The sequence below is a fragment of the Pantherophis guttatus genome, chromosome 4 (genome assembly GCF_059756535.1).
Source record: "Pantherophis guttatus breed Tessera chromosome 4, ASM5975653v1, whole genome shotgun sequence".
NCBI classification, from domain to species: Eukaryota; Metazoa; Chordata; class Lepidosauria; order Squamata; family Colubridae; genus Pantherophis; species Pantherophis guttatus.
This window is the reverse complement of record NC_142066.1, coordinates 24,407,189-24,529,084: the sequence shown is the minus strand read 5'-3', so window position 1 is coordinate 24,529,084 and position 121,896 is coordinate 24,407,189. Positions and strand designations below refer to the sequence as shown.

At 42.9% G+C, this 121,896-nt stretch overlaps 6 protein-coding genes across 8 annotated transcripts; all 6 read left to right on the top strand.

The window, feature by feature from the left end:
* Positions 1 to 215: 215 nt before the first annotated feature.
* Positions 216 to 46,581, top strand: ZNF629 (zinc finger protein 629). Its single transcript, XM_087893546.1, has 9 exons — positions 216 to 394; positions 9,955 to 11,190; positions 13,293 to 13,419; positions 14,841 to 14,954; positions 19,200 to 19,843; positions 26,289 to 26,523; positions 26,710 to 26,845; positions 36,971 to 37,069; positions 39,021 to 46,581. The coding sequence occupies exons 2-9, from the start codon at positions 10,147 to 10,149 to the stop codon at positions 42,280 to 42,282; spliced, it is 5,661 nt and encodes a 1,886-aa protein (XP_087749672.1). The 5' UTR covers positions 216 to 394; positions 9,955 to 10,146; the 3' UTR covers positions 42,283 to 46,581.
* A 3,312-nt stretch (positions 46,582 to 49,893) lies between these two features.
* On the top strand, positions 49,894 to 70,767 carry MAPK7 (mitogen-activated protein kinase 7). 2 transcript variants are annotated; one of them, XM_034419848.3, is made up of 7 exons: positions 49,894 to 50,045; positions 52,535 to 52,757; positions 57,950 to 58,115; positions 61,628 to 62,763; positions 64,645 to 65,567; positions 67,814 to 67,941; positions 70,078 to 70,767. In XM_034419848.3, the coding sequence occupies exons 2-7, from the start codon at positions 52,538 to 52,540 to the stop codon at positions 70,229 to 70,231; spliced, it is 2,727 nt and encodes a 908-aa protein (XP_034275739.1). In that variant the 5' UTR covers positions 49,894 to 50,045; positions 52,535 to 52,537; the 3' UTR covers positions 70,232 to 70,767. The 2 variants fall into 2 exon arrangements, with proteins under 2 accessions (XP_034275739.1, XP_034275740.1); XM_034419849.3 differs by lacking the exon at positions 49,894 to 50,045 and adding an exon at positions 50,747 to 50,949.
* Positions 70,768 to 81,009: 10,242 nt separating this feature from the next.
* On the top strand, positions 81,010 to 98,474 carry LOC117666846 (zinc-binding protein A33-like). The gene is made up of 7 exons (XM_034419850.3): positions 81,010 to 81,935; positions 87,597 to 87,692; positions 89,013 to 89,249; positions 91,664 to 91,686; positions 93,307 to 93,431; positions 94,833 to 95,393; positions 97,506 to 98,474. Exons 1-6 carry the CDS (start codon positions 81,498 to 81,500, stop codon positions 95,381 to 95,383), a joined length of 1,470 nt encoding a protein of 489 aa, XP_034275741.2. The 5' UTR covers positions 81,010 to 81,497; the 3' UTR covers positions 95,384 to 95,393; positions 97,506 to 98,474.
* On the top strand, positions 97,530 to 98,610 carry LOC117666847 (olfactory receptor 10AG1-like). The gene has a single exon (XM_034419851.3). It carries the CDS (start codon positions 97,530 to 97,532, stop codon positions 98,478 to 98,480), a length of 951 nt encoding a protein of 316 aa, XP_034275742.1. The 3' UTR covers positions 98,481 to 98,610.
* A 12,428-nt stretch (positions 98,611 to 111,038) lies between these two features.
* LOC117666848 (olfactory receptor 5V1-like) lies at positions 111,039 to 111,971 on the top strand. Its single transcript, XM_034419852.2, has one exon. The coding sequence runs from the start codon at positions 111,039 to 111,041 to the stop codon at positions 111,969 to 111,971; it is 933 nt and encodes a 310-aa protein (XP_034275743.2).
* Positions 111,972 to 113,813: 1,842 nt separating this feature from the next.
* LOC117666850 (olfactory receptor 5V1-like) lies at positions 113,814 to 117,867 on the top strand. Of its 2 annotated transcripts, none has more exons than XM_087894492.1 (2): positions 113,814 to 114,444; positions 116,523 to 117,867. In XM_087894492.1, exon 2 carries the CDS (start codon positions 116,538 to 116,540, stop codon positions 117,474 to 117,476), a length of 939 nt encoding a protein of 312 aa, XP_087750618.1. In that variant the 5' UTR covers positions 113,814 to 114,444; positions 116,523 to 116,537; the 3' UTR covers positions 117,477 to 117,867. The 2 variants fall into 2 exon arrangements, with proteins under 2 accessions (XP_087750618.1, XP_034275744.1); XM_034419853.3 differs by lacking the exon at positions 113,814 to 114,444 and adding an exon at positions 116,117 to 116,339.
* The last annotated feature ends 4,029 nt before the right edge of the window (positions 117,868 to 121,896 follow it).

Genomic DNA, 121,896 nt, shown 5'->3' with positions numbered 1-121,896 from the left:
GTTGGAATTGCGGATCCCAGAAACTGCACGCTTGGAGCGGCAATTTAGGAAGCGCTCAAAAACTGCGAAGCGATGGGCTGGTGGGGGTGTTTGCAGAAAAAAAAAAATGACCCTTGGCGGATTCGTCTCCCGATTTCGCAAAGCAAAACAGCGCAGGAATAGTTAACCTTCCCCTCCCCTCCCTCCCGTTCCCACGTGCAAGCAAGACGGAAGGGGAGGGCAGGCGGCGTCTTATCCGAAGGGGGCCATTGCGCATTTCCTGGGACGGGGGTGGGGAGTTCCCTTTCTGCAGGCTCCCCCCACTTTACTCTTCCCGACGCAGGCAAAGGAGAGAGAGCTTTGGCATGACCCACCGGCTCCCAAACTGTCTCCCGTCTTCCAAGGCGGAGGGGAGGTGAGTAACTCCGGTTTTCCTCTTGGCGCAACTCATTCCCACCCAGCCCCACGAGAGAGCGCGGGAGGGAACGCAGGGGCTCGCGCGGCAGGCAAGCCGCCGCCAGCGCGAGCCTCCTGGTGCAAAAAAAAAAAAGAGAATTAATTCCCGGGAGCGAAAAGAGGCATCCCTGCCAAGGGTTCCCTTTCATCGCGCGTGGCCGGGTCGTTGCCCGCGCGGGATCCCAAGCTTGCAACCCGTCCAGCCGTGCCGGTATCCGGGAGGGGGGGAAAAAACGGAGGAACCGGGACGTCTTTCCCGCCGGCTCGCCTTTCCTCCAATGGAGAAGAAACGGCGGCGCCTGCTCAATTTCGTTCCCCGCCTGTCTTGTGTAGCTCACGACGTTGCGCCCTTTTCCCCACTCAGGTTGGATCGGGAATCCAGCCTCTTCCTACCGTCCCGTCTCCCCCGTCATTGTCGCAGGGGGTGCAAACAAGCAATACGGGGAAACTGACCATTGAGATCCTTCATCACTGAAGGTTTTTTTTTTTTTTTTTTTTTAAAGAAGGGACTGGACAGCCCCGCTTGTCTGAAACGGTATAGGATTTCCTGCTGGAGCAGGGGGTTGGACTAGAGGACCTCCAAGGTCCCTTCCAGGTCTATTCTGATTGATTGAGGTTACGCTAAGGGTATATGTGTATTTGTGTTTGTGTATGTATGCGTTTCTCTGTGTGAATCTTAACTTAGACTCCTCCTTTTCCCGTGAAAGCAGTTGCTAAGGTCGGGATTTCCGATGTCATGTGCATTTTCTCCTCTGCTACTAAATTTAGTTTTTCTCTGGAGTTGACCCATTTTTTGGGGGGGAGGGGTCTGGTTCCTTTGTTGCCTTCAAATTAGACCACCCCGTGTGGAGCTGATAAGAACTCGATTCCTGAATTTGAGATATATCTATCTATCTATCTATCTATCTATCTATCTATCTATCTATCTATCTATCTAGATATATAGATATATAGATATATTTACTTCTTTGCCCACCTGGTAGTACGAGTCACTAAGCAACCCTCTGGCAAAGAAAAATGTCGGACCTGCCACAACTTAAACCTCTAAATAGAAAGGATCTGTCAGGTCTGCCATCTACAGCTTCTTTCACTTCACTGGCATCCTGCCATAAAAAGGGAGGGGGGAGGAATTTGGGGGAAGCAAAGGTCAGGAATGGGAATGAGTAGACAAATGGGTGTGTGTGTGTGTGTGTGTGTGTGTGTTGGAGGAGACAAGGTGACCAGAGGTGTAAAACTGGAATAAGCCAAGGACACAGTTTGGGAATAGAATGAGAAACTACATCAATAAGCGCCGAACATCAAAGCTGTTCCCAAAACTTTGAAAAGGAATACTGTTGGACGCTGATAATTGGTGGAAGGCCAGGGAAAGAGGAAAATGTGTAACTTTTACATGGGAATACTCAATCTAACTTAATCTCAGACATAGATATTTAGGAAAGAAAGATTCTTGACTCCATTAGGCTCCATTTTACTAAAGTTAAGTGGGTGCAGCAAAAGTAAAGCTAGATCTGAGTATTCCTACACAAAGATTACACGGTCTTACATGATCCTTATTTGGGGATTTTTTCCCCAGTTTGTTGAGAAAGGTATAGTTTATTAGAGGCCGAGTGTATTGCGGTACAGTAGTCCTCGACTTAAGACCACAATTGAGCCCAAATTTTATGTTAAGTGAGAAATTTGTTAAGTAAGTTTTGCCCCATTTTATGACTTTTTTTTGCCCCGTTTGTTAAGTGAACCACTGCAGTTGTTAAACGAATAACGCTGTTGTTAAGTAAATCTGGCTTCCCCCTTGACTTTGCTTGTCAGAAGGTCGCAAAAGGTGATCACATGGCCCCAGGCCGCTGCAACCATCATAAATATGAGGCAGTTGTCAAGCATCTGAATGTAAATCACATTATGAAAAATGGTCATATGCCACTTTTTTCAATGACACTGTAATTTTGAATGGTCACTAAATAAACTGTTGTTAAGTCCAGGACTACCTATATTGCAAAGCCAGAACTGAGAACCATACACCAAAATTCCTAAGTTCTACTTTTCCCTCCCTTAACTCTCTCTCTCTTTGTCCATCCCAGTGTAAGCAATCAGATTCAGGCAAGATGCAGCTCCCCACTTCCAGCTGGGTGACCATGAGGCAGAATTTTCATTTTCCCAAACAATTCCCTCTCCGCACAATTCATGGCAGTTTGTCACCACCTAGCAACGAACCACATAAAGTGGCAGCTGACACAAAAAGTATTGATTAATTGGGGGTGGGGTACACCCCCAAATCTTTTCGTAGGGTACAGAAACAAATGATGGATCTGTTGGGAGAACTTCCCTGGATTCCTTCTGACCTCGGAAGCAATCAAGATGCGGAGGCTGGCTGCTTTTTGAAAAAAGATTTATTATTCCAAAAACAACACAAGGTTTGCTTTTGGGGGCAGCTGACCCCAGACTGGCATTCAGTGGGGTTTTTGTATCATTTAGAACTCTTTGTGTAAGACATGACATCACAAGAGTGTGATATATAAGTTTTATGGTCACCGAGAAACAGGAAATACAGGTGTGATATACTTTTATGGTCTTAGGAACTTAGAAAATATTTTGTCTGTTATCTCCCTCATCAGGAAAGATCTTCCTGACCAGGCAGAGGTGCTAAATTCCCAAGGCTTTTAAATGTTGATTGGCTCCAATGCCAGATTCACACCTGTCAGTGATCTATTGCCTTTAAGGAAACATTGCATTTTTTTTGAGTGGAGATGGGTCTCTTGGTTTCGAGATCAGAAGGCTGTTAAAAAGAGGCTGATTCAAGGCTTTTTAACTTTTATTACATGTGTTTAGTACGTGTGATAGTCCGTAAATAGCAATAGCACTTAGACTTATATACCTCACAGTGCTTTTTACAGCGGTTTACAGAGTCAGCATATTGCCCCCGACAACAATCTGGGTCCTCATTTTACTGACCTCGGAAGGATGGAAGGCTGGGCAGGGGGTTGGACTAGATAACCTGCAAAGGTCTCTTCCAACTCTGTTAAATCTTGAGTCAACCTTGAGCCTGGTGAGATTTAAACTGCCAAATTGCTGTCAGCTGGCAGTCAGCAGAAGTAGCCTGCAGTACTGCACTCTTAACCATTGCACTACCACGGTTCTTTGATCATTTTGTAAATAAAAGATCAGTTAAAATACGTTGATCGCTTGTGAAGTTTGAACAATAGAAAAAAAAGGATTTTTACATAACATTCCACAAGTGACCAATGTATGGTTTACGATGATACTCTTTCCCAGTTAGGTTTGCGCCTTTTTTGCACTTTGCAAGTGTATTCAGAAGTTGTGGGAGCTTCACCAGTGGAAGCTTTCAAGAAGAGGCTGGACTGCCATCTGTCAGGAATGGTGTAGGGTCTCCTGCTTGGGTGTGTGAGGGGTTGGACTAGATGACCTACAAGGTCCCTTCCAACTCTCTTATTCTGTTATTATGAAGTGGAGCTAAATCTTTTATTATTCAGGACAATAGCTCTCTATCTGTAGTTGCTGAAAAAGCCAGGTCTCACACATCAGAAATGGCCCTGGCTAAGAAAGGGGGAATCATAAGAAAGGGGGAATCATAAGAGCCTTGGTGATGCAGCGGTTAAAGTGCTGTTAAAGTGCTGCCAGCTGCCTGCAATTACTGCAAGTTCAAATCTCACCAGGCTCAAGGTTGACTCAGCCTTCCATCCTTTCGAGGTAGGTAAAATGAGGACTCGGATTGTGGGGGCAATAAGCTGACTTTGTGTAAAAAGAACACTGCTTAGGGGCCCCCGAAAGCCCTACTAAGCAGGTATATACGAAAGTATGAAGGCTATTGCTTAATGCATTGTAAGCTGCCCTGAGTCTCCGGAGAAGGGCGGCATATCAAACCAATAAATAAATAAATCATGCTTTCTTAAAAGATAAAAAAGAGGGCCAGAGTAGGATATTAAAAGTGGTAAAATCACCTTTTAAAATGCTGATAATGAAGCCTAAAATCTGAGGCCACATCTTCCTACTTTGGAGACCACACCCATTGAAAAATCAAGTGTGATGGAATGTGCAGGGGACAGAGAAGGGGGGGGGGTAGTACCACTGGAGCTTCTCATGGAAGAGGTAGTACATTCCAGAGAGGGGCAGATATAGGTAGTTGCTACAGGAAGTCTTTAACCTACAACCAATTGGTGTGTGTATATGTTCTTGGTGTTCTCTGAGCTTGCTTGTTTTCTTGCAGAATCTCTTAGATTGGGGTGTTTACTGATGGCTCTTTGGCAGTTTCTTGATCAACGAACTGCCAAAGAGCCATCAATAAATAGTCCAATCAAAGAATCTCCAAGATCACCCCCACCCACCCACATAGAAAGGCAAGTTACCAGAATATAAGCTCACAGCAAACACTACTCTTCACTAGCACTGATGATGTTTTATTTATTTATTTATTGGTTCGGTTTATATGCAGCCCTTCTCTGGAGACTCAGGGCGGCTTACAATGTGTTAAACAATAGCCTTCATACTTTTGTATATATCTGCTTAGTAGGGCTTTTGCCCCCCCCCCCCAAAGCGGTGTTCTTTTTTTTTTTTTTTTTAATACAAAGTCATCTTATTGCCCCTCACAATCTGAGTCCTCATTTTATCTACCTCGAAAGGATGGAAGGCTAAGTCAACCTTGAGCCTGGTGAGATTTGAACTTGCAGTAATTGCAGGCAGCTGGTGCTACTTTAACAGCACTTAGTCAGCTGCGCCACCAAGGGTACCATGTTGGGTAATGTAACGTCTGCAAGAAAACAGGCAAGTGTCAGGGTTTCAAGTAACACCCCCAACGAAAGAGGACTCTGAGGCTAGAAGTTCCTCAAAGTTTTGAGGAACATTTTTATTAGAGATGTCATATTGGCACATCTGGGAAAACCCGAAAGAAGCCAAAGTCCCTTCCCCTGCACTCATGTGTCCATCGACCATGGTATCATGTTGCGCCGGCTGGAGGGACTGGGAGTGGGGGGCACCGTTTTGCGGTGGTTCTCCTCCTATCTCTCCGACCGGTCGCAATCCGTGTTGACAGGGGGGCAGCGGTCGACCCCGAGGCGCCTTGTTTGTGGGGTGCCACAAGGGTCGGTCCTCTCGCCCCTCCTGTTCAACATTTATGTGAAGCCGCTGGGGTCATCCGTGGTTTTGGGGTGGAGTTCCATCAGTACGCTGATGATACTCAGCTGTACATCTCCACCCCAGACCATCCCAACGATGCCTTGGAAGTGATGTCCCAGTGCCTGGAGGCCGTGCGGGTCTGGATGGGGAGAAACAGGCTTCGACTCAACCCTTCCAAGACCGAGTGGCTGTGGCTGCCGGCGTCCCGGTATAGCCAGCTGACGCCATCGCTGGTTATTGGGGGTGAATCATTGGCCCCCACGGAAAGGGCCCGCAATTTGGGCGTCCTCCTGGATGCACGGCTGTCCTTAGAAGGGCATATGACGGCCGTGGCCAGGGGGGCTTTTTATCAGGTTCGCCTGATACGCCAGTTGCGCCCCTTTCTGGATCGGGACTCCCTACGCACAGTCACTCAAGCACTCGTCACTTCTCGTCTGGACTATTGTAACGCTCTCTACATGGGGCTCCCCTTGGGGTACACCCGGAGGCTCCAACTGGTGCAGAATGCGGCTGCGCGGGGGATTATGGGAGCGACTGGGCGCTCCCATGTGACTCCTCTCCTGCGCGAGCTGCATTGGCTTCCGGTGGACTTCCGGGTGCGCTTCAAGGTGTTGGTGATCACCTTTAAAGCGCTCCATGGCTTAGGGCCAGGGTACTTACAGGACCGCCTCCTGCCACCAATAGCCTCCCACCGGCCAGTTCGCTCCCACAGAGAGGGCCTCCTCAGGGTGCCGTCGGCTAGACAATGCCGGCTGGCGACCCCCAGGAGGAGAGCCTTCTCTGTGGTGGCACCTACCCTTTGGAACAATCTACCCCCAGAGATACGAGTGATCTCCGACCTCCGGACCTTTCGTCGGGCCCTAAAAACTCATCTCTTTCAGTTAGCCGGTCTCTCTTGATTTTATGATTTTATGGTTGGTTTTAAATTTTGATATGGATTTTAAATTGATAAATTTTAAACTATGGGCCAAATTTAATTATTTTAAATCTATTTTTAATCGTATTTATGTATAAATGTTTTTATTTTGGCTGTTCACCGCCCTGAGTCCGAAAGGAGAAGGGCGGTATAGAAATTCGAATAATAAAATAAAATAAAAATAAAAATATGGAGGCATCTCCACCGTCCCAACTGGAGATGCCTCCACGTCAGCCCATTCCAGATGCAGGCTGAATCGTCCTTGACTTTCAGAGAAAGGAATGTTGTTATGGCTATATATCTCAACCCCTCCATGCAATCCCCCCTCCCAGTTTCTCACAGCACTAAGTTTGGCAGCCTTGAAGATCGAAAGTAAAAGATGGCCTCCGGGGCTAATAGCAAGCTCAGACAGCACCAAGAACCTCTCATTTCAACCCTGAGCTAGAAATATTCCTCTTTATCGCTACAATCAATCGTTTAATGACTGTTTGCAGTTACAACCACTCCTGAAAAAAGTGACTTATGACCACTTTTTCACACTTATGGCCGTTGTAACATCCCCATGATCACGTGATCAAAATTTGGGCCCTCAGCAACTGGCACGTATTTATGACAGTTGCACTGTCCCGAGGTCACATGATCTCTATTTATAACCTCCTCAGCTGGTTTCTGACAATCAACAGGGAAAGCCAGGTTGACTTAACAACGGCATGATTCATTTAACAATTGCATCTTAACAACTGTGGCACAAAAAAGATGGTAAAATTAGGGCCCAACTCACTTAACCACTGTCTCTCTTAGCAGCAGGACATTTAGGCTCAATTGTGGCTGTAAGTCGATGACTACCTGTATTGCTATACACACACACACACACACACACACACACACACACACACACACACTGTACATACATACATACATACATACATACATACATACATACATACATACATACATTTATTTTATTCTCTTTTCGTAGGTCTTTATGTGTATTTTTCTCTCAGCCAGGTTTTTCCTACGTAAATCAAGATCTTTATACAGCCATAGTTCAGTGAAATCTCATTCACTAGTTTCTAGGCTTTATCAGACATCAAACCAGCATTTTGCTGTCTGTTGTGAGACTTAAGGGAGATTATATATGTATGTATGTATGTATGTATGTATGTATGTATGTATGTATGTATGTATATAATACCCCACATATCCTTCAATTGCACATCCCATCTCACCAAGCACAGACCTTTGCTCACAAGTGGCTTGAACATCCTGGCTTTTCTGTTGGGAAAAAAGAAAAGTTGTCTCAAGGTGGACAGTAAATTTAGTTTTAAAGCAGAAGCCTCTGCAAGAAGCCAAAAGAGGCAAAATGGTAGTCGCAACTGTGCTGTTGAAGCCCCGCTTTCTTTAATGTGTTACAAGAGTAACGCATGAAACCTAGGGCAGGGTTTTAACTGTAGGGTCATGGCCAGCATCTTGATATTTTTACCATACCCCATCAGCATCTCTGAGCAGAATACTAGTGACAATTAGGATGCTCCAGGTCCCTGTAGTATCTGGTTCTGTGCTGTTGGATGTCTTGTGGCTTCTTTCCTGAAAATGCTCTACAGCAGTGGCCCCAGGGTTGAAGTGCTCCCGGATTGGACTGGATCTCCCGATCCGGCAGCGATCTTGGCTGGTGGTTCGGCGATTCGGTAGCGATGGTGGAGCATAGCTCCGCCCACCCAGCTGGGTGTCATTACTTCCTGGTTGTAACCAGGAAGTAATGTGTTATTTTACCTTCTGCACATGTGCAGAAAGTCTGTGTGCACCTGTAATGCACACGTGCAAGCGAAGCGAGCATGCACACACAGTACATGCACTTCTGAATCGGTAAGGAAGGTAAGTAGATTTCACCCCTGAGTGGCCCCCAACCTATTGGGCACCAGGGAGCAGTTCCATGGAGAGAGTTTTTTTCCGTGGACCAGAGGGGCCGTGGTTTCGCATGCTGCTTGCATCCTGTGGATGGGATTTCACTTGTTTGCATGGCCTGATGACAGTCCATGGACCGGGGGTGGGGGACCCTTGCGCTACAGGTAGTCCTTGACCCAAGACCATTCATTCAGTAAACTATTTGAAGTTACACTACAGTGCTGAACAAATGATGGTTATGGCTGGTCTTTGGAGTTCTGGCTGTCCCAGCAACTCTGATTCCATGACTTTGTTCTAGGAACTGGACAACTGGTTCATGCTTACAAGTAGTAACAGTTCTCTGTGATTGCATGCTCACCAGTTGTAACCTTCTGTAGAAAATTAATAGGGAAGCTGTCAGGGGAGGTTGCAAGTTGGCTGGGATAGGTTTCCCCACCTGCACACCCTCCTTCAGCCCCTTTGTATTTACACTGGCACTCCCAGATCCTTGCTTGTGATAGCAATAGTGCTTAGATTTATATACTGCTTCACAGTGCTTTACAGCATTCTCTAAGCTGTTTTATAGAGTCAGCATATTTCCCCCCAACCATCTGAGTCCTCATTTTACCAACCTTGGAAAAATGGAAGGCTGAGTCAATCTTGAACTGGCCAGGATCAAATGAATTGAACTCCTGGCAATGGGAGCAGAGTTAGCTTGCAGTACTGCATTCTAACCATTTTGCCACCACAGCTCTTTACAGCTAGTGCAGGGGTACCCAGCACCTGGTCCATGAGCTACCACCGGTCCGCAGATTACTAGAAAATGGTGTGGGCAAACAAGTGAAGACCCATCTGTGGGATGCAGGCAGCACATGGAACCTTGCCCCCACTGGTGCGTGGAAAAACCTCTCCACGGAACCAGAGGTTTGGGGACTGCTGAGTTGTGTTTTTCACCCCACCCCCAGCTTTTCATGGCACCTTTTCAACCTGCTTCGTGCCTCTTGTGCACCTCCATGCAGTCTCGTTCATGCTCCTCTCATGGACTCCCTTGCATTTTCATGCATCCTTGCTGACTCGCATCATGCTTCTTCCATGCCCCTTGTGTATTCCTCCTGAGCCATGCCACTCCTTTCATGCACCTTTCTGATCTGTGCAACCCTGTGTGGCCGACGCACAACCATCCTGACCAGCGTCACACCCTCTTGCACATTTCCTCGCACCTTTCCCGACACATCGCATTTCTCATGCATCCTTCCAAACCTTTCCTGCACCTCTTGTACATCCCTCACACTCTTCCTATCCTTTGTCATGCCTCTCATGCACCCCCTCCCAGATCTGGATTGCATCTTTTGTCCACTCCACTCGAACCCTCTCACCCCTCCCCAATCTGCACTATGCCTCTCATGCATTCTGTCACATTGTCTTGCTCCTTCCCTGGGATTTAAAACTCTTCCCTGTCTTGCTCTATGACTGCATTGTTTAGCAACAGAAATTCCGGCCCAGTTGCTGTTGTAAGTTGAGGACTGCCTGTATTTTTTTTCACAATTGCCAATGTTTTTTGACCAGACATATTTTATTTTTTTCTCCCCCTTCAGCTGGCTGGAAGAATCCTCTTTATCTCTTTTCTGAAGGATGTCTATTGATGGGGAGAACATAAACTAAATTCCAAAAAATCAGCAAGAGTTGACAACGACTGCTTCTCGAGGAATCTGACTTCTTAGTAGATTCTAAGCTGGTTGCTTTTTTTCTCCGCATTTCCAAAACTAGAAGTCTAAATTAAAGTGGAAATGGAGAAGCGTTCACCTCCTGTTGGGACGATTAAGGAATTTCTAAATTGCTCACCATCCTGGAAAGACCACATAGATCTAAATAGAACAGCTGTGAAGCCCCAATACTGGGAAGTCTGGCAGCAGGTCCTCCTACCAACTCCACAGCACAAACAGACAGATGCAACACCTCCTAAGACAACGCTGGACGACATTCAGATTTGTGTGGTTTCCTCTGACAATTCTCCTGACTCCTTTAAAGAGAAGGAGGCCAATACTGAAGGAATGGCTGGAATGGATTGTGTGATTACTATTGAAGAAGAAATTGAAGTCCAAGGAAAGTCCTCACCAGAATCTAGGATTGAGCGCAGAGATGATATCAAGATTTGCACTGTGCCTGAATTACAAGACAAGGCCCCATTTGTGGTCATAGATGGAGGGAAGACTAAAACCTTCACAAAACCTGTTAAAGACAGAGGCGTCTCCAAAGTTGAAAAGGCCACTCAGACTGAAGTCACCAAGATGGAGATGGCTAAGATCTGTGAGGACTATATTCAGAAAGCAAAAGGATCCAAGGACACCTTACGGGGCAATCACCAGGCCAATATGATTTCCCAAAACAAACCAAGAAATTCTGAAGAAGGGATGATCCATTTAACAGAACCTGACAGAGTAGGAGAACCTGAAGAGGCAGTTTATAATAATCTCATAGCTGGAGACAAGGGAGATGAGGAAGAAAAAGAAGACACAGGCATCTTGAAAGAAGGAGGCATTGCCATGGAGCGTGCCCGCCAGAGTTTCCGCTGGTACCGTTACCCAGAATGTGAGGGACCTCGAAAAGCTTACAGTCAACTACTGGATCTTTGCCACCATTGGTTGAAACCAGAGAGACGTAGTAAGGAACAGATTCTAGAACTGCTGGTCCTGGAACAATTTTTGGCTACCTTGCCCAAAGAAATACAGAATTGGGTATGGCAGCAGCATCCGGAAAGTTGTGGGCAGGCTGTCGAATTGGTGGAAAACTTTCTGACAGGACTTTCTTTGCTTGAAAGATATGGGAAAAAGGTGAGGGTTCTTAAAGGCTATTGGCTGTGAGGCATAGTGTTTTAATATTGAACCACTCAGCGCTCAATAGCAATGGTGTTAGAATCACTATTTGAGGTTGAAAAACAATCTGTCCATGAGGAAAGAGAATTCCCAAAGACCGAAGATCAGGTCTTCAATTTTTCAGACTGAGGAATTCTGGAGAAGCAGACATTTATATAGGATGGCTTGGATTGCTATTGGGATCATTTGAGTCACCTGACTCCTTGGAATTCTTCAGTGTTCCCCAATGATGTCCCTTTGAGAACGCATTCATCTTTTTAACAGATTAACAGATTTGAAAGGGGTCCTTGTAGGTCATCTAGCTCAACCCCCTTGCCTAAGCAGGAGACAAAAACCATTTTGTGGCAAACCATCCTATTTCTAACAATTCATTCTTGAAATAAGGATGAGTAGCCACTCACCTGGCAAGGTTGATGTTGTGTGGAAAATAGGAGGAGGAAGGCATGTTGGATAAATTCATTGCCTTGAGCTATTTGTAAAAACAGTAAATACCAATAAGTTGATATAACAAATGGGTGCATTGATGCTTGCAGTAGCCTTCACTGAGATGGTTTTATATATTCATAAACAAATGACATTGCTTTAAAATTAAAGGTTTTTTCTCCCTTTCTCATGCTGCAGGACTATAATGGATTAATATGTATTCTTTGGACTTCTATCAATATTCCTATTTTTTTGTCATTTAAATGTTTTGAGGAAATGTGCATGATTTAGTGATTCTGTTTTAGTATGAATAATATATATATGCTATTCCTTAATTTGAATGCAAGATTTAAAACATATCTTTGGCATTTAGAATGTAGTAGTTTCTGCCTTCTCAAAGAATCATATAACATGTCTGTGACTAAATTTGTTTAGTGACTGCTCAAAGTTTCAACAGCACTGAAAAAAGGGGCTTAGATCAATCCTTATGTTTATGACCGTTGTATGATCCAAACAGTAACATGTTTGAAGTTTGGACGCTGGGGAGCTGGCATGTATTTATGATGGTTGACATAATACATGAAAACATCTTGGGCTTATGTAACCACCATTTGTGACCTTGTCCCAGCTGGCTTCTGACAAGCAAAATCAATGGAGGAAGCCAGATTCACTTAATGACCACGTGATTCATTTAACAACTGCTGTGAATTGTTTAACGACCATGGCTGAAAAAAAATCATAAAATTGAGTGCGACTCTCTTAACAACCCACTTGCTTAGCAATGGAAAACCTGGGTCCCAATTGTTGTAAATCAAGGACAAGCTGCAACAACTGATTGTTTCTATGTTAGAATAGAATAGTATAACCGAGTTGGAAGGGACCTTGGAGGTCTTCTAGTCCAACCCCTGCTTAGGCAGGAAATCCCATACCATTTCAGGTAAATGGTTATCCAATCTCTTCTTAAAAACCTCCAGTGTTGGAGCATTTACAACTTCTTGTGGCAAGTTGTTCCAATAATTGTTCTCACTGCCAGGAAATTTCTCCTAAATTGCTTCTCTCCTTGATTAGTTTCCATCCATTGCTAAATGTCTGTGGAGATTCTCAGTCATTCCATCCATTGCTTCTTGTCCTGCCCTCAAGTGCTTTGAAGAATAGCTTGATTCCCTCTTCTTTGTGGCAGCCCCTGAGATGTTCTCAGCAATTTCCCTTGGAAGCACAGGTAGTCTTTGACTTACGACCAAAATTTGCACTGCTAAACAACACAGATGTTAAGTGAGTTTCCCCCTATTTTATGACTTTCTAGCCACAATTATTAAGTGCAATTGTTAAATTAGGAACCTGGTTGATAAGCGAATGGTTTTCCCATTGACTGAAGTTTATCAGAAAGTTTCAAAAAGTGATCACATGATCCTGGGACACTACAACTGTCATAAAAATACGAGCCAGTTGCCAAGTAGCCAAATTTTGATCATGTGACCCTGGGGATGCTGCAAAGGTCATAAGTGTGAAAAGTCATTTTCCTAAGTCATTTTTTTTCCCAGTGCCGTTGCAACTTCGAACGGTCTCCAATTGGTTGTAAGTTGAGGACTATCTGTACAGGATGGGGTCTCAATTATTAAACATTTGAATGGTTTCAGGCTCTGGTGACTTTTGAAGAGGTGTCCCTGTATTTCTCAGAGGAAGAATGGAGACTTCTAGATGAATCTCAGAGGAAGATATTCACAAAAGTGATGATGGAGAATTATGAGAATGTCCGAGCATTGGGTGAGAGTTGGACAGGACTGGGAAAGTGTAACGGGATGGGAGAATAAACCTGAGGGACAGGAGGAAGGGCTGAAGCCTACACTGGTGTTTCTTAACTATGACCACCTGAAGATGTGTGGACTTCAACTCCCAGAATTCTCCAGCCAGAGAAATCTGAAAGCAGGCATGGAAGTGGAGAAAGTCTCTTAGAATTGACCCTTCCACATTCTCTGGAATGCAAAGTTAAGGAAGGAAGAGGCGCTTGCAAGATTCTGTTACTATAACCTTACAATAAGCTTAGAACAGTATTAGTATTGTTTATCTGATCTGGACTACTTTGAAGGACTGTCGGAAAGAGACTTATGTCTTATATAATGCTTGTGGACTAAACCTGGTTCACTTAAATAAAATAGCTTAACGACAAATTAAGCATGCAGATAACATTCTGCAAAGCGTTGGCCATTTGTGACCAGTCCTGAGCAAAAGCAGAACCAGAGCTTATGTATATACCTTTGGCCTGCTATATTATGAAGACAAGACGAGAGAGAGACTGTGTAAATTAGGTTTAACCAGGCTGGGTTTGGAAGGCTTTTAATAAAGCCTCCCATGAAACTTATTTATCCTTTCCTACTAGGTTAGCATAGCGCAGCTATACAATCTCTGAGATTTGATTGGTGAATACTGTTTTTTCCCCAAAATAAGACCGGGTAAATTTTTGCTCCAAAACGCATTATGGCTTATTTTCTGTTTAGGTCTTATTTTGGGCGGGAATACAGTACTAAATGCCTCTGTCTGCTGACGATCTTAACTGGGGCTTATTTTTGGGATAGGGCTTATATTACAAGCATCCTGAAAAATCATGCTAGGGCTTATTTTCCTGTTTTCTGGGAAATAGGGTATATGATAGCCTATCTTTTACCATCACAGTAATAAGTAAGATCACTGAGCCGCAAACCATAGCCAGATACCTTCTAAAGCAGAATTCCCCAACCTTTTTGGGGAGGGGGGGGAAGGGGATAGCACTCATGTGCGGGCTGCTCCATTTGCACAAACGGTGAGCATTCACTCATGCGAATGGAGCACGAATCCATATGCCAGCCCACTGCTCGTGCAAGTGGCAAGCGTGTGTGGGGGTGCCGCACACTTGCCTGCCACTTCCCATGGCCCGGTTCCGAACAGTCCAAGGCCTGGTAGTGCCCCGTTCTAAGGAAGAAGCTGCTGATTGGTTCCTTCACCATAAATTTGAGCCTACAGCTGGTGTTGCCATTGAAAACCGGAAGTTGGGTTTAACTTGTGCTGTCGAAACATTCTGACTTGACGTGCCAGGCAGGTTTGAGTTTTATGTAAATTGTTCTCATGGATTATCGCCTTTAAGACGTTTTGCTTCTTAAAAAATTTTTTTTCTCCACCCCCACTCCCCCTTTTCCTTTTTTTATTGGTAGGATTTCCCACCAGCAATCCAGATTTTATCTTCAAAATGGGGAGAAACGAGAACCATGAACTGTGCATGGATAAAATTCAGAACCTTTCAGAAGGTGCATCTCCAGAAGTCACAGGTGAGGAAAAGGTTGCTTCTGACTTGACTTAATTTACTTCTGTGCCCAAAAGCCAGGAATGGGCATGGGGCTCTCTTGTGAAACAACATATATAACAGCAGGTGAGTTTCTCAACACCTGGAAAGCCTACTCCCACTGGAATGTGTAGCAGCTACATGAGGGCATGAGACCTTTTACATTTAATCTAATCTAATCTAATCTAATCTAATCTAATCTAATTTTTAAATTAAATTAAATTTAATTTAATTTCCATGCCGCCCAACTCCCAAGGGACTCTGGGCGGCTTACAGCAAAAACTAATACAACAAAGAACATAAATTATTAAAAAACATTTTAAAAACATTTTAAAAACATTAAAAACCCATACACACCATTCATGGCCGGATCTCGCAAGATTGCAACAGCAAGATCAACGGCCCCAGGCTTGCCAGAAAACCCAGGTCTTCGCTGCTTTCCGGAAGGCCAATAGGGTGTGGGTAGTCCGGATTTCAGGAGGTAATTGGTTCCAGAGAGCTGGGGTAGCCACAGAGAAGCCCTCCCCCGCGGGCCCGCCAGCCGGCATTGTTTAGCTGACGGGACCCGGAGGAGACCAACTCTGTGGGATCTTGCTGGTCGCTGGGAGCTATGTGGTAGAAAGCAGTCTCAAAGATAGCCTGGCCCTGAGCCATGTAGGGCTTTAAAGGTAATAATCAACACCTTGAATTGTGCCCGGAGACCAATAGGAAGCCAGTGCAGCTCACGGAGAATTGGTGTAATGTGGGTGTATCTAGGTGCACCCACGACAGCTCGCGCAGCTGCATTCTGGACCAACTGTAGTCTCTGAACACTCTTCAAGGGTAGCCCCATGTAGAGCGTGTTACAATAATCTAGCCGTGAGGTGACAAGGGCATGAGTGACTGGGAGGAGAGCCTCCTGATCCAAGTAGGGTCACAATTGATGCATCAGGCGAACCTGTGCAAAGGTCCCCCTAGCTACAGCTGCCAAATGTTGCTCTAATCTTAGCTGTGAGTCTAGGAGGACACCCAAATTGCGAGCTCGTTCTGAGGGGGACAATTTCTCCCCCCCCCGAACCAAGGATGGACAGTCGACATAGTCTTTAGGAGGAACTACCCACAGCCACTCGGTCTTGTCTGGGTTAAGTCTGAGCCTGTTGACTCCCATCCAGACCCTCACAGCCTCCAGCAGTGAAACCTCCACTGCTTCACTGAACTAACGCGAGGTGGAGATATACAGCTGGGTATTATCAGCATATTGCTGATACCCCACCCCGTATTGTCGGATGATCTCACCCAGCGGTTTCATGTAGATGTTAAATAGGAGGGGAGAGAGGACCAAGCCCTGAGGCACCCCGCAAACGAGGGGTCTAGGGGTCGACCTCTGTCCTCCTGCCAACACTGACTGTGACCGACCAGCGAGATAGGAGGAGAACCACCGTAACATGGTGCCTCCCACTCCCAACTCCCTTACTCGTCCTAGAAGGATACCATGGTCAATGGTATCGAAAGCTGCTGAGAGGTCAAGTAGCACCAAGATAGAGGAATGACTCCCCATCTCGGGCTCGCCAGAGATCATCCATCAGCATGACCAAAACAGTTTCCGTGCTGTAGCCAGGCCTGAAGCCAGACTGAAAAGGGTCTAGATAATCCGTTTCATCCAATGATCGTAGGAGCTGAAGTGCCACCACTTTCTCTACAACCTTTCCCACAAAGGGTAGGTTGGAGACTGGACGAAAGTTCTTTAATTCTGCTGGATCCAGGGAAGGCTTCTTGAGGAGGGGCCTTACAACCACTTCCTTTAATGGTTGCGGGAAGGACCCCTCCCTCAAGGACGCCTTAACTAAAGCCTGGAGCCAGCCTCATGTCACCTCCCTGCTGGCCGAAACCAGCCAGGAGGGGCACGGGTTCATCAAACAAGTGGAGGAACTCATCGCTCCTACAGCCTTGTCCACTTCCTCAGGACTCACAGGTCAAATTCATCCCACACAATAGGACTAAGACCTGCCCCTGTCATCTCGGTCGGAATTGCCCAATCAGAGTCCAGGTCCATCCGAATCTGAGAGACTTTATCCAACAGAGACTGCACAAACTCCTCAGCTCTACCTTGCAAGGGCTCCTCCACTCCCCCTACATTAAGGAGGGAACAAGTCACCCTAAATAGGGTGGCTGGGCGCGAATCAGCAGATGCAATAAGTGCGGAAAAATGCGAACATTTTGCTGCCATTATCGCCACTAAATAAGTCCTAATAAAGGCTTTTTAAGAGTGTTCGGTCAGATTCGGAGTTACTGGTCCTCCAGCGTGGCTCTTGACGTCTCTTCTGGTGCTTTATCTCCCAGAGCTCCTCGGTAAACCAGGGAGCTTTCCTGGATCCACTGCCATGGAGAGGTCGCAAAGGCGCAATCCAGTCCAGTGCCCCAGAGGCCGCCCTATTCCAGGCAGCCACCAGGGACTCAGCCGGACTGTGAACAAGGGAGTCAGGTATCTCCCCAAGCTCCTTCTGGAACCCTTCAGGGTCCATTAGACGTCTGGGGCGGAACCACTTAATCGGCTTGGTGCGTCTTATACTCCAGTGCGTCTTATAGTTCGAAAAATACAGTATATGGAAGGCATACATAATGCTATGGTACACGTATGATGGAAATATGTAATCAGTTTGGTAAGATTTGAAGAATTCAAGAAGTTAAACATACGTTATAGATCACATCCCACTCGTGTCACTGAGGTGCCTCCAGTTGAAAGGATTAGTTGAAAGGATCATTACTGCTGCCTGTGAGACGCACAGTCGGGGGCTCCTTTCATGTTCCTATCAGGAGCTGGAGCAAAGGACGGGAGCTCATCCTATCTCAGGGCATCACACAAGTCTCAAACACGGACTTGCTAATCTCCAGCCCACCATCCTAACCACGAGTGCCAACATGTTCCTTTAGTTATAGATTAGATTTTAAAATATATTGATTCATAAGAATAGAATAAGTTTTCTATATATTACGGTATTTTTTGAACTATAAGACGCACTGCAGTATAAGACGCACCAAGATTTCGAAGAGGTAAACAAGAAAAAAAAAGTTTTTGCCCTCCCCGGCCCCCAGGAGCACTCTGCAGGCCTCCCAAACCCTCTGCACATCCTGTTTTTGTGAAAAACGGGCCTGTTTTTCGCAAAAATGGGATGTGCAGAGAGTTTGGGAGGCCTGCAGAGTGCCTCTGGGGGCTGGGGAAGGCAAAAACGCGATGCATGGGGGGGTTTGGTAGGCTGAAAATGGGCTTGATTTTCGCAAAAACGGGGCCTGTAGTGCGTTTGAGAGGAACCCTCCACGCGTCCCATTTTTTGCCCTCCTCAGCCCCCAGGAGCACTCTGCAGGCCTCCCAAATCCTCTGCAGGCCCCGTTTTTGCATATTTACGGGCCTATTTTTGGCAAAAATGGGACGCGCGGAGCGGGGTTTTGAGAGACTAAAATGGCTGTATTCGGTGTATAAGACGCATCAACATTTCCACCCTCTTTTAGGGGGAAAAAAGTGTGTCTTATACTCCGAAAAGTACGGTAATATCTAGGCCATTTATCCAATTGAGCACACTATTTGTTAATTGGAGAAAGTCTGCTTTTTCCTCCTGTTTAAGCTCTCAGATGGCACTAGTCATTGATAGATTGTGGAGCCTAGTTTTTTTAAATTAATGGTTTGTTAGAACAGTTCGGAATGTATTACTAGACACAACATAAAGCTTTCTTGTGGAAACCAAGGCCATCTCCTGGGCTGTGGAGGAAGGAGGAGAGGAATATATGAGAAGCCTGCCAATTAACCTAATTGGCCAGTGTATGGGGAAGGGGTCATTACTGGTTTTAACTAAACTGTAACCTTGGAGGAAAAAGAGTTGGCTTTCCTTCAAAGTGTGCTGATATGGTTTTTTGAGGAAGTCAGAACCTTTACAAAGGTCACATGACCTCAAGAACCTGCAAACAGTTTTAAATGCAGCCTGGTTGCCAAGCAGCTTGTTCAATCATGTAATTGCAAGGAGGGGTGACCTTCGGAATTTAAAATAAGAGTAGTAAGTAGTCCCTTGGTAGGTCCGACGTAAGTTTGAATGGTCGCTAAGCAACTGGTCCTAAGTTGAAGACTACATGAATGCTAAGGTAGAGGTCTAGCAGGATCTAGTTTTGTGTTGACTGGAATTTCAGAGTATCAACCAATGGAAAAGAACAGTGCTCCAGGCTGAATATAATTCCTACTTGTTCCCCCCCTTCCCCTTTAAAGGAGAGTTTTCAAATGAAAAGGAGAAGCTGGAAACTTGGAGACAAAAGGATATGGAAGTTGACCTGCCCGCCGGGCCAACGTCTCCAAGACTTCTCAAGATTTGTGATGCCACTGTCAAGGGTCTCTCTCCCAGAAAGCAGAAGGCAAGATCCCTTTGGCCGCAAATCATGCCAGGCTTTGCATGCCCAGACTGTGGCAAAGCATTCTTTAGCAAATCGGACATGGCTCGACACCAGTGGCACCACTCCAGAAACAAGCCCTACCAAGTCGTGAGTTGTCCCAGGAGCTTTGCCAAGTCATTCCAACTGGCCCAGCACCAACATTGTCAACGTGGAGAGTGTCAGTGCTCCAAGTGTGGGAAGCGGTTTAGGGATCACCATGCACTGGCGCACCACCAAGAGATCCATTCTGCCACGGGACTTTTCCACCACCATTTCAGGGGCTTCTACTTTAACTACAACCTGCGCCAGAACCAGAACCCGAATCAGCAAGCAACCGCAGCAAAACCCCTCTTTCAGTGTCCTCATTGTGGGAGGCAATTCACTCGCCGCTGTAACCTTATACAGCATTCTCGGATACATCAGTATCAATGGCAGCCACAAAGGAAGCAGGAAGTGGCCCTCTGCCCTGGAGACCAAACCCAATGATGGGTGGTCAGATTGGGCATTGTTCATAGCAGCAGAGTTGGGGTTCTCTCTACAGGGAACCCTGAAAATAAAGAGGTGGGGGGAGCTTTGGGTAGGGGACAGTAATGATGGCAGAATTTTTCTTTTCTTCCTAATGATTTTCTGCAAGGGTAAAGTCTGCTTCCCCCCCCAAAATCATCTGAGTTTTGATCTGTGGGTTGCGATAGGAACTGACCGACTGATGGCTTGTCACCTGTACCTGACATCGTATAGCCATGATTGCAGATGGAGCGAGAGATTTGATGGTGGAGATGATGACTCTTGAGTCGTCCAGGATGGACCAGATCAATTGGGTGAATGTTCTAATCTAAATCTCCAACCCACTAATGAGACTCTTCTGAATAATCCTCTGCAGATGCTCAGTAGGAATTCCAGCTTTTCTCAAGGCCAGGCAATCCATAGTGAGGAGCATCCTGAAGCATCTTGGGAATGCTGACGCTCTTTTAGTTTGCCCAACATAGCCATCCAAGATCAGTTTGCTTGTGTTTTTGACCAATCCTACGCAGGTCTGGATTGTCCGCAAAGTTTTAGGCAGTATTTGAACAATGACTGTCAAGAACATAGAGGACCACTGAGTCATTCCTATGGACAAATATCCGTTCTGGTGTAAACAAATGTGAATAAAGCTGCAGAGACTATTCTAGCACTAATAAGTCCAAGATTAGTGCCAAATTTTGGCATTTGCTTTGGTACAGAATACCTTTGTCCTCTCCTCTGAATAAATCTGTGACCATGATCTTGTAATTCATTGTTTTCTCAATCTTGGTGGCTTTAAGATGTGTGGACTTGAACTCCCAGAAATCCCCAGCCAGCCTTTTAAAGCCAACAAGTTTGAGAAACACTGTTGTAACCTGTCTTGACTAGTGAAAAAAATTGTGGGCAAATTAGACTGCAGGAAGTCTTGGTTACAATGGGCTTGAAATGGATGGTCTAGATCAGGGTTCTGCAAGCTTAAACACTCAAAGAGCCATTTGGACCCATTTCCCACAGAAAAGAAAACACTGGGAGTCAGTAATTTAACAATCGGTGTGACTGGGTGGGCATGGCTAACTTGATGTCACTCACCCACCCAGTGACATGACTCCCTCCAGCCAAGCCTACTCAACTGGTCATTAGGGCAGAGAACTGGTTGTTAAATCATTTGCCACGCCCAGCCACCTTTTGCCACACCTGGCCTTGGTGTGTTCACCTTTCTCTCTCTCTCTCTCTCTCTCCCTCTCTCTCTCCCTCTCTCTCTTCCTCTCTCTCTCTCTCTTCTCTCTCTCTTTCTCTGTGTCTCTCTTTGTCTCTCTTTGTCTCTCTCTGCATCTCTTGTCTCTCTCTCTCTCTCTCTGATTCTGATTTTCCGGCACCTCATCTCTAGCTGGGTCTTGCTGACTGACAGATTGCAGCAGGAAACAGTGGGTGACTACTTCTGACCTTTGTTAGTGCTGGACACACCTCAATTGCTTAGGGAGATGCAAGACCTGCTCTCCGCCCCGAGTTACTGACCCTCCCTGAGCCGTGGTCAATGCCGCTGCTGTTGCCAGTGGTGAGTGGGGCAGGGTTGCATTGTGGCTCCGTGTCATAATGGGCTCCAGGAGGAGGAGGGGAGCCCGTCTCCTCCATTGTGAAGCATGCTAAATTTCACTGTGTTGTATAACGTGCTGTGAGAGAAGTAGGCACACCATGAAGACGGCAACAGCAGCGGCTGCGTCCGCGTCAGGCCAGTATCTCAGGGCGGAGAGCAGTTCACATGTCTCCCCAAGCAACCGAGGCGCGCCCAGCACCAACAAGGGCCAGAGGAAGTGCCTGCAAGACCTTGCAAGAGATGAGGCGCTGGAGAATCAGACCCAGCTGCTTCTCTCCGCAGCAGAGGGATGAAGGGAAGGAGCCACAGCAGAGGGATAAAAGCCACATGCGGCTCCGGAGCCACGGGTTGCCGACCCCTGGTCTAGGTTGACCCAAGCTGTTTTGATTTGTGACTTTGACTGAGATGTGGGGTTGATGACAAATTTAAAAATTGCTACTGTGGAAATATTTATCTTTGGATTTGAGAAAGCATTACTTCAGTAGAGGCAAAATGGAAAAAGGAGAGGGCTAACTAAAAAATCTAGGTGCCCCCCACTTGTAATAATTTGTATATTATATATTGTATATAGTTTTCTAGTCCAAAGATTTATTCAGGTTCCTCCTCAGATATTCAAGGAACAAGCAGTGGTACCAGATCTTGTTCCGATTTTGTTTTTGGTTCATGCTTTGCTTCACATTTAGAGAACAGTGGGACACTCCTGATTAGACAACCTGCTTTACCCAGGTGACTGTTATGTTCCTTCTATCAGAATTGGGGGAAATTGAAAGTTGTCATAGGTCACCTCTAGAGCTTGGTTGACAGTCCTATCAAATGGAGAAAAGAACCTGGATGCATTCAGTCAGAATATTCATAATGCCTGGGACTTTTCAGATAGCCAATATCGAATAAATATAGACTAAGCTTTACACGGATGTGTGGTCAACATTTCAAAACTGGACTGTAATATCCATATGACCACTAGGTGGCAGCAAGAGTTTTCTATATCTCCTTGTTGCCCACTACTGATTGTGTAGGTTTTTGCAGATTGAATAAGTCAGGCATCCCCAACCCTCCGTCTGTGACCCAGTGCTGGGCTGCAGCTCTTTTGGAACCGGGCTGCAGAAGTGGTGGGCGAGTCTGTGTGTGCGTACACGAAGCTGCATTTGTGAAAGTGGTGCACACATACGTGTGAAACCAGCCCGTTTCCACGTTGCCGCCACCTCCGCTGGTCCGCCGAGCCGAACAGCTTGGAGACAGCTGGAATAACTGATGTGAACAGGGATAAGTGCCACATACAAAATACTTCCTGCATCAGGGGTCCTAAGGCAGAATGCACGTTGAGGGAGGCCCTTTTCTTTCCTGTTTGCACAGATTGTATGGCCATGCTGTTACTGTTCTCTCAAGGGGAAATTGCAAAGGTTTTTTTCTGTATACAGGAAAATGGATGAAAAGGGGTCATTTGTCTATGCAGTGCTACCTTTCCCCAACCAACTGCTTGGTCTTTATGCAAATGAAGAGTTTTTGAGAACTATAAAAAGTTACTGCAGGAGCAACCTACAGTAATATTTCTGTATTGCATACTGTTTCTGTCCAGCTTGCTTCCTTTGTTAATGGAGCCAGAGGTCATTAATTGGAATTACTCTTAGACTGGGCTTTATCTACTGTAAATTCTCTCCAGTTTTAGCCAAATGGAGAAGAATGCACGTTTTGTATTTTTTGAAAAATGATGTTTCTGGGTAGTTAATTCTGTACAAGAAAAATAATAATAAAAAAAAATGTTTTGTTCACTAATGTGACTTTTTTTCGAAGAAGCAGGAGGACTAAGGCTGACCTATAACATAAAAGGATAAATTATGTGACACAATTTACGACACTATATGCTATCACAGCCTCTAACCAGAAAGCTTATAATAGCAAAACAATAGCACTTAGACTTATATACTGCGTTACAGTGCTTTACAGCCCTCTAAGTGGTTTATCGAGTGAGCATATTGCTCCCAACAATTTGGGTCCTCATTTTACCCACCTTGGAAGGATGGAAGGCTGAGTCAACCTTGGCCTGGTGAGATTTGAACTGTCAAATTGCAGGCAGCCAGCAGTCAGCAGAAGTAGCTTGCAATACTGAACTCTAACCACTACACCACCGTAGCTCTAGCAAAACCTTTGGATTCAGTTCTACTTAATGGCTATACCAGTGCTCTTTCATGATAGCTCCACCCTGGAGAGAAACCATTTCAAAATCTTTGGAGTTGGTTCACATAGTTTGTAACCTCAGACCTGTGCAGGTGAGCATCTGTTTCAGCACTTGGATGGTGGGCATTGTTTATCAGGAGGGCGCTTGGTGCTACATCAGAAAATCCACTAAAGCAGTGTGACATCATAGCCCTCTTCACCAACTCCTATTTGCAATGGCTGTTGGAAGAATGTCAAGCAGAGGTCCCATCTAGTGATAATGCGCAGGGCGATACAGGAAGTCCTCAACTTTCGACCACAATTGAGCCCAAAAATTATGTTGTTAAGTGAGAAACTTGTGAGTTTGCTCTATTTTATGACTTTTCTTGCCACATTTGTTAAGCGAATCACTGCAGTTAGGAAAATGTTAGGGGCGGAATCAAACACGTATTTTTGCAAAACATTGGGGCTTGGAAATCCTTGGCATTGGTGTAAAGCAAACTGCTTATCAAGTAAAAATATAATTAAATGCTCTTGGAGAGTGTGCTTATAGGTGTGATTGCGTAATTACAAATTAGTTTCTTCATATATATATATATACAACCTGGGGATACATATTCAAAGTACAGCAGTTTTTAACACTCAAAATGGAAAAATGTCAATCCTAATCCTTAGGTTTAAAAATATGATTTCGTTTGATGTGATTGTTTCTTCCAACAAACCACAGTTAAATTATGGCTCAGCTTGGTGCATGAACCCAGTCAAACAAGGCAGATTCAACAGATCCTGTCTCCAGGAAAGCATCTCTGCTTCTCCAGTTCTGACATATGTGATAACAGCCAGAAATCGAACAGGAATATCTTTTCCCAGACTGGTGCCATTGATCTGGTTCAAAAAGTCTGGTCTATAAATTGTTTTTGGTAGTTAGGCAACGGTAAAATAACAAGAACAGTCAATTGCAAAAGGTATTTTTACTTGGAACAGCTTAGATCCTGCAATGGCTCCATTAGTATGATTAAGAAACATCTGCCTATTTTAGGGCATTGAGAAGGACTCAACTGATGGACAAAAATGCCAAATCCAGTCTAAAAATATGGCTCTGTAACCAATGATAAAGGCCTACACATGTTGTAGCCTTATAGTCACAGAGCAGAGCAGCGATGATATCCAGAAGTCATATTTATTAGTCAATTTATATACCATATGCCTGTAAAAATATGGGCCCAAGATCCTTTATACTTCTGCTAAATAACAATCGCACATGTCAACATGATAAATACGATTCCACAAAACAATGACAACACCAAACTTCCAATTTTATGATTATTGTAAACTTGTTTATTTGCTGTTATTTTATTCTTCACCCACTGTCTCTTCACCTTTTCCTCCTCTTTTTGCAGCTGTTGATTCTGTTCCTTCAAATGTTTTTATAAATAAGACCTGGTTTGTGCTTTGTAGGGACAGCAGCTGGAAATTTCAGGTCCATACTGAATAAAAAGTAAATATTCTAAAGAAACTTAGAGCAAATGACATTTATAGAAAACTATTTATGCTAGACCACATAAATCAATCTCCTTCTACTCAAGCTTGATTCCTCCTGACTCTCTGTATACCTACTTGTAGAAAACTACAAGTAGGTATACAGAGAGTCAGGAGAAATCAAACTTGATTAGGAGATTGATTTATGTGGTCTAGCATAAAGTCAGGCAACTTTAAGATGTATGGACTTCCAGAATTCCACCACTCTAAAGTAGAAGAATGGAATAGGGTAGGATAGGATAGGATATAAGAATAGAATAAAGGGACCTTGGAGGTCTTCTAGTCCAACCCCTGCTCTGGTAGGAAACCATTTTAGAAAAATGGTTGTCCAACATCTTCTTAAAAACTTCCAGTGTTCGAGCATTCAGAACTTCTGGAGGGAAGTTGTTCCACTGATTAATTGTTCTAACTGTCAGGAAGTTTCTCCTTAGTTCTAGGTTGCTTCTCTCCTTGATTAGTTTCCATCCATTGCTTCTTATCCTGCCCTCAGGTGCTCTGGAGAACAGCTTATAAGGTACGGTCCCAGGATCTCCTGATGATGTTCCATCCAGATACTAACTTGCTCTGACCTTGCTTAACTTGTGTTGAGAGTAGCCAAGGTCGGTGATAGCGTGCCACCTGTGGCAGCATCAAATAGAGACAGGCAGAGTGTTGCAAACCTTCCCATTTGGATGTGGGTAGGAACGACAAAAAGCTTCGGCACTGAATTTGCGTGGAGCGAAGATCTTCTCAAAACCTCCATCCATAAAGCCTGGGACTCCCGGATCTGTTTCTCCTAGTTGTCATCGCCGCGCCTCTTCCCATGTTTGCAACCGATTCGCGAACGCTTTCGCTCCCTTAACAGAGTTGGAAGGGACCTTGTAGGTCATCTAGTCCAACCCCCCAAACCAAGCAGGAGACCAAACACCATTTCTGACAGATGGCAGTCCAGTCTCTTCTTGAAAGCTTCCAGTGATAGAAGCTCCCACAAGGCAAGCTGTTCTCTTGGGTGGGTTATTCTCACAGCCATAAAATTTCTCCTTTATTTCTAGGTTGAATCTCCCCTTGACCAGTTTCCATCCATTATGATATATATATATATATACACCATTATTCGTTATGCACCATCCCTTATGATTCGCCATCCGTGCATCGCGGCAGCCTGAGCGGTGCGTCGCGCACAGCCGCCCCAGCGCCTTGGTGCGCACCCCCGATCCGGTGGCGCTCGGAGGGGCGCGTCCTTGCGGCCCCGTCCGCTGCCTCTTTAAGGGGAAATGGTTAAACACCATAGAGAAGGGCTCCTTCCCCCTCGCAGTCTGCAGCGGCGGAAGAGGGGAGCTGAGCTGCCCAAAGCACTTCCTCCGCTCGCTCCCAGTCACCCTGAGCCTGCTTGCTGGTGAGCGGAGATCGGTGCCTGCATCGAGCGGTGCTTTTGGGGAGGGCCAGTCGGGGAGAGGAGGGGGAGAAAGGAAGAAAAGAGGAGAAGGGCTAGTTTGCAAGAATGCGGGGAATATCCCCGGGATGCATCTCTGCAAAAGCGGTGCAATCCCGGGCCAGAGCAGCTGCAAGGGTCAGGTTTGAGTCTTTTGCAAAAGAGCTGCGAAATGGGTGCATTATTATTATTTATTTATTTGCAACGGGGGTTTGGCCCAGAAGGCTGTCTCGTCGAGGCGGAGCTCCCCTTGGTTAAGTGGCAAAGGAAGCGAAGGAAACAATAGGTTGGTGGTTCCCTCGGTTGCGACGCTGTAAGAAAAGTTGGCAGGAAGGAGATTAGAAGCGGTTCTCTTAGTGCGGATTAAGGATCCTTCCCTTCCCCGGTTGCGTGCCTTGCCGAAGGGATTTATAACCTGTGTTTTTGTCCTTGACTTCAGTCAGTGCCAAGGCATAGTTAAAGGATGGGGCGACATGACCCAACAAGCGGAGAGAAGAAAATTTGGGGGCAGCTTCTGAAGTTGCTGGAACCGGCCAGGTTGCCTAAGTGTGAGATGTTTGTTCCTGTGAAAAGGGACCAGTCGTGGGGGTTGGGGGGTGGGGAGAGATTTAAAAGACCAACCTTTTTTGGCACTTTCTTTTTTGCAAGGTTTCTCACTATTGCTTAGAGAATTTTGTATTTGATAGTAATTGATAGTATGTGTCTAAGACTATTTTGTTTCTCTCCTGTATAGATTCTGAAGTTTTATTAAGTTTTAGAGCAAGGGTCACCAACCTTTCGGACCTCAGGGACCACTAAATTCCTAATTTTAAATCCTGCGGACAACTAATACGATTTTAAAAATAAATAAATAAATAGTATTTAGTGCAATATAAAAAATGCAAATAATTTTTCTGCGGACCACCAACATTTTTAGTTTGTGAAATATGTTGCTTTAATTTTAACTGAAAGGAGGATTGCACACCACAGTTCTATAAACTCTTTGGGATTATAAGCATTTGTAAGCATTTGCTTGGCGGCCTCCCTAAAATTCTTGCTTCCTTTCCTTTCTTTTTTCCATTCTTTCTTTCTCTCTTGTGGTTTTTCTTTGCTGCTAAAATTTATACATTTATTTGAAAATAAAAATTTAAAAATTGCAACCCCCCCCCAAACCTTAGACACTTAAAATTTAGGACAGTAGCTTCTGTAGCACTGCCTTCTTTGCTGGATAATCAGTGAAGTTCTTGCAATTAGTGCAAGTCCAGTATTATTATTTTTTTACATTTACCTCACTGTCTTACTCAATTGTTTGGAGAGGCTGAAGGAACCCTGTTTTTCTTCCAGAAAGTCCAGTTGCTGAGCCTTTCCAATTGCAAAATATTTTGGATACCGGGGCTAGGTTCGTGGGTCCAGTAATCCAAAATTCAGGGAAGGACTGACTCTTGGTCTGTTTGCCTTTATCTCTCCTAATCTTTTTATGATTGCTGTTCTTCTCTGAGACAGCTTGATTCATTTTTGTTTCCTCTGCTTGCAAAGTAGGGCTGGAGCCTAAGAGCCCTTTGTATTTTAAGTCCCACAGAGGCGGTGTTAGATCATTTGCATCCTTCATCATAAAAAGATTCCACTTTATCCACTAAAGATGGCTACTTGATTATAGGCATTCTGTTATTTTTAATCCATTTTAAGGATTTAATTAAACTTTTCTGTAACTCCCCTTGTTGTCCCTTCAGACCAGCGTTTCTCAAACTTGGTCATTTTAAGATATGTGGACTTCAATTCCCAGAATTCCCTAGCAGCAGCCAGTCAAACTGCTGCATACATGGTGGGGAATTCTGGGACTTGGGTCTGCAGATCTTAAAGTTGAGAAATTGTTCCAATCTGCTTCTAATTCCCATTCATTCATGGCACTATTGAGAACCATTTCCGTAACTCTTAAGGAGGGTATTAACTGAATTTATTATCAGCTGTTATTTCCAGTCTTAAAAATTAGGTATGCCTTTGTTATCTGGATTTGGCTCTTCTAGAGAGGAAGATCTCGGCTGCAGCAGTTCCCTTTTAAGAATAACCTAAACAGAAGCAGGAAAGAGGACAATCTTGTTAGCTGTATATCCTTTGTAAAGTTGACTGACTTGACTTTGTGAATGTATTTTGCAGAGGACTTCTTTTGCTATTTTGAGTTGCTTAAGCTGAGGCAATTGGATTATTTAAGGAAGATTTATTTATTATTTAAGGCCAGATTGATCTAGTGGTTAAGGCAGCAGGCTAGAAACTAGGAGACACTGAGTTCTAATCCTGCCTCAGGCGTGAAAAACCAGCTGGGTGACATTGGGCTGGTCATTCCCTCTCAACTCAATTCACCTCACAGGGTGATTTTTTGTGAAGAAAATAGGCAGAGGAAGGAGTATAGGTAGTTTTCAACTTACAACCATTTGTTTAGTGACTGTTCCAAGTTGCAACAGCACTGAAAAAACTAACATGACTGTTTCTCACACTTATGACCGTTGCAGCGTCCCCCCGGTCATGTGATTGAAATTCGAATGCTTGGAGCTAGCTCATATTTATGATGCTTGCAGGGTCCCGGGGTCATATCGCCGTTTGCAACCTTCTTACAAGCAAAGTTAATGGGGAAGCCAGATTCACTTAACAACCGTATTGCTAACTTAGTAAGTGCAGTGATTCACTTAACAATTGTGGCACAAAAGGTCGTAAAATGGAGCAAAACCCAACTCTTGTTTAGCAACAGAAATTTGGGAACTCAATTGTGGTCGCAAGTCGAGGACTACCTATATGAAGTATGTTCGCTGCCTTGAGTTACTTATAAAAATAATAACAATGGGATAAAAAAAACCTAAAAAAAGATGGAATGGATATGCAAACATTCCTGGTTTAGACTGAATAGATGGAAAATGGTGTGTATCTTGGCTCATCTTGAAAAGCTAAGCAGGGCTGGATGGGAGACCACTAGGAAAAAAAAGAAGACGACTAAACTGGAGAATTAAAAAAATGTCTGGTAAATAGGTAGTTGAGAAGCCACTTCCAAATTGCTGGCCATGATACCTACATGATTCTGTCTATGAAATCTCCAGAAGTTGAATTTAATACAAAGAATACTTAACTTTTATTTCTGCTAAATACACATATCCTAAAAATAAATGCCTGTTTCCAATTTTGTCATATTTAATACTAGACTTTATTGGTCTTGTATATTACAGGTAGTCCTCGACTTACAACCACAGTTGAGACCGAAATTTCTCCTGCTAAGCGAGACAGTTCAGCTCCACTTTAGGACCATTCTTGCCACAGTTGTTAAGTGAATCACTGCAGTTGTTAAGTTAGTAACATGGTTTGTAAAGTAAATCTAGCTTACAAGACTGCCTTTGTAAGAAGGTTGCAAAAAGTGATCCTATGACCCTGGGACACTGCAGCTGTCATAAATATGAGTCAGTTGCCAATTGTCTGAATTTTGATCACATGACCATGGGGATTGTGTAACGATCAAATGTGAAAAACGATCATAGGTCAGTGCTGTCGTAACTTTGAACAGTCACTAAATGAACTGTTGTAAGTTGAGGACTACCTGTATTATTTTTATGCTTTGAGGTACTCTGAACATCTTCATGGTGGAAAACTAGTATTTGAAAATGGAAAAAAAAAATACCCCCGGGGAGTTTTTTTTTAAAAAAACAAGGATTTGTAACCAGTGTCACCCTAATTGCAATGACATCCTTTTAATTATTTTCTAAATATTTCTTGTGATGGGAAATAAACTGCTGTGCTGATTTCCACCATGGCAGGGAGATAAAACTTCCCACGTCACTAGCATTTGGCCGCCCACCTGCCCTGGAAAAATGATACATGATGTTTTCTAGGGTTCCTGTGGATTTGTGCATGTATCTACCTCTAGTACTTTATTATATTTAAGTACCTACCTTGCAACAAAGGGAAGCCAAGAGGCACAGAAGTAGGATATGTTGGCTTTTGTCAAAAATGTTTAGAAGAGTTTAGGATGACCCAGTGGTGAAATCCAAATTTTTTTATTATTGGTTCTGCGGGTATGGCTTGGTGGGCGTGGTGTGGCTTGGTGGGCGTGGCTTGGTGGGCGTAGCAGGGGAAGGATACTGCAAAATCTCCATTCCCTCTCCCCTCCTGGGGAAAGGATACTACAAAATCCACATTCCTTCCCCACTTCTGGGATGACCATATCTCTCCTGCAAAAATCCAGCTGACCACTGGGGGGCAGCAGAGGCATAGTTTTCTATATCTCATGGTTTTCTATATCAGTTGGTGATAGTCTGGATTTTTTTTTTTTTTTTTGCAATCCAGATCTGGTAGTTCCAAGATTGTGATGTAGGAAATTTAAGAGCTACTGTCCCAAAAGTGCTTTTTCAAAAATCAACTGGACTTCCTTTGTTTTTCCTCAAAGACATTTCGCTTCTCATCCAAAAAGCTTCTTCGGTTCTGAACTGAACTGAAGGAAAAACAAAGAAAAGTCCAGTTGCCTTTTGAAAAAGCACCGTTGGAATAACCGTCACGCGGAGGACTGAGAATCTCCGTAGATATGAAGACCTACCGATCATCCAATCTACAAAATAAAAATAAAAATAAAATTTAACCAATGGGATGATTTCTATTTGTCTTTCAAAAGGTTCTCTATTTATTGGTACGATTTATATCCCGCCCTTTGTAAAGGAAGTCAAGGCAGTGTGCATAGAGCTACTTCCTCTTCTCTTTTATGCAAATCAGTTCTGTAGAGAAAGCTGGGTTGTTAGAGAATAACTGGTCCAAAGTTGCCCAGAGGCTTCTATGGGTAAGGGATAGAGGTGGTATTCAGCCGGTTCAGACCGGTTTGTCTGAACCGGTAACAGAAATTGCGGGTGGGGTGGGGTGGGGTGGGTCCACCCCCCTGCCCTGGCTTTATGCCATCATATTTAGGCACGTTTTTGAGGCTGGGCACCAGTGGTGGGTTGCTCCTGGTTAGGTCCGGTTCTATAGAACCGGTAGTAAAACCGGTGGGAGGCCCCGCCCACATGCCACGATAACATAGTGGGTGATTTGCGCATTGTGAACCAGTAGTAAAGGTAAGTAGAACCCACCCCACCCCTGCTGGGCACATGTGTAGAAGGCGCGTGCGAACTGGTAGGGAAAATAAATGAATACCACCCCTGGTAAGGGAGGAGTCTCATAGTATAGCCTTTATTGTCATTATACATCATATATACAACGAAATTGGTCTCATTAGCATTACTCCAACACGTTTATAGTATGCAGGCTACAAGATACAGGTAGTCCTCGACTTACAACCGCAATTGAAGCCAAAATCTCTGTGGCCAAGCGAGACAGTTGTTAAGTGAGTTTCGCCCAGTAGTGAAATCCAAATTTTTTTACTACCAGTTCTGTGGGTGTGGTGTGGCTTGGTGGGAGTGGCTTGGTGGGCGTGGCAGGGGAAGGATACTGCAAAATCTTCATTCCCATTCCACTCCAAGGGAAGGATTCTGCAAAATCCCCATTCCCTCCCCACTCCTGGGGGAAGGATATTTCAAAATCTCCATTTCCACCCCACTCTGGGGCCAGCCAGAGGTGTTATTTGCCGGTTTTCCGAACTACTCAAAATTTCCGCTACCGGTTCTCCAAACTGCTCATAATTTCTGCCACCGGTTTTCCAGAACCTGTCAGAACCTGCTGGATTTCACCCCTGGTTTTGTCCCATTTTATGACCTTTCTTGCCACAGTTCTTAAGTGAATCACTGCAGTTGTTAAGTTAATAACATGGCTGTTAAATGAACCTGGCTTCCCCGTTGACGTTGCTTGCCATAAAGTTGCAAAAAGTGATTGCATCATCCTGGGACACTGTGACCTTCATAAATACGAGCCAAATATCTGAATTTTGACCATGTAACCGTCAGGATGCTGCAGCGGTTGTAAGTGTGAAAAATGGTTCTGAGTCACTTTTTTCAGTACTTTTGTAACTTGGAATGGTCACTAAAAGAACGGTTGTAAATCAAGGACTATCTTTTCTTAGTAAGTTCCTTTTATGAAAGAAAGATCTAGGTTCAGCCTGGAGAGAATTGCATTTTAGCCATCTGTTGATTCATAAATTGGCCTTGGGGAGATTTTTTTTTTTTTTAATTCTGAGTCAGCAGTGTGAAAATGGGGCTGGAGGAAGAGTATTGGACTGCTAAACCTTGCAATTAACTTGGAAGATAGTGTGTAGAAAGGGGAGAATTTGGGGTAAAGAGTGCTCTGACCCAGCCTTAGCAGAAGCAAGAAACAGACTTCTTGTCACGAAAAACCCTCTTTATTTACCTCTTGTGAATTAATTGCATTCACCCACTGAAAAGTCCAGGCAATAGTCCTTCAAGCAGGGGTGAAATGTTCCCGATTTGGACCGGATTGCCCGACCCGGTAGCGATGGCAGCGGGGGTTCGGAGAACTGGTAGCAAAAAAATCCCTGCCCACCTCTGCCCATGCCCAGCTGAGCCGCGTGATCATCAAAGGCTTTTTTTTTTTACTTTTAAAAGCATTTTTTCTACAACCTCTGGCCGAAGAGGTTGTAAAAAAAATGCTTTTAAAAAGCTCTGACGATCCCACCCATTTTAAAAGCAAATGCTTTTAAAAGAAAAAAAAAGCCTCTGACGATCAGGCAACTCAGCTGGCCTGAGCCTCAGCTGGCCTGTCAGTGCCTTTTAAAAGCATTTTTTCTACAACCTCTTAGAGGTTGTAGAAAAAATGCTTTTAAAAGGTAAAAAAAAAGCCTCTGACGATCACAGCTGAGCAGCGCGATCATCAGAGGCTTTTTTTTTTTTAACTTTTAAAAGCAATGCTTTTAAAATAAAAAAAAAAAAGATTGCGCGCCACAGCTGATCACCCTCTCTCGTGCGCTGTTCTACTTACCGCATGCCTCCTTTTGGCGTGCACTGTGCGTGCACCTTGCATTTGGTGCGTGGTGCGCATTGCACATGTGCAGCCAGCAAACTGGTACTAAACCAGTTCAGATTTCACCACTGCCTTCAAGTAATTAACTGCAATAACAGACCTTATCAGTTTCTTGAGATAATTGCAAGGCCGTGATCTCCCAGCCGAAAAGCTGCAAATTAAATTCTGGCAAGCAGTCTTTGTGGCATGAAACACAATGAGCAAAATCTTCAGAAATACGAACTGTTGTCTCCTACGACAACCACTCCCCTTTCCTTCTATATATTCCCTAGCCAGGGAGGGGCCATTCAGCGTCCAAGTGTGCTTTGCCTCCCGAGTCGATTCCTTGTCCTCCATTGCTCACCTCTTCTAACTGCTCTGCGCATACGTGCATCTGGAACAGGCCCCAGGTGTTCTTCCTCCTCACTCATATCAGCCTACAAAGGCAGCTGCCTCTCCGGTGGCTGGGAAATGTCAGACAGCCCTGGCTCTATCTCTGCTCTGGATGCCAGAGCATCCATCAGAGCCTTTCCCAGACTCCAGAACTGGCCCAAGTTCCTCCCCAACCTCCTCATCGTATTAGTCTGCCGCCAGCTCTGCTGGCAGCTTGCGAGCCACAACAAAGGGAAAGAAGAGAAGAGAATTAGATTAAGAAAATGCAGGTAGCTAAGTGTTGTGACCATAGGGATTCTGTAAGGGTGTGTAAAATGGTCATAAGTCACTTTTCAGTGCCGTTGTAACTTCAAATGGTCACTAAACAAATCATTGTAAGTCAAGAACAACCTGTAAATGTACTGCTTACTTCTAACCATTGCATTTTCATCTGCATGTTGCAGGAGTTTTGCAACTCCACAAAGAGCAAGGTGTATTGTTACTCCCACTTTGCCTTCCCAAACCTGTCAGGTTTTTTTTGTAAAGTGTCACTCTTTCTAATTTTCTTCCTATCTGTCACCCTCTGTGTCTCGATCCACCTTTGGTGAGTTCCTGTCTGGAAGTGTTTTGTTCTTGTGATGCCAAGAGATGCTCCATACAGAGGTAGATAATTGACAATATTTCCGAACTTCATGTAAACTCTCTCTGTATGTCCCAAAGGTGCTTTTTCAAGAGGCAATTGGATTTTCTGGTTTTTCTTTGAAGATATTTCGCTTCTCATCTGAGAAACTTCTTCAGCTCTGAAGAATTCTTGGATGAGAAGCAAAACGTCTTCAAAGAAAAAAAAAACACAAAGTCCAGCTGCCTCTTGAAAAAGCATCTTTGGGATCACCATAACCTGAATGACTGAGAATCTCCATGGACATCTCTCTGTGTGGATTCTTCCACCAAGAAGCCTCTGAAGGGGAATTAATAGGAAGAGACCATTGATGAATGACCCCCATTGAGGATTTGCACGAACCAAAAACAGGGCTGAGGAAATATCTACAGACCAGTGGTGAAATCCAATTTTTTTTACTACAGGTTCTGTGGGCGTGGCTTGGTGGGCATGGCAGGGGAAGGATACTGCAAAATCTCCATTCCCACCCCACTCGGGGGCCAGCCAGAGGTGGTATTTACTGGTTCTCCAAAGTATTCAAAATTTCCGCTACCAGTTCTCTGAATGCTCAAAATTTTTGCTACCGGTTCTCTAGAACCTGTCAGAACCTGCTGGATTTCACCCCTGCTACAGACCCCTAGCATCCTGGACATAGTCTATTTCAATTTCTCCCTTCAGGATGCTGCTATAGGGCATTGCATGCCAAAACCACTAGATACAGAGCAGAGGTGAAATGTAAAATTTGTTACTACCAGTTTTGTGGGCATGGCTTGGTGTGTGTGTGGGTTTAATGTGACTGAGTGGGCGTGGCCAACTTTTTAAAAAAAACTTTTAAAAGCATTTTTTCTACAACCTCTTTGGCTGAAGAGGTTGTAAAAAATGCTTTTAAAAGCTTCTGACGATCCCAGTGAGTTGCCTGATCGTCAGAGCAACTCAGCTGGGATTTGGTCTAAGAGGTTGTAAAAAAATGCTTTTAAAAGCCTCTGACAATCAGGCAACTCAGCTGGGATTGTCAGAGGCTTTTAAAAGCAATTTTCCTACAACCTCTTTGGCCAAAGAGGTTGTAGAAAAAATACTTTTAAAAATAATTAAAAAAAATTAATGATTGCGCGGCTCAGCTGGGCATGGGGGAAGCAGGGATTTTTGCTACTGGTTCTCCGAACCACCCACAGCCATCGCTACGGATCGGGTGATCTGGTCCAAACCGGGAGCATTTCACCCCTGATACAGAGATAGTTCCCCCTACACTGTTCCATCACTGTTGAACACTTAATTCCCCCATCACTGTCTCATTTCTCATCCTCTCATCTTTCCTATTGTCTCCTCCTATTGGTTTCTTATGATTTATCTATTGTTGTTTATCCATGACCTATTACTTGCTGTTTACACAAACAGTCCTCAATTTACAACAGTTCATATAGCGACCATTCAAAGTTACAGCGGCACCAAAAAAAGTGATTTATGACCGTTTTTCAGAGTTACCATCTTTGCAGCATTTCCACAATCATGGGATCAACATTTAGACGCTTGGCAACTGGTTCATATTTTTGACTTTCGTTGTGTCCCTGTGTTATGTGATCATTTTTGAGACCTTCTGACAAGCAAAGTCAATGGGATAGTCAGGTTCACGTAACAACCGGATTAGTGACTTATCAACTGCAGAAAGGTCGTAAAATGTGGGGCAAAACTCATTTTTGCCATTTAACAAATGTCTCATTTAACAAACAGAAATTTTGGGCTCAACTGTGGTCGTAGGTCGAGGATTACCTGTATGTACACTGAGAATCTGTATGTACACTGAGAGCTTATGCACTGGAGACAAATTCCTTGTGTGTCCAATCACACTTGGCCAATAAAGAATTTCTATCGTTCTATGAAGACCTTATCTCATTGATGAATGTTAGATGAATGGCTCTCATTTGCACCTTTTTAATTGAGAGGTTTTTGTATTGTATTGGTACAGCATATTTTATTTTTTATTTTGGAAGCTGCTTTGAAATTACAGTTTTCAAGAGAAGTATTACGGAAATGCATTAAATAAATAATAAAACCAAGCGCCCCCCCCTTCCTGCACCCACCCATATTGTCTTGCAGCTGTATGGTAGAGAGGAAACCAATAGGGAACTTTTAGTTTCTATTCTTGCTGATGTCTATGGAGATTCTCAGTCATCCAGGTCATGGTTGTCCCAAAGATGCTTTTTCAAGAGGCAACTGGACTTTCTGATTTTTCTTTGAAGACGTTTTGCTTCTCATCCATGAAGCTTCTTCAGCTCTGACTCCCCACCATCCAGTCAGAAGCTTCTTGGATGAGAAGTGAAATGTCTTCAAAGAAAAACCAGAAAGTCCAGTTGCCTCCTGAAAAAGCACCTTTGGGATATTCTTGCTGATCAGGGCACAGTGTAACCCTGACCAACTGTTAAAGAGTATTGGTCAGTCTACTGGTCAAGCTTCAAGTTAACCATTTTGCTTTTGTGTTTCCAATTCCTTTAGATATTCTTCTTGCACAGGATCCCAGAAGGTAGACTGGACTGATCCTGGAAGTTTGGAAGCAGAAGAGTTCCCTATGCAGATGAGAAAGAAAGAGACTTGGTGTGGTGGGATTTGTGTGTTTGTGTGTGTGTGTGTGTGAGAGAGAGAGAGAGAGAGAGAGATATCTTGGAATGAAGCTGGAAGAAGTTGCACTGAAAAATGAGTAAGAGCTAAATCTGAGATGAGAGAGCAGCTCCAGCCAATCAGAATGAGACGCAAGCACTGAGTGTTTTATGTGGCCTTGAAAGCCTGGTCCTTCAAGAACAGTGGATCAAAACACAATTAGGTTTCAAATGTCTGAGGTCATTCTGACACAGGGCTGTCCAACTGTGGCAACTTTAAAACTTGTGGATTTCAACTCCTAGAATTCCCCAGCCAGCCAGCCAGCAATGTTAGCTGAGGAATTCTGGGAGTTGAAGTCCACAAGTCTTAATATTGTCAAAGGTGGACACACCTGCTCTAACACAATAACACAATACAGAGGCAACATTGGGGAGTCAGAGCACATTTGGAATTTTAACTGGTGTCTACTGAAAGACAACGGTTGCTGTGGAAGTTTTACTTGTTCATAAAATGGCCGCCTTGGTTGTCACTTTAAAACATAAAGTTCCCATTTACTAAAAGGTGGAGTAATCCTGAATATTTTCTATTCTATAATGGAGCATTTCTGTAAATGAATCTGATTGTCAAGCCTGGTGATTTATCTGGCAGCATACTAGTTTGATATTTTATTTTCTAAAAATTAAAATATCTTTTGAAAAATGCAGGAGAGGTGACAGGGAATCATACGGGTGCTGAAGGAAGAGTTTGAATACCAGTTAGCTCTACCTTTGTCCTCTCCTGCCTTATAAGCATTCAGATCAGTGGTGAAATGTAACATTTGTTACTACCAGTTCTGTGGGCGTGGCTTGGTGGTGGTGGGTAATGTGATTGCGTAGGCATGGCCAACTTTTTTTTTTTAACTTCTAAAAGCATTTTTTCTACAACCTCTTTGGCCGAAGAGGTTGTAGAAAAAATGCTTTTAAAAGGCTCTGACGATCCCAGCTGAGCTGCGCGATCATCAGAGGCTTTTGTTTTTATTTTTAAAAGCAATTTTTGGGCCGAAAAAAAAATGCTTTTAAAAGTAAAAAAACAACAACAAAAACCTCTGATGATCGCGTGGCTCAAGATAGGCGTGGGGGGTGCCAGGGATTTTTGCTACCAGTTCTCCGAACTACCCGCCATCATTGCTACCAGATCCGGTCCGAACCGGGAGCATTTCACCCCAATTTCTCAAATTGGGCGACATGAAGATAATGTGGGGTTCAACTCCCAGAACTGCCTGGGAAATTCTGGGAGTTGAAGTTTACATCTTTTTAAGTTGCCAACATTGTGAAACACTGATTCAGAAGAATCATTCTATTGGTCTTAGAACTATGGTCCTTTTATGATTTCTGGACTTTTATGACATGTGGACTTCAACTCCCAGAATTCCTGAGCCAGTCACTGTCTAGAACAGGGGTCTCCAACCTTGGCAACTTTAAGACTTGTAGACTTCAACTCCCAGCAAAGCTGGCTGAGGAATTCTGGGAGTTGAAGTCCACAAGTCTTAAAATTGCCAAGGTTTGAGATCCCTGGTCTAGAAGGACCAATACCCAAAAGTTGGGAATCTGGATTACTTCAGAAAATTATGACATAAGTCATGATGTCATCTTGGAAAGGACACACCTTATGTACTAGTTTTATCATGACACAATTGAAAATCTATGTCCTTGGTGAAATGACATGATGGCACCAATCGTTGTCCTGCTATCATTATGGCTTTTTACAGATATTGCTGAGCTGGTAGCCTGAATGTTCATGGCAGAATCTTATGCCCTAGAAAGTCCTCAGCCTGATATCAACTTAGTGGGAGAACAGAGTCAGCTTTGTCTTCTGGATGATGTGATGCAGGTGGATGTGGAAAACTTAAATTTGTTGAGACTGCTCTTTTTCTGATTTTTAATCTGGTCTTGTCTTTACATTTCCCCAGGCCGTGGATTATAGCATTGCCCCTGAACGAAGAGGAAGGGGAGATTGTCCTGAGCATTGAGCCCAACAGCCACATGGAACAGGACAACGGGCCTGCAGTCGATGTAGCCCCTGTGCCCCGAGGGAAGGGAGAGCGTACTTACCCCTGCAGCGAATGTGGGAAGGCGTTCAGCCAATGGTCCAAGCTAGTGCGCCACCGGCGTATCCACACAGGCGAGCGTCCCAACACCTGCACGGACTGCGGAAAGTCCTTTACTCAGAGCTCCCACCTCGTTCAGCACCGGCGGACACACACTGGTGAAAAGCCTTACGTCTGCCAGGACTGTGGCAAGGCCTTTTCCTGGAGTTCCAACCTGGCCCAGCATCAGCGCACCCACACTGGGGAGAAGCCGTATGTCTGCCGGGAGTGTGGCAAGGCCTTCTCACAGAGCACCAACCTCATCAAGCACCAACGTAGCCACACCGGCGAGAAGCCCTACCGTTGTCCCGAATGCCCCAAAAGCTTCTACCGCTCTTCTGATCTCATTCAACACCAGATCACGCACACCGGTGAACGCCCCTTCAAGTGTGAAGAGTGCGGGAAAGGATTCACACAGAGTGCCAACCTGGTCAAACATCGTAAGATCCATGCTGGAGAGAAACCCTTCCGTTGTAACGACTGCGGCAAGACCTTCATCCAGAGCTCGGAGCTCATCCAGCACCAGCGCACTCACTCTGGGGAAAAGCCCTACCAGTGCCAGGAATGCGGCAAACGCTTTGGCCACGGTGCCACCCTGGTCAAGCACCAACGGCTTCACATGGGAGTGGAGCCCTATCGCTGTGCAGACTGTGGCAAGACTTTTGGGCTCAGCTCTGCACTGGAGCGGCACCGGCGGTGCCATAGTGAAAGCCGCCCATACGCTTGTGGGGAATGCGGTCAGAGTTTCTCCTTAGCCTCCAATCTTACTTTGCATGCTCGTATCCACCGGGGCGAGAAACCGTACCGATGTGCTGATTGCGGCAAGTGCTTTGGCATGAGCTCCACCCTCATCCGCCACCAGCGCATCCACACGGGTGAGAAGCCGTACGCGTGTTTGGACTGCGGGAAGGCCTTTGTCCGAAGCTCGCACCTCACCCAGCACCGCCGCACACACACGGGTGAACGGCCATACCATTGCGAGGAATGCGGCCGGCGTTTCTCCCAAAGCTCCAACCTCATCACCCACCAGCGCATCCACATGGAGGAACGGCCCCACGTCTGCCATGGTTGTGGGCAGCGCTTTGCCCTGGAGGAGGAACTGCAGCGTCACCAGCAGGAAGAGAATGGGAAGTGCAAAGAGAAAAGAAAGGCCAAAGAACCAGAAAGTAGCGTTTCCCCCGTAGAGGACCTGTATGGCAGTAGCCCTGAGGATGATGCCCACATGCAAGAACTTTCAGAGGACAACAGCGTAACGTGTGCCACGTGCCGTCTGGATGGCAAAGATGCTGGAGAAGTGGAGCAGCATCAGAGCTGCCGTGCTGTTCATCTTTGTAATATTTGTGGGCAGAGCTTCCAGGATGCCGAAACGTTAGCGCAGCACGAAGAGAGCCACACTTCTTACATCTGCACAGAGTGTGGGAGGAGCTTTGATGATGCCGGAACCTTGGCTTGCCATCAGGAGGACCATGAACCTTGGATATGTGGCACTTGCGGACAGATGTGCAAGGATAGCGTGGCTCTGGTTGAGCATGAAGAAACCCATTCGCTGCCAATCAATAGGGCCTGTAGGGTGAAATTGATTGACCGCAAGAGAGATGGGCAGCATGAGAGAAGTAGGAAGGGCAAGGAAAACCTGAAGCGTTCATTGGTCCAAGAACCCCCCAAGGTCCCGCCATGCATCAATTCCAAGGTCTCGGAGAGAGACCTCATGGAGCCAGAGGAAGCACAGGGAGCTTGGGTCCGTCTTGAATGTGGAAAAAGCTGCAAGGATATCTCAATCCTAGGGAGTCATCAGCAGAGCCACAGGAGATCTCTTGTCTGCTCTGAACATGGGCATGGTGAGGTCAACTTCAGGCAGGAGAAATTGTACCGATGTTCTGAATGTGAACAGGATTTTGGAGATCTGTTGGCCCTGACTTGCCACCAGAGGGAACAGAAGTGCGGGAATCTGGATCAGTGTATGGAGTGTGGTCAGCCTGTGGTGGACACCTCAGCCCTTACGCTCCACCAGGAGAGGCAGTTGGGGGACAAAGCGCACGAGCGTCTTCAACCCAAAGAAGCTTCCAGTCCTGAATTAGATATTGCTGTACATCAGAAGAATCGGACCGAGGAGCCTTCTGATACAGCTCTCACTGACCCTCAAGAAGTCTTGACAGGACAAGAAACTTCCAAAGAAAGTGCTCTCTCTAGCTTCAATCCGGGAAAACCACTGGAAGATCAGCTGTTCTGTGGCTGCTCAGGTTTTTCTGCCCACCAAGGAACCATCATGGATGACAATACTTCCAACAACAAACCTCAGAGAATCCCCATGGGACCCTCTGGTGGGCTGCCACAGAGCCATTCATCTCCTTCCTTACAAGAAGATGAATCCTGCTTGCATCCACAGGAAGGCTGTAGAGCCAAGAGTCCATTAGATGTTTCTTCTTTCAAAGAAGCCTCTATCTGTGCTCTGATCTCGCCAAGGTCTAGCATCCTGGACAAGTCTTCTCCAGTATCCACAGTAATGACTGCCCTCATCCAGCAGTCGAGCACCAAACCCTACAAGTGTCATGAGTGCGAGCAGAGTTTTGTCACTGCGGCCGGCTTGTCTCATCACCAGATCGGCCACACGAAAGAACGTTGGCTGAAGTGCCCTGAATGTGGACAGGGCTTCCCAGAAAGGTGGGCTCTGATCCAGCACCAGATGGACCACAGGGTGGAGAAAGACAAAGGAGCCCATAACCCATCGTCTCCAAAACAGAATTGTAGCAAAGACAGGGGGAACCCAGAACTTGGGGAGAACTTCACAGGGTTCTCAGCCATCCTTTTGCAGAGAGGGAACCATATCTCTGAAAGGAGCATGTTGCTGCGGCCCAAAGACCATGGAGCTGATGGAAAGCAGACCTTGGCTGATGCCTTGGAGACCTCAGAGTCCTATTTCAATCTTGACTTGGGTAAAACTCCCCACTCTGGTGGTCTGTTGGCCCAGCACCATATACGGCCAGATAAAGGCAGATATTTTGTGCATTCTGAGCCCAGAAAGATTTCCAGAAACAGTTCACTTTTGCTGCACCATCTCCAGAACCACACGGTGGAGAAGCCTTGATGCCCTGGAATTGCAGGTCATGTCAGTATGACTTATAGCATTGGCCATGTTCATGCTTTCCCTCCTGGCGCACAGGACTATTGAGCTGTGCGGCCCTTATATGCAATTGTGGTTTTTGAAGTCTGCCAACCAGAGGAAAGTTGCCAGCTAGGAACTATGGGAATCATAGCCCCAGAGAGAACCAGATTGGGGAAGGTTGCTTCTGATGGATGGGATGTGGAGATGAAACCAAACTGAAACAGAATGTGTTGTTTGACAGATGTGCAAAATGAGAAACCCTTACAGTATTTCTCTATCCTCAAAATAGAGCAAATTTCCTTTCCTTTCCTTTCCTTTCCTTTCCTTTCCTTTCCTTTCCTTTCCTTTCCTTTCCTTTCCTTTCCTTTCCTTTCCTTTCCTTTCCTTTTCCTTTTCCTTTCCATTCCCCCTTTCCTCTCCTCTCCTCTCCTCTCCTCTCCCCTCCCCTCCCCTCCTCTCTTCTCCTCTCCCTTTCCTTCCCCTTTTCCTTCCTTTTTCTTCTCCTTTCCTTTTCCTCTCCTTTCTATTCCTTTCCTTTTCCTTCCCTTTCCTTTCCCTTTCCCCCTCCCTCCCCTTCCTTCCTTCCTTCCTTCCTTCCTTCCTTCCTTCCTTCCTTCCTTCCTTCCTTCCTTCCTTCCTTCCTTCTCCAGGCAAAAAACTCAAGAGCGATGTGAATTCAAATTTCTGTCATCTGTAATGGATGAGTGGAAGTGGAAATGACTTGAATTGGGATTCATGATCAGTTTAGAGCAATGTTTTTTGAACTTGGCAACTTTAAGATGTGTGGATTTCAACTCCCAGAATTTAATCCTGGGAATTGAAGTCCATGAAAACCCTGGTATATGAGTGTAAAAAAAAATTGATAGAAAAAGAAAATGAGTTTTTTTCAGAATACATCTCTTTCTCTGGCATATTTTAGTGCTTCTCAGAAAAACCTACCCCACTGCAAATAGATTTCTTGAAAATCGTGAAGGACCTTTGGATCAAGTGAAAATTGTCCTTTCTTGCCAAATGGTGGTTTTCCTGTCATTGGCAAGCTTCTGAATTTCCGATGGCTGATTTTGCATTCTGTATTGATCGGGTTTGTTTTATTGTACATTTGATGACAATTTGGAAGTTTCAACTTACAGTCTTCCGCCAACAAAGATTCCTACTTCCATGCCACCAGATGGTATCTGTAAATCAGAATACTCAGATGCGGGCATCTTCTAGTCAGATGGGCAGCATATAAATTTAATAAATAAATACATCTTCTACACCATAGATTTCTACTCCTTGGAATAAAACCTTACATAGCAAATAATTTTGAATGTTTGCTGAAAGGGGTAGGTCTAGGCAGCATTTACAATTTATCTCCTTGACGAAGTTCTTAATATTCTAGTCTACATTGCCAGTCTCATATTGTAGAGATGATAAATAGCAATAGACTTACATACCGCTTCATAGTGCTTTTACAGCCCTTTCTAAGCGGTTTACAGAATCAGCATATTTCCCCCAACAATCTGGGTTCTCATTTTACCCACCTCGGAAAGGATGGAAGGCTGAGTCAACCTTGAGCCAGTGAGATTTGAACTGCTGAACTGCAGCTAGCAGTCAGCTGAAGTAGCCTGCAGTATTGCACTCTAACCACTATGCCACCTCTGCTCTTAAATAAATGATGGTTGGCTTATTCCAGACAGTTTCAAGAGATTTGGTGGGTGTCTCTCTTGGATCCAAGTGTACAGTAGTCAGAATTTGTAATTAAAAGTTGATGCACATTGTGGGTCTTAAAAAAAATTAATACTGGTACAGTCAATCTGATCACAGGAAGCAATGTCAGTGTTATTATTTTAATTTTTTTTTTCCAGAAATGGATGAGTGATCGTGGAGAAAAATTAATTTTGGCCCAAGATGACTTGATAATCTCTATACGATTTCAGACTGCTACAAAGTCAACTTGGCTTTTTATTTTATCTCATCCTTGGCAACTTGAAGATGTTTAGAATTCAACTCCCAGAATTCCTTGCTGCCCAGAAAATTCTGGGAGTTAAGCACACCAAGATTGAGTCAAGCTGCCAAGATTGAGAAACACTGTTTTAAAGAAGAAATAAGTCTGGGATTAAAACAGATGGGCTGAAATTTCAGGAGAGATGTCCGCTATGTTGGTTTTGTAAGAGGTCTTTTTTTCTGTAGCTGAGGAAATATTTTGCTCATGAGATTGGATGACTAGTTTTTAGCTTTTCAAGTCATATGTTCATATTTCTTTCTCCATCCTCTGAATTCTTGTAGTTTTTGATTCTTGTTAAATTTATAATAGAATTTTATGGTCTACGAAAACATTTTAGATTAAACAGCCACTGGTTCTTTAATTTACCAATTTAATCATATAATATCTGTTGCCATAGCAAGAGCTGTAGAACACAGCAAGAACTGTAAATCAATCTATTTGTAGAAAAAGCGTTTGCAACAGAATAATCGTAACAAGGGCTTAAATTGTTCAGTTTAGACTAATACAGATTTTCTAATTCCAATTATTTTTCCATAATGGTGAATCCTCTTCATAACACATAATTATTATTTTAAATTAATGGTCTCAAATTATGGGACTGCTTCCATTGCATACCTCTTAACAATTCAGCTGGTTTGGCTCCATATGTTTGAAAAACTGCTAAATTGGCTGGTTGCTTCTGAAGGAGCTGTTGTTAGTGACACTCCAAATCACAGGATTAATGTTTTAACCTAAAGCTTAGTATCAGTGCTTCCTTTTGGCTATAGCAATTTGTTTTTGTTTTTTTTATGATTTTGATATGCCTCTAGGAACTCAAATGCTCTGCATGAGAATCTTCCTTTATTTTATCCTCACAAAAATCACCCTATGAAATTGGCTGGAGCGAAAAATTACTGGATCAAAATTTCCATGGTTGGGGCTGGGTGTGAAACTGGCTTTTCCTGGTTCTATTCTAGGCTGAAGCATGCCAGAAATCCAGGAACATTCCTTTATCCATCAACGGGAACATTAAATCGTAACCAGGCTTTGTTTGGTTAAGGGTGGATAAAAATATACAGATGAACTGAGAAGTTATCTCAGATGGCAAAGTGCTTCAAGAAAGTGTTCAAAACTTTGTGACCTCCATGTGAATCATCGTACTAAGGAGGTCAAGGAAACCAAAGAGCCAGTGTGGTCTAGTAGTCTAGGTGTAGGCCTAGAAATAGGAGACTGGGTTCTAATCCTGCCTTAGGCACGAAAGCTGGCAGGGTAACTTTAGGCCAATCGGCAGGAGACTGTGAGTTCTAGTCCCGCCTTAGGCATGAAAGCCAGTTTAGAGACTTTGGGCCACTCGGCAGGAGACTCTGAGTTCTAACCCTGCTTTAGGCGTGAAAGGCAATTGGGTGACTGGGCCAGTTATTCTCTCTTAACCCAACCCAACTCACAGGATTGTTATGGAGAAAATGGGAGGAGGAAGGAGTATTAAATACGTTTGCCACTTTGAGTTATTTATAAAATAATAAAGGCAGGATAAAAATCAAATAAATCAAACCTCAGCCATTCTTGTTTTGAACAGAACTCCCCTTCCCCCGGGAAGCCAAATAGCAGATAATGGTGAAAAAGGGGGGGAAAAAACCATTCAGTGTTACCTTATCTGACTATCTGGACCATCTATGCAGTTTTATTGAAGCCGTGGGGAAGTGGTCCATCATGACAACTTCAAAGGTGCTTTTTGGGTGTATGTCCCTTCTTACAGTTCTGGATTTCTGGGTTTGTTCTTCCATCTATGTTCTAGTCACTTCTATTCAGCCTACTTTCTCCTGCTCTGCCTGATGCTGCTATAATGATGTTCTAATATTCCATTTGAATTTTATCTACCTTCCCCATTCCCCTTCCTTCCTCTCTATTATTTTTTTTCAGGTCTCTACTTCACTGAAAACTGGATTTCTCACCTTAAATTTGAAAAACTGTATGTTTACTCAGAAGCAAGTTCCATTGTGTTCAGCAAGGTTTCTTCTTTATAAGCATGTGCAAAATTATTATTTTTAGCACTTGTCTTTTGTAACTCAGGGCTAACATTTTATTTTCCCCAAATCTCCACCTGTCAATATCGATAAGTAAAAAATAACCCCTTTCCTTAGCATCCAAGTGATAACAGTTGGAGATTTTCTGATATAAATATGATTTTAGTTATTGGAGGAGTTATAATGTTTTTCTTTTCACAATCTTTTGGTTTCTGTTTAATTGATTTCCCATCAAAACTTCATTGTAAAACTAAGAATGATCAAACCTGGAACTAATACAAACTGAAAACTGATTTATTCAATTGTTTTGTGTTATTATTATATAGCCAACAATGTGAAATCATGGCTGTCAGTTCTTTAGCTGGTGTTTGCCTTCACATGCATTGAATTCTTCCCCTATTCTCATCCAAGCAGTGTTGCATTTTGCAATTTACAGATGGAAATTTTGTCAATGATCAGTTTTTTAAATTCTATCCAAGGTATCTTGGTATGGCACCCTGTGTGCCGATAACCATAGGACTGCCTCAGCTGGTTTATTCCATAATCTTTCAACTTTGATATATTTGGGATATTATTATGGTTGATTGCACAATCAATGAGATTTGATTTGGCATTTTTATCCATCGATCCTTCCTTCCCAATTATAATTATTCCCATGTTAAGAAAAAGCTATTGAAATCAGTGAAACTTAGGTCACTGGACACTTAATCATATGTTTTTAAACTGTAGATGGCTGCCAAAGAATATGGTAGATAAAATAATAATTTAGCATTATAAGCAGATAAGAACAATGGGTTTCCATTTCAAAAATCCATTAACATGTAGCAGTGGATCAAATATTTGACCCTAAGATGTAAGGAATATTCAGGTATGTCTCTTACAAATTGAGGATAAGATGGTGCCTGTCTTGCAATCTGAACACACAGTGATTTCTTTGTGGAATTATAAAGCTTGAGGTCATCCAGTCCAACCCTCTATTCAAGAAAGGAATCCTAACCAAAGCATCCCGGACATGACAATAGCTATTTACAAAACAGTCATTGAGCTTTTCTCGTCTAATAGGACAGGGGTGTCCAGCCTTGGCAACTTTTAAGACATGCGGACTTCAACTTTCAGAATTTGAAATATGAGGGTGTGGGAGAAAAATTTTAAGTTTTCCTGAAAGGGATAAAGTACTAAATAGTCCTCGATTTACAAACAATTTGCTTAGCAACCATTTGAAGTTAACTCATTGAAACAAGTGGATTATGACCGGTCAGTGGGAGATCTTGGGTTTGCTTAATGGCTACATGATTCACTTAACAACTGCAGTGATTTGCTTAACGGTAGTCATAAAATTGGGTCATTCATGCAACAACTGTCTTGCTTAGAAACGGAAATTACAGTTGTAAGTGGAGGACTGCCTGAAATTGAATTAGGCTCCAGTGAACTCAAACTTTTTTCCCCACTTAACATTTTCTAAGAGTGGTGAATTTGGTTTCATTGTGCCTTTTGATTTCTGCAGAAACCCCAATTTTTAATGCCATTAAACCATTTTGGACACTTTCTAGAAGGGAAAGAATTTAAAAGACAAACTGGTTCATGCACATTGTTTTAGGAGCCTTTCTCTTGTAGCATGATTGGATTTATCAGCATTTTGGATCCTCCAAAGAATATTTCATCTTCCCTAAATAGGGCTCATTAGGATTTACCGGTAATCCTGCTCAGATGGAATTGGATCACCACTGATGCAGGTTCATGGAATTGCCCTATAGATTAGTGGAGGGATGATTTGATTTTGATTAGTGCTAATTCTAGCTTAACTACCTTAAGATGGCACATGGTTCTATCACCTCTTCCTCATATATTCGTTTCCCATCTCACTTTTATGAAGCAGCACAGTGAGGTGCTGTGCCTAATTGTTACAGGGAGCCATGGTGTACTTTGCTAGAATAATTATTTATTGAATAAGCACAATGGGCTGCAAGTACACCTCATACCCAGCTTTCAAATTGCAGTGGTTTTGTTCCTACAGCCAACTAAACCAGATCCCAAGAGGCTGCAGGATAATGTCTGAAGCCAGACAGACATTATGTCCTTTGGATAGCTCAAAAGTGTCTTTTGGATACACGGGGAGACTGACGCTACATGATATTAACTTATATATTCAAGCCAAATCTTCAACAATTGGGTGCCTTTTTAATATATTCAAAGTCCATTAATTTCTGGTATCCTATAATATTGATGAAGGTAATGCATCGTGTGGGAAGAAAAATCCATCTGGTTCAGTTCCAAGCCGGGAGAAGACACTGGAAACATGGAGGCTGATTGGAAAGATGATTTATTGATGAAGCAGAACCACATGGGTTTGTGATTCTGGTCAGCTGACCAAGTTGAGGGTGGAGGGTTTTTATACCTTCTCTGGGCTTTGCACTTGAGCTTCCTGTTCCTGTGCAAGAACATGTATTCTATTGGCTGTTGTTAGATTCTTATGGGGTCATGTAGGAGTTACTGTTTATCTGAGCTCCCAGGTGAAGTTTGGATTGCTCTGGTGTTATGCAATGGAAGGGCTTGTCTTCTGAAAGGGTGTTGGACAATTCCTATTGTGTCTTAAGAGGCTGCTTCTATTCCTACCATTCTACCTTTGTTTGGACTTTGCTGCCTGCCGTGTTTCAAAATATCCTATCTTCAATGGATTTCTTCCTGGATTGTTTGCTTTGCTTATGAATAGTGCTATCTAGATACTTGGCTTCTTTCAATAAGCTCTTTCTCTATAAAGTGCTGACATCTGCTGTGGGCTATTAAGAAAAGTGGGGGTGCCTCAAAAAAAAAACATGTTCTCTATTTCTCCCTTTGGAAAAATACAATATTATGCCTTTTTAATATTTCCCAAAATATTTCATTCTTCTGGTGGTGGGTAGGTTCCAGCTTTCTACAATCAGAAGATCGAAAAATAGCGTTTCTTGTCCTAGGAGGACGAGAGACTTAAGCTAAATTGTATGTGAGGGATATATAAATTATATGGACATCTGTTGATTATATGTAGATTACGTTAGGCACACGCATAATTTAAATAAAAACCAGCTTTATTTTGCTAAAACAATTTAAGTAGCAAAAAAACAAAAACAAAAAAAAACAGCAAAAATATAAGGACTTTTCCGATGTGCTTTTGTTTCATTGTAAACATCTCTACTTAATCTGCAAGCAACTCATTTATGAATCACTGCATGTATCTCTGGACTTCCATCTGCTGAATAACTGAGGCTGTATATTTCTCTTTCCAACTTCGAAAGAGCGGGGGCGGGGGGAGAATGGCGCCTCCGATTCGTTTCGCCAGGCGTTCCCTTCGCAGCAGCCCACAACAATAGCGGGCTGAAGGGCAACAGGTGAAGCTCCCGCCCTCCACGTAAGGCTAACAGAATGGCTCCACTCGAATGTTAATATTATTTCATTCCCTCTCTCATTGGTTCCCTCGCTTTTTTTTTTTTCCTCCGCGCTCTCCGATTGGCTCTCCGAAACGGGCGAGGCGGGGCGTTTCATTTTGTTTCAAGAAAAAGGTAGCAATCTCGGAGCGCTTTCGTCCTCGTGGCCACGCCCGCCCTGCGCTTTGATTGGCTGAGGAGCACTCGGAGCCGTAACATCCGGGCACTCTCTTAAACCAGCCGGGCGAGCCATCATCTTTACCACCACCACCAGGGAGTAGCGGACCAGAGAGGGAACCGCCCCTGTTTGTCCACCTCCCGAGACCTTCGGCGCCTGGTCTCGCATCTTGGCAGGTGGGGAGCCTCTTTCTCCCGCGCGTTCCTTCCTATCCTCATTAGGGGGAGACGGTTCCAGCTGGAAAGAGGTTGGGCAGGGATAGAATTTTCTCTTTGCATTGCAGCCTCTCCAGCTCATCATCTGCCCCCTCCCCGTCGGCAGCCCCTTCCCCTCCTTCTTATTCTCCTCCCCATCCCTGCTTTGCCCCATTGGCCACAATCAGCTTGGCCACTGTGCCCCCCAGCCCCTCCCCATAAGACCCCGCCCCACCCCAATTACTGTCATTGTCCGAGAGGTCAGCATGGGTTGGGTCTCCCTTCATTCTTTGTCCTGTTTTTTTGGGTGGGGGGAGGCAGGGAATGTGGCTGATCCGAAATCACTCGGGAGAGTTTTTAGGTGCACTGGGTGGATTTGAACTTGGGATTTCCCAATCTTGAGCAAGTGCCTTAACTACCGTAACCAAACTGACTCCCTTCCTACAAAGACACATTTTTCCTTTTTCTTGCTTTATAAAATCGGTTAGTGTCACTTTCCCTTTTTTCTCCAGATCCAACCCAGCTTGCTTCTTAAAGCTCACTCTGTCCTGAGAACTGATTTGGGAGGGGGGAACTGAGAACTATTCTTTCTCTTCTCTGAAATCTCTGTGATAGCTATGTTTTGATTGATAGGAGGACAACTCCATGCTTCCCTCCCCATAATAGATTCTTCTTAATTTCAGGCTGGCAGATTAAACTGCCATTCTGTCCTATTTTATTTTCCCAGTCAGAGGGGACGTAAACTGAAGACTACTCGCTGATTGCCTTAACGGTAACAGAGTTGGAAGGGACCTTGGAGGACATCTAGTCCAACCCCCTGCTCATGCAGGAGACCTATACTAGGGATTCGAACCGCCGAACTTTCCGATCGACAAGCTCAGCATAGGTGGGGTCTCCCTTCATTCTTTGTCCTGTTGGGGTGGGAGAGGGAATGAGGCTGATCCGAAGTCTTTCAGGCGAGTTTTTAGGGCTCAGGGTGGATTAAAAAGGAACTTTGCTTTCACCTTCTCTCCTCAAGCTTTGTATCCATCTTTCTTTCTACAGTACTTTATACAGTGCAGTACTTTATTACAAGATGCTCAGTAGGTTGAATTATCTTGCAAGTAACTTGAGTTTGTCACAAATAATTTGGACACTCGCTTTTGTGCAAGATTGCTGATTGTCATCTTCTCCTAATTATATCTCTCCTTTTGTGCTTTTTTAAAAAAGTTGTGGCTCATCCATTACAATCTGCATAGCTAACTAATTGAGGTCAATTACAGAGGGGCAGGGGAGAAACAATTGATGGACTACATTCAATTTTATGTTTCATCTATTGATATAGCACACTCATATTTTGCCTGTCATTCTGCCCATCATTCCAAATTTTGCAACTGTAAAGCCTATAAAATAATATAGTCATTGAGTATTTCAGGGGAAACTAGTCCGAGATTTGAAATGCTGTACCGAATACCAGCACTTTCAGCTTGTGTTTAAATTCTAACAAGGTTGGCACATATTTGAAAGCTGGTATGTCTTGAAGCCCATCTACAATCACTGAGGACTCAGAGATGGAGAATAGCATTTCTGGATAAAAATGTTTAGTAATAGATTCTGAAACCACAAACAAATTAAAACAACAAGAACAAAGACTTTTTAATCCAAAGAATAGATAAGAATTTTTTCTTTGTGTGCCTTCAAGTCAGTCTTGACTTCTGACCCACACTTGAACTAGTTCCTTCAATTTTTTTGGCAAGATCTTTGGAAATGATTTTCCCTTGCCTTCTGCCTAGGACTGAGAAGGAGTGACTGGACCAAGGTCATTCACCAGCTTTGGCAACTGGACTTTCCTGTTTTTCTTTTGAAGACTTTCATTTCTCATCCAAGAAGCTTCTTCAGCTCTGACTGGATGGTGGGGAATGGAAGGATTTATACATCTTGCAGAGAGCTAGTTATTTGCATCCTTTTAGAGAGTCCTTGACGCCACTTGGAGGTTTATTTATGTCCTTAGGGTCACTTGACCAGCTGTTTGCAAGGAGTATAAATCCTTCCATTCCCTACCATCTAGTCAGAACTGAAGAAGTTTCTTGGATGAGAAGTGAAAGTCTTCAAAAGAAAAAAAAACAAGAAAAGTCCAGTTGCCTCCTGAAAAAAAGGCAACTGATGACGTGGGACAACCATGATGTGAATGATTGAGAATCTCCATAGACCTTAATTAAACTGGTTCTCTGGTAAGGCATATGTATCTCTAGTTGGCCCTAAATCCATTCATTGTTCATCATCTGCTAAATTCTATTGCTATCTTGGTTTTCCATGGGTGTAACTTGGGTGCCACATAATGTTTTAAGGCTTGCCTTTTGTGTTCATCTGCTACATTTCCTGTAGCAATGATGAGAATAGAAAGCATTGGACAGTAATCTGTTGGAACATTTGGCCTGGGCAGCAGGATTTCATAATTCACATTTGTCTCTTTGTGTGTGTTTATGTGGCAGACCATGGCTGAACCACCAGTGGAAGATGAGGGCGAGGAAGCATCTCAAAGTCAACCCAAGCAGGAGTCCACCCATCAGGCCACGGTGGCAGCGAAGAACTTAGCCATTTTGAAGGCCCGGTCATTTGACGTCACCTTCGAAGTGGGAGATGAGTATGAAGTCATTGAAACAATTGGCACCGGAGCTTACGGTGTGGTGAGCTCAGCAAGGCGCAAAGACACAGGTGTGTAAGTTGGAGAGCTTCACACTGCTCTCTGCTAGGTGGCTGTTAAGAACTTGTTCCTCTCCTGCATAGAGGTGGAGCGTAGAGGAATTCTCCTTGACTAGAAGTGTGTATCAACATATTTCCTGCTGTTCTCTGTGAGGTATTTTCCGCCAAGTTTGGGTTTAGTACCCTGAAATATTAATGCATATTGGTAGTCCTCATTTAGCCACTGCCTCGTACAGCCACCATTTGCATTTATGATTGTGATGAAAAAGTAACTATGCAGCCAAGCTTCGCACTTATGATCTTAGCAGGCTTGTAAAACTGAAGGAAAACTGAAGTAAGATCATATCATAAGCGCAGAAACGGTTTCACTTAACTGCCTTGCTTAATGATGAATTGTCAATTCCGGGGCTGTGACAATTCTCCGTAGCCAACTGGTTATGGTCAACTTGCCCCAGGACAACTCACAGCTCACTGTGGGACAATTCAACAATTCAATTATTTAAAATAATTTTTAAAATATTTTAATTTTTATCATTCACATTTTATTTTGTCCCTCCTTTGGCATCCTTTCTTTAATGATTCTGTTCCACCATATCTTTGATATTAATTTAATTCTTGTCCCATGTCGAGTTGGCCGTGGTGAGTTGGCTGTAATGAGTTGGCTGTAATGAGTTGTCGTTCCCTCTGATTCCAGTTATGGCTACTAAACTAGGACTACCTATAATTTACTCATAGAATATATTTTATGTATTAATATTGAAACAGGTAACAAACTATACAGATTAACGAGCCATTATTATTGGGCTTTTCTCCTACTTTTTAAATATATATATTTATTGGAACAACTCAAGACAGTCATCATACCTAATACTCCTGCTTCCTGTTTTCCCCACCACAACAATCCTTTGCAGTGAATTCATTCACTTAATGACTGTTGCATTCACATAACAGGCAGTGGCATTCGCTTAACCAACACCCCCCCCACACACCCATTTTTTTCCCACCACAAGAGAGAGAGAGACTGACTGGTCCAAAATTACTTACTTGTCTTTCATGCCTAAAGTAGGACTAGAATTCATAGCCTCCTGGTGATTGGCCCAAAGCCATCCAGCAGGCTTTCATGCCTAAGGCGGGACTAGAACTCACAATGTTCTGGTGATTGGCCCAAAGTCACCCAACCAACTTTCAGACCTAAAGTGGAACTATAACTCACAATCTCCTGATTCTAGGCTACCCCCTCTTCCCCTTGATGTTTTAAAGTCTATGCTGCTGGGTATGCATCTTATCAATATACTAGCTGGACGCCTGTGCTTTGCTACGAAACTATGAGCTCGGGCTTGATAAATTGACACTTGCAGCCTGAAACTTAGTGTAGTATGTGTAACTCCGTAGCATCAGAGTGTGTTAATATAAAGCAACTGGCAGTTGGAACAGAGTGGGAGGGAGAGTAGAATGTCCCAGCCCGCAGCATCCATTGGTAACATCTGGTTAGCATCCTATCAGTGTGTGAGAGAGTTGAGGGGTGTTTGGAAACTCAAACAGTATTTGCTGTGTGAGCAAGAAGGAGAGAGGAAGGAGGCTGGGCGTGGCTTAGCTCAACTCTTCTGTAGCAAAGCTGCTTGCTGCTGTGAAAGTAAAACTGAAAGTGAAACTCCTCTGCTTGTGTTTTGCATTTGGAACAGATTTCTTTTCAGGTGGGGAGGAGCAGGGGTGAAATGCTCCTGGTTTGGACCGGATCGTCTGATCCGGTAGCGATGGCGGCAGGTGGTTTGGCGAACCAGTAGCAAAAATCCCTGGCCCCCCCAAATGTCCAGCTGAGCCGCGCGATCATTAAAGGCTTTTTTTTTTTACTTTTAAAAGCATTTTTTCTACAACCTCTTTGGCCGAAAAAATTGGATCGTCAGAGGCTTTTAAAAGCATTTTTTTCTGCAACCTCAAGGTTGTAGAAAAAATGTTTTTAAAAGTTAAAAAAAAATAGTTTACCACGCCCACCCAGTCACATTTCCCCCCATTAAGCCACGCCCACAGAACTGGTAGTAACAAATTTTACATTTCACCACTGGGTAGGGGGAGTACAACTCCTTAGCATCAGAGCGTGTTAATCATAATATAGAAAATATTAATGCTTTGATGGTCATTTCGAAAAATCCTTTCTTAGTGAGCACCTTGAAGCCAAGAGGAACATACGTGGCAAATTTCAAGTTTGTAGGCTTTACAGTTCTGGTGATTTCGTGATTAATGCTTGAGTGGTTTTCGCTTATATATATATAGATTGATAATGACACTGCTTTAAAGGAAGGATTTCCTGCCTGGGCCATGCATTTTCTGTTAAGACAAAATCCTTCCGAATGCTTTTGTTTGTGCCACGTTCAAACTTGATGCCTGGATCGAAGCCAGTCTTTCCTGACTACAGTTTCAAAATTCTTCCTCATGCTGGCTTGGGATTTTAGGAAATATAATTCCAAAGGCACTGATTGATGCCAGCCAGGGAAGGCTTGCCAGAGTCTGGGAAATAGGGACATTTAGTTTTATATATTGCACTGAGATGCAGAGCAGACCATTGGCATAAGGGCCCACAGAAATGCCAATGCCAATGCCAAAGTATTTAGGCTAGCTTCAGAAACTCTCTGAATAAAGGAATAATGTAGTTGTTTACTTTGGTTCATCTTGTTGTACAGCTAGTCCTTTACTTATGACTGTAACAGAGCTCGGAATTTCCATTGTAAGTCATGACGGTCATAAGTCAAGGCATCCACATGATTGGATCTGAATTTATGGAGGGTTTTTTTTTGTGTGTGTGTGGTAGTTAAGTGAATGCCATTGCTGCTATGTGGATGCAACAGTCATTAAGTAAATCAGTATATTCCTATGAGTGATAAGTCACATGGCTATAAATTGTGGTCATGTGACTAGGATAGACTGCAGGTGAGCCAGTTGTCAAGTGCCTGAAATGCGTGTGTATGTGTGTGCGGCGTGTACCTGTTGGAACTCTGGAACCAGGTGCTATAGCTTTTGGTTGTCTATTGTAATTTTGAATGATTGCTAACGGACCAGGCATAACTTGAGGACTACCTGTATGAATTCGAACCCATATATGTGTGATTCATTTGTAAACAGTGGTTAAGGAAAGGTGTGAGTTAACTGGTTGGATCTGTGAAATAACTTAGTTTGGAAAGTGAATTACCTGTTTTTGGGATTCATGCAGTACAGTGTAATAATATACATTGATTGAATAGGCTGAATTCCCAAAGATGCTGTTATGATGACATAAATATATTAAAAATAAAGATGTGTCAGATCCCTAAAAGTGATACTGCCGTTCAATTGGAGGAAGGGGGAGAGACTTGGATTCTATTTACTAGCATGACCTGTGTCAACAGATATTTTACAACCTATATCCTGGCGCCAAAGAGGCCTGAGATTCCCTTTACCTGAAGGAATTTATATGGTAGCCATGTGGGTTGCCTCACTTTAAAGCATACTAGTGGGAATGCATGTTTGTTCGGGTTCTCAGAGGAAATTGTAAAGAAAACAGCTTCACACTTGTGTATTGGCTAAAATCTGCATTCTGACTTAAAGGGAGGGGTCTCTATTGCTTTAATCCTACTTGCCTTGCCTAAGGGTATTCAGATTGTGCTTTAGCTGGATGGCTTTCACTTCTGCTTAATAAAAGAATCCTTTTGAACAACCACATTTCAAGAGTTCGTGCTTTTTTAAGTTGGAAGGAGAGGCGATCCTTACCAGATGTATCTAACTTTCCTGACAGTCAGAACAACTAATCAGTGGAACGACTTGCCTCCAGAAGTTGCAAATGCTCCAACATTGGCAGTTTTTAAGAAGAGATTAGACAATCACTTGTCTGAAATGGTATAGGGCAGGGGTGTCAAACGGGTGGCCTGCGGGCCAGATATGTCATGTACAGGCCACCCCCACCCCAGCTCTGTGAAGGGAAAAACCGTTGCGATACATCACGTGACAACAATGTGATGCTGTGAGTTTGACACCTGTAGTATAGGGTTTCCTGCCTGAGCAGGGGGTTGGACTAGAAGACCTCCAAGGTCCTGTAGGAAGTTAGCACCCACCCCTCTCCTGGAAGAGTGAAATATTTTAGGAAATATGAAAAAGGCAGAATATTATATTTCCCTGGGATAAGCATGTTTTGAAGCAGCTCCCACCTTCCTGCCCCCCACCCTTTGTCAATGGGCCATTAAGGCTTGGGCCAGTCTATTCTACATAACAAAGATCTACCTCCTTCAGGCAGAGCCATAGTAGGAATTGCGAAAGATAGGATTAGCCCTCTACACAATAGCAACAGAAACTAACACAATGGGACCCATCTAGACGAGGCTCACCACATGGCACCTGGGAAGATTGCATCAGCCAGCAAGACCCCCACCCCCTGGGAGTCTGACAACCAATCAGGATACTCTTTCGGGGCCCCAAGAAATGCAGAGCCAGAGAGAGCATAAAAACCCGAGGATTTACTGTATCTGCCCCTTTTCTGTTCAGGAACTCAAGCCATGTGATCCTGTCCACCATTAAACCATCTTTCCAAGCAGTCTCCATGTTTCCAGTGTCTGTTTTCCCCACTTGGAGCAGAACCCAGAAGGATGTTTCTTCCAACAGTCCCTCTTAACTATTCTATTCTATTCTATTCTATTCTATTCTATTCTATTCTATTCTATTCTATTCTATTCTATTCTATTCTATTCTATTCCATTCCATTCCATTCCATTCCATTCCATTCCATTCCATTCCTGCACTTTAATAATATTCACGTTAGATCAATATTATATTTTGTTTTATTTTTTCTATTGTATTTTTAAATTTTTTAAAGACATTTTTGTTTCTAAAACACTTTTAATGCATTCCCCCCTCCCCTATTTGAGAATGTGTCTGTTGTAATTATTTTGGCATTTTTTCTCCTTTTTCTTTTTTCTTTTTGTTAGTACTTTAAAAGGAAAATAAATAAATAAATACAAGTTGCACTAAGAAACCACTCCTCAGATCCTCTCTCCGATAAAAGCCATTAGATTTAACAGCATATAACCAATTAACAAAACAAAGCAAAACCCATCCAGTGGTTGTCAAATATGCATCTAAGAACTTTTAGAGTGACATACCTGTGAACAAGAAACAAATTTGTGATTTGGAGAATGTGAGAGATAACACACCTCATCTCTTTCCTGTTTTCCACTTATCAGGCCAGCAGGTGGCGATAAAGAAGATCCCGAATGCCTTTGACGTTGTGATGAATGCCAAGCGTACTCTCCGGGAACTTAAAATCTTGAAACATTTCAAGCACGACAACATCATTGCCATCAAGGATATCCTGAAACCTTCTGTGCCTTATGCTGAATTCAAGTCTGTGTAAGTATCTGTCTTAAAAGTTTGGTTAGGCTTGAGAAATACTAGCTGGTCCTAGCCATGCCTTCTAGCCCTGTCTGAAATTCCGGTAGTCTTTATGAGATAATAAATTAAAACAGTTCACCTCTTCTTGTAGAAACCTGATTAAATCAGTGTGAGCTCAGAAGGTGTTCTGCCCCAGCTACAGACCCCAAAGAATGCAGCACACACAAAGTCTGTACAAACCTTAGTTTACTAAATTAAATCAGTTTTTTTTTCAAACAAAGGCTGTTAATTAATTTTCTTAACAGCCTACAAGAATTCAAAGAATAAATAATCTTAATCTTACTATGGTTGGCAGAAAGCCCAGAAGCAATTTGCAGAGAACTAAGATCAAGGCACGAAGGAGAGTGAACGAAGTTGTTCCCTACAAATTGCTTCAGTCGGTATTCCTCCTTAAATAGGCTAAGGGAATGGCCAATTAGCCCCAAGCCTTACTTTCAAGGAGACCTCCTCCTGAGGAGCCACTCCTGCCTTTTGGCAGGTCTGCGTGCCCGTGCATCAAGAAAAGGCTCCTCCTCTTCACTTAAGGGAGCTTCTGGAGGTTCTGAAGGCCCTGGCTGAATCCCCGCCTCTGGCACCACATCTTCTCCAGTCTCCTCATTGTCCGACTCGAGTGCCAGCTGCACAGGCTGCTGGCGCAGCACCACACCAGCCTCCTCGCTGTCCGAATCAGTCACCAGCCGCACAGGCCGCGTACGAGCCACAACAGAAGGTTACACAAAGAGTCCTGAGGCCACAAGTTACCCATCTCTACTTTTGAAGGATTAGTTGACATCTTACTTAATTGTTTGTTTTATGTAGCTGCCCATCTTCAAGCAGGGGTGAAATGCTCCCGGATTGGACCAGATCACCCAATCCGGTAGTGATTTTTTCCTGTGGTTCGGCGATCCGGTAGCAATCGCCGCCCGGGTGTCATTACTTCCTGGTTTTAACCAGGAAGTAATGTTTTTTTACCTTCTGGGCATGCGCAGAAGGTTTTGCGCATGCGCAGAAGGTGTGCGCACGCATATAATGCAGGCGAGCAAAGTGTGCATGTGCGTGTGGAGCGTACGCTTCTGAACCAGTAAGGAAGGTAAGTAGATTTCACCTCCGTCTTCAAATGTATCACTTTGGTAAATGTCTGTGGAGGTTTTCAATCATCCAGGTCGTGGTTGTCCCAAAGCTTCTTTTTTCAAGAGGCAACTGGACTGTCTGGTTTTTCTTTGAAGACCTTTCGTTTCTAATCCAAGAACTGAAGAAGCTTCTTGGATGAGAAGTGAAACGTTTTCAAAGAAAAACCAAAAAGTCCAGTTGCCTCTTGAAAAAAGAAGCTTTGTGACATATGTCGGCTGGCGACCCCCAGGGGGAGAGCCTTCTCTGTGACGGCGCCCACCCTCTGGAACAACCTCCCCCCAGAGTTACGTATAATAACAGACCTCCGGATTTTTCGTCGGGCCCTGAAAACCTGTTTATTTCAACTAGCTGGGCTGGCTTGAGCTAAATTTTAAATTGATTTTAAATTGGGTTGTTTTAATTTACGGCCAAAATATTTAATTATTTTAATACTGTTTTTTAAATTTTGTATGCTCTGTTTTTACTTAGGCTGTGCACCGCCCTGAGTCCTATTTGGAGAAGGGCGGTATAGAAATTTAATTAATAAATAATAATAAATAAATAAATAATATGATTTTGGGTTTCTCATATTAAATATTTAAAAAAACCCAATTGTTTGTTTTATAAAGCTGCCCACCTTCAAGTATATGACTGGGTGTCTCACATCAAATATTAAAAACAATTAAAACACCAGTATTAACCTAAAGCAAAAATAATAACCTTGCTTGATGTCAGATCACAAATGCAATTTTGGCTAATTGACATGAAGGCTTCTTGAAATACTGAATGCTTGGGGAATTTGCTGCTTGATTTCCCCCCCCCCCCCCCCGGCATCATGTTCCCTGATCCTTTGGGACCATGACAGTTTCCAGTGGAAACATCTCTCCTGTTTCTCGAATAAGGTGAGATAATGTTAGTGATTGTCAGGAAGTTTAGAAATCCAGATTCAAATAATGATAGCTTGTTGGTTTTCCTTGGGTGACAAGTTGGTCTCTCTTGTCCTTACTTTCCAGGCTTATTGTGGATATTTTATTGACTTGGAAATAGCATGTATGACTTCTCAGTTCAAGGAAGTAGAATCAAAATGTACGAAGGTCACTTTTTATTCATTTATTTAAGAAAATATATATGGCCACCCTGCTCACTCAGAGTGACTTTGGCAGTTGATAAGGATAAAAGTTTAATACAAGAATAAGTGGGGACCAATCTTAGCTCCAGGTGGACGATGTTTCTCAGGGAGGGAGAAACTACAGAGAAGGCCCTTCATCTTGGTCCTGCTGGATGGACATCCTTAGGAGAGGGGACCCATAATGTCCCCTGCCTCCCTGCTCTGTTACGATTCTTTCACTCTCCATTTCCAAGTGGACAATCTTCTAGGTCAGCGGTCACCAACTGGTGGTCCATGGACCACGGGTGGTCTGCGAGAAAATTTTGGTGGTCCGCACCAAAAAATTATTTGCATTTCTTATATTGCACTAAATCAGGGGTCCTTCAACTACCGCCCCTGGGCCAGATATATGCAATGAACATTTGTGTTGCTGCAGAGAGTCTCCCTCTTCGGGGTCTTTTTGTGCAGGTCGGAAGGGGGCAGAAATTCCGACTTGGGGTCTGCTTTAGCCTCCTGGTGTGGGGCTTTGGGCGAAGGCTGGAGGGAAGTGCCGCTGGTGGCAGGGAGCCGGAGGGCCTTGTTCCAGTGGGACTGCATCATGGCCTGGAACTGGCTGACCATCTCAGCCCGCTGAGTCTCCAGGTGCCGGTACTTGCACTTCCGCAGGTCTTCCCTTTGCTTGGAAAGCCTATGCTAGTCCTCAGTGAGGTTCTTCTGCCGAGCCTCCTTCTCGATCAGATCCAGTTTGAACTGAGCTGTTTTGCCAACTTTCTCGTAGTGGCTGTACCACGACTGCTTCCTGTTGGGGTCCTAAGGAGCCCAGGCAGGCAGGCAAGGAATGGCTGGGAGGGGAGGGGCAAGTAGAGTACCCCTTGACATGAGTGACATCGAGTTGGCCATGCCCACCCAGTCACATGCCCACCTAGCCACGCCCACCGAGCTGGTCATTAGGCAGATCATATTAGTGGTCTGCGGGATTTTAAATTATGAATTTAGTGGTCCCTGCGGTCTGAAAGGTTGGTGACCCCTCTTCTAGGTAATCACATCAATATGTGATATGCACATCAACATATGTGCAGTGCTACCATTCGGCTCTTGAATAGCACACAGAGTTATTTTTACAACAACCCCCAACAAGGAAGGTGTTGCGTGCCTGCATACGAAGAGAGGAGAGGTCCAAGATTATTTGGCAAGTATTGTATGTGACTAATACTCCAAATTCACTCTTTCATTGTCTTATGCCCTTTCTTTCCCCCCCCCACCCCATTGGCAGCTATGTGGTGCTAGACTTAATGGAGAGTGACCTCCACCAGATTATCCATTCGTCACAGCCTCTCACCTTGGAGCATGTGCGCTACTTCCTCTACCAGCTCCTCCGAGGCCTTAAGTACATCCACTCGGCAAATGTCATCCACCGAGACCTCAAGCCCAGCAACCTACTGATCAATGAGAACTGTGAGCTGAAGATCGGTGACTTTGGGATGGCCCGAGGCCTCTGCACCAAGCCGGTTGAATACAAGTACTTCATGACGGAGTACGTGGCTACTCGCTGGTACAGAGCCCCAGAACTGATGTTGTCTCTGCACGAATACACACAGGCTATAGATATGTGGTCTGTAGGGTGCATTTTTGCAGAAATGCTCGGGCGGAAGCAGCTTTTCCCTGGGAAAAACTATATCCATCAACTGCAGCTGATTATCACCGTCCTGGGCACTCCTCCCGCCAAAGTGGTCCACTCCATTGGTGCTGACCGGGTGCGTGCCTACATCCAGAGTTTGCCGTCGCGCCAGCCAGTGCCATGGGACAGCCTCTACCAGAACGCCGACCGGAAGGCCTTGTCTTTGCTCTCCAAGATGCTTCGCTTTGACCCGCGCGAGCGCATCTCCGTAGTGGAGGCCTTGAACCACCCGTTCCTGTCTAAGTATCACGATCCGGACGACGAGCCGGATTGCGTCCCGGCTTTCGATTTTGACTTTGACAAACAGGTGCTTACGAAGGAACAAATCAAGGAGACCATTGTGGCGGAAATCAAGGACTTCCACGAACGCCGGGAAGGCATCCGGCGGCAGATCAGCTTCAAGCCTGCTCTTAGGCCAGCCATGGTGGATGGCGGGGTGGATGATGCTGCTAACCAGGCGTTGCTACTGCGCTGCAACGATATTGACATGCCCAGTGCTGGTTCTCCACGTGCCGATGATGATTATGCGATGGCCTCTCCCATGCCTTACCCAACGGAGACCATTGACTTCACCTCTCCTCTGGTGGCTTCCTCTGTCACACCGCCAGAAGTAAAGGCTGAGGTGGAGGCCCCAGTGGCCCCACCAAAGCGGGAAGGTGCCATCTCAGATGACACCAAGGCTGCTCTCAAAGCCCTCATCTTGCAATCTGCACTCCGCAATAAAAACAAAGGTAAAGTTTCTTCGGGTTTGGCCCTGGGAAGTGATATGACAGGCGTCAAGGTTGGAGGTAACCCAGTTCAGGGGTCCCCAACCTGTGGGCTGTGAGGGGTTTGCAACTGGGCCGCGGAAACGGACGGTGAGCATGTTCGCATGCACGCACCTCCTCACTTGCTTGAGCAGTGGGCGAGCATGCATGTATCATACTCCACTAAAGTGAGCGGCAGACACGCTTGTGGAAAGGAAGTTGTGTGTGCGTGCATGCTTTCTGGTCATTTGCACAGAAGCATCTCCTCCCCCCCACAGTCTGTAAAACCAGAAATGTTGAAGAATTCTACGTTATTTAACTTTCCTCTCTGATATACAGGTAGTCCTTGATTTATGACCACAATTGAGCCCCAATTTTCAAAACAGTTGATTTCCCCCGTTTTATTATATATATATATAATATATATATATATATAATATATATATATATATATATTTTGACTCAGTTGTGAAGCGAATGATGCAGTTATTAAGGGTAGCAAGAAAATCTGGCTTTCCTCATTGACTTTGCTTCTTGGAAGCCAGCTGGGAAAGTCACAAATAGTGGCGATATGATCCTGGGGCAGTGCAACTATCATAAATCCGTGCCAGTTGCACCTGAATTTTAATCACGTGATCCTGGGGAGGCTGCGGTGATTGTCAGTGTGAAAACGGGTCTCAAGTCACTTTTTTCAGTGCCATTGTAACTTCAAATGGTTTTTAAGTGAATGGTTTCAAGCAGGGGTGAAATCTAAAATTTATTACTACCGGTTCTGTGGGTGTGGCTTGGTGGTGGTGGGTAATGTGACTGAGTGGGGGTGGCCAATTTTTTTAAAAAATTTTAAAACAATTTTTTCTACAACCTCTTCGGTGAAGTACTGTTTCTCTGTGCACTTACTCTGCTGGTGGTAAACACAACAATATCCTTAACAAGCACTACCTGCATTCTTTTAGACTCTAGAAACCTGCTTTAAAAAGGACTTCACAGCAATTGTTAGTTTTCCAGGGTTCAGTATCCTGGATACCGTAAAATCATGATAATCTGTTAAAATCTGGTTAGAACCCAAGAAAATGCTTAGAAACCTTGGGGTAATCGGAGTGAAAGTATTTACTGCTTAAATACAGATAATCCTTGATTTACAACCACATTTGAGTCCCAGATTTCTGTTTCTAAGTGAGACAGTTGTTAAGTGAATTTTGCCCCATTTTACAAACTTTCTTGCCACAATTGTTAGGTGAATCACTGCAGTTGTTAAGTTAGCAACACGGTTGGTAAGTGAATCTGGCTTCCCCATCGACTTTGCTTATTGGAAGGTCACCAAAAGTGATCACATGACCTTGGGACACCGCCACTGTCATAAATATGAACCAGTCCATCTAAATTTTGATTATGTGAATGCTGCAACGGTCGTAAGTATGAAAAATGTTCGTAAGTCACTTTTTTCAGTGCTGTTGTAACTTTGTACAGTCACTAAACAAATGGTTGTAAGTCGAGAACTACCTGTAGTGATGACTATGGAGATTGTCAGTCATCCAGGTCATGGTTGTCCCAAATGTGCTTTTTTCAAGAGACAACTGGACTTTCTGATTTTTCTTTGAAGCCGTTTCACTTCTCATCTAAGAAGCTATTGTAAATCCTTCCATTCTCCATAATCCAGTCAGAGCTGAAGAAGCTTTCTGGATGAGAAGCGAAATACCTTCAAAGAAAAACCAGAAAGTCCAGTTGCCTCTTGAAAAAAAGCACCTGCAGTGATTCTAATCTGCAGTGCATGTGTTTTTTTAAAAAAAGTGTGGCCTTGATAATGTGCTTGCGGCACATTTTTGGATTCCTCCTTCACGAGTACCGTTGATTCCTTCTGTCCTGCAGATATACTTTCCTCTGTCTCAGAAACTCCTGATATCCGGCGACCGGTAACGGCGAAGGAACGCCAGCGTGAGAGGGAGGAGAAACGAAAGCGGCGCCAGGAACGGGCCAAGGAGCGAGAGAAACAGAAGAAGGAGAAGGAACGGGAGCACAAAGACATGCTGACTGAGAATGACCGGAACCTTCTGGAAAGGTGGACCAAGATGGTGGACCGCACCCAGAACAAGCCAATCCAAAATGGGTCTACGGTCCCACCCCAGAAAAACACAGCCAGTCATGCCCTGCCTTCAGTTCCTGCTGCCAAGCCTTTGCCCCCGCAGGCCCACGCATCGACCTGCGTCACTCCTGCCCCTTCTCGTAACACGCCGGCACCTTCTGAATTCCTTGCTTTCTCCGACAAAACGGCACCAGGCCTTGCCCCCAAGCTCACCCTTGTCCCGGTGGGGACCGAGCTAGCCTCGGTCCAGGCTTCCAATGCCAACGTTATTCGCTTTTTCCCAGCACAGACTGCCCCCTTTGTGGTGGCCACACCGGCTTGCCCCAAAGCTATCCCTGCCAAGTCTGAGTGCCTCTTAAACGTCAAATATGCCCCAAGCCAGATCTTCCAAGGCCCGTATGGAGTGACGGCTCTCAACGCTTGGCGTAGCGTTTCTCCACCTGAGAACTGGGCTGTGTCTGGACAACTGCCTGTTGATCAGCCTGAAGTGGCACCTGCCGGATCTTTGTCAGAACCGGTGGTCAATTTTGTGGCAAGAGCTGAGGCAGATCAGCCTCTGTTCCAGTCTGAGATAGGCAAGTCTGAACTTCCACCCCATGGACTGTCCACAGAAGAAACTAGAGGGTCAGTTCAGTCCCAGGTGGCGTCAGGACTACCTTCGGATTCCCCTGATATCAACGTGGTAACCCAGCAGCTGTCAAAATCTCAGGTAAAAGCCCTTGAGAGGCTCTTTTTTTTTTATTTAAAGTTTTGTATTAGTAATTCAAAATTAAAAACATTGGACATAAATATGACATCACTAGTCCCAAGCATCTTCCAACACTTTAAGTTAATACATAATATATTAAACATAGTATATTAATCATTTACACCTTATTCCTACACAATTATATGTCAACTTGCAAAGCTTTCTTATGGTCAGTCCAAACTTTGAACGGTCTCTGGCCTCCTTCTAGCAGGTGTCGCTAGGTCAACAGCGCCCATCTCACTGTGAACGCTTCCTTTTCCCACGCCGCCCATCGTCTTTCTGTGTTGGTGAGTTTGCGGGATGTGTAGGCACAAGGTTGTAGATTCCCTTGGCTGTTCTTTTGGAGTAGCACAGCCCCCACTGCCACATCGCTGGCATCTGCTAGAATTATGAAGGGTTGTTCGGGGTCAGGATGCTTTAAGACTGGTTCTTTTGCAAACATTTCTTTTAGTGTTTCGAATGCTTGTTGGCAGGTTAGGTCCCACTGTAGAGGTTGTCCTGGGTGGGGTTTTGTTGCTGGACTCCCTGTTTTTAGGAGGTCCGTCAGAGGTTTGGCAATTCTTGCAAAAGAGGGGATGAATTGTCTGTAGAAGTTTGCGAACCCCAGGAAGCTTTGCAGTTGTCTGCGGGTGCGAGGGAGTTGCCAGTTTAAAACTGATTGTACTTTGGCTGGGTCCATTTCTATCCCCTCGTTTGACACTTGGCAGCCTAAGTAGTCTAGTCGTGACTGGTGGAACTCGCATTTTGGTAGTTGGACATATAGGTTCACCCCCAACAGTTTTTCCAGCACTTGGCGGACGAGGGGTATGTGTTCGTCTATGGTTTCCGTGTAAATGAGAATGTCATCTAGGTAGACGAGGACCCCCTTATAGAGGTGCTCATGTAGAACCTCATTTATTAATTGCATGAACACCGCTGGGGCTCCCTGCAGTCCAAATGGCATCACCTTAAATTGGAAACTCCCTAGGGGGCATCTTTCAGAAACTTGACATTATACATATATATACCTATCTATACAATTCACATACATATTTCTCTATAATAACGTATATAATTCTAGTTTAACACCACACATTTGTCTCTTTGATATTAGGAGGCTTGGGTAAGTCAGCCTATTAATGTTTGTGCCCTTCCTACTGTATCCCTTACTATAATTCACAAGATTTGGGAGCCCTTGGCAACTCTCACGGCAAACTTAATGCCGTTTCTGCAGGATGCTTAATAGTTGAATTCCTACAATGTTTTGTGCAGGCTGCAGCAGAGTCCCTATGGAGTTGGGCAGCATAGAAATATGATTAATTAAATTAAATTAATTAAAGTTTTTCTTATGGAGCTTCTACAGATGAGCAAGAGTCTTTTTGCAGCCTGAGAAAGGAGCACAGTTTTTTTTATTGTGTGTGTCGGTCAACACAACGCCTTGAATAAAACTGTTTATTCTGGATCAGATCTGGAGAACATTAATTTTCTTCCACTCCCACTGAAAGGAATTTAGCAAGTTTAAATTTGTTTATTTCTCCGACTTCTGATCGTTGCTAAATGCAGCTGACTTCTTTGAACCTACCCTTCCCTTCCTCTCCTTTCCTTTTGTTTGCTAGTGTTTTCCTTTTCCTGTTGTGCTCCAGATGTGCTTTAACATCCATAATTTTCAAACAGTATATCCAAAAAAGACGCTGACCGAGGGGATCTCTCTTTAGGGTATCAGGTTGAGGAGATGGGTTTGCTCATGTTGCAAGGGACAGCTGAATAACTAGCTATTCATGCAGGAATAAGATTGTACGGAGAGTCCCTGGTCTTCCAATTATTGGTAAAGGTAAAGGTTCCCCTTGCACTTATGTCCTAGTCATTCCTGACTCTAGGGGGCGGTGTTCATCTCCGTTTTAAAGCTGAAGAGCCAGCACTATCCGAAGATGTCTCTGTGGTCATGTGGCCGGATGACTAAACGCCAGAGGTGCACGGAACACTGTTACCTCCCACCAAAGGTGGTCCCTATATTTCTACTTGCATTTTTTTACACTCTTTCGAACTGCTAGGTTGGCAGAAGCTGGGACAAGTAATGGGAGCTCACCCCATTACGCGGCACTAGGGATTCGAACCATTGAACTGCCGACCTTTCGATCGACCAGCTCAGCGTCTTAGCCACTGAGCTACCGCGTCCCTATCAAATTGTTGGTAGTCCTACATTAATTTCCTTTGGTTCTTCATTCCAGGTGGAAGATCTTTTGCCTCCTGTTTTCTCTGGAACACCCAAAGGCAGCGGTGCTGGTTATGGGGTTGGATTTGACCTGGAAGAATTCCTGAACCAGTCTTTCGACATGGTGGGGGAGAACAGAGAGAGGTGAGCGGTGTTTCTTGTATTCTGGTTGTTGGGGGCTTGGTGTGGAGAAGTTTGTGCCATGGAATCGGTGGAAGAGTACATGCATTCAGGGACAAATGTTTGCTTCTTGGTGGGCAGCAGGAAGTAACATAGCCCCCAAAGACGAAGAGGTTGTGTTTCTTCTTTTGGCTTTACCTGCCCTGATACCATTGAAAACAGGACAACATTCTTTTGATAGATGTAAGACAAGGAGGAGCGGTTTGGGCTCCATCAAAAGCTATTCTGCCCCAGCTACGGATCCCAAAGAACACAGCACATACAAACTCTGAACAAAACGTAGTTTACTCAAATAACGCAGTTTTAGCAAATGCCGGCTGTTAATACGCGTTCTTAACAGCCTGCCAGAATTCCACAGATAAGATAGTCAGAGTCTTACTGGAGTTGGCAGAAAGCACAAAAGCAAGGTTGCAGAGAAATCCCAAAACGATGATTAATGAACTAAAGTTGTTTTCTGCAGCTTGTTGCAAGCTGCGTACGGTCTTAAATAGGCTAAGGGAGTGGCCAACTAGCCCCAAGCCTTACTCTCGAGGAGACCTCCTCCTGAGGAACCACTCCTGCCTTTTGGCAGCTCTGCTTGCACGTGCATTGAGAAGAGGCTCCTCTTCTTCATCCTCTTCACTTAAAGGAGCCTCTGGAGGTTCTGAAGGTCCTGACTGGATCTCTGCCTCTGGCACCACATCTTTTTCAGCCTCCTTGCTGTCCGACTCGAGCGCTGGCTGCACAGGCTGCTGGTGCAGCAACACACCAGCCGCCTCCTCTTCGGGATCAGCAACAATCCGCGCAGGCCGCTGGCGGGCCACAATAGCTATGCTGCAGCAGCTACCACTAAATTTGATTTGCCTTCATGCCACGGAAAAGGATTTCATTTGGAGATACGGGTCCACAAACTTTTAAAACAGGGGGCCAATTCACGGTCCCTCAGACTGTTGTGGGGCCCCCAGACTGATTGGGTGGCCGCGGCTTGGTGGTCATGTGACTGGGTGGGTGTGGCCAGTTTAGCAATCCATTTTGCCAATTTAGCAGTCCATTAAACAATGCAATTGGGGGAAGAGCCAGGGAGGGCTCTGACGCCACCGTCTCCCGCATGCTCCTCTCCCTCCCTGTCGCCGCCCTGGCTGCAGTCTCAAAGATCAGAAGGGCCATGGTGGGAAGAGAAAAGGCAGCGAAAATTGCAAGAGCGAAGATCGGAGAGCAAAGCAAACGAGTGAACCTTCGGGTGCCAACTGGCCTCTTTATTCCCCCTCACTCCCGAAGCAGCAGGCCTCTGGAACGGCAGCAGAAACACATGTGGCTGTGAGAGGAAGAGAGGCTGGATGAGATCCAGACACTTTCTGGCTTCCCTTGTCCAAGAAGCATCAATACTTTCCCTTCTCTGCTAGTGACTGCCCCCTTCTCCCTCTCCCTCCTCGCTGCTGGGCGATCCAATGTGAAGAAGGGCGTGGCCATTAGCAGAGAGGGGAGAGTGTGAAGTTGGTGCTTCTGGGATGAGGGGAGCCAACCGCAGCTTCTCACCCACCCTCTGGCCTGGGAGCACGTGGCTGGGCCGGCGGCATCACCCCCTCTGCCAGCGGGGCCCCCCCACGCCCTTTGGCCTTACCTTTGCGGCAGCAGCAGTGCAGTGAGCGTCGAACCATTGAAATTAGCAGAACTTGGAAGCGTGGCTGGACGGTGGAAGATAATGGCAACGGCTGGAGGAGGGGCAATGTGGGTGGCACAGCCTTATGGTAGACGAGGCACCTCCTCCCCAGGGTCCCCGTCAGCCGGAAAAAGCCATCCATGTGGGGAGTGGCTGGGAGGAGAGGGGCAAGGGGTGGGGCTGAATCCTACCACTCCGCGGGCCGGATACATTGGGTTGGCAGGCTGTATCCGGCCCGCGGGCCGTAGTTTGAGGACTCCTGCTCTAGGATTTTATTTTGAATAGTTTCTCTCAACCTTGGCAACTGTAAAATGTGTGGACTTCAGCTCCCAGAATTCCCCAGCCATCATAGAGTTGCCGAGAAACACTGACCCGGATTATTTAGACTTCCGTATTGTTTGTCCATTGCTTTGTCGTCATCCCATCTCCTGGTCTCTCTTTCTTGTATTTCACTTTATTAGTCAAGGTGACTCCGCTCCACTCTCGGCCTCGCTTCTCGCTGATTGGTTGGAAGTCCATCGCATGAACCCTGCTGACATGGAGTCTCTCCAACAAGAACTGCAACTGGGCTCTCCCATGATCCTCTCTGACATTCCGGACCTGCAAGACGCATGAGAAGCCGAGATCCTGTTGGTCAACGTCTTCCTCTTCGGTCTTTCTTCTTTCTTTCTTTTAAAACTCTTGAGTGGATATGAAAGATCAAGGCGATTTGCCTTCTCAGTGACTTGGGTTGGAAATGTCACCACAGTGCCTGCGCATTTCTGTTGTTTTGCTTTACAGCAGAGGTGAATTGGGCTGATGTTTCAGACTGGAGGTCTTTTGCAATAAGAGTTGAAGTAGACTTGGTTCTACGCTGCCTTCTGTGGGCATGTTGAAAGACCACACACACACACACATACACACACACACACAAATCAGGAAAGGACTCTGTCAAAAACACTAAAAGGATGCATCATCTCTTTGCTTGGAAACAGGCATCCAGTCAGTTTCTTGCTTGACCCCACACTGTGTTTCCTTACCTCATGGCCGATAAAACACGGATAACATTTTCTGTTTAGAATATTGAAAGCTCTTCGAAAGGACTGAATTCATGTAAAACATGTTCTCCAGGTCTTTTAATAAAAGAAAGATGCACATAAGCATCAAATCCAGCCTTCCTCCATAGGCAACTCTTTTCAAATTGGTGCCCTCCGGATGTATCGGATTTCAGCTTCCCTAGTCTTCCCTTCAGTCCTCTCTTAGATATATGAGTAATCTTCAATTTACGACTGTGATTGATGCCCAGAGTTCTGTTGCTAAACGAAACATTTGCTAAGTGAATTTTGTTCCCCTTTTTACGACCTTTCTTGCCACAGGTGTTCAATGAATCACTGCAGTTGTTCAATTAGTAACATGGTTATTAAGTGAATCTGGCTTCCCCATTGATTTTGCATGTAAAAAGGTCACCCGGGGACGCAACAGCTGTCATAAATACGAGTCAGTTCCCACGCATCCAAATTTTGATCCTATGACCGTCGGCAACGGTCGTAAGTGTGAAAAACGGTCACGAGTCGCTTTTTTCAGTGCTGTTGTTACTTTAAATGATCACTAAGCAAACTGTCGTAAGTCAAGGATTACCCGTATTCTAAACTTCAGTCCTCCATAAAATATAGGAATCTGGCTGAGCGACTTGAGGGCAGTCGCTCTCTTTTCAGCCCAGGCCCACATCCTCAGGTGTTGGGAAAATAGGCAGGAGGCTGATGGATATCACTTTAAGTTGTATAAAATAAAGGCGTGATAAATCTAATAATTAAACAAATAGCCCTGTGGCTTCCTAGGGATAATGGAGGCTGAAGTTCATGTACATTTGGAAGGCACAGATGGGAAAAATTCCTTTTCATAGCATGTTTTGCCCTGCACTGTGAAACAGCTGGATTACAAACTTGTGGAAATAAATTGAATTAGGCCAGCGGGCCATCCAATCTCATATGCTGTATTCTGACCAGCTATACCTCTTCAAAATCTTGGGATAGAGGATTTTCCTGCATTTCTGAAAACTGGAAATACCAAGAGTGGAAGCTTCAGCCTTAAAACGCTTCAGGTTTTTGCTTTTCTGTTTATTGGTTATTACTTGTGGGTTGCCCAAAGTAACCTTCTGGAGAACTTTGGCAACGGCTACCTTCAGTAATGCTGTGAGGATGGGGCAGAAAGGCCCACAGATTCCAATGGAAAAGAGACATAAATGTCAAGGGCCTCACCTCAACGTGCCATATTGTCATGCAGAAGAAGCCTTGAAATTATGAGGGAGGGGTGGGAAGTCCATTAAATGTAGGTTTTTCTCCTTTGATGGTGTTGCAGTGACTATGATTGCCCTGAGGCGAGGCAGCCTTCTGCTTTTTAAGTGGAGATATGCAATGTTGATGGTGCCTACGCTCAAGGTTTTTGAAGACAGAGATTGTACAACTCTGTCTTCTGCTTTCTGTGTCAGATGTGACTGTCCTACCAATACATATAGTACTGTCTACTAAAGGAAGGGACCAATCCTCCCTCTAACTTACACAGTTTCTACCCCGCGTCTGCTGTACCAGGAGCCTTTTAAAGAGCCTTCTCTTTGTCCCAAGATAGCTGGACAATGCTTGTTTCCAGCATCCTGATTGCCATACCAATGTGCCTCCGGACAGTGGCCGTTTAACAGTGTCTCCATAAGGCTGGCGCTACCGTATCTTGTCTGCAGAAACCTGGGTGACCCTTAAGTGGCAGCAGGCAGGCAGTTTTGGTTCCTGTTTACTGTCATCTAGATATTTGAAGCCCAGCTATAATACTCCTGATAAGGTCTTTGTGAACACTCTGCATATTCAGCCTGGTGACTAACATGGCCTGCCACTTTAAACGTGTGTGTATGTATTTTGTCTATGTATATATGTGCCTGTATCTTTTATTTATAGAACCGCGTTGGCGCAGTGGTCAGAATGCAGTACTGCAGGCTACTTCTGCTGACTGCAGGCTGTCGCCAGCTCGATTCTCGCCGGCTCAAGGTTGACTCAGCCTTCCATCCTTTCGAGGTCGGTAAAATGAAGACCCAGATTGTTGGGAGCGAGATGCTGACTGTAAACTGCTTAGAGAGGGCTGGAAAGCACTGGGAAGCGGTATATAAGTCTATGTGCTATTGCTGTTGCTATCATATCAAATTGGGCAGACATGTTTCTGTTTTGGTATTGTCCGGTAGATAATGTTTTCCGTTAACAAAACCTGAATCTCTTTTAAGCTGCCATCTTACCAGCACAGGGGTTTCCTCTGTGCAAGACTGTGAGCCAGTATTTTGTGGAGCAGCCTGAATTTTCCTACACCTCCAGTGTGAAGTTGGGCTCACCTAATATAATTAAGCCATCCTGTGGTTTATTTGACTCTGGTTGTGGGAACGTGTTGCAGCTTATATACCATGGCTTAGCATGTTGAGCCAACTCATCGAATTGTATGTTAGGGTGTATTTTCCCCATCCCCCCCAATGAATCATGGTTAAGCATGTTTCATCACGATGCGTGAAGGAGAATCTTACTTGAGTGTAAGTCTCTTTGGACTTGATGGCACCTGGGTTTGAGTAGATATATTGTTATTGATGGAAACCCTGGAAATGCTTTTGCAAGATTTGTTCCTTTGGATGTGACTGTCCCAATATTAAATATGTGACTGTCCCAATATTTAAGTTACCTATCTTAAAATTTAGATTTAGAATTAAAATTAAAATTTAGAAGGCTTTTACTTATAAGCCCTTGCCCCCAAATATCTAGTCCAAAATTTTGGGTGGAGAAGCTTTTGTGTTTCTGTAAAGCAAGGGTTGGCCAACTTTAAGACTTGTGGACTTCAGCTCCCAGAATTCTGGAAGCTAAAGTCCACAAGTTTTAAAGTTGCCAAGTTTGGAGACCCTTGCTCTAAAGCAATGTTTCTTAAAGAAGTGTGGTCTTAGAATCTCTGGAGGTCTCCCAAGACCCTTTCCTCCAAATCAACATTATTTGCCAGCCTGCGTTGAAAAATAATGCAGTATTAAACAATTTGTGACTGATTGGGTCATCCTTCTTTTTCATATATAATATAGGCTGGCACCATTTCCCCTCCCCTCATAAGCCTCAGCAGGGTCTCTCCTCTTCCTTGGTTGACCTGTAGAACAGCCTACCACTTTGCTGGGAGGAGTGGGACCAATGGGAGCCATAGATTGTGAGAAAAACTTCCCATTCTGGCCTGCCCCAAGGCCCCCTTCCCTCCAGAGAGGAAGAGGGCGCACCCATAGGCATCTCCAGCCAGCCCTTTCTCAGCAGCAGCCATCCGTGTAGCTCCCTTGTCCTTCCTTCACTGACCACTGCCATTAAGATATTTCAGATTTTGGTCTCAATTCCAGAGTAGCCAATAGCTACTCCCCCATTGGCCCTTACCGCCAGCTGATTGGGCACAGAAGCCAGAAGGAGATGGGAAGAAAGGCAGGGATATCCCCACGAAGATCACGTGATCATGGTTGACCATGATGGCACAGAAGCATGGCAGTGCTGAAGTGGCCACAACTGAAGCTCTGTTTTTGCTGGCAGAGTGTTGCAGGAGGCCATCACAGCTGAAAACGGAGCTTGCGGGGGGCTGCATGAGGCCCTCCCAAGCTCCGTATTCGCTGGCAGAGGGTTGCAGGAAGCCATCGCGGCTGAAAACGGAGTTCAGTGCCCATTTTCACCGGCAGAGCACTCGGGCTGCCACAGGCGCCCCTGACACGAGTGATGACAAGCTGGCCACGCCCACCCTGGCCACGCCCACCCAGTTCCTCAAGTTCAAACACAACCCTGATGCGGCCCTCAATGAAATCGAGTTTGACACTCCTGTCATAAGAGTACAGCTAATAAAATTACTTGCTGTCCAATTAACTTGGATTTAGTTGGGATTAGTTGGTCAGACTTTCACTTCCAAAGTAACCAGTGTCTTCACCCCTAAAATATTTGCAAGGCCAAATTGTTAACACTATTCCATCTTCACGCCCAGTTGCCTTTCACTGCGAGGGTGTGGATTTGAGAGTTGATAAAGGTAGTCCTTAACTACAACCACAAAATTTCTGTCATTAAGCGAGGCAGTTGAGGTGTACCTTACTTTACAATCTTTCGTCACAGTTGTTAAGCGAATCACTGCAGCTATTGTGAATCATGCAGTTGTTAAGTGAGTCTGGTTTTCTCCATTGACTTGTTAGAAGCCGGCTGAGAAAGTTAACAAAATGGTGAAAACATGATCCTGGGAGAGTGCAATTGGGATAAATATATTTCAGTTGCTAAGCCCCTGAATTTCGATCATATAACCATGGGGATGCTGCAACGGTCATAAGTGTGAAAACTGTTCATTTTTTTCAGTGCTGTTATAACTTCAAATGGCCACTAAAAGAATGGTTGTAACTCGAGAACTACCTGTACATGGAAACCGTACGAACTTTTCTGATACAATACAAAAATTCACCTCTGAAGATCCAGAGGTCAGATTTGGGACCAAGCCTTGGGTGTAGCTTTGAATTAGTATGTAAAACTTGTTTGGAGCGCTTTTGAGCGTTGTGTCAGTTATTTGTGGTGCCTTGGTGTGGTGTACTCCCCCCTCCACCCCCCCACGGTGATGTCTTAGGGGGAAAAAAAGAAATTGTTCATTAAACTTTATATTAAAATTGTTATTTGTAAAATGGCAGAACAGTGTTGTTGTACTATATGGGTAAGCTTAAATCATCTCGCAGACGTTTGGTTTTTGAGACTTTCCACAGATGCTCTAGTTCTTTCTTTGAAAAATAAAAAAAAAGGTGGAAGAAACAGGATGATATGAAGGATATATATATATATATATATATATATATATATATATATATATATATATATATATATGTTTTCTCAGGTTTTCGCGGGTGTTTGTATGTAGGTCTTTGGTTATTCGGGTCTTCTCCCACGTAAAATTGGAAGTGCTGGACACTTCCAATTTTACGTGGGAGAAGACCCGAATAACCAAAGACCTACATACATACATACATACACACACACCAAATTTATATTTTGCTGATAAAGAAATAAGGGGAGACTAGTATAGATCTATTTCAAGCTTTTTAGCTTTCATCAGCTACCCTTACTCGGATTCAAACTTGGGCTTCCTGTATGTTAGGCAGTTGAATTAACCTTCTGAGCCACAAGTTCTCCCTTCATCAGCTTGAACCAGGGGAAAGATTAAGTGTTTTTCTATTGAGACACCTGGTCTACCCCAACATGTGGGAGGGGGCATTCTGCTCCCTTTCGCCTTTCAGCTCCAATCCAGGAACCCTCAAGCAGTCGCATTCACGACAAACCATTTTATACCAAATTTATATTTTGCTGATAAAGAAATAAAGGGAGACTAGTATAGATCTATTTCAAGCTATTTCAAGCTATCTATTTCTTGGGTTTTTATATATATATAAAAACCCAAGAAAACATTATCTGGGTCTCAGTTTACAGTCCCCAGAAGAGAATTAGGCAGGCAGGAATAGCCAACACCCCTGAAGACAATCTCAGGATCCAAAAAGATCTATGGGCAGGTCCTATCCCAAAAAAAAAAAAAAAGAATTTTAATGCAGAGAAAAGCAAAGTTTTACATTTAGGCAGGAAAAATCAAAAGTATAAATACAGATTAGGTGAGACCTGGCTCAAAAACAGTAACTGTGAGAGGGACCTTTGAATCCCAGTAGATGATCACTTGAGCCAGAATCATGCAACAGCCGACAAAAAAGCTAATACAATCCTGGGTTGTATAAATCCTGGGTTGTATAAAGATTCTATGCCTCTTGTATAAAGAGGCATAGAATCAAGATCACATGTAGTACTGCTTTATAAAACCCCAGTAAGGCCACGCCTGGAATACTGCAACCAATTTTGGTCACCATACTACAAAAAAGATGTTGAGACTTTGGAAAAAGTTCAGAGAAGACCAATTGGGATGATCAATTTTAGCCTGGAGACTAAAACATGGAAGATTTGGGTTTGGCTAGTCTAAAGAAAAGAAGGATTAGGATTGACCTGATAGCAGTGTTCCAGTATTTGAGGGGCTGCCACAAAGAAGAGAGGGTCAAATTATTCTCCAAAGCACCAGAGGGCGGGACAAGAAGCAATGGGTGGAAACTAATCAGAGAAGCAACCTGGGATTAAGGAATAACTTCCTAACAGTGAGGACAATTAACCAGTGGAACAGCTTGCCTCCAGAAATTGTGGCCATTCCATCACTGGAGGTTTTTAAGAAGATACTACTAGACAGACAGTTACCTGAAATGGTATAGGTTCTCCTGCTTGGACAGAGGCTGGATTATAAAATCTCCAAGGTCCCTTCCAGCTCATTTCTATTCTCTAAAATGTCATAAAAGTTTTGTCTGCAATTATTTTAGATGGGTATCCCAATCCTAGCCTGATCAATCTCTGTCTAAAGCATTGTTTTTTCAAACTTGGCAACTTTTAAGATGGGTGGACTTCAATTCCCAGAGTTCCCAAACCATCCTTTAGTTCTTGGTAGCAAATCAGAATATAAATTGAAAAAAAATATTTCTTCTGACTCCTCAACAAGTTATGGACAGAAAACAAATAAGTTTGCTCGGGGCTCCCAATTCCCTTGTTTTGGGCCATTTCAGTACCTCAAATACGTCTAATCAAAAACTGAAGCTTCTCATTTCAGAGAACTATGCATATTTCCCAACCAAAGCTTTGAATGCCAATAAGATCGCAGTTGGAAGTGTCTCATGTTTTGAAGTGTTACAACATTTGAGGTGGAGCCCTTTTATCAGTGTTGACACAACAGCAGGATAAAGACTTGAATAAAGCTTGAAAAGCTTCAAGTAACTTGGTGCAAAATTCTCAGGAATGCAATGCTTTGGATTTTTGTTCAAAAGCACCACAGGGGGATATATTGGTTAAAGCTCTGTGTGCTGGAAAAATTGGCTTTATGATGTGTGGTCAAATTTAGTGTGCAAAGCTTCACTGATTTCCATTTTGGTCATCTTAGCTCAAGTACAGTATTGTGCAAGAGAGCTCAGGTTACAGAATCAAGTGATTGACTGAGATGGATGGATAGATGAAAGGAATGAAGGAGGGAAGGAAAATAGGAAGGAAGGAAATTGAAAAAAAATGCCCTCTAGCAATCAGCACGCTCCTCTCATGTTTGACTACAATTCTAATGATCTTATGAGTTGTGATTCAAATGTCAGAAAAAACACCAGTGTAGGAAAACATGTATTTCCAAGCACCTTCAACTCATGGTGCTTGCTAGATACTTGTCACTATTTCTCCTTTTGGAGAAGCAGAAGACACCCCCCCCCCATCCCCACCCAAGACATTTTAAAAACAAACAAGGAGAAACCTGAGATAAATACATTTTCCAAAAATATTGCAAGGATAACCTATGAGAGTGCTTTAGGATAAAACCTTATATTTCATTACTTCTCTGAATGTCCATCCTTAATCCCCAAGAGTTAAACTCTCAGAAAAGTGTAGTTCTTATATATGTATAACTAGAATTTAAAACACGGACATGAATAGAGATGATTCTTTCGGGAGTACTTCGTGCCTCGCCTTTCCTTCCGGTTTTTGTTCTCCCTAACTTTTCAAAAGAAGCTTAAAAGAAATAATGGGTTCCACCCAAAAGCAATACAGTAAAAATATTGGCATCAGATGAGGGAATTTCCTGCCTTTTCATTAGTGAATCATCGAATCTCAATGGCAGGAGAGTCAGTTTGGACTAGTGGGTTTAAGGCACCAGGCTAGGAAACAAGGGACTGGGAGTTCAAGTTCTGCCTTAACCATGAAAGCCAGATGGGTGACTTGGACCAATCAGTGGGAGACTGAGCGTTCTAGTCCCACCTTAACTATGAAAAGGTGACTTTGGCCAATCACTCTCTCTCAGTCTATCTTACCTCACAGGGTTGTTGTTGTGGGGAAGGTGGGTTGGATATGTATGCTGCATTGAGTTACATATATATCCCATCTTTATTATTTTTACAAATAACGCAGCAAACATATCCAACTCAGCTTCCCTCTCCTATTTCCCCCACATTTTAGATATATAAAATGGCAGTCCATGGGGTGGGTATTAGCCTATTGCAGTGCTCCAGTGAACTGCAATGATAATACTGTAATGGTGGAACATTCAAATACAAAACCTGCATTCTGGAACCAGAGATAAACAGATATCAATAAAGGAGAATATTTTTAGTTCATGGTTGAAATTGAGAGGGTTTTAGCACTCTCTGAGTTTAGTTGTTTTCACTAGTAAGGAATGCGGTTTGCTCTCAATTTATATTCTGGTAACTTGCCCTGTCAATGTCAATCAAATGAATATAAGATTAACACCAGACCAACAATCAAAAAGTAAACAACGTTCCAATCAAGGAACTGCCAAACAAGCTAACAGTAAGCAGTCTTTCAAGACCACTCCCAACCCAGGGGTAAAATCCAGCAGGTTCTGACAGGTTCTGGAGAACCAGTAGTGGAAATTTTGAGCAGTTCAGAGAACCGGCAAATACCACCTCTGGCTGGCCCCAGTGTGGGGTGGGAATGGAGATTTTGCAATATCCTTCCCCCAGGAGTGGGGAGGGAATGAGGATTTTGCAGTATCCTTCCCCTGGAGTGGGGAGGGAAGGGGGATTTTGCAGTATCCTTCCCCCAGGAGTGGGGAGGGAATGGGGATTTCGCAGTATCCTTCCCCTGCCACGCCCACCAAGCCACACCACACCCACCAAGCCACGCCCACAGAACCGGTAGTAAAAAAATTTGGATTTCACCACTGTCCCATTCCTTACTACTACACTGATGGTATTACCTAGATTGGGTAATGAAACGTCTGCAAGAAAATAACCAAGCTCAGAGAGTACCAAGAGCCTCTCATAAACATATTTTTATTTAAAAAAAAAAAAACAGTCCAGAAGGGGAAGCAAGCAAGTGGGAGATCTTCCCCTCAATTTAAGGTTTTGAATCTCCCCACACCCAAAAGGCCAAGGGGGGCAAAATGGTACTGAGTGAAGAAGTCACACAATAATCTCTCTACTTTCTTATGACTGAATCATCTCTGGAACCAACAATATTTATGCCTAGAAGGGTCAATGGATCAGAAGCCTCTTAAAACTAATCCCAGAGAGAATACCAACAATGGGTTTCCTCACATGAGAGATGAAGCAAAGGGTATTGATTGAGTAAGAAATTTCCCTTCCTTGGGTGAGGCCTGATTACTCATTCCTTACTTTTCCCAGCCTGTGCTTTCTTCCTTGTACAGCATTGTACAAGCCAAAGAGACAGAAAAATCAGCATTTCTGGGAGTCAGCCTTGAAACTGCTAAGGCTGAAAAGCACTGCTCCAAGTTACCAGTGATCCTTGATTTACAACCACAATTGGGACTGGGATTTTGGTCATAAATCGAGGCACCAGGTGACTGGATTCAATTTTTACAATTGTTTTATGAGAGTTGTTAAGCAAGTAATCATAATCGTTATGTGGTGAGTGACTGAGTGAATCACGTGGTCATAAGACGAACCCATTTTATCCAATAGGAGATTGGAAAATGATAAAAAAGTCTCAAATTGCATTTACATGACCATGTCTACTTCTGGTTTCTAGTAAAAAAAACACCCCATTGCAGGCAATGTGTTTACTTAACAACCATAGTATTCATTTAATGACCAATTAATGACAGTAACATTCACTTTAAGATTGCCACATTTTGTTTGATTGTTCACATGGGTGCCTTGATTTGCGACCATCATGACATAAAGCAGAAATTCTAGGCTCCATTATCGTCATAAGTTGAGGACTGTCTATATATTTAAAAGCCTTGCATTTTTGGCCAATAATGGTGATCAATCCATAACTAATTATCTATCTATCTATCTATCTATCTATCTATCTATCTATCTATCTATCTATCTATCCATCCATCCATCCATCCATCCATCCATCCATCATCTATCTACCCTGTTTTCCCCAAAATAAGACCCAACCGGAAAAGAAATCCTCGCATGATTTTTCAGGATGCTCGTAATATAAGCCCTACCCCCAAAATAAGCCCCAGTTAAGATTGTCAGCCAGATGGATGCATTTAGTACCATATTTCCCCAAAAATAAGACCTAACCAGAAAATAAGTCCTAATGTGTCTTTTGGAGCAAAAATTAATATAAGACCCAATCTTATTTTTAGGGAAACACGGTGTCAGTCTATCTATCTATCTATCTATCTATCTATCTATCTATCTATCTATCCATCCATCCATCCATCCATCCATCCATCCATCCATCCATCCGTTTGTGTAAAGAGGCAGTCTTATAGATGGGGTGGTGCAAAGTTTCGTCAAAAGAGGAAGAGATTTCAGACAATAATCAGATTCAAGGTGTGGTTTTAGTGAGAAGCCCTTTAAAAACAGTCGGCAATTCTTCAGAAGGTGTGCTGAGACTTGTCTGCGCAGGGTTGACTGGATGAGAAGAATCCATTAAGAGAATCCTATTTTGAAAAAAAAAAGGCAGCAAAGAGCTTTGCAAAGGAGACGGGGCTTTACTGTCATTTTGTTTACATTTGTTCAAAATCGGTTTAATTACCCCTGGAGTAAGTTTTTAAACAGTGCCAAGAAGGGAAAGAAAATGAGGAAGTAAGGACGAAGGAACGAAAGCTCAGAAACACCATCAAATGCTGAATTCCTTTATTCTAAGGGAGGGTAACCCAGAGAGAATGGTCATTTCAATAATTAAGAAGACAAAAAAGTTCAGGATCTGAAGAGGTAACAAACCACAGAAGAAACTTAAGAGATAAAATACAACTGGGAAGAGCAAGGAAGCTTTCTGAGGAGACAGGAAGGAGCTATAAAATAAATTCCAATTCTGATTTGGAAAAGGTTTTTTCTTCCTCCATGGCTGCCCCAACAGGCATAGAATGTTTTGCTGAGGATCTGCGTTGTTCTATTTGCCTGGAGCTCTTTTCAGATCCCGTCATATTGGAATGCGGGCACAACTATTGCCAGGTCTGTATCACTCGGTTTTGGGCTGAGATCCCTAACAACCATGAGGAGGACATGCCGCCAACACTTCCTACTTGCCCAGAGTGTCGGCGTGAGATCCCCGGTGGCAAATATACACCTAATCGGGTGCTGGGACAGCTTGCTTGCAAAGCCCAAGAATCTCTTTTAGTCCAGGCTGGAGATGAGGAGACGAAAGGGAATGAAGATGATGAGGAGATGCAGGGCGACACGCTTTTTTGTACTGAAGATGGGTGCCTGGCCAGAGCTTTGCAACCAGATCACTGGGGCCACCAGTGCCTCCCCCTAGTTGAAGCTGTGGAGCACTTCAAGGTCAGTAGAAGGGGCTTGTGGACTCGGTGACTAGGAAGAGGGGTCCACAACAGATGTTCTTGGGGTTGCTCATGGAAAATGAGAAGATATAGGTCAGTGATGGCTAATCTTTTTTTCCTCAGGTGCCGAAAGTGCGTGCCCACAACCATAATGCAATGCCCCCCCCCATGCACCATACCCCCTATGCATGCGCACGTGATCCCCCATGCCCCATTTTGGGCCTAGCAGGCTTCCCTGAAGCCTCTGGAGTCTGGAAACAGGACTTCCGGTACTTCCGGTAGGCTCGTTTTTCGCCGTCCCCAGGCTCTGGAGGTTTTCCTGGAGCCTCCGGGAGGGTGAAAGCGGCCTCCCCTGGCCCTCCAGAGGCCCTCCAGAGGCCTTCCGGAGGCTGGAATGGTGAAACTGGCAAGGGGTTGCAAATCGTATTTTACTGAAACTTACCTCAACCAAGATTGTTGGAACTGCCATCATAAATAGGCAAGATCTCATGATGTTTTTCCTTAATGATCGCTTCATTTAGCAACAGAATGGCTGATCCCATTTATGATTGTTAAGTGAGGACTATCTGTACGCATATTGAAGAAGATAATATTCACTGGCTATTTGTTACTCTAACAAAGATAAGACGGATTTATTTATCCATTTATCGAGCATCTTACATTAAAAGAAAAATGTAATATTTAAATTAGTATAAGAGTCTAAATTAAAAAAAAATTCAATAACTATATGACAAATATAAAAATTAAAACATGGAAGGAATTTAAAACACTTATGTGACATCATATAGCATTTGAGGCCCAGAAAGTAGTGGTCTGAATAGCTGCATCGTTGGTCAGGAACCAATTATCTGTTGTACATGGTCCATCAAGATTATGGTGAAACGAATTCATGATATGTAGAAACAACGTGCCACCAATTACAGTGTCGGGGGGTGTTTTTCTGGTGGATTTCCCAAAAACATCTGGCTTTCCACAGCATCTGGATCACAAGAGTATCATACTGTACAAATTGTTTTGAACTGGGTCTTTGTCCAACCTTTGGAGCTGGTAAATGTGTTAAACATTTTGTGGGCCTCTGGTAGGCATTTGCAAACGTATATGTGCGTGGGTGTGATTGCTGATTCACAAAGCAGCTGTCAGGATTGTGCGATCAGTTGCATAACACCGTTTTTTCAAAAGGGAAACTGCTGATATTCTTTCTCCTCCCTTTAGCCCTCCAGACTTCTGTCGGTTGTTTTTCTTTTCTGAGGAACAGAATGGCACTAAACACCAAGCAACTGTCAACCCTCATTTCTATTGTTTTGCAAAAAGCTTTATGGTTTTCAAAGATCTGATGTTCTTCTCAAGCAGAGGGCTGATAATAGGCTTTGCTACAGGCCATCATCTCTTGAATTACCGTATTTTTCTGAGTATAAGACACACTTTTTCCCCCTAAAAAAGAGGGTGAAAATCTGGATGCATCTTATACTCTGAATGTAGCCCCGCCCAGCAGAGGCTGAAAAAAGCATCAGAAACGAAGCTTCAGAAAAAAAGCCTCCAAACAGAGCTTCAGAGGCTTTTTTATTGAAGCTGTTTCAGAGGCTTTCAGAGGCAGAAAAGAAAGTTTTTTCTGAAACAAAGTTTCAGAAGTTTCAGAGGCAGAAAAAAAAGCAAAAAAAAAAAAAAAAAAGAAGGTACAGAGCTCATAACCAAGGAACTTGTTGCTAAAATTAACTTCTGGGAACAGCTGATTGGGGGGATTCCGGGAAGCTGATCCACCTGCCAATCAGCTTTTTTCTTATTTTCCTCCCCAAAAACTAAGGTGCGTCTTATACTCCAAAAAATATGGTACTTACTATGCAGGGGATCAGGAAGACTCTAAAACTAAAATACTGTGTTATCTATCCATGTTCAATAATCTTACCAGATTATTGTCTTCTTCGATAGGGTGACGCAATGCTTTACTTTTGAAAGAAACGGTATACTTCGTAGCAAAACCTATATCCCTCTGTGTTTTGAGAGACCATCTTGTCTTCATACCCAATAGTGTTTAGCATTGCAAAGTCTGAGCAGCTTTGGAGATGCTTGTTTTAAATTTAAATTTAAATTCCACCGACGCCTTCCTCAGTGTGGTGCCAGACTGATTGTGACATGTATATTGCATTTGGATTAGACTTCTTGGAAGATGGGGCTGCAACACATCTGTTGCAGGCCTCAGATTGAGGGAAATTGTTCTAGGATTCTTAAAACAAAGCTGGCTGTGTCCATACCAAAGGATTCTGTTTTGTGGAGCTAATTGTGCCATTTATTTATTCATAAAGCAAAAGTTTATTTAAAAGTGGCTTAGCTAGCCTGCCCTTGTGATAATTGCCCTTCCTTTCTTCCTTCCTTCCTTCCTTCCTTCCTTCCTTCCTTCCTTCCTTCCTTCCTTCCTTCCTTCCTTCCTTCCTTCCTTCCTTCCTTCCTCTCTCGCTCCCTCCTTCTCTCCTTTCTTCTTTCTCTTTCTCTCTTTCTCTTTCTCCTCTTTTCCAAGTGAAAATTAAGGATTAGGAAGAAATAGAAAAGGGATCTCTGGGAATTTTCTTGTTTTATACATGTGCATTCAGAATATTAAAATTAGCCCTGACAGAATTGTGCCATTGCCATCTATAGATACCTATTTAAGCTTTTTTCACCCTCTTTTGTATACAACTGTTAACTCACAACGCAGGCATAATGAGAAGAGGTCGAGTCTATATGTCGGGGATTTTTTTTTTTTGTTTACACACTAACCAGTTATCGCACAACTGAGAATTACTTAACAGCAGTCTGAAACACTGCAATTTGAGTTAGGTTCAGTCCAATGATCGATTTATTAATATGCTTCTCACATGTCCCTGCCAACTGATTGCTCATACTTTTCCCTTGGTTTAAAAAAAATGATTATTCACAAACATTGAGCTCTTGTTTCACAACTCCGTACAAACAATCCTTATTGGATGTGATTTTGTTTCAGTCCCTTGGTGCATTTTTCACCATGTAAGCTAACCTTTGGCCACCACACCCAGAACGGACTGCGGGTTTGCTCATCTGTGGGAGATCCACATATGCCTTATTCGCCTCTTCTCCGTTGCTGCATGTTGAACATTAAGTGAGAACTTACTACATGTAGGGAAATTATTATTTTTTTTAAAAAAAAAAAATCGCAAGAGAAAGAGTTCCAAACTCAGAGAAGAAGCCAGAAAGAGCCAAGCGCCACCTTGGCTGGTTAGATCAGTAGTGAAATCTTCTCTGGTTTGCCACCAATTCGCTGTCCATGCATGCACGGTATGTGCCAAATGCACGCTGCATGTGTGCACATGCACAATACTCACCAAACACATGCTGCATATGGAAAAAGGAGGTTTGGGAAGGTAAGTAGAACAGTGAGTGGGGGGTTGGGAAACAGCTGTGCCGCGTGATTTAGATTCACTAGAAAGCAGGATTTCCTGCTTTCTAGTAATTTTAAATTGCGCGGCACAGCTGATCGTCGGAAATATCCGTTCGGACCAACCAGTAGCTTTTTTTTTTACTACCGGTTCACCTGAACTGGTGCGAACTGGTAGGATTTTACCACTGGGTTAGATGTTTTTGGAAGATTTTTTTTTGAAAGATGAGTTCCGAGTGCCCATCCAGATATCACCTATATCAATGATGGCTAACCTTTTTGTCGTCACATGCCGAAAGTGTGTGTGTGTGCGACAGTGCACCTGCGTGCCTACACTCATAATGCAATGTGTGTGCGATCCCCCCACGCCCCTCCCGCACATGGGCATGCGACCTCCCCACCCCATTTTGGGCCTAGCAGGCTTCCCTGCAGCCTCCTGGGACCAAAAATGGGCCGCGAGGGATGTGCCACATTCCCCTCTGCGGCCTGTTTTGGGCCTAGCAGGCCTCCCTGCAGCCTCCTGGGACCAAAAATGGGCCGTCCCAGAAGGCTTCAGGGAGGCCTGCTAGGCCCAAAACGGGCTGTGGGGGGTGCACTGCTCCCCCCACATGCATGCACGTTTCCTGCACATGCGTGGCAGAGACCCAAAAATCAGCTGGCTGGCAGGAGGCGTACACGCATGCAGGGTGCAGCTGAGCTGGGTGACGGCTCGCATGCCCGCAGAGAGGGCTCCACATGACACCTGTGGCACACGTGCCATAGGTTCGCCATCATGGACCTATATTATCTCTGACAGTTAGCGTAGTTGAAGAATGAGCAAAAGATTCCAGGCACAAACATCTTTCCTGACCAGCTTCAAGTTGACTCAGCCTTCCTTCCTTCTGAGGTTGGTAAAATGAGGATTCAGATTGTTGGGATCAATAATGAACACTTAGAGAGGGCTGTTAAAGCATCATAGCAGTATTCCAGTATTTGCGAGGCTGCCACAAAGAGGAGGGGAATCACTTATTTTCCAAAGCAAACATAAGGCAAGACAAGAAACAATGGATGGAAACTAATCAAGGAGAGAAGCAACCTGGAATTAAGAAGAAACTTCCTAACAGTGAGGACAATTAACCAGTGGAACAGCCTGCCTCCAGAAGTTGTGGGTGCTTTGACACTGGAAGTTTTTAAAGAAGAGATTGGACTTGTCTGAAATGGTATAGGATCTCTTGCTTGAGCAGGGGGCTGGATTAGAAGACCCCCCCCCCCAATGGTATATAAGTCTAAGTGCTATTGCTATTGTCTTGGGGTAAACTGCCCAAACGCAAGCATGTATGTTTCCAGTTTTGTGAACTGTATGCAGAATACAATGGAATTATTTTGTCCTGTGTGTGAATACATGAATGCAAGAGAGTTATTTTTTCCAATATACAGGTATTCCTTAACTTACAGCCATTCGTTTAATGATTGGTTAAAGTTACAACAGCACTAAAAAAAAGTGACTTATGACCATTTTTCATACTTACGACCATTGCAGCATCCCCGTGGTCATGGGATCAAATTCAGACACTTGGCAACTGACTCATATTTATGACAGTCCTGGGGTCCTGGGATCACCTTTTGTGACCTTCTAACAAGCAGAGTCAATGGGGAAGCCACTTAACAATCATGTTACTAACTTAACAACTGCAATGATTCACTTAACAACTGTGGCAGGAAAGGTCATAAAACATGGCAAAGTTCACTGAACCAGTGTTCCACTTAGCAACAGAAATTTTGGGCTCCATTGTGGTCTTAAGCCAAAGACCAGGGGTGAAATCTAGCAGGTTCTGACAGGTTCTGGAGAACCAGTAGTGGAAATTTTGAGCTGTTCAGAGAACCGGCAAATACTATTTTTGGCTGGCCCCAGTGTGGGGTGGGAATGGAGATTTTGCAATATCCTTTCCCCAGGAGTGGGGAGGGAATGAGGATTTTGCAGTATCCTTCCTTTGGAGTGCAGTGGGAATGGATATTTTGCAGTATCCTTCCCCTGCCACACCCACCAAGCCACGCCCACCAAGCCACATCCACAGAACCGACAGTAAAAAAATTTGGATTTCACCACTGGCGAAGACTATCTGTAGTGTCCAAGTTGGAGAGTCCCTGTAAGATCTAGATTGGACCCCAGTGCAAAATCTGTCTCTACTTTGATGGCTGGCTGTTTGACACCTGTTTTCATTGATCTCAGATGAACAATAATTGTGAATGTGTTACGGTAATCTGGTTCTATCTTGTGGTGTCTCTGCTTCCCTCCAGGGGATCTTAACAGCATCTCAAACACAGCTGGAATCCAAAATTCAAGCAGAAAGATCTGTTGAAGAGCAGAGGGCCCAGAAACCTCCAGAAATCACAGTAAGTCAAATCTTCCACGTTGCTGAACCTACTGAGTGTATTTTTGACGTGCTCAGCCATCAGTGGCACTTTAGATGGCAAATGAAAGTAATTTGCACTGGTGCCAAATTAATATTTCAGTGTTATGCAGATATAGAGTTGAGTGGCATGGTGGCCTAGTGGTGAAGATGCTCACTTTCCACTTAGAAGGTTGAGAGTTCGATTCTAGGTAGCAGCAGACATTTTTCTCCTAGGGCTCAAAGAGAAAATATCTGCTGCAAACTCCACGTGGCGTCAGAAAGGGCATCTGGCCAGTAAATGCTCAGTTCCATCTAGTCGCCCTGACTCTACCCTGAATTAAGGGATTATAGGGTCATAAAAAGGGAATATATATAGAGAGATTATACAGTCAAAACCAATGTAGGCTGTTGAATTCTGGGAGTTGCAGTATACACATCTAAAAATTGTCAAGTTTGGAAAATACAAAGCTAAATTATCAATAAAATCATAAATGAGATATAGGTGAATGAATAGACAGATAAATAAATGGATAGATACCATAGATAGATAGATAGATAGATAGATAGATAGATAGATAGATAGATGATACTGCAGATAGGTAGGTAGGTAAGTAGGTAGATACTGTAGATAGATAGATAGATAGATGATAGCTGATAGATAGATAGAGATAGAGACAGATAGAGATAAATGGATAGAGATAGATAGATATAGAAACCGATAGATAGATAGATAGATGAGATAGATGATATAGATAGATGATGATACTGTAGATAGGTAGGTAGGTAGGTAGATACTGTAGATAGATAGATAGATAGATAGATAGATAGATAGATAGATAGATAGAGATAGAGACAGATAGTGATAGATAGAGATAGGTAGGTAGGTAGATAGATAGGCAGGTAGGTAGATACCATAGATAGAGAGATAGAGATAGATAGAGAGATAGAGAGATAGATAGAGATAGATAGAGACAGACAGATAGATAGATGGATGGATGGATGAATGAATGGAGAGATACATATATAAACATTTGTATGGTTGGGGCTGGTTAGTGTCTTGATGGGAGACCACCAAAAATATCATATTAGACAGAAAAGTTAAAAAAACCCTAATAGCAGGTTAAAAAAATCCGTATTATTCAAAGAAATGTCACAAATGAGTCCATGTGATTGGAAACTGAGCTTAATTAGTGGGTGACTTGACATTATTTTTCACTAACTATGCAACAGGGCAACTGGAAGGGGCCTTTTTGATGTACAGTATTTTCTAAGAGCAGGGATGGTGGGGATCTCACGCATTCCTCCTCCTTCTCCCTCCAAGGCCCAACGCCTGCGTCTGGAGCAAAATGTCTCTGCCCAGTTCACGGAGCTCCATCAGTGGCTTCAGGAGAAGGAGGCTGCGCTGATCAGAGAGATCCAGAGGGAGGAAAAATTGCTTCTTAGTGAACTGGACAGGAACCAGAGGAGCAGCCAAGAACAAATCCGCACAGCCAACGAGCAAATAGCTAAGATCCAGGCTCGGCTTGCGATGGAACCAGACTCTGAAAGCTTCCTTAAGGTCAGTGCGTTTCTCAAGCCATAACTGCATTTGTGTGTCTGGGTGTGCATGTGTCCTTCTCTTTCAGGTAGTGCTCAACTTCTGACCATTCATTTAGCAATAGCAATAGCACTTAGACCTGAGGTGTCAAACTTGATTTCATTGAGGGCCGGATCAATGTCACTTGTGTTGGGGACACCTGTGGTGGCTCGAGCACTCTGCCAGCGAAAACAGGCTCCTAAGCTCCATTTTCAGCTGCGATGGCCTTTTGCAACCTTCTGCCAGTGAAAACAGAGCTCGGGAGGGCTGCAGGAGGCCCTTCTGAGGTCCATTTTCACTTGCAGAGGCACTCTGGGCCAGTCCTTGGTTGTTTCCAGGGCGGCCCTGTGGGCCAGATCTAAACATCCCGCAGGCCAGCTCCAGTTCCCGAGCCTTGAGTTTGATACCCCAATTTAGACTTATATATCGCTTCACAATGCTTTACAGCCCTCTCTAAGCAATTTACAGAGTCAGCATATTGCCCCCAACAATCTGGCTCCTCATTTTACTGACCTCAGAAGGATGGAATGTCACTGCGTTAAGTGTTTGCCAGCTGAGCTTCCATCCTAAGACTTACGGTAGCCTGGCCAGAGAACCTTATCTGTAGAATAGAGATAAGACTGGTCTTGTGAGACATTGGACTACTGCGCATGTCTACATTCTTCCTTATGCTTACTTTGTCCGGTAACGATGTAGTTAGCTAATTTGTTTTACTTTTATAATAAAATGTTTCTTAGAATATATACTTCGGGTTTTCTTTCTTTGAGAGTATACACCATGGAAAACAAGATTCATTCACCTCTAATTAATTACAGTTTCTCCGGGGGGGGGGGGGGAACGAGGCTGATTCACGCTTCGACATGGAAGGCTGAGTCAACCTCAAGCCTGGTGGGATTTGAACTGCCAAACTGCAGTCAGCCGGCAGTCAGCAGAAGTAGCCTGCCGTACTGCACTCTAACCACTGCGCCACCACAGCTCATAGCGACTTATAGCTTGGTCCTCACAGTTACAACGGTTGCAGCAACCCTGCAGTCACAGGATGCTATCTGGTCCCTTGGCTGCCAGCTGGCTTGATGGTTGCAGTATCCCAGAGATATGTGATAGCCAATTGCTGTCTTCCCAGCCAGCATCTGACAAACAAAGCCAATGGGGAAAAGTCACTTGTGGTCATGTGATGTCACGCTTAATGACCAGGAAGAAAAAAAAGTTGTGCAATTGGGTGTGGCCACATGATGCCTCACTTAGTGTTCACTCCACTTAACAATGGATTTTACAATCCTAATTGTGCCATGATGGTACAGTGGTTAGAGTGCAGTACTGCAGGCTACTTCTGCTGACTGCCGGCTGCCAGCAGTTCAGCAATTCGATTCTCATCGGCTCAAGATTGACTCAACCTTCCATCCTTCCGAGGTTGGTAAAATGAGGAGACAGATTGTTGGGGGGCAATATGTTGACTCTGTAAACTGCTTAGAGAGGGCTGTAAAGCACTGTGAAGTGGTATATAAGTCTGAGTGCTATTACTATTGCTCTAAGTCAAGGACTACCTATGTATCTCCACTTTCAAGATCACATGCAGTTTTCCTTTCATCTAACTCAAGGCTTTCCGCATTGCATTTATCAGTAGGGCTGATTTTTAAGCCAACTCAGTATTTGCTTTCCAAAGAACCTTCCTAAGCCTTAGGAAGTTGCCGTCTAACCAAGCCTCCCTCAGTTGTGTGATCTTCCTGCCAAAAAAGATATTTATTCTCCACTAATCTCTTTTCAAATACTTCAAAGGCTGTCACAGAGAAGAGGGTATGGATTCATTCTCCCCAGCCCCCAAGGGTAGGAGAAGAACCAATGGGTGGAAGCTTTACAGTATATGGAGACAACCAAACTCAAAATAAGGAGGACATTTCCTCATAATGACATAAGAGCAATTAAACAGTGGAATAGGTTGCATCATTCCATCATTGCAGCAGGGGTGAAATTCAAAATTTTTCCCTACCAGTTCTGTGGGCATGGCAGGGGAAGGATATTGCAAATTCTCCATTCCCACCCCACTCTAGGGCCAGCCAGTGGTGGTGGTGGTATTTGCCAGTTCTCCGAACTACTCAAAATTTCTGCTACTGGTTCTCCAGAACCTGTTAGAATCTGCATTGCAGGTTTGCAAGCAATGGTTGGACAAACATTCATCGAGGATGGTTTAAGAATTCCTACTCTGGCTAGAGGATTGGACTAGAAGATCTTCAAGAACCCAATGATTCCATGATTCAATGGGAAAGAGGATGGTATTCCTCTTTCTTCCATTAAATGAATTCTGGTGGAGCCAGTTTAAAGTAATCGGCTAAAGAAGACAGGAAACTATTCTTAACAGCTGGCCTTTCTCTGATCATTCTTACTATTTCTTTCCACAGGATATCAAAGCCTTCATAGAAAGGTGAGTATCTCTTCTCGGTGAACCAGTATCCTGATGTTCTGTTGGTCTTTTATAAATTGGATGGAGGCCTTCTGTTGAGTTATTTTAATTTGTTTATTTATAATAACTACACGTTTATGTTATTTATAATAACGTATGCGGTGGCTCAGTAGCTAAGACACTGCGCTTGTTGATCGAAAGGTCGGCAGTTCAGTGGTTCGAATCCCTAATACTGCGTAATGGGGGTGAGCTCCCATTACTTTTTCCCAGCTTCTGCCAACCTAGCAGTTCGAAAGCACATCACAAATGCAAGTAGAAAAATAGGGACCACCTTTGGTGGGAAGGTAACAGCGTTCCATGCGCTTTTGGTGGTTAGGCATGCTGGCCACATGACCATGGAGACATCTTCGGACAGCGCTGGCTCTTCAGCTTTGAAACGGAGATGAGTACCGCCCCCTAGAGTCAGGAACGATTAGCACATATGTGTGAGGGGAATCTTTACCTTTATCATACACTCATTGTCTGTTGTTCTTTGTCTGGCTTGGAGCTTTCCCCCCATTGCTGAGCTGGAGTGTTCTGCACTCTTCCTTGAATCAGTAGAAAATTATATCAGCATGACATTGGCTGTTTTCATTTCTGATCCCTGCTGCCTCTGATTCCAGATTCAGGGATCTGCCCAAAAATATTAATCGTCAACAAATCTCAGAGCAACTTGCAAGTTGTTGTGAGGATAAAATGAGGTCTGATTGCTCAACAGAGCCAGTTAAGGTTCTGTAGAGGTTAAGGCAGAAGTCTTCAAACTTGGCAGCTTTAAGACTTGTGGACTAGATACAGTAGCTGGCTGGAGAATTCTGGGAGTTGAAGTCCACAAATCTTAAAGCTGCCAAGTTTGAAGACCTCTGGGTTAAGGCATCAGATTAAAAAAATGGAGACTGGGAAGATAGGTGGCAAATAAATTTAACAAATAAATAAATTCTAATCCTATTTAGGCACAAACCAGCTGGGTGACCTTGGCCAGCCACTCTCTCTCAGCCCTAGGAAAGAGGCAATAGCAAACCCTTCTGAAACCTTTACAGGAGTCAACGCTGACTTGAAAGCACAAAATGATACTAATATTACCACTACTTCCACTAATATTACTAACAACACAACAAAAACAAAAACAACAATATTAAACACAATAATCATAATAAATTAATTTTATTCATAAATAAATTTATAAATAAATTTTAAGAAGATACTAGGTTGATACCTAGGATGCTGGCAGCAACCCATATCAACCATTAGTGCCAGTCAATAATATTTGTGATACATTTTTAAATGTTCAGCTGACTTGAGTTTCATGTTTAATGAATAAAAGTATAATCATAATAAACATCCAGATTTGCCTATCTGAGGTCCTTGGTAAGGACTCGATAGGTAGGCAAAAATGCCAAACTCAGTTTGAACATCTGGCTGCACATCTGTGCAGTGATCATCATCATCATCAACAACAACAAAGTTTCCTCAGTTCATCATTTTAAACTGAAGGAAATGTAGAATTGTGAGACTCAGAAATTCCCAGATATGGCCACCAGATGGCAATCAAGATCAAACCATGGAATTGCACAGTTCTTGTTGATTTTTTTTCTGTCTTTGCAGATACTGTCCTGGTGAGGTCAAAGAAAATCCGTTGCCTGTGATTTCTCGTGATTTCAATTTAGGTCAGTTTAAAGGGCCTATTCAGTACATGGTCTGGAGAGAGATGCTGCTGGCCTTAAGACCTTGTGAGTATCAAGGGGGAACGGCATTGAAATCATAACAAAGCTGAGTTAATTCTTACATAGTGATTTCATTGTGCATAACTCATTTCAGTTCTGGATCACAGTAAGAGTGGCATCGTGGTTAGAGTATTAAGCTAAACTTCAGCCTTGTCTGAAACGGGTCTCTCCCTATATTGTGGATTACAACTCCCATCAACTGCAGATAACGAGTTGGTTCCCAGCCTGATAAAAGAGTCAGGAAGCTGTTATGTAAACAGACAGACACAAATCTCTCCTTTTGTCATTGAAAAGGCACACCTCTTCTCCAGATCATAGGAAAGCTGTTAGAAAAGAAATTAAAGAAAAAAGTTTCACCCTTAATGTACATGCTGGATCTAAATAGTTCAGCAGCTGAAATTGTTGTAAAGCCCATTCTTTTCATTTCTTTTCAATTCAAAACATGCTGCTCAAATGAACTCTGAAAACATTGTGGCTGTAAAGAATCATGATAAGCAGCTGCCAAGGAGCATAACAGTACACTTAATGTTTATGGATGATGGGAATAACAGAATATCAGAGTTGGAATGGACCAGGGGTGAAATGCTCCCAGTTTGGACCAGATTGCCCGATCCGGTAGTGATGGCAGTAGGTGGTTCGGAGAACCGGTAGCAAAAATCCCTATTCCGCCCCCCCCCATGCCCAGCTGAGTCGCGTGATCATCAGAGTCTGTTTTTTTTACTTTTTAAAGCATTTTTTCTACAATCTCTTCGGCCGAAAAAATGCTTTTAAAAGTAAAAAAAAAAGCCTCTGATGATCATGCGGCTCAACTGGGATTGTCAGAGGCTTTTAAAACCATTTTTTCTACAAAAATGCTTCGGCCGAAGAGGTTGTAGAAAAAAAATGCCTTTAAAAGCCTCTGGCGATCCCAGCTGAGTTGCCTGATTGTCAGAGGCTTCTAAAAGCATTTTTTCCTGCAGTCTCTTAAGATTGTAAAAAAAATGCTTTTAAAAGTAAAAAAAAAAAAAAAGTTGGCCATGCCCACCCAGTCACATTACACCCCCCACCAAGCCACACCCACAGAACCGGTAGTAACAAATTTTAAATTTTTATCACATGACCATGCGTGAGAAACAGCATTTTTTCAGTGCTGTTGTAACTTTGAACGGTCACTAAACAAATGGTTATAAGTTGAGGACTACCTGTAATTATCTTAATCACCTAATTAGAACTCTGGGAGTGGAAGCAATAGATCCCAAATTCATTGAATTTTTTAGCAGGACAATAACAGGATTTTTTTGGTTGGCATTGCTGAAAACTGAAGTGAATGTGAATTGTCTACATATCATAGACCTTACAGCTTTCTTAGGTGGACGTTTCCAAAGTTGTCAAATAGAGATAACCCTCTTATTGTTCTCTTCCGAACAGTCCCTTCCCTTATAACCTTGGATCCTGACACCAATCATCCCAACCTTGTGCTCTCCAAGGATCTTGACACAGTACGCTTGGAAGATAATCCTGAAGAAGTGGTCCCAGATGGTCCAGAAAGATTTAGCAAGACTGTATGTGTGCTGGGTGCCCAGGGTTTTACTTCTGAATGCCATTATTGGGAGGTAGAAGTTGGAAATAAAACCAGTTGGGACATTGGGGTGGCCAAGGAATCGGTGAACAGGAAGGAGGCCAAAGTGACCGTCAAGCCCAGCAACGGTTTTTGGGCCATTTGGCTACGGAATGGCAATGAGTACAAGGCCCTTGACTCTCCCTCCAAACAACTGCTCCTCAAGATCAAGCCTCAGAAAATAGGAGTCTATTTGGATTATGAAGGAGGACAAGTCTCTTTTTACGATGCTGACACCATGACCCACATCTATACCTTTCTGGATGACTTCTCCGAGTGCCTGTACCCCATGTTTAGCCCTGGGGTCAACAAAGATGGCCTCAACAGTGAACCTCTCCGCCTCCTATGGCCACGGATCTAACAAGGTCTATGTAAGAGTTATTGGGCTCTGCGTTGGCTTTTATTTCAGTTGTGAATAGTCTGAAAATGATCTAACATGTCATGTGGTTGAAACGTGGTGGAACTGAGCCTATTCATGGGACCTCGTGAACTTTTCCATATATGGAAAAAAGAACCATTTAAGAAGAGACGATGTTACATCGTACACCACCCAGAGTCCTTCTTTGAGGGAGATGGGAGGTTCAGAAATGTGAAATGTAAATAAATAAATATTCCCACAAATTCAAACACTATCAATCAGCACGTTTTGAGGGGCTCTGAAGAAAATTTTGAGATTAGGACTGCCTATAATGGACGTTCTTTTGCAGACTAGCTTTTGTAACCTTTGACTATACTAGCAATTTAAGACTTGTGAATTTCAATTCCCAGAATTCCTCAACCAACCATGCTTGCTGGGGAATTCTGGGCATTGAAGTCCACAAGTCTTAAAGTCGCTGAGTTTGGAGATGCCTGGACTATGCTTAACAACCTGTAGGTTCACTGCATCCCACGTTCTCTCACTTACGACATTGAATTAAATCAATCCAAGTTCTGATTTTATGGGGCCAGCATTTCTTGACTATTTCCCCCCCCACCTCTGTCAATCTGCACATTAATGCTTTGAAATTTATGTTTAGCATAACTTCATTTAGAAGATATTTTGAAAAATGAGAAGTTTCACATAGGCAGCAGATGCTTCTGTGGCTCGTTCTCCTTAAAAGGAAGTGGATTTTTTTCCAGTCCTACAAATCAAACTATTACAACATTCTGATTGCTAAAAAAAAAAAAGAAGTTTGTGTTTTGAAAAATATCTAAGGGACCCAAATGCTTTGGGGGATTTGTTATTACTTCTGGGAGAGAAAGTACATCTGTTCATTGGGGAAGCCACATGTGGAACACAGCAATATAGAAAGACATTGGTTGCGCCAACCAGAGATTTTCTTCTCTGACAATAGATTGGATCAGATTTTCAAAGATAAGTGCAAAGGTAAGTGTTTGTGAATAGAGTGAATACAATGCCCTAATTTTTTAATATTATTTCAGGATGAAAAAAAATCCTTTAAAAAGGAATTTTAGGTTCCAAAAGATTCTAGTTGTGCTGTTTGCATGAAGGCCCATTTGAGAGTCACTTGTTTGATAGAATCTCAGATAAAGCAACCATTTTATTTTCATTTCAAGATGCTGGAATAATTTTCTGCACTTCACTCCTTGTGATGGCAAATGTTCCATCCTGAAGTGCATCTGGAGAACTTGATAGTGATTCACTGGGAATTTGTAGGCGATCATGATTTGCTATCTGGAATAAGTTAATATTTTATGTATCCAAAACACACATGATAATCTTAAATTTTAAATTTTTTATTTACTACTACTATTTCTATCCTGTTGAACTCCACATGATTCTGCTTAATGGTCTAGTGGTTTTAATCTAGAGATTTTTCACTCTGGATTAAAGTTAGACTACCCAAGTCCTTCTTTCGAAAAACTTCGGGAGAAGCCTATGATGGGATCTGTAAATTGGCGCTTTTAGCTTTATCATTTATGGTAAGTTGTCCTCCAATATTCAGTAGAATGAATTGAAGTTAATTTGCAGATGACAATTTATTATCTTTATATAAATAACGGGAATCCCTCCAAGCGGTACTGTGGCTTAAAAAGAACTGGGAAATTTAGGAAACCTAGATTTATTTAGGATCAGATATAGTTAGATACATATATTGCACCAAGCCATGGTTTGTTTTAAACAAGTTAATAAAGTACAATTAGGCTCTCTGTTTCTCTCTCTGTCTCTCTCTCTGCCTCTCTGCCTCTCTGTCTGTCTGTCTCTGTCTGTCTGTCTCTTTGTGTCTCTGTCTATCTCTGTCTCTCTGTCTGTCTCTCTGTCTCTTTGTCTGTCTCTGTCTCGCTTTCTCTCTGTGTGTGCATGCTGCATGTAGCAACCTTGTTTTCTCTTTCTTACTTTTGTGCAATTACTCTATAGCTAGGGTGAGAAATCAGAGGGTGTTATCACCAAGGAGATAAGCCCATCTTTCTATTAAACAGCAATAGCAAAGAAACAGATAATATTTCACTGCTGATTCTTCGTTTTCTCTTATGCCTTGCAGATGAGTCATCGTCTGGTATGAATTATGTCCAATCGTTCGTTGCTGGTGTCTGAGTTCATTTTTGCTGGGTTTTCTGAACGACCACAGTTGCGGGTGCTCCTCTTCGTTCTGGTTTTCTCCATGTATGGCATGTCCCTTGCTGGAAATACTATCATCACCACTGTGATCAGGCTCAATCCAGTCCTTCATACACCCATGTACTTTTTTTTGACTAACCTATCCCTCCTAGAAATATGCTACACCACCTGCATTGTTCCTAAGATGCTAGCAAGCTTGATGTCAGAGCATGGCAAGAAGATAGCTCTCTGGGGTTGTGCTACCCAGATGTATTTCTTCACTTTGTTTGGAATCACAGAATGCTGCCTCCTTGCTGCCATGGCGTACGACCGCTATGTTGCTATCTGTAACCCCTTGCGTTATAGCGTCATCATGAGCCCAACAGTTTGCGTCCAGCTCTCAGTGGCCTCCTGGTCAGTAGGATTGTTGGTGGGGCTGGGTCAGACCAACTATGTCTTTAGCTTGACCTTCTGTGGCCCCAATAGGATCAATCACTTCTTTTGTGACATCCCGCCACTCTTGATGCTGGCTTGTGGTGACACCTCCAGAAATGTAATCGCTGTATACATGGTGGCTGTCCTTTTTATTACCATACCCTTCCTGTTGATCCTGACCTCTTATGTCTATATTGTCATCTCTGTTTTGAAGATCCCCTCAGCCGAGGGCCGTCGGAAAGCTTTCTCCACTTGTTCCTCTCATCTCATTGTGGTCTCGCTATTTTACGGGTCAGGCATTATCACGTACCTTCGGCCCAAATCCAGCTATTCAGCTGAGAGTGACAAACTGTTGGCCCTGTTCTATACAGTGGTGACATCCATGTTGAACCCCATAATCTACAGTTTGAGGAACAAAGAGGTTAAAGTGGCTTTGAGAAGAATGATGGGTAATAAACTATGCTCTGGAGAAGATCCACAGTGATTGTTATTGGAATGGTTCCTTATCCTTTGAGGTCCATATAATCCTACTGTGAATATTTTTTTTTCTGACCAAAACTAGTTATCTCTTGTATCTCTGCTGAGACAAGTATATAAATGTTGGTTGGTTGTTACTCCTTGACCAGATAAATAATCTGAATAATTGCAATCTAGAAAATCTGGAGGAGAGTATCCTCAGTAGGTGGCCCTGCCTAGTTAGATCTCAGCATTGGTTAGCTTTTGGATGTGAAGTATTGGAAGTCCCAAGTCTATATATAGATTGAAAACTGAAAAGAAAAAAAAAATCCTGAAAGCAAGCAAGGATAAGCCACTTCTATTTCACAGCCAAGAAAAGACCATCTATTTATTTTAATGCTAGTTTTAATCTGGATTGAATTAATGTGATACCCAAAGATGCTTTTTTTTTTTTTACAAAAAGTTTTTTTATTTTTTTTCCAAACATACAAATTACATCCTTTCGGAACAGAGCTTTGATCCGGTCATCATTTGTTCAATTTTTAACAAAATCTTTAACAAAATTTTATCTATTCTATTTTGCTATAAGACTTATTTTTTAATCTTAGATCACTTATTCAACTGATACCATCTTAAAAAAATTAACACATATTTACTTAATCAAAACAATTATCCTACTATTAACCCACCTTAATTCTTAATTCAATTAATAACTCATAATACAACAATTTTTACCCTAAATCCTCACTAATGACAATACAGTTCAAACATATTTATATTTCATTATGCTCATTAAATCTTTATTCCATTATTACTTTATCAAATTTAAATTGTATCTTTAATTTTAAAAATATAGCAATTTAACATTTAAACATAGTTCTTAGTTCAAATAATGCTCTTTAATGCAATTTCCCAATTAACCTAAATTCTATCTATCAAACCATACCATTTATATAACACCAATTAAGTAATTTTTATTTATAGATCATAATCATATACTGTTTCAGTTTTCTTTTCTTTTTCACTTAGGTAATAAATGTTCAAGTTATCACAATTGTTATACATATTTAAACAATATCCCAATTATTATAGCTATCAATTTTCTAATTTCACCTTTTCTTTTATCCTTCCACTGTTAATCCCAGTGTACAAAATACATCTTTATTCCACTGTTAATCCCAGCATAATCATCTTTATTTTTCTCACTGTAAATCTCAGTGTAATCATCTTTATTCACTGTTAATCCCAGTGTAATCCTCTATATTTTTTTCTCTGTTAATCCCAGTGTAATCATTTTAGTTACTGTTCATCCCAGGATAATTATCTTTATTTTTCTCACTGTTAATCCCAGCATAATCATCTTTTACTTTCGTAGATATATTATTACAAATATTCAAATTATAACAATTGTTATAGGTATTTAAACAACATCCCAGTTATTATAAGCATCAATTTCCTCAAGTAGTATCTTTTAGCATCTTAATAATAAATTGGTTCATTATATCCATTGCTATATTTCTTTTAATGTAATCTATTTTCCATATATTTTAACTTCAATCCCTATTTCATTTCTAAATATGTATAACATAATTCTTCTCATATTTGTTAATCTCAATATAGTCATTTTATAAATCCAGGTCCTGGACTTCTTTAAATTTCTTCATATTTTCCAACCTTTTATTCTTTTATCATTCAGTATTAATCTCCATATAATCATCATTATAGTATTATTAATCTCCATATAATCATCATTATGTTATTGTTAATCTCAATATAATCTCTAGAGACCTCCTTTTTATTATTACTATTCCCATGTTCAATTATTTATTCATATTTAATCACAATATCTTTATCTTCTTTATTTTCCACTTCTATGTCTTATTTCTCCCTCTTCATTTTCTTGTCCACACATGTTTACTCCATTTCGATTTTTATATCCTCAAACTTTATCCTCTGTGCAACATTATAGTTATTTCTTTTATTTCCATTCTCCAGGTCAAATAATTGCTCCAATTATAAAAATTCCATTGTATTCCCTTCTATTTCTTTTTTTATTCCTCCAAAAGTCAAGCCTCTTGTAGACAAGATAATCCTCCTCCACAAGTTCATATGGTTATTATCTGTGAAGTTCACAATTTTCCAAAACAAAGAATCAAGTTACAATGTTTCTTTTTACTCCAGATGGTGTCTCTCTGCAATCCACAATTTCCAATTGCTTAACAAGTATCCATTTTGTTTTCCATTACATCACGATCTTACCTGACTTCTCTTTTTTCTTTTTCAATTTAAAAATATCAAATCATATTTAAAGTCCAGTCCACATTTAAACAGCTCTTCTCACCAAAAGGTGCTTTTTCAAGAGGCAACGGGACTTTCTGGTTTTTTCTTTGAAGAAGTTTCGCTTCTCATCCAAGAAGCTTCTTCAGCTCTGACTGGATGGTGGGGAATGGAAGGATTTATACTCCTTGCAGACTGCTGGTCATTTGCTTTCTGTTAGTGAGTTGTTGAGACCTCTTGGAGGTTTTTCTGTGTCCTCAGGGTCACCTGAGTAGTCCAAATAGATGTGGAGCTGATGACACAGATAAACCTTCAGGTGACCTTAACAACTCACTAAAAGGATGCAAATGACCAACTGTCTGCAAGAAATATAAATCCTTCCATTCCCCACCATCCAGTCAGAGATGAAGAAGCTTCTTGGATGGGAAGTGAAATGTCTTCAAAGAAAAACCAGAAAGTCCAATTGCCTCTTGAAAAAAGCACCTTTGGGACAACCATGACTTGGATGACTGGAGAATCTCCAAAGACAATTATTGTGACAGTATTTTCTTTGCTGTTACAAGTCTCTTTGACTGTCACATAGATAGAAAATTTGGGTATAAATCCATTAAACTTAAATCGAAGCGTATGATCATCAGCAATTCAGGTTGATTTGAGGGAGCGTTACTGATGATTATTTAGGGGCATGTAGATACTAGATCAGATTTGGGCGTTTTATGGCCCCACCCTTTGGCTGTCCCTGTCCAGCCTACATGAGGTCAATTGGAAACTAGAAACTAAGTGTATATCATGAACACAATGCAACTGCATTACTTTTATTTTGAAGGCGACTGTTATTTTATTTTTTAAATTTACATATGTGCCTGTGTACATGTGTGGATACATATCAGTGGTGAAATGTAAAATTTGTTACTACCGGTTCTGTGGGCGTGGCTTGATGGGGTGACGGTGGGCGTGGCCAACTTTTTTTTTTTTTTTTTACTTTTAAGCCGAAGAGGTTGTAAAAAAATGTTTTTAAAAGGCTCTAAGGAGCCTTCAAGCTGCCTGATCGTCAGAGGCTTTTGTTTTCTTTTAAAAGCATTTTTTTTTGCTTTTAAAAGAAAAACAAAAGCCGCTGACGATCAGGCAACTCAGCTGGGATCGTCAGAGCCTTTTAAAAGCATTTTTCCCTACAACCTCTTCGGCCAAAAAGGTTGTAGAAAAAAATGCTTTTAAAAGGCTCTGATGATCCCAGCTAAGCCGCTCAATCGTCAAAGGCTTTTTTTTTTTTTACTTTTAAAAGCATTTTTTTGGCCGAAGAAAAAAATGCTTTTAAAAGTTAAAAAAAAAAAAGCCTCTGATGATCGTGAGCCTAAGCTGGGGATGCGGGGAGGGGTGTGTGTGCAGGGATTTTTACTATCGGTTCTCCAAACCACCTGCCATCATCGCTACTGGATTGGGTGATCCGATCCGAACCGGGAGCATTTCATCCTGATACATATCTTCACAACTCTATTGGTTTCAGCCCTGCACAACAGTGCCAGTTTCTCATGTGACCCCTTGGGAAAATTAACTGGCCACCCCTGCACTAGTTCCTCACTAATCTACACTTTCAATCGTGGTTGCTATAAGGCATTTTTTTAAAAATTAGAAGAATCCCAAGCATTAGATTGATGGATCCAGTCAGAGCTGAAGAAGCTTCTTAGATGAGAAGTGAAACATATTGAAAGAAAAAAAAACCCCAGAAAGTTCAGTTACCTCTTGAACAACAACAACAACAACAACAACAACAACAACAACAACAACAACAAAAAACACTTTTGGGACAATCATGACTTGGATGACTGAGAATCTCCATAAACATCCTCAACTAGAATTTCTGCTGACCACAAAGCATTTTTTCTGGCAAGCAAAAAAAGAAGAAGAAGCTAACTCAGCTATAGGATATCTGTTTAGGCTGCCAAATTAGCCCCTTCATAAATACACTTTCGTAAGGAAATTCAACTCTCAGCTCAACCAAGACTCAAAATCCAAGGAATGGTGACTGGCTGGGAAAAGATGCTAGGAGACGCAGAGTATATATCGGGAAACAAGGATAGTCTAAGCAAAAGTAATCCATTTCAGGTAGTCCTCAAGTTATAGCTGTAGTGGAGCTTGCCCATTATGGTCATAAGCCATAATTAGGGTTGTTACACAGGTCAGTCATATGACGGACCCGATTTTACACTCTTTTTATGGTGGCTGCAAAGCAAACACGTTATTAAACAAACCCATTACTTAGTGAAAGTGCTGCTTTTTGGCAAAGCCATCATAAAATACGGCCACATGACCATGGGACACCACAAACAAATAATAAATTCACCCATGTTGCCAAGAGCCTGAAGTGCATGTAGTCACCTGACCATGGAGGGGTGGATCTGACTGATGGAATTTTAGATCCGGGTCATAAGTCCCTTTGTTCAGGTTGATTATAACTTCGATCAGTCATTAAATTACTGGTTGTAAATTGAGGGCTAATCTGCATAAATAAGCACCGTTCATGGAATGCCAGCCTTTATGTTCCTTCAGCATCCCTCCCTCCATCTTGTCTTTGTAATCCTGCCCCATACTTTATAACTGCCTCATCGACTTCATTAGATTCATGATGGGCAGAATCCCATCAAATATATTCACTCTCTTTTCCAAAAGTCCAGAAAGACAGGTTGCATTCCATACACTCTTAGATTTTGACCCCAATAAACCAATTCATGCTTCAATGCAGCGGTGGGTTTTACATTAAGTTACTACTGGTTCGCCGCGTGCACGCATGCTTGCTTTGTGCACATGTGTGCCTGGTTTGTGCACATGCCTGCCTTCTGTGCATGTGCTTTGGTCACGCGTGGACTTTCTGCGCATGCGCCTGGCCTCAAAAACGTGCCTAAATAGGATGGTATAGAGCCGGGGCGGGAGGCCGGGCCCACCCACGATTTCTGCTACCAGTTCAGGCGAATCGGTCTGAACCGGCTGAATATCACCTCTTTGTTCAGTGTCATTGTGTCCTGGTCTCTGGTTTAAAAGCTATGCCTAGGAAAATTCTTCTACAATCGTTCATTTTATAGATACTTTTGTCAGCCCTGAAGCCATTTTGGGAGGATCTTCAGGGCTGCCAAAGCCAGGCCGGTTGGAGCTGTGGGAATGTGAGGGGGGAGAAAGAGATAGCTGGGGGGATGTGTAGCCAAAATAACATTCTTTCCATGGGAGTCAAGGATGCTCTACCAGGTGTTGGAGGGGCATGGTCAAATGCCCATCGGAGTTGGGACTGCAACCTGATTGGATCATGTGATGGACATGTGACCTGGGGGAAAGAACTCTGGGTTTTGATTTGGGTGGGGAAAACCTCAGGTCCTTAAGAGTTGGGTTTTCACCAGCTATGCCAATATGACATTCCTTTTTTTCGGAGGGGAGGGGTTTAAATTTTATTGGATTTTTTAAAAAATATACATCAATATTGATACATGAATAGTGTGGCCTCTGGGTATAATTCATTTGATACAAACAGCAATAATCCTTCAGCACTGTCAAACTATTCACTAAGTCTGCATTACTATTAATCTTCTCATCATTCCTATCACCCATCTCCTCTCACTTACGACTGTATGACTGTAACTTGTTGCTTGTATCCTTATAATTTATATTGATTGTTTCGTAGTATGATTTGATTGCTTATCTGTACCCTATAACGATCATTAAGTGTTGTACCTTATGATTCTTGACAGATGTATCTTTTCTTTTTATGTACGCTGAGAGTATATGCACCATAGGCAAATTCCTTGTGTATCCAATCACACTTGGCCAATAAAGAATTCTAAATTAAATCTAATAGTAATAATAATAGTTGTTGCATTAATCAAGTTTATGTAATCCTAATATTGATATACATGATTGTTTTTTATAGTTATTCAATATTTCAATGTTCCATTTTAATGCCAATGATATTATTAAGCATACATAGTGATATCGTCTTTCAACCTCTAATCTTTCAGTCTAATTATTACCAATATTCTATTATATAAAAATTATATCTGCTAATATTTCCCCTATTTCTTATTTCTACCTCTATTCTAACTTCTAATCAGGCCACCATTACTAATCCTAGCGTTAATACACTTGTTTATATTAAGACATATTCCTTCACTATTTGATTGCTCACAATATGCTATTCAAGTACCAGTCATCCTATTATTTAAACATACCTAATAATATCATTTTTCAACCTAATTCTTGCTTTATATAAAGGTGTGTATTCTTATTTCTACCTCTATTCTTGTTTTTAATCAGGCCATCATTACATTAACACACACACACAAAAGAGAAAGTAATGATTATGATTCCTAATAAATTCATACTTTGAGGAAACTCTAGGCCTCAGGGTTTTGATTGCATTGGGTCTGTTTTTGGAACCCTGACAACTTTCTCAGACCTATCACTTCATATTTCCTAAAAATTTTTTTTTAAAAAATTCAATGTTAGTCTTCTGTTATATATTTTCTTCCTTTAATTAGATCAGCCATTGTATATCTCAAGATTTATGGTTTACTCCCTGTTATTTTGCATGGAAATGAAAGATCTGGATAATAATAATTCAGTGTAATCCAATTTTCAAAGGGCCAGCTGGAGAAATGGTCTAAACCAGTAGATGTTCCTGATATAAATACACCACACTTTGGTAATTAACACACAGTTAATGCAACCACATCCTATGTTTTAAATAATTTCTCTTTTCTGTCACATAAAAATATTACAATTTAGGGTCAGTCTTTGGATGGGTTTTGTAGTCTCCAATCAAAATTTAAGGGAATGAGTGAGTGAGTGAGTGAATGAATGAATCTTCTTTCAAGTGATTAATTGCAATCTTCCCTATGAGAATTAACTATTAAAAGGGTACATCTCTATGTATCTGGGGTAAGCCATGATGATGATATGCACTCCATGGAGTCATCACACCAATGATATTATAATGCATATGTCACTTCCCTCCCTAAAATGCTATTTTACAATGGATTTTAATACAGCTTTCCACTGAAAATTGGTGGAAAATTGCAATGATTTCTCAGTGCTTTCCTGCCAAAGTATGACAATGTGATCTCCAAGGGATGCAACCAAGGATCTTGGTTGCCCATCCCCATAACTCAGGCCAAGCAACATTCAAAGAACAGTCTCATTCTCACAATCGGGGGTAATAATTCAATAGGGATGGAATTATAAAGTGTAAGGAAAACTCACTTTTCTCTAATTGAACCTGGGAGAAAATCTACGAACCTTGAGCCATTTGGCTTAGGAGATACTCAGGAGATACTCACCTAGCTGTACTTCTGAGGCTCTTAGAGGAAATGCTCCAATGTCAGAGGAAATGAATTTCTTGCCATTAAATTCATTAGTCTTAATAATGCCTGCTGGGATTTGTTTACCAAGTTAAACAAAACTTGCATCACTTCTTTTGTTCTCCTTCTTGAACTGTTGAATTTCATCAGCTGTAAGACTTTTATATGTCAACATATTGGTTGAGGGGACCCATTGCACTAAACCCTGATTTGTTAAATTGTGATTGATTAATACAACATAATTATTCACATTAAATCATGTCTGAAAATTATTACATAGGGAGTCATACACTAAGCCAGTGCTTCTCAACTTTGACAACTTGAGGATAAGTGAACTTCAATTCCCAGAATCCCCCAGTCAGGTTGACAAATACTGCACTAAGCCAATCCAAAACCAAATAACTTACATCATGTCTTAATACAGATGTTTCCAATCTTAGGAGCTAATAGGAATGTGTAGAAACTGGTGGATGCTATGTCAGGTGCAAGAAATTAGGAGCCAGGATAATGCTCAAAAGTACTACCAGTTTATTTCATGTTAGCTATATATAAGAAACAAGACAAAATGGTGCCAAATAAGAGTCAATGGACTTCAATGGACTTACGTCTGTTTGATGGCATAGAGCAGGGGGTCCCCAACCCCAGGCCGTGGCCAACCACTGGGCTGTGTCCTATTTGCAACTGGGTTGTGCGAGTGCTGGATCAGTACGTATGCCCACACGCAACTCAACCTACACAAATGGCAGGCTGGCACACCTACATACATGTGCACAGTTCAACTTGTATAAGTCAAGCTGCACATCCATGCATGTTCACGCCGGCCCACTGCTCTGTGGCCCGGTTCCCCACTCCCTCTCTGCTGGGCTGCCAAGTTGCAAAGGTTGGGGACCAGTGGTGTAGAGACTCTAAACTAATGATGCATTTGACCCCACCCTCAGGTTCAGCTTAGTCATCCCCTACATCCTGTTACAAAATAGTCAAGATTTATGTCAGATTCCAGAAACTAAGAAAGACACAGATTTCTTTATTTTTCTTCACCTATAGACAGAAATCTTGCCAAACTAAAGCAGACTACTTGCACCATGAAAGATACACTCTGGGAACTAGTAGGGAGGAGTTGTCTTAACGCTCTTTCTCCCACACAAACTCTTTAAACTGTGTTGTCTCTTGGTTTTCTGGAATGCACTCCCTTCCTCTTGGGAATCCAGACAACATTCCATCACAGTACCATAGTTGAGCTGCAATCATCCAGATGACTTCAAGATAACAGCAGATTTGTCATTGAGAGGCCTTCTGGAGTTTTACAGCCTAGACCTAATAGCCCTTTTTAGAGCCTCTGTTAATCCCAAATCTAGACTCAGCCATGTCTGGAGGAAGGGCAAAGAAAATCAAAATGAAGCGAAGTGAAGAAGAGCAAGCTATAAACTCGGTTCACACATTCCATTAACCTGTAATGTGTATTTGATCTGGCATTTTCAGCTGAACGTAAATCTACTGTTGCTAAGTGAAACATTTGTTAAATAAGTTTCGCCCCATTTTATGACATCTCCACATTTGTTAAGTGAGTTGCTGCAATTAATAAGTTAGTAATACAGTTGCTAAGTGAATCTGGTTTCCCTATTGACTTTGCTGGTAAGAGATTCGCAGAAGGTGATCCCATGACCCTGGAATATGGCAAGCGTCATAAATATGAACCAGTTGTTAAGCATCCAAACTTTGATCCTGTGTATCAAAGCCGCAACAGTTGTAAGCGTGAAAAACGGTCAAGGACTACCTGTTCAGCTTGATCTTTTTCCTACTCATGAATCCAATCTAGAAGCCTATTTATTTTATTTTTTTTAACCTGGAGAATTTTCAGGAGGAAAAAATATATATATATATATATATATATATATATATATATATATATATATATATATATATATATATATATATATATAATGATTTCCTTGTGATCCTCAGAAGGCAGTAATTCCCTTGTGATCCTGATGTGGTGATTTAAAAAGGTTGCAAAATATCCCCCATCATCTCCATTCAGGCAAAGGAATATGAGTCAGTTGCAAGTAAGTACTGGAGATTAGCTTTAAGGAATTGTGGAAGGCAAACGTATCATGTGTTGGAGTGGTTAGGTTTACAGATTTGGGCACAGCCACAACAGCAAGACTCATAATTAATGTGAATGGTGGAGATGTTCCCATCTTCTCCAATCTACAGGAAGGTGAAAAGAGGCGTAAATATTTGACCTTCTGCCTCTTGCAGGATGTTTTTGTCAAAACTTACTTCAGCTTTGAAATACTAATCCCCAGATTTTAACAATATTTGTACAGCTGTGGTGCGAAATAACAGGGTAAAAATGAATGGACTTAGCTTCAGAGATTTTTGAGTCTGATGTTCAGTGATGTGACATTGATTCCTTTATGACTGATAGGACTGTACAACAGGGGTGGGTTATACTTACCTTTAATACTGGTTTGCAATGGGGCCGTGCTCGCTTGCTCTCTTTGCTCTTGCGCGTGTCCCTTCCTAATGAGGTCGGGATCAGTGGGCGGAGCCTCCCGCAGGTTTTACTACTGGTTCTATAGAACTGGTCCGAACTGGGAGCAACCCATCACTGCTGTACAACCCCAGCAGGACAATTGTCAACAGTGATCAGAATCAGAGAGTGGTTTGATCAAAGCGCTTTTCAGAGGTAGCTTTGGAAGCCAATGGCCCATAAAAATCTGCTCCTCAAAAGATTGCAGATCACTTCTTTCCTTGGGGGTCTTACTTGGAACCCTAAAACTCCGCAAATAAAGACACTTTGAGAGTGATTACCAAGAAAAGATAATTCGGTATGGAAATATCAAAGCAGTAGCTGAATTTAACGAAAATATTCCCATGTTGATTAGAATCATGAAATTAAACTGATTCGCAGTGGATTCAGCCAGACAATGGAAGAATGAATGTGAAAAAAACAGCTTTTACAACAGGAAAGTGCCTGCTATTGGCTACAATTGTTAGAGAGGTTCTCCATTGTATAATACTTCCAAGTCATTTTCTTTCAGCCCCTATAATCTCTGGCTGAGATGCACAAAGGCTGGTGGTTATAGGAACTGGAGATACAGAAATCGGACTGGAATTTAACATCAGGTGACGACATAAGGTGGGGAGAACTGTCAGAGAGGAGTGATTTATTAACATTTTAAAATCAAGAACGTCCTTATCATCAAAGACCAAAACAACAGAATAGGCGATAACTCTGCTTAGATATAAGACATTCTTCCTTTCTCTCTATAATGTTTTTGGAGGCTTCACATTGTAGGTTTTGGCATCAGATGTTGAAACAATTTTCCACTGCATGCAACTCTTGAACCGAAAGGGAATATAGTTTATTTGGATAATGTCACAATGGATTAGACAAGGGTGGGGAGAGTGTTTGTGTGTATGCATGCATATTTGTATTTGTCTAGAAAGGAGAGAGATACACTGATTCATTATTCTGTTAGCTGTAATGGGTGGGACTGTAACCCACAAAAGCGAAGGTCATGATAAATCTATTTGACTTAAAATATCACAAGTCTCGTTGTTGTTGTTGTTGTTGTTATTATTATTATTACTATTATTATTGGTTAATCTTTAGTGAGATTCACAGCCTTTGAGGCTGGTTAATAGCTCAGCAGCTCGAGTCCTAACCAAGGACCTAGGAACTGTTAAGGTATCGTCGGAGGATGTAAGCTGTTCCGAGTAAGGTGGTTTTTTGTAGAGTCAAAATGTTCAAGTCCGGCAATTTTAGAATTTCTAAATAGCGGGGTAGCCCTTTGGGTATTGCTTTGGGTATTATTATTATTATTATTATTATTATTATTATTATTATTATTATTGCAGGAAAAGAATAGTAGATGGGATATCCCATCTAGAAACTATTAGCTTGACAAAGTAATTTTAAAATATAACAAGCCACCTATGGAGATTCTCAGTCATCCAGGTCGTGGTTGTTCCAAAGTTGCTTTTTCAAGAGGCAACTGGACTTTCTGGTTTTTTTCTTTTGAAGATGTTTCGCTTCTCATCCAAGAAGCTTCTTCAGCTCTGACTGGATGGTGGGGAATGGAAGGATTTATACTCCTTGCAGACAGCTAGTCATTTACATTCTTTTAGGGAGTTGTTAAGGCCACCTGGAGATTTATCTGTATCGTCAGGGTCACCTGAGTGGTGCAAATGGGTGTGAAAATGGCAGTACTCAAGTGACCCTGAGGATTCAGATAAACCTCCAGGTGGCCACAATGACTCTCTAAAGAATGCAAATGACCAGCTGTCTGCAAAGAGTATAAATCCTTCCATTCCCCACTATCAATCAAAGCTGAAGAAGCTTCTAGGGTGAGAAGCAAAATGTCTTGAAAGAAAAACCAGAAAGTCCAGTTGCCTCTTGAAAAAGCAAGACATTGGGACAACAAGCCACCTAAATTCTCAGATATCCCTGAGAATGAGAGCGAGAGGGACAGAGAGGGGGAGGCTAAGGGGCAGGGGAGGGAGAGAGTGAGAGTGAGAGTGAGAGTGAGTGAGTGAGTGAGAGAGAGAGAGAGAGAGAGAGAGAGAGAGAGAGAGAGAGAGATATTCCTGAGAGCCAATTCACATTTTAGAGATGGAATGCAAAAGAGCCACCATTTCTGATAGGAAGTGTCTTGAGGAAGACTACAGAAATTAATTTAGATGATAAAGTTGAAGGTCTAGCTATTTGAACATTTCTAAAATCCCAACATTGGACAGGTATGCCTGTAAATTGAGGTTGTAGCTATCATGTTTACCATATCATACTGTTTGATCCTACTGAATGGCAATTGGAAGTAGATAACCTCCTTAGAAGTTGCTAGAAAACCTGGTTCCTTTTTTCAACTGTGGTGTCATGTAAGTATCATTGCAAAAAAATTCCCTATGTGTTCTCTATGTGTTAGGATGTCATATCTATCTTCAACCTCTTTTAGGAGAGCTCTGAGATGGGCAGACAATTGGAGAATGTCACTGCAGTGACGGAATTCATCCTAACTGGACTTTCGGACCTCCCAGCCATCCGCTTCTCCTTGTTTGTGGCCTTTCTGCTTATCTATCTAGTCACACTCCTGGGCAATGGCACCATCCTCCTTGCCATAGGAACTAATTCTCAGTTGCACAACCCCATGTATTTCTTCCTCAGTAATCTTTCCTTGCTGGACATCTTCTGCCCTACAGCTACAGTGCCCAAGATGCTGGAGAACCTCTTGACAGAAAACAGTTCCATTTCCTTTGCTGGCTGTATGCTACAACTCTACTTCCTGGTGGCCCTGGCAGGGACTGAGGTCTTCCTTTTGGCTGTCATGGCCTATGACCGCTATGTGGCCGTATGCAACCCTTTGCGATACACGGTCATCATGAACAAGAAGCTTTGCCTTCAGATGGCTTCAGGCACATGGGTCACCGGCTTCCTTAATTCATTGTTACACACTGTAATGACCTTCACACTTCCTTACTGCCAAGTAAATAAAGTCAACCAATATTATTGTGACATCCCACCCGTGTTGGCTTTAGCATGTGCTTCCACCCATGCGGCTGAGATGGTTGTCCTTATCTTTGGGGGAATTTTCGGAGTGGGGGCATTTCTGGTCACTCTGATCTCTTATGTTCATATCATCTCCTCGATTTTGAGGATCCGTTCTGCGGAAGGGAAGCGCAAGGCGTTTTCCACTTGTGCTTCTCATCTAATAGTAGTCTGTCTTTTCTATGGGACTACGATCTTCACTTATGCCAGGCCTTCTTCAAGCCACCATCCAGACCAGGACAGGCTGGTGAGCATGTTGTATGGGGTGATTACCCCAATGCTGAACCCCTTAATCTATAGCCTTAGAAACAAGGAGGTGAAAGGAGCCTTGAAAAAACTGATAAATCCTAAATAACTGTAGTACTGAGGTGGTGGAAAGGGTGGGTCCAGCAAAATTTGTGAAGTGAATCTGGCTTCCCCGTGAACTTTATTAGCCAGATGGTTGCGAAAGGTAATCACATGACTCTGGGACACTGCAACTGTCATAAATGTGAGTCAGTTGCCAAGCATCTGAATTTTGATCATGGGACCGTGGGGGTGCTGCAATGGTTTTAAGTGTGAAAAATGGTCCTAAGTCAATACCATTATAATTTCAAATGGTCACTAAACGAATGGTTGAGAACATTTCTTCCTTTTTAAAGCTTTCCTGTTAATGTAGCTTAAAATCAGGGCTGTGCACACTTTGAAAATGATGCAGATGGACTTTGGAGCTTGTGTGTGAGTACAGCATTTCTCAACGTATTCTTCAAAGGTCTCTTGATTGCTGCGGCTGTGTAATTCAAGGTCGAAAATAAAATAAAGTCTAAATTTAAATTAAAAAGTCTCTGGGACTAATTTCACCCCCCCCCCACCAGGCTGAGAGAAATGGACTGGCCCAGTCATCCAAGAAGTTCCATTGTTGAGGCGGGGGACTAGAACATGGACCTCTCAACTTCTAGGGCAGCACCTTTACCACTGAAGCATCTTGCCCCTGAGAGTCTGAGAGAAATGGACTGGCCCAGTTACAGGAAGCTTCCATTGCTGGTGGCGGGGGGGGGGAGAAAGAAACTAGAACTTGGATCTTGTAGCTTCTAGTGCAGCATCTTCACCACTGGACCAACTTGCCCCTTTGTCTGACAGAAATGGATTGGCCCAGTCACAATTAGCTTTCCTTGTTGAGGGGGGACTAGAATTTGGATTTGTCCATTTTTCTGTCCAAAACCTTCACCACTCAATCATCTTGCCCCTGCGAGTCTGAGAGAAATGGACTGGCCCAGCTACAGGAAGCTACCATTGTGGAGGGGAGGACTAAAACTTGGATTTATCCATTTTTTAAAAATCCAACACCTTCACCACTCAATCATCTTGCCCCTGAGAGTCTGAGAGAAATGGACTGTCCCAGTTACAGAAAGCTTCCATTGTTGAGGGGTGGGGGTGGGGGGAGAAACTAGAACTTGGATCTCTTAGTTTCTAGAGCAGCATCTTTACTACAGGACCAACTTGCCCCTTTGTCTGACCGAAATGGACTGGCCCAGTCACAAGAATCTTCCATTGTTGAGGGGGGACTAGAATTTGGATTTATCCATCCCCCCCCTCAACACCTTCGCCACTGAATCATCTTGGCCCTGAGAGTCTGAGGGAAATGGACTGGCCCAGCTACAGGAAGCTACCATTGTGGAGGGGAGGACTAAAACTTGGATTTATCCATTTTTTAAAAATCCAACACCTTCACCACTCAATCATCTTGCCCCTGAGAGTCTGAGAGAAATGGACTGTCCCAGTTACAGAAAGCTTCCATTGTTGAGGGGTGGGGGTGGGGGGAGAAACTAGAACTTGGATCTCTTAGTTTCTAGAGCAGCATCTTTACTACAGGACCAACTTGCCCCTTTGTCTGACCGAAATGGACTGGCCCAGTCACAAGAATCTTCCATTGTTGAGGGGGGACTAGAATTTGGATTTATCCATCCCCCCCCCACAACACCTTCGCCACTGAATCATCTTGGCCCTGAGAGTCTGAGAGAAATGGACTGGCCCAGCTACAGGAAGCTACCATTGTGTGTGAGGGGAGGAATAGAATATGGATCTCCCCACTTGTAGTCCAGTACCAGATAAATGTCTTCAGTAGCAAAGTAATGCAGCTATTGGAAACCAAAATAAGGCCTCATCTTGAATTTGGGCCCTTCATGGCTTTTAAAACTCATGGTTTTAACCATGTACAGTACAAACCATGAGGTTTATAAACTAGGAATCATAGTTTAGCCAGCGCCGTGCCTTCTAAATGTGGGGGAATTATCCAAATTGGATAAATGTGTGCCGTTCTTTTGGGTAAAGACACCGGAATCAACTACCCGTCACAACAAGGAAATTTAAATTGATTTTAATTTCAATTTAAAATTTAAATAAAATAAAAAAAAATTCAAATTAAATTTAAATTGCCCCCTGTGCTAAAATATATTCAAAGATCTCCCAAAATATTATCAATCGCAATTTGTTAAGATGACATTTTAAAAAATCATTCCGTGATATAGTTTTTATAATGTGGGGAGTCCTCCAGTTACGATAGTTCGTTTAGCAACTGTTCAAAATTATGACGGTGCTGAAGGAAACAACTTTCTACTGGGCCTCAAAGTTTGATAAGATTTTTTGATAAGTGGTTTTGGGCAATGAAGGATACAGTTTGGGCAGGGCTGGTTTAGCTCATGACAAGATCCAGCTACTTATACATTCAACTGTGTCTCATTAAAGATTTGCTTTACTTTCTCCTCTGTTGCAGCAATTTGCCATGGGAGGAATAACAACACAACTGAGAATATCATCCTTCCCTCACTGCTCCGAGAAATAGTTCTTTGGTTAGTATTATATGCTAGAAAAGACAACGTTGCTGCCAAATCCTTAGAGCTTCCAATTCCCCAACCCCAGTAATTCCCACTGTACTGCAGACTTCACAGAGGAAATTTGGCTGGTGACAAAAAGGACAAGCCTCCCTCTTGTGTGTTTTCAGAGCACATGGAAAAATTTCTTAGGCTTTTGGGGTTAAGAAGATGGAAATACAGCAGCGATCGACAGTGAGTACTGGGAGAGATTAATTTTATGGAAGCATTGTGAGGGCCAGGACTGAAGGAGAAGAAGGAAGAAAGGAATTGGGGTAGCTAGGATTTAGTCCAGCTATGACCAACCAAACCTAGCAGGAATACCAGGAACAGAAGAGGTTCAAGGAAGGATCTAAAAAAAATGCCCGGAGACCCAAGCATCTCCACCAGAATCCAAAATAGAAGAAGAACAGCACTGAAATGGACCAACGTCTATATAGCACAATCTTTTGTTTTTGCAGTTGATTAGCTGGAAACCTTTGAGAAGCTCCTCAAGCATGATAAGAGCATTATAGCTCTATTCTCATCTGCCCCCCAAAACTGCGAAATGTAACAGAGAACACTCATATTTAGTAGCTGTGATAGCCTTTTCCTCCATCTGTTTGCCAAATCCTCTTCGTGATTCCACTAACCTGATGGCCATCATGTGATACCAAAGTCGTCCTACCTTTTCAGACATTACATTTTTTAATGTAGCATTCTCATTCGTTATATATTTGCATCTTCCACATACCATGTATAACACACACATACACACACATACACACATAAGCACACACACACAGACACACACATTTGAAAAAAAAATTGACATTTGAAAGCTTTGAAAAAATTCCCTCCGCTTGAGATAGCTTTGGGACTTTCTGATTCAGAAACACCAGTTAAGGAAATGCATGGTGTATGTATGTGTATACCCACAAACGGGTGAGTTCGTGAGTAAGATGCCAGTACACATTGAAACAACTTGACAACTTGCTCAGAACTGAAATAATTAATTCATAATAATGGATCGAAGGTTACAGGTTCCTCCAATGTTTGGAGGAGGAAAAAAAATAAAACAATTGGGTTGATCAGAAATGGATAAGATTATGATTTAGTTGTTAACACCTGCAAACAAACATGATGAATATAATAATATATATTAAAAACAATAAACTAAAGGGCCATCATCACTGAGCTGTTGGACAGCATTACTTGGTCTGTTGTGTGGATGTTTGGGTGGTTTAGGGGTGGGGAATTGTGGTGGGTGGGAGAGTGTTTGGGGATTGTTATGTGTGTTGGACCTGGTCTTTGGGTGTTAAGTGAATTTAAGGGTATACTGTGTATACACGTACAATGACAAAGTTCTTCTTCTTCTTCTTCTTCTTCTTCTTCTTCTTCTTCTTCTTCTTCTTCTTCTTCTTCTTCTTCTTCTTCTTCTTCTTCCTCCTCCTCCTCCTCCTCCTCCTCCTCCTCCTCCTCCTCCTCCTCCTCCTCCTCCTCCTCCTCTTCTTCTTCTGGGTTTTATACATTTAACAAAGAATTTCCCTTAATTCCCTCAGATTAAACATGTCAAAATGAAAGGTTGTTATTTTCCTAAGGCACAGAAAGAATTCATTAGTTCAGTGCCCACTTCCCATGAAGTGGAGTCTTTCCAATTTAACTTTAAAATGTAATTTCTTTTGTGTTTGGTCTCTTACTGCAAATAGGTTTAAGGCCGTTGATATGGAAACCTATAGGTCAAGATGGATTTTGTTCCTGAAAGACGGATTGTGGTCCCAAGCAAGGACTGTTATACTCATATGAGCTAATAACTCTGTCCCTGGAAGAAAGAGTTTAATGCTTTAAATTACTACATTTTGCATCTATTCTACTTTCTGCTTTCTAATATCTAGGTAATATTGTCAACTGTAGACATTGGGACCATCTGGGAAGGACCTGATTGGGAAATAGCCCATTTTCTGTAAAATAAATAAAAGGCAGTATTCCATTCTTGGAACAGAAATATACCATGGCTTTCTATTGTCTGTGTCTCCTACTTTTTCACATGTTTTATACATATTTTTCCTCCCTTACAGGGAGAATGCTCCCCTATGAGCCAAGGACCGGAGAACAGGACACAAGTGACAGAATTTATTTTAATGGGACTTTCAGACCTCCCAGCTGTCCGCTTCTCCCTGTTTGTCATCATTTTGCTTATCTATCTAGTCACACTCCTGGGCAACGGCACCATCCTCCTTGCCATAGGAACTAATTCTCAGTTGCACAACCCCATGTATTTCTTCCTCAGTAATCTTTCCTTGCTGGACATCTTCTGCCCCACAGCTACAGTGCCCAAGATGCTGGAGAACCTCTTGACAGAATGCAGTTCCATCTCCTTTGCTGGCTGTATGCTACAACTCTACTTCCTGGTGGCCCTGGCAGGGACTGAGGTCTTCCTCTTGGCCGTCATGGCCTATGACCGCTATGTGGCCATATGTAACCCTTTGCGGTACACGGTCATCATGAACAAGAAGCTTTGCCTTCAGATGACTGCAGGGACGTGGGTCACTGGCTTTCTCAATTCATTGTTGCATACAACCTTTACTTTCATTCTACCTTACTGCAACTCCAATAGAATCAACCAATATTATTGCGACATCCCACCCGTCTTGGCCTTATCTTGCGCTTCCACCTATGTGGCCGAGATGGTTGTCCTCATCGTTGGTGGCATATTTGGCGTAGGGGCTTTTCTAATCACCTTGATTTCCTACACTCACATCATTGCCACCATTCTGAGGATCCGTTCTGCCGAGGGAAAACGTAAGGCCTTTTCTACCTGCGCGTCCCACTTAATAGTGGTTTGTCTTTTCTATGGAACCACCATCTTTACGTACATAAGACCTTCCTCCAGTTACCATCCAGACCAGGATAGGCTAGTGAGCATGCTCTATGGGATGATTACTCCTATGCTAAATCCCTTGATTTATAGCCTTAGAAACAAAGAAGTGAAAAGGGCCCTTGAGCGCCTAATAGTTCGCCAATTCCATTAACAGCAGAGAATTTAATGAGATTGTAGAAAATGTAATTAGTTTAGTTTAGTTTAGCTTATCTGATATGAAGATGTGTCCAGAATTTTGCAACAAGGAGAAATAGAATTTGTTGTGACAATATATTGTTTCTGTAAACTGTTTGAGAGAGTTGTAATGCACTGTGAAATGATATTTTTTGGAGTAGAAGATGCACCGGAGTATAAAACGCACCTTAATTTTTGGGGAGAAAAATAAGAAAAAAGCTGATTGGTGGGTGGATTGGCCTCCCAGAATACTCCCAATCAACTGTTCCCAGAGGTGAATTTTAGCAACAGGTTCCTTGGTTGTGAGCTCTGTGCCTTGCCTTTTTTTCTGCCTCTGAAACTTCTGAAACTCTGTTTCAGAAAAAACTTTTTTTTTCTGCTTTTGAAAGCCTCCGAAACAGAGCTTCAGAAAAAAGGGCTTTTTTTCTGAATGACTATCTGTTCAATCTCCTTTCTTTGGTATTGGTATGTAGATTAACCTCTTCTGATCTGTTGGTTATTGTGTCATTCTTCAGATTTGTTAACATAGTTTGGTTAGAACCTTGACTGATCCTTCTTTTGTTGCTTGCCATATTTCTGAGGCTTTTTTTCTGAAGCTTCTTTCAGAGGCTTCTTTCAGCCTCTGAAATCTCCGTTTGTGAGGCTGGGCGGGGCTACATTCAGAGTATAAGACGCACCCAGATTTTCACCCTCTTTTTTGGGAGAAAAAGGTGTGTCTTATACTCCGAAAAATACAGTAAGTCTAAGTGCTATTGCTATAAGGCAAGTCACATTACCCTAATGGTTCTGGCTATTCTCTTTCTCACCACTTTTATTACTCCTTGATTGGAATTAAGTAGAAACAGGTTTTATCTAATGAATTGATGGTGTCTCAACCCATGGTGATGGATGAGGTCATTCAATGGCCACATTGGAAGGGTCGATCTATGACAATTCACCGCAGCCAGAGGACAACTCTCTGAGGGACACGAGTTAAACTAATATCAAAGAAATGGTAGAATAGAATCTTTTAAAAAAAAGGATGCAAAAGGAGGGGCAGAATGAAATATCCATGGCAAAAATTAAAATAATCTTTTATTTATTTTAAATAATTAAATATAATTGTTAAATTTTTCATACAGCAAGTTGGCCCATGGTGAAATGGCTGCAGTGAGTTGCCATGGCAAGTTGGCCGTAGCAAGTTGTCCCATTCTGTCATAGGAATGGAAAAAGCACCTATCTTGTGGCACTCCACATAGTAGGAACCAAGAATATGTTGATCCCGGCCCTGATGACTCAGTATACATGCATTCCAAGCCATAGTTCGAATCTGGCACAACAGATGCGATCATTCTTCCCCAATCACCAGCAACTAGAATTGACCTTGAAGAAAGGAGATGAACCAGCACAGCATTATGCTGTCCACCCCTGATCCTCTGTTGATCGAGAAGAATACCATAGTCGATGCTATCAAAAGCTGCTTAGAAGACTAAGTTGGGCAAATATGGGTGTATAACCCTTGCCAGATATTTGGGAATGAGCCAGATTTCTGTAATTAATGATGGAGATAAAACACGCCTATGAGGGGAGATCCAATATCCTCCAGCTAGCAACATTCTCATAGTTGTGAGACCAGAGTTGTAATTTTTTCATCTCTACATTTTTAAAATGTGTATTTAATGAGTGAAGAATAGATATATGCCTGGCTTTGAACTCTAACAAAAGAGGAAAGATTTCATAAGAGGGAAAATATTTCAATTCTATACAACGAAGCATCAATATTATATAAATATATTTGCTTTATTTGTGGTGCTGTTTTAATAATGGAAAATAAAATTACTAAATTCATTGTTCAGTTCTATACGCACTGTAAAACAAAATACTGGTTGGTAGTCCTTTATTTTCATTTGCATGGAGGTAATAACTAGCACACTAATATTTCCTAGATTCAATTTATTAAATAGATTTTCTTGAGTTCATGGAACATCTGCAATCTGAAGTTGAAGACGAAATGCAGTGAATAAATCCAGTCCTTTTTTGAGATTTTTCACTCCCTTATCTCTGACATTGACCCAAGTTCCATTTTTGATGATTTAATGCAACCAGTGACAAAGTTCTCTCAAATTTATAATTATTTCAGAGTAAGTTGAGGTACACTTCAGTCTGAAACAGCCATCCATCAGAATTTTGTACACGTGGTTGAGGCAAGCTATGTTATAACTCTTCAACCAGCATTTTTCCATATGAAGCTCTCAATATGGGACAATTTTTAGATATACCACCTCCCTTTTATTTAGGTTTCCTAAAGGACTCTACAGCTTTTCATTTGAAAAAGGTGAATATCATATGCAAAATGTGTCTGAAATGGCATACCCTTTTGGACGTATGTTCCATGAATGCTGATGCTTTCTTAGAGAGTTGAAATTATAGGTAGTCTTGACATGACTATGACTGGTCATTTTTACAGCCATTTGAAATTATGTAGGCCTTGGAACGAGTGCTTTATGGAATGAGCCTGTACCAAAGGTGCTTTTTCAAGAGGCAACTGGACTTTCTGGTTTTTTCTTTGAAGATGTTTTGCTTCTCATCCAAGAAGCTTTTTTAGCTCTTCAGAGAGAAGAGAAGAAGCTTCAGAGAACTAAAGCTCCTTGGATGAGAAACAAAATATCTTCAAAGAAAAACAGGGAAGTCCAGTTGCCTCTTGAAAAAAGCACCTTTGGGACAACCATGACTTGGATGACTGAGAATCTCCACAGACATTTACAGCCTGTAAAACTTTTCCAACCGTTGCAGAATATTGCCCCCCTGCTCTCATAATCTCACTTCAGCCACTGAGCAATCAGCTCACATTTACAACTCGTTGCAGCGTCACACAGTTACATAACTGAAATTTGTGCCATTTTTTTTTGCAATTTTCTGACCAAAAAACACTTATTCAGAAGAATGGATTTGCTTAAAGACCACACAGCTGCCTTAATAATTGCAGTGATTTCCAGTTAGGGTTGCCAGGCGTCCACTATTTGAGCAGACAGTCCGCTTTTTTCACATTTATGTTCACTATTTTTTTTCACAAAATAGTGGACATTTTTTTTATTCAAAAGCTTTATGATGAAATGGTACGTAAGTTTTGCGAGTCAGAATTCCATGAAGTTTTGCTCCATGTTCCAACACGTTGGTTAAATTTGTTTAAAGCGGTCGAAAGACTTCTTTTAAACTGGATACCTCTAAAATCGTATTTTATTTCTCTTGGATCTGATGAGTGCCATAAGGTTATCTGGAACTTATTTCGGATCAGGAAAATGAACTTGCAAAGGACGCTGAACCAACAATTTCAGAATTGTATTTATATTTCACACACTTCTTCATGTCAATAATGCAAGACACCCTACTGAAGCTGGAAAGCAAGAAAATTCTTGCATGTGATCTTCATGTTATCATGTGTAAGCTGCATGATTCTTTGCAAAAAAAATACGATGAGCAGTTTTTTGGAATGAAAGTTTTATTTGCCTTACATAAAAAACATTTGCCTGAGAATGCCGTCAGTGGTGGGTTCCTCCTGGTTTGGTCTGGTTCGGCCGAGCCGGTAGCGGTGATGATATGATGTCACCGAACCGGTTCTCCCCCCTGCCCTCCCACCCCCCACCCCCCCACGTTATTCTTACCTTTTATTTGCTCCCACCCCCAATCTATTGCTGCCTCCTGAGTCCCAGCTGATGACTAGAGGGAAAAAAACTGTTTAAACTCTTGCCGCGGGACTTCAAAGGGCCGTCCTATAGCTGATCAGTGTTAAAAGCAAACAAATGAGTTGGGTCGTAAGTGCGAGGACTGGTCGTAAGTGCGAGGACCTTCCAGAAATGACTCTGACCAGCTAGCCACACCCACCTAGTCACATGACCTCCAAGCCACACCCACAAAATAAGCCACGCCCACAGAACCAGTAGTAAAAATATTTAGAACCCACCCCTGAATGCCGTGCAAAAGTTCAAAAAAGAAGCCATCAACGTGTATCAAAGAGCCATTGCATACCTAGAAAAGTGGTATAATTTCACTGATTCAGTATATGAGACGCTAAATTGTTTCAATCTAATTGATCGCAATAATCCTCCAACTTTAGAAGAAATGACGAACATCTGGTTATTATCACCATGGCGAGAAGAACTTCCACCCAACACCCTCTTCAATGAAATTTCTGCCTTAGAAGAAATTTATGTTCATCTGAAGGGCGATTCACCCCTTGATAAGTGGACGTAGTTTTTCAAGAAAGAGCCAGCTCCGAGTTTACTGAAACTGTTCCAGTATTGTGCATCAATTCCGGTATCAAATGCAAACGTTGAACGAATTTTCAGCATCATGGGAAATTTGTGGACTGACGAACGTAACTGACTGCTTGTACCATCAGTTCGAAGTGAACTTTGTAT

What these genes read in the sequence shown, in the direction of transcription:
- ZNF629 (XM_087893546.1), top strand. Translation starts at nt 10,147, where the DNA reads ATGGAGAAGCGTTCACCTCCTGTTGGGACGATTAAGGAATTTCTAAAT. An exon ending in TGAGAATGTCCGAGCATTGG is followed by an intron (nt 13,420 to 14,840) that starts GTGAGAGTTGGA and finishes TTTTATTGGTAG; the next exon opens with GATTTCCCACCAGCAATCCA. An exon ending in CACCCTGAGCCTGCTTGCTG is followed by an intron (nt 26,524 to 26,709) that starts GTGAGCGGAGAT and finishes GTCAGGTTTGAG; the next exon opens with TCTTTTGCAAAAGAGCTGCG.
- MAPK7 (XM_034419848.3), top strand. Translation starts at nt 52,538, where the DNA reads ATGGCTGAACCACCAGTGGAAGATGAGGGCGAGGAAGCATCTCAAAGT. An exon ending in AGCAGCTGTCAAAATCTCAG is followed by an intron (nt 65,568 to 67,813) that starts GTAAAAGCCCTT and finishes TCTTCATTCCAG; the next exon opens with GTGGAAGATCTTTTGCCTCC. An exon ending in GTGGGGGAGAACAGAGAGAG is followed by an intron (nt 67,942 to 70,077) that starts GTGAGCGGTGTT and finishes TCACTTTATTAG; the next exon opens with TCAAGGTGACTCCGCTCCAC.
- LOC117666846 (XM_034419850.3), top strand. Translation starts at nt 81,498, where the DNA reads ATGGCTGCCCCAACAGGCATAGAATGTTTTGCTGAGGATCTGCGTTGT. An exon ending in AGAAACCTCCAGAAATCACA is followed by an intron (nt 87,693 to 89,012) that starts GTAAGTCAAATC and finishes TCTCCCTCCAAG; the next exon opens with GCCCAACGCCTGCGTCTGGA. An exon ending in ACTCTGAAAGCTTCCTTAAG is followed by an intron (nt 89,250 to 91,663) that starts GTCAGTGCGTTT and finishes TTCTTTCCACAG; the next exon opens with GATATCAAAGCCTTCATAGA.
- LOC117666847 (XM_034419851.3), top strand. Translation starts at nt 97,530, where the DNA reads ATGTCCAATCGTTCGTTGCTGGTGTCTGAGTTCATTTTTGCTGGGTTT.
- LOC117666848 (XM_034419852.2), top strand. Translation starts at nt 111,039, where the DNA reads ATGGGCAGACAATTGGAGAATGTCACTGCAGTGACGGAATTCATCCTA.
- LOC117666850 (XM_087894492.1), top strand. Translation starts at nt 116,538, where the DNA reads ATGAGCCAAGGACCGGAGAACAGGACACAAGTGACAGAATTTATTTTA.